The sequence below is a fragment of the Zootoca vivipara genome, chromosome 6, assembly GCF_965207765.1.
Source record: "Zootoca vivipara chromosome 6, rZooViv2.hap1.1, whole genome shotgun sequence".
NCBI classification, from domain to species: Eukaryota; Metazoa; Chordata; class Lepidosauria; order Squamata; family Lacertidae; genus Zootoca; species Zootoca vivipara.
The window spans coordinates 21,812,200-21,935,376 of NC_142589.1; the positions used below are offsets into that span (position 1 = coordinate 21,812,200).

General features: G+C 49.7%; 5 protein-coding genes across 14 annotated transcripts; 3 read left to right on the forward strand and 2 right to left on the reverse strand.

Moving 5' to 3' along the window:
• Window positions 1-32,140: 32,140 nt before the first annotated feature.
• ERRFI1 (ERBB receptor feedback inhibitor 1) lies at window positions 32,141-46,153 on the forward strand. Of its 2 annotated transcripts, none has more exons than XM_035119921.3 (4): window positions 32,141-32,235; window positions 41,768-41,952; window positions 42,105-42,181; window positions 43,500-46,153. In XM_035119921.3, exons 2-4 carry the CDS (start codon window positions 41,837-41,839, stop codon window positions 44,654-44,656), a joined length of 1,350 nt encoding a protein of 449 aa, XP_034975812.3. In that variant the 5' UTR covers window positions 32,141-32,235; window positions 41,768-41,836; the 3' UTR covers window positions 44,657-46,153. The 2 variants fall into 2 exon arrangements, with proteins under 2 accessions (XP_034975812.3, XP_034975813.3); XM_035119922.3 differs by lacking the exon at window positions 32,141-32,235 and adding an exon at window positions 32,812-32,938.
• An 11,643-nt stretch (window positions 46,154-57,796) lies between these two features.
• On the forward strand, window positions 57,797-67,117 carry LOC118086813 (taste receptor type 1 member 1-like). The gene is made up of 6 exons (XM_088671765.1): window positions 57,797-57,975; window positions 59,445-59,727; window positions 61,595-62,374; window positions 63,306-63,512; window positions 64,772-64,892; window positions 66,174-67,117. The coding sequence occupies exons 1-6, from the start codon at window positions 57,797-57,799 to the stop codon at window positions 67,115-67,117; spliced, it is 2,514 nt and encodes an 837-aa protein (XP_088527891.1).
• Window positions 67,118-69,055: 1,938 nt separating this feature from the next.
• Window positions 69,056-78,454, reverse strand: PARK7 (Parkinsonism associated deglycase). 3 transcript variants are annotated; one of them, XM_035120597.3, is made up of 7 exons: window positions 78,317-78,454; window positions 75,781-75,936; window positions 74,226-74,327; window positions 73,445-73,504; window positions 72,939-73,008; window positions 69,814-69,900; window positions 69,056-69,476 (listed from the first exon to the last, which is right to left on the reverse strand). In XM_035120597.3, exons 2-7 carry the CDS (start codon window positions 75,868-75,870, stop codon window positions 69,316-69,318), a joined length of 570 nt encoding a protein of 189 aa, XP_034976488.1. In that variant the 5' UTR covers window positions 75,871-75,936; window positions 78,317-78,454; the 3' UTR covers window positions 69,056-69,315. The 3 variants fall into 3 exon arrangements, with proteins under 3 accessions (XP_034976488.1, XP_034976489.1, XP_034976490.1); XM_035120598.3 differs by having other exon boundaries at window positions 78,273-78,454; XM_035120599.3 differs by having other exon boundaries at window positions 77,749-78,454.
• Window positions 78,455-83,866: 5,412 nt separating this feature from the next.
• On the forward strand, window positions 83,867-96,685 carry TNFRSF9 (TNF receptor superfamily member 9). Of its 2 annotated transcripts, XR_015950483.1 has the most exons (8): window positions 83,867-84,217; window positions 84,422-84,475; window positions 85,817-85,948; window positions 86,721-86,787; window positions 86,881-86,996; window positions 89,060-89,194; window positions 94,192-94,370; window positions 94,681-96,685. XR_015950483.1 is itself a non-coding variant. In XM_088671770.1 (7 exons), exons 1-7 carry the CDS (start codon window positions 84,130-84,132, stop codon window positions 94,311-94,313), a joined length of 714 nt encoding a protein of 237 aa, XP_088527896.1. In that variant the 5' UTR covers window positions 83,867-84,129; the 3' UTR covers window positions 94,314-96,685. The 2 variants fall into 2 exon arrangements, 1 of the variants encoding a protein (XP_088527896.1); XM_088671770.1 differs by having other exon boundaries at window positions 94,192-96,685.
• An 814-nt stretch (window positions 96,686-97,499) lies between these two features.
• Window positions 97,500-121,486, reverse strand: LOC118087657 (uncharacterized). Of its 6 annotated transcripts, XM_088671768.1 has the most exons (13): window positions 121,269-121,384; window positions 120,756-120,847; window positions 116,631-116,725; window positions 110,994-111,056; window positions 109,320-109,452; window positions 109,029-109,119; window positions 107,123-107,225; window positions 106,397-106,515; window positions 103,994-104,056; window positions 102,966-103,109; window positions 101,412-101,509; window positions 100,320-100,429; window positions 97,500-98,827 (listed from the first exon to the last, which is right to left on the reverse strand). In XM_088671768.1, the coding sequence occupies exons 2-13, from the start codon at window positions 120,842-120,844 to the stop codon at window positions 98,667-98,669; spliced, it is 1,269 nt and encodes a 422-aa protein (XP_088527894.1). In that variant the 5' UTR covers window positions 120,845-120,847; window positions 121,269-121,384; the 3' UTR covers window positions 97,500-98,666. The 6 variants fall into 6 exon arrangements, with proteins under 6 accessions (XP_088527894.1, XP_088527893.1, XP_088527892.1 ...); XM_088671767.1 differs by lacking the exon at window positions 120,756-120,847 and having other exon boundaries at window positions 101,412-101,506; window positions 121,269-121,486; XM_088671766.1 differs by lacking the exon at window positions 120,756-120,847 and having other exon boundaries at window positions 121,269-121,486.
• Window positions 121,487-123,177: the final 1,691 nt, after the last annotated feature.

A 123,177-nucleotide genomic window follows, 5' to 3' on the forward strand; every position in this document is an offset into this window, starting at 1 on the left:
TGTTATCATACAAAATATATTTAATATATTTTTTATTCTAATAGGATCTTGAGGACCCCTCTGGCATAGCTCGCGGACCCCTGGGGGTCCCCGGACCACCTGTTGGGAACCACTGTTCTAGGCAGTAGCGGCAGGCAAAGGATGCCTTGGCAGGTAGGACTACTGCCCACTCCACAAATCCTGGGACAAAAAACAAGAATTCATTTCTCAAATCAGAAGAAGACAGAACCCTCTTCTGAACACGGCTCCCTTCTTTGATCGTTGCAGGAGCAGAAATAATATAGTGAGATTATGCATTGTGATGCATAAGCCTAGTAAGGCCCAGTAAGGCTGCCTGCCTGCCTGCCTTTATTGGCACCACAATGCAGCTAAATCAGCTGCCTTAAAATAAACCAGAGTATCCAAAACCTGATGGAGAGTTGAATGCAGTTCAGCACAATCTCTCTCTCTTTCTCTCTCTGCTTCTCCTTTTAATAAGCAGGGCTTGGTGCTAAGGTTGCAGGTGTGCAAAGGTGCTGAAGCCCCCTCCCCAAAGCAGTGATACCTTTTTGCTAAAGTGCAGGAAGAGGAGGAAGGAGGTGCGCTTTGGTGTGGGCTGCACTATGTGTGTTGCAGGTCCTGAAGGAAGAGCTCTGCCTGTCCCTTTTCACCCTGCGGCTGCAGCACTGTGCACCAGGAGACTTGCCAACCTCGCTCACTCATCAGTCCTCATTAGCACTCCATCCCGAATGAGTTTGTTTGCTCCAGACCCTCTCCTGGCCTCCTTATGAGTCATGGTTAGAAACTGGAATTTTGCTCCTTCACTTGAGTGACAGGAAGGCAGGCATGGCTGAGCAAGGAAGTGACTCACTCTCCCTTCTGCCTACACGGATTTTCGATGGATCATTTCTGGTAGGACTACCAGAATGGTTTTCTTTTTCAGATAATCCCCTAGTCCCAATTCTACTTGCTAAATTGAACTAGATGATCCTCAAGGGTCCCTTCCGATTCTGTGATTCTATGAAGTATACCTGCAGAATGAAAATAATGTGGCGTTTAAAGTTTTAATGGATGCTGAAAATGTGGGAGGAGAAATGAACCAGCTCCTTTTGAGCTGAGGACATGGGTGGTGCCTGTTAGGGGAAAATCTGGGTACGAGGCTGCTCTGCCACCCAGCTCGTCGGGCATGAGCCCGCGGTCCACTGCGGAATGAAAAGGAAGGAGTCCAGCCACCATCCTGAGCAAACAGCAAGGTTTATTACTGCGCAGCAGGTTCAAGCCAAGACTGAACACTGAGAACAGGGTTACAAGAACTTTTAAAACTTCCCACCTGAATCCCATAATGCATTTCAAAAGCGTCATTCCTACATCACTGTTACATAGCTAAACGTCAGGAAAGGGGAGGTACATACAATATTAGCATACTGGTGAAGTAAAATTTAAGCTGGTTCCTATGAACCCAGAGAAATGGATCTTGACCCAGGGAGAGCCCAAGGATCCAGGCAAGCAGACGAATTTAAGCGTCTCCTGCCCACCAAATAACAGAGACCAAACCAGGACGTACGAAGCAAGGCACTTTTATTTTCGCTGTTGCAACAGGGTCCTTCCTCTCACACAGGAGAACAAGGAAGGAACCCCAAACAAAGATGTCTTGCCCTTAAAAAGAAATTTGAAATTGGTTTCAGCCCACCCCCCAGAAGCATCATCCATATGTCACAGAAGGGGTGTAGCCCAAGACCCCCCCTCCCTAGATTCATCATAGGTACATCATGAACGGGGAGGTCTGGTGGCAGTAATCTGAGCATCCTGGACCCTGCCCCCCTGCCCCCAAAACCTAATCAACAAAATTGAGAGATATTTACATTTCCCTGTTTCCCAGCCAAGTTAATCACACCCTTTTGTCTGGCACTCAGGTATCAGGATGCCAGGGATTATCACTTTAATTCCTGAGACAATGAGAAGGTTCCCCCCACCCCACTTCTTCCTTGCAGAGGAACACCTGGTCAGAGAGAGAGAGTCAAAATGGTGTCAGAAAGGCCTGTCTTCCTGTGCTGCTTCAGACATGTGCCTGTACTGTACATTCATGTACATGTTTTATGAACAATTATTATATATATATATATATATGACCTCAAAATTCTTATAACACTGGTAAACAAGATTGGGACCCAGGTGGCACTGTGGTTAAATCACAGAGCCTAGGGCTTGCTGATCAGAAGGTCGGCGGTTCGAATCCCTGTGATGGGGTGAGCTCCTGTTGCTTGGTCCCAGCTCCTGCCAACCTAGCAGTTTGAAAGCACGTCAAAATGCAAGTAGATAAATAGGAACCGCTACAGCGGGAAGGTAAACTGCGTTTCCGTGTGCTGCTCTGGTTTGCCAGAAGCAGCTTTGTCATGCTGGCCACATGACCTGGAAGCTATACGCCGGCTCCCTCGGCCAATAATGCGAGATGAGCACGCAACCCCAGAGTCGGTCATGACTGGACCTAATGGTCAGGGGTCCCTTTACCTTTACCTGAACAAGATTAACATAAGGGCAATGGTTCAGGGCAAAAGTAAATGTGTGATAAATACCGGGAGGATCTTCTTGAGTATCCACAAAAAAGGAACAATAAGGTCCTGGCTTTGCATCGGCTGTCACCTGGGTGGGTCTGATTATGGGATTAGGTAAAGCCAACAATCTGCTCAGCAAAGTGCCTCTGGGCACTTCCTGGAGTCCCTTTTCAAGGGCAAAATAGTGTTGGAATGGGGAAACTGGAGTTGATTTTATATGATTTTTAAAACTAGGTAACTTCCCTGAGCTGTCAAGTTGGAAGGATACATTTACGCATAATATTTATAATAAAGATGTGCCCCCCCCCCCGTGAATTCCCTAACAGTGCCCTATCTGCTTTCAGGGCTGCTGCTTCCTAGAGAAGCATTTTAGAGATGCTCTCTGCAGCCGGGGGGGGGGGGGGAATCTAAACCAAAATGGCCCTGATGAGCAGGGGGGTCTCATGCAGCGTTCTGAGAGGCTGTTGGGGACAGCCTGCTTCATAGCGCCAAAGTCTTAGACCAGGCACCCCCAAACTTCAGCCCTCCAGATGTTTTGGACTACAATTCCCATCTTCCCCGACCACTGGTCCTGTTAGCTAGGGAACATGGGAGTTGTAGGCCAAAACAGATGGAGGGCTGCAGTTTGGGGATGCAGTTTAGACCAGGATCCCTGCAGAAGCACATGAAGTTCAACAGAAGACCCAGCAAGGAAGAGCCAGACTAGCTGACCCAGAGACTTCAGGTTTGCTGAGGTCGCCTTTCTGTGCCTGGGCGTACACACTCCTCCCAGTTGCCTTACTAAGGGAGGCCCTCACGTTTAGCCAAAGGCCATAAGGTCCCAAAGGATGCCTGGAAGATGGAGAAGGGGGTGGGTCCTTCCTCCTCTTCCATATTAGGCAAACTTGGCTGCTTGGGAGACACAGGCTGGGCATCTGAGTCACCAAGCCGTACATGACATGATCTCACATTCGCTCTGCAGCCGCCGCGAAAGGGATCAGGGCGGTTTAAGGCGGGAGGTTGCGGCTTTCTAATTTTAGCAATGTTTGCTTTAGAGTAAGGAGCTGACGATTCCCACTGGCATTCCGTACCCGCTCTGGGGCTGAGTCAGACCCATGCAGAACAACATTTGACCCAGTAAAAAAGATACACGGCGCCGCTGCCAAGAGCTGCATCTCCATGTCACCACAGGCCGTTTGTGTCTGAGTCATCCCGGAGCAAAGATGAGTTTCAAGGCTGGGTGCCTCTAGCTCAGGAGAAACGGCTCCGGGCAAAGGAGAGGGATTCTCCTGGGGGAAGCATAAAAGGCAAAGTTGACGGGATGAAAATGAGCGCATCAGAAGAGCCCTGCAGGATCTGCCCACTGTCCCATCTAGTCCAGCATCCTGTTCTCACAGTGGACAGGCAGGTGCCTCTTCTGGGAAGCCCCACAAGCAAGGCCAGAGAGCACAAGAGCCCTCTCCCCTCCTCTGGCTTCCGGCAGTTGGTATAAAGCAGTTGGTATCAGAAGCAGTCTGAGCTCATAGAAAAGTTGAGTGAAAACCACAGGGGTTGTAGGCAGGGCAGGGGACCTTGCAAAACAGCCTCAGGGAACTCTTCAAATCCATCAACTGGGAGAGAAACACAGACGTCAGCTGACAGAGAGGTTTTTTTCTTTTTCAATTTTTTTTTGTAGAGGGAAGGGTTGGGGGAGATGGACATGTGGGTGCTTCAAACCACATGTCCAAAGTCACTTTGTGACTTTATGGCCATAAAATGCATCATGTATAACTTTGGTTTACCATAGAGGTTTTCATGTCTTAATATAAAAAAGGTAAAGGACCCCTGGGCAGTTAAGTCCAGTCAAAGGCGACTATGGGGTTGTGGCGTTCATCTCGCTTTCAGGCCAAGGGAGCAGACGTTTGACCACAGACAGCTTTTCGGGTCATGTGGCCAGCATGACTGACCCGCTTCTGGCACAACGGGACACCATGACGGAAACCGGAGCGTGCGGAAACGCCGTTTACCTTCCCACCGCAGTGTTACCTATTTATCTACTTGCACTGGTGTGCTTTGAAACTGCTAGGTTGGCAGGAATGTCTTAATATACCATCGACTGTTGTGTCCTTCTGGACCGTCTAGAGGAGTTGGGAGCTGGGGGCACTGTTATGCATTGCTGGCCAGAAAGTGGTGGTGGTGTGTGTGTGTGTGTGTGTGTGTGTGTGTGTGTGTGTGTGTAAGTGTTTGGACCCCTGGACACTCACTTATGGGGTGCCTTAGGGCTCTGTCCTCTCCCCCATGCTTTTCAACAAGCTGCTGGGAGAGATCATTGGGGGTTTGGGCTGGGTGTTCACCAACATGTGGATGATACCCAGATCTACCTCTTGTTTAAATCAGAACCAGTGACGGTGGTGGATGTCTTGTGTGGGTGTCTGGAGGTGGAAGGGGGTGGATGCAGTGGAGGAGCAACATGCTGTAGCCCCCGGAGCGGAGAAGAGGCGGGGGCGTGGCTGTTGTGCATCCCGGGGGCGTGTCGCATCGCCCGCGGGGGCGTGACATATGTCCAGGGTTGTGCGGTGTGCAGCGTGCGTTCGGCGGGGGGGGGCCGCGATGGCACCCTTTCCCCAAATGGTGCCCGGGACGGTACACTCCCCCGCTCCCCCTTCGTACGCCAGCAGGTGGATGGCCATTAATGGATTGAGGCTGAATCCCAAAACAGAAGTACTATTTCGGGGGGGGGGAGGCAGATGTAGGGAATTCCCTGGTCCTGAATAGGGTAAATGTGCTCCTAAAGGACCAGGTGCACTAGCCAAAACCAATAAAAGCAGAAACCACTGACCATTTAATGTGTTTTTGGGAGGGTAAAAACAACCGTCTCAGAAAATAAATTGAAAAGTTTTCCCCACCCCGGCACAAACACTCTCTGCATCCTTGCCTCTCAAACATAAGATGCTTTCTTCTGCCAACATAAGTCAATTTTGAGAGTGGGGGGCCACAGGCAGAGAGGCTGTGACTGAGCCGAATGGCAGTTTGCTGCATACGATGAAAGACAAGAGTGGCCTCGAAACCATGCCGAAAATCTTTGTTCAGGCCCATTAACTACGAACCCCCAAATTTGGTATCCTCTGCAAACTTGTGCCAAATTTTTTGCAGTTTTTTTTTTTTTTTTTTGCAGCAGAAACCCTGCGTTTTGCAGCGCCCCACAAACTGAACAATTGATCAAATGCAGGGGTTTTGCTGCAAAAAAAATGATGCACCCCCCCCTGCAAAACTTTGGCACAGGTTTGGAGTAGATTCCAAATTATGCGGTTCATAGTTAATTTGCCTCCTTGTCTCTGCTGTGGCCAAGCTTCGAAATCTTGCACCCGTTGCTAAGAGCTGGGTGATGACGCCAGGGCAGCATCTGGGCTAGACTCTGAAACGCTGAGAAGGTGGTTCCAATTAGATGTCTTTAGGAAGCAGGTGTGAGTCCTGAGCCAAACAGGAATTGGTTTCTCAATTCCCCTCCTGCCCCTGGAGCAGTTTGGGGTGTTTAATAGTCACTTGATCCAACAGTCCCACCCTTTGTCAAGAGGAAATGGCCTTCCTCCTCCAGTCAAGGCTTCTAGTGTTTAAGTCATGTGACGCCACAAGAAATCCCTGCAACAAGGGCTAAAGAAGAATCAGGTTATGGAGCGGGACAATGAGAGAGAGAAAGAGGGAGAGAGAGAATGGCAGTTCTGAGAAAGCTCCTGGCTTTCTGTCTTTCTGTGGCCTTGAATGAAGGCTTTCTGCTGGGCATCGGGGCTTTTCCACACTAATTTTCCTCCAAATTTTCGAGGCAGATGTTTGTGCTTTTCCAGTCATGTCTGAGCACTCTCCTCCCCCTACTGCTTTCCCCACAAAAACCCACTCTTTAACGCCCTCCACAATCCGTGGAAAATGTGAATTGCCATTTGTTCCGATTCAGCACAAAAGATCGGGTTTTCCTGGGGAAAGCAGAGGGGGTGGGGGAAAGCACTCGGACACACAGACCGGGAAAGTGTTAAGTGTGCAAGCCTTCATTCTCTCATCAGGAGTACTTAAAACAAAACCATTATTATTCTAATCTGCTACTGGGCCTCACCCTCTCTCCTTTTCCCCCTTTCTGTCTCCCAAGCTGTCAAAACGTTTCTCAATTCCCTTCTGGACTGGGCTCTTCTTGCAGGTATTTTCTGCAACAGGTTCTTGGCACAAGAAGAGATATTATTCTGCTTTCTTTGTCGCTCCACTCTGCTTCCGGATCGCTGTCACGTAATTGCTGTCTGGAGAGGCTGCAGTGGGGGACTAAAAGAAACCCCAGAACACAGGTGGTATGAAAAGTTGGGCGATTTCAGCAGGAAGTTTATGCACTGATTGGAAATGAAGGAGTGTGACTGCCCCAAGACCTTTGGCAGGGGTCAACAGTATTCAAAGCAGGATCTAGTTTAGGGGTTGGGTTGGATGACACTTGTTGCCCCTTTCAACGCTACAACTCTACGATTCTGTGATCATGAATGTGCAACGAAAAGGCTGTCCAGAAGGGCTCTTTGGGTGTAGGCTCCTTCAAACCAGGACTTGGGCTATTTTATCATTATGTGAAGTGTCACGGACACTGATGGGCACCTTACGATTAGCATAGCTGCTGCTCCCGCCTCTACTACTACTATTAGTAAACAATAAGGGACACCGGTGGCGCTGTGGTCTAAACCACTGGCAGAGGAAGGGGTTGCGGTGGGTGCTGTCCGTCCCGGGTGTCATCCCTGAGGGGGGTAACATCGCCGTGCTGGACCCCTGGGACATTCACTGCTTGCCGTGCCCCCGTGGATGGCTAGCCCCACCTCTGGGTGCTGGAGCAGCTAGCTCTGCCTCTGGTCTAAACCACTGATACTCTTGGGCTTGCTGATCAGAAGGTCAGCGGTTCGAATCCCCGCGACGGGCTGAGCTCCCGTTGCTCTGTCCCAGCTCCTGCCAACCTAGCAGTTTGAAAGCACACCAGTGCAAGTAGATAAATAAGTACCACTGTGGCAGGAAGGTGTTATGAAAGGTAAATGGCGTTTCTGTGCGCTCTGCTTTCTGTCATGGTGTTCTTTTGCGCCAAAGTGGTTTAATCATGCTGGTCACATGACCCAGAAAGCTGTCTGTGGACAAACATTGGCTCCCTCAACCTGAAAGTGAGATAAGCACTGCAACCCCATAGTCACCTTTGACTGGACTTAACCGCCCAGGGGTCCTTTATGTTTCCCTTTTAGTAAACAATAATAAGCAATAGTAATTCAAACTTTAATCAGCTTAACTATATAAACTAAAGTGCTGCAGATTACATATTCTGGTTATGGTGCCTTATGTTTTTGGTGCCTTTGGGGAATGAAAAATAAAATATTTAAGATGATTCTTTCCTCACTTTTAGCAGTAAGGTGTGGAAGCCAATTACTAGGGGCTGAGATCCCTTCAGCCACCCCAATAAAATATTTGAGAGGGTGTCCCCCCATCCAAAGTTGATGGGCATTGCTGTTCAAATGGTTTGCATGTGTCATGTCTTGGAATTGATTGCTTGGAGCAGGGCTTACCTGGGCCCGGCAATATTTTATTTAAGTTGGCACCTCGGCAGGGAGGGAACACTTTTGTTTATTATCCCACATTTTGTTCAGCATCCCAAAAAGGCCCCCCATACTGAGGTCCTGGTAATACACAAAGATTTAAATGTAGCTTCTTGAATGATCAACCAGTTATCCCATCAGTTAATTGATTAGTCAACAATAGTACTGTAGGTACAATCCCATTGAACTCAATGGGACTCTTACTACTGCTGATCAGACATGTGTAGGATTGCACTGTAAGTAGGTGAAGCCCCTTTGGGTTGGGGACAGTTTAGCAGCCAGGATCCCCTTATGGCTGGGCTTATGAAAGTGCCCCTGGATGGCCAACCCACTTGCCAGGTGTCTGTGAGTATAGGATCAGAGATGGGAAACTGCTATCTTGGGGCTGATGGGAGTTGGAGTCCAATGCCATCTGGAGAGCCACTGGTACTCTACCCCCTGATACAGAGGGATGAGCTCATCTTCTAGCAACCTTGGAGGGAACACTGTCTATGGGGGGGCTGGGGCTGTGTGCTTTGCACGCTTGGTTTTCCCCCCTGCATTCACCTGGAGGAGACACCAGCCACAGAACTTCCTGGCTGTGTGATCGAGCTGCAAGGAAGGGAGCTGCTTACCTCCTCGGTGGCGGCTGGCACTGCAGATTTGCACGTAGACCTTGTCCTTTGCCAAACGTCAGAGAGGCAATTCTGCCAGCACGAGCCTCCTGTGAACCAGAAGGGATTGGCTGGCCTAGGACTTTGCTCCTGACATGGTGGGAAGTGTCAGGCTTTGACGAAGGAGATTTTGGGGCCGGAGGGAGGTGGAGCAGCACATTCTCAGAAACGCTTCGTGTTTATTTGTTGGTTTGTTAAAAAACACTCTCTCTTATTTCCCCCCTTTTTAAAATAAGTTTTCTTTATTATGCAACTTAACGGAAGCACTTCCTGCTACTTGTTTAGTTTTGGTGTGTTTTGTCTCGCCAGTTTTGACAGCATTTCTGTACCACATTTTGGGCCAGAAAGAAGCATGCAAAATAATTCTTTTCAGAGGCAGCAAATGTCTCTTGAGTGAGTGGAGTGAGATGCCAAGCAAGGCGGGTCCTAGGGAGTGTGCATGTTTTTTCGGGGGGGGGGGGTGAGATCAAGCCCTAAGCCCAGCATCTTCAAAAGTTATTATGACTAAGGTAAAGGTAAAGGGACCCCTGACCATTAGGTCCAGTCATGACCGACTCTGGGGTTGCGGCGCTCATCTCGCGTTATTGGCCGAGGGAGCCGGTGTATAGCTTCCAGGTCATGTGGCCAGCATGACATTTTGCTACTAGCTAGCAAAATGCTCATGGACCCTCCGAGTGTCCCTATTTCCCAGGGGCAGTCCTGGATTTACAGAAGCTGTCCCGGTTTCTGATTTGATCCCAGAATGTCCGGCTTTTCCTTAGGACGTTTCTATTTCCATCGGAGAAATGTTGGAGGGTATGGAGATATGCAACCCGCCCCCCCCACCCCCCAAGCCAAGGAGATAAGTAACTATACACCCTTGGAAGACATCTAAAGGCAGCCCTATATAGAGAATCTTTTTAATGTTTCATGTTTTATTGTGTTTTTATGTATGTTGGAAGCCACCCAGATTAGCTGGGGCAACCCACTCAAATGGGCGGGGTATAAATAAAAAAATTATTTATTTAGGACGTCCCTATTTCCATTGGAGAAATGTTGGAGGGTATGAAGACACCCCCCAGCAACAGTGCCTGCCCTTCATACCAGAGATGAAAGCCATAGCTCAGTGGTGGTAGAACATATGCCTTTCCTACGGAAGGTCCCAGGTTCAACCTCCAGGCAGCATCTTCTGGTAGGGCTGGCAGAGATTCCCCATCTGAAATCCTGGAGAGTCACTGCTGGTCCACATAGACAAAAGCACAAAGCTGTCTATCCCTGGCAACCTGCCGTGGGATTTGGGGGGGGGGGGTCGGATTCCCTGATGCCTGACGGTTTCCATGAACAATAAGGCAGAGCTGAAGATGGCTTACCTTCTCTGTTTGGTGTGTTTCTGGGATGATGAGGAAGAGTCCACAGGACTCGCCTTGTCCTCACTTTCAGAGAAGAGGGAAGAGGAGGAAGTGCCCTGCTGGTGTTGCCCCATATGCAGTGGGCCAAGGTGTGTGTGTGTGTGTCTGAAAGTTAAAGACCCATTCATTCAATTTATATACCACCCTTTATCAGGAGATTCCAGAGCAGCGTCAAGGCTGGATTTAGGTTTGATGAGGCCCTAAGCTACTGAAAGTAATGGGGCCCTTTATATGTCCAGCTAAATTGCCACTGGTTTTTGGTGATATATGGTAATTTATGGACCTAATAGGTATCTAAAGCCATTTGCACATGTTGCCATGCAACCAGTCCATGCAGAATGTAGGCACCCTATATATAGAAATGAGCAAAGCAGTGATATTTTAGGGAGCAGGCTAGCAGGCTTACATGACTTACATCATAGGAGCCTACACAACACAAAACACTGTTGCTGTATGCAGGTTTTATTTTTATTTGGTTTTTATCTTATATTTTGGAAATGTACATTGAGGTTTTTTTTTCCTTTAATTTTTTTTGGGGGGAGGGGGGCAAGAGAGTTGGGCGCTAAGCTATAGCTTGTTTAGCTTATACGTAAATCTGGCATGGCAGAATTTATGTATAAGCTAAACAAGCTATAGCAGGGGTGTCAAACTCAAATTCATCGGGGGCCGCATCAGCAGTTTGGTCACCCTCAAAGGGCCGGTTGTATCTGTAGGACTATGTGTCCACTCTTTATTATCATAAATTATTGTCACTTTTAAGCAGAATAATAAGCAGACCCCCCCTATCATAGAATCATAGAGTTGGAAGAGACCACAAGGGCCATCCAGTCCAACCCCCTGCCAAGCAGGAAACACCATCAAAGCATTCTTGACATATGCCCATCAAGCCTCTGCTTAAAGACCTCCAAAGAAGGAGACTCCACCACACTCCTTGGTAGTAAATTCCACTGCCGAACAGCTCTTACTGTCAGGAAGTTCTTCCTAATACTGTTGTGTTAGAAAAATCTGGAGTACTGTATAATGTCCAGATCTCACCCTCATCCTTCAAGCAACTCCAACAATGAGTCCAGCTGGCAAAAATTCACAGAATTCACAGAAATTCACAGAAACATATAAATAGAAGGAAACAGTTAGTGCTGGACTTCAGCTCCCATCTACAGACTGCTGTTAACGTGCATGTTGTGCATATTTATTTATGTGTTGCTTTGATATCCCACCTTTCTTCCTAGGAGCGGTATCTACCCGAGATTCATTTTCAACTGTTGTTAATATATTATTGACCGAATTTAACGTTTTCTAAACAAAGACAACAAAAATCACCCTCTTTGCTTAAAAAAAATAATCGGTGCAGGACAGAATTATTGCAGAGGCTTAACTGAATACTTATTGGGAATGCCTGAAGAGCCTTCAACAATCTGCAGTGGCGGGTTGCAGGAGAAATGTCATTCTTGGGGGCAAAGGAGAGATGATTCTGGGGAACCCCTCCCACCTTTGGTCGGGACATGCTCTGCGCAGAGCTTCTGAAAGAGGGCGCACGGCAGACTACAACTCCTGTCAGCCAGTGCAAATAGAATTAAAACAATGTATTGAAAAGATCTATTAGAAATACAGATAATAGCAACAATAAAAATACCACAGCGCTAGCCCTTTCCTCAAAACACAGTCAGTTCCCATCTGCCAGCAGGGAGGGAGCCCATCTAGCTTCCCTAGGCAGGGAGTTCCAAAGTTCTCTGGGAGGACTAGAGACCTTTTTTGAAAAATGAAAGCTCAGCGTCTGGGGTTGGGGAAGAGGTTGGGTTGGGGCAGCCATGGAAGGAGGCTCCTCTTCACGGGTGTCTGTCTGTGGCTGCTCAAGAGGGAGGCTTGGAGAGGGGGATTTATTTGGACAGCAGGTTTCAGAGCTCCAGCAGGTGCCCCCAGCAAAAGGGTTGCCCTTTGGCTTGATGGGGAGGGCTTTCTCTTGCAGGGGATGAAAGACCCACAAGGTACACAAACACACACACACACACACACACACACACACACACCCCTCTGCATCGGTCATCTAGCCTAACCCCCTGCAATGCAGGAATCCTGGCAGCAACTCCAGGCAGGGCTGACAGCTGGAGAGCTATAGCTTAGGGCCCCATTCTCTTGGGGGGTATAACATTAGAAACACGCTACAGAGTACAGTATAACATTAAAAACACGCTACAGAACACCAATGATAAAAACATAATAAAAAACACACTGACAGCCTAATTAAAAAAATAGTCATCATCATAGCGATCCTCTCTCCCCCACACTTTCACAGGCCACAGATGATTTAATAGCCATAAGCCTGGGGGAAGAGGAATGTTTTTGCCTGGCGCTGAAAGACATGTAGTGATGGCACCAGGCGAGCCTCTCTGGGAAGAGCATTCCACAGTTGGGGAGCCACCACCAAAAAGTACTTGGAGCAGGGTCCTTGTCTCTATCAACCTAGAACCACCCATAAAGCATGAAAGGGTTGCTTTTAAAGCTTCCCTGTGCTCTGAAGCTAAGCATTTGGGAACGTGGAAACCACAAGGGGTGTTTCAGTTCCATGAGAATGGTGCGCGAGTTCTATTACGTACAACAGAACTTCAGGTAATGCACAGATTAAGTCACTACAAAAAAAGATATGGTGGTCCCTCAAATTATTTGCACAGAAAATAGCAGATGTAGCTGAAAGGCAGATCTGCATTGATCATTGCATTGCGTCCCTAATTATTATTGTTGCATAATGATAAGAGGCTGCGAGCCTGCGACTATCCTGAAGCGAACCTGCACTTCTGAATTTGCCACTCCACCACAGCCTGCATAGAGACATCCTCCTTGTAGCTCCTGTTGTGTTGGCTGAGTGACCCATTGAGAAGAGGAACTCGGGGGCTGCTCTTCCAGGGGTAGGTCTCTCGCTCTCTTCAGTCATAGAAGGGAAGTTGCCGGCAGGTAGCGTGCAAGCCATGGGGTCAACTAGAAGGGAAGGGAAGGGATGGGACCCTTGCAATTTGGTTTTTCTCCTGAGGCATTCAAATGTCTTGGGCCGCCAGCCCTGAAGGTGAAAGCGTGAGGGCTTTGGGGAGTCTTCTGTTTTACACAAACACAGAGATTTCGCAAGAGACGTTTTTTTAGGGAGGGAAGTTGAGCAGACAGAGGGAAAATATCCTTGACAGCCTTCTTTTTTAGTCTAGCCTAACCTGAAATACAGGATTTCCTGGCCAGGGGCCTCCTGTGTGGAGGTTGTGCAAGCCACACATCACAGGTGCTGCTGTTGCAGCTGCCTTCAGTTAACTCCTTCAGTTCCTCCGGCCTGGCCCTGGTCAGCCTCCCTCCTCTCACCAAGGGAGAACAAGCCTTGCCTTAGCACTCTCTCTGAGCCAGCCAGACTCTCTCAGAGCCAATTCTGTGCCTTCTAGGTAGGCTGATGGTTTCATTGCTGTGATCCCACAGCTGGTCACATGGAGCCATCATAGGCTGTAGAGCAGTGTTTCCCAAACCTGGGTTTGCTGCTGTTTTTGGACTACAGTTCTCATCATCCCTGACCACTGGTCCCGCTAGCTAGGAATGATGGGAGCTGTAGTCCAAAAACAGCCGGAGAACCAAGTTTGGGCAACACTGTTCTAGTGCTTGAGGTCATAGCCTCAGAGTTTGGCTCTGGGATATAGCCTTGTTGTTGTTGTTGTTGTTTAGTCGTTTAGTCGTGTCCTACTGCTGTCCAGAAGGCCAACCAGGCTTGCATCAGCTAAGACCAGGCTAGATGAAATAGGCATGTGGCATGAGTCTCTCTCCTTACCACCCATTCAGCTGGGTTCTTGGCACAACAGCAGCAGCATAGCCGCAGCGGGGAACCTGCAGCTCTTCCTATGATGCTGGACTTCAGTTCCCAGCAGCCCCCAGCCAGCATGGCTAATGTGTCAGGGGTGAGTTTTGGAGTTCTAGTCCAGCAATACCTGCAGATGTGAAAGCCAAGCAGAACCTCTGAGGCACATCTGCATGTGTCCAGGTAGGGATGCAGAACAGAGGCGCCAGCTTCTCCAGAGGATTGGGAGAGCCTGGTACAATCTCTCTCTCTCTCTCTCTCTCTCTCTCTCTCTCACACACACACACACACACACACACACACACACACACCATCATGCAAAATCCTGGTGTTATAAGATGCCCAATTCAGGGGGCCAAAACTGCCTCAGCCCTTATGATGCAAACAGTTCTTCAGCTAACCCAGCCCCAGCAAGAAACCTGCAGTTTAATAGGGCCTGGATGTCCACTGGTGAGCAGCACAACTGGAACGGTATTGGTGTGACATTTCCTGTGCACTCAGTTCTGACAAGCACCTGGGCAGCCACGTTCTGCACCAGCTGAAGTCTTTAAAGGCACCAGCTATCTTTAAAGGCAGTCCCGTCCCGTGTAGAGTGCATTACAGTAGTCCAGATGATCTGCATCTGTAGCAGCACAGCCAGATGCCCCCATCTGTCACAACTACAACAAAACCTGTCCCTTCCGTATCAGTCTTTACAGCCGCACCAGGTGCTGCAGCCTTAGGAGCCAATTCCAAGGGGCAGAGAGGTCTTCGCCCCCCAATAAAATATTTTAGGGGACCAGCCCCCCTTCCCAATGATGGGCATTGCCATTCAAATGGTGTGTGTGCACTGTATCATGTGATCAGTTAATTGGGGTGGTGCTTACCTCCCCACCCCCCAATATTGAAGGCTGCAACTTTCCAATGGTTTGACCCCCAATGCCCCACTCCTCCATAATATCCCAAGAAAAGACGGATGCCATCAAATCAGTGAACAAGATATGATCTGAACAAAACATAGAAACAATTAAGGCTAGGTCCACCTCTTGGATTCCTCCCTGATTTCATTCATTCTCGGGGTCACTTTGTATGTTCCCAGTAATAAATTACTCTTGACATTCCCATGGATTCTATCAAGGGTTCAATGTCAAGATTCCTCCCTGGGCTGGGCACATTGGAGGTTATGCTTTGGCTGCAAATGATGGGCCACCTTCTCCTTCCTGCCCCCTTTTTTCTTGCCCCAGTTGCAGCAGCACAGGGGTCAGGGTCTGACTCTCTCCCTTGTCCATAAACAGATCTGCCATTGTATTCCTGGAGTCTGCTGTTTTCCTCCTAAACCTCCCAACAAGAAACATCTCTCGCGGTTCAGAGAGTCTGGTTCTCCTTCGGCCACAGGGGGGGAAGTACATTTGGTTTTTAACGACTTCGTTTTTCCAGAGGCTGGCTGCACGACGAAAGAAATGAAATATGTCTCGTGCAATTCAAAAATGTTCAGGGGCGAGGGAAGCCTCTCGACAAGATCTGTTTCGGCAGCCAGACATCTGTAAATACTGCCAGCCGGGCAGCCGCAGGACCCTGGAGCATCTTGCTTGCATGTCCTCTGGTGCCTCGGAGACAGGATGCGGCAGAGCAGGGCCAAGAAGCCCCTGGTTGTTGGGATGAATTATGGACCCTTTGGCTTCGCAAGGGAACCTCCTGTCTGCGGCTGAGGCTCTCCAGAGTCACAGAGGTGGATGCTGGATTTAACATCTCCTGCCTCTGCTCAACCGTGGCAAGGAACCTCCCAGTGTTATCTGCAAGGAGAGGAAGGAGTCTGGGAATGTGTCAGAAAGGGACAAAGTGCAGCACTGGGTCCAGAATCCCTTTCCCATCCGCTCTCTAGACAGCTGAGGATAAATCCATCACGTCCCTCCAGAAACAGACCTGCATGCCGCGTTCCCACTCCACTGTAGCCAGCTCAAAACTCCATGTGGCTAAAAGTCAAACCACCGGCTAGTTGCTCTGCTTACCTTCCTACCTTTGTTTTGTTTAAGAGAATTCTATCCTGCCCTTCAGTATTTCTCCTCTCGGGGAAGCTTACAAAATTAAACAGTTTTCTTCTAAGGGGAAAAATGTGAATGTTGTGCAGTACCCCCCAGAAAAAAGCACGGAGCAAAATAATTAATGAGAAATCAATGAGAAACCAATGAGACTGGAGTGCATGGCAGCAATCTGTGAGCGATTTCTGCAGCATTTCCAGGAGAAAATTGCTCCAGCCTTGGTTGACACAGGACTTGCAAATCCAGTTGTAGTGTGCGAGGTAGCACCTTTCCAAACTTTATGAGATCGATTTCAGTTAATGCAACTTGGTGATGTCAACAGGGCACTCGCAATGATGGGACTATTATTATTACAGTGGTACCTCGGTTTAAGTACACAATTGGTTCTGGAAGTCTGTACTTAACCTGAAGCGTACCTGAAGCGAACTTTCCCACTGAAAGTAATGGAAAGTGGATTAATCTGTTCCAGACGGGTCCGCTGAGTACTTAAACTGAAAGTACTCAAACCGAGGTGTACTTAAACCGAGGTTTGACTGTATTATTATTATTATTATTATTATTATTATTATTATTATTATTATTATTTCAACTTATGCACCGTCCTATAGATGGAGGTCTCAGGGCAGTTCACAACAAGACCACAACATATAAAATCAAACCAAAAGCAATAACCCAGTAACACCCCCCCCCCCAAAAAAGCCACATTCTAAAAGGGTGTTGGATGTCAATAAGATCCACCAAAGGCCTGGTTAAAAAGGAACACCACTTTATTTTGATTGATGGGTTGTTTTTATTGATTGTTGCATTAACTGTTTCATGTCCACCAGTTGTGACACTTTTAGGAGGAATTTCAAAACATCCCTGTTTACCAAGGCACTTGATTGCTGAAAGATACGGTCCCTGGATTTCCATGCTCCTTACACCACCTGGCACTTGGATTTGTGGTTTTGCAGATGGGTGGCAAAACACACTTTGGGACAGCTGCTGAAAGGGCCTGCTTTTCCTTTTAGGGACTGGTATTCTTTCAAATACCAGGTGGCGCTGTGGGTTAAACCACAGAGTCTAGGGCAGGCACCCCCAAACTTCGGCCCTCCAGATGTTTTGGACTACAATTCCCATCATCCCTGACCACTGGTCCTCTTAGCTAGGGATCATGGGAGATGTAGGCCAAAACATCTGGAGGGCTGCAGTTTGGGGATGCCTGGTCTAGGGCTTGCTGATCAGAAGGTCGGCGGTTCGAATCCCTGCAACAGGGTGAGCTCCCGTTGCTCAGTCCCAGCTCCTGCCCACCTAGCAGTTTGAAAGCACATCAAAGTGCAATTAGATAAATAGGGGCTGCTCCGGCGGGAAGGTAAACGGTGTTTCCGTGCGCTGCTCTGGTTTGCCAGAAGCAGCTTTGTCATGCTGGCCACATGACCCGGAAGCTGTCTGCAGACAAACACTGGCTCCCTTGGCCTATAGAGCGAGATGAGTGCTGCAAATCCCCAAGTCAGACATGACTGGACCTGATGGTCAGGGGCCCCTTTACCTTTACCTATTCTTTCAAAAAGAGGACTCCCGGTCACTGTGTCTGCTTCTCACCCACTGCCACTCCCAGTGTATATATTCATAAATAAACCAATGTTAAGAAAACACCCCAAGTGTCCAATATGTTCCATTCAACAGGAAGCAGCTTCTGCTAAAGGCTGCCCCTGAAATGTCGCACTACAGGGAAGTACAAAACCAATGCTTATAAATCCATCTGCTGCTGCCAAAGAAGCAAGCATATTTTAGCATGGATCTCTTTCTTTTATTAACATTTATTTTCATACCACCTTTCAGTGATAGCTCCAAGGGGAGAAGGCAATTAAAATGAAGAGGATTATTATGATAACCAGCTGGATAGCTCAGCTGGTTAGAGCAGTGTTTCTCAACCTTTTTTGGGCCAAGGCACACTTGTTCCATGAAAAAAATCACGAGGCACACCACCATTAAAAAAGTTTAAAAATTTAACTCTGTGCCGCCCTATATTGACTATATAATTATGACTGTAAGAAACACTTGCCAATTGCTGTGTTGGTTGCAATATCCTGTAATAAGGCTTCACAAGCCGCTGATTTCTCTGCCAGCACAATCCTTTGCTCAGCAAGTTTCAGGTTGAGCTCACCCAGCCAGCTTCTTTAAGTTTGTCTAAAACCACCATCCCGTGGTGGTGGCTGTTGAGAGCTGCGCTCGCCCCGCGTCTTGACCCGGCCGGCTTCCTTTCCGGCGGGCCAGCGTTGGTTATTGGCGGCCGCCAGTCATGTGACAATGCAAATCGCCCTTCTCGTTGCCGCACGTCGCGGCACACCAGCCAGCGTCTCGCGGCACACTAGTGTGCCGCGGAACAGCGGTTGAGAAACGCTGGGTTAGAGCATGGTGCTGATAACACCAAGGTTGCAGGTTTGATCCCCACATGGGACAGCTGCATACCGTATTCCTGCATTCCAGGGGGATTGGACTAGATCAGTGTTTCCCAAACTTGGGTCTCCAGCTGTTCTCAGACTACAGTTCCCATCATCCCTGACCACTGGTCCTGCTAGCTAGGGATGATGGGAGTTGTAGACTAAAAGCAGCTGGAGACCCAAGTTTGGGAAACACTGGATTATCTTCAAGGTCCTTCCAATTCTGCAGTTCTATGATTCTATGATAAGAGGCAATATAAGAAATGCTGTGAAACAGCCAATTATATGCCTTCTAGATGTTTTGGACAACAACAGCTCTCATCAGCCCTAAAAGTTGTTGTTGTTGTTTAGTCGCTTAGTCGTGTCCGACTCTTCGTGACCCCATGGGCCATAGCACGCCAGGCACTCCTGTCTTCCACTGTCTCCCGCAGCTTGGTCAAACTCACGTTGGTAGCTTCGAGAACACTGTCCAACCATCTTGTCCTCTGTTGCCCCCTTCTCCTAGTGCCCTCCATCTTTCCCAACATCAGGTTCCAGGGAGTTGTCTCTTCTCATGAGGTAGCCAAAGTTTTGGAGCCTCAGCTTCAGGATCTGTCCTTCCACTGAGCACTCAGGGCTGATTTCCTTCAGAATGGATAGGTCTGATCTTCTTGCAGTCCATGGGACTCATAATTCATATGAGAGCACCATAATTCAAAAGCATCAATTCTTCAGCGATCAGCCTTCTTTATGGTCCAGCTCTCACTTCCATACACCACTACTAGGAAAACCAAAAAGTAAGAGGCCCTAAAAGTAAGAGGCCCTTATTCCTCCCCCAAACTGCCATGGCATCTGGGGCTGGTGGCAGCTGTTGTCCAAAACATCTGGAGGGCACACGGTTGAGGAAGGCTGTCATGAAAGATGTAAAACAAGAAGCATCCCAATGATGCCCCCCCATCCCTTGCAAACACAGATCCCCCCCCACCAGCACAGTTTCTGACATGTAAAAATGCTGAAAGATGGAAAACGGCTTCAAGAAGAAGCAACCTGTTAAAATGGTTAAGTTCGCTTCAGCTCCTTGTGAGTGTGATGGATTTTCTCTCCCTAGGAAGCAAACGATAGGCTTGCAGAACATTTGTAAATGTGTGGGAGAAGAAGCAGAGACAGATGTCCAGCCGGCTTCCCCTTGGAGGCGGCCAAGTTCCCGGCTTCCTCTTGCTTCCAGCCAGGTGGTTTTTCTGTTGTCCGCCTGAGGTAGCAGAGCAGCTGCCCTTGTCAGTGACCCCTTAGCTGTGTATTACTGCTGGGCAATTTTCCCATAAGGAATTTGGGGGTCCGGAAGCATGAAAATGCCACACGGAAGGTTGCATGGAGAAATGTAGTGTGGCTATTGGGATATTATTGCAAGCGGGTGATGTGACAAAGAAATGAGGACAAAGAAAAGATCTCCCGGGATATTGTATCAATGGCATCATTGCTGGGGAATCATCCCAGAGGAAGAACCAGAGAATCTGGGGGCCCTTTGCAGGTGCAGCAATTCTGCCTGGGAATCCCTTGCTGAGCCTCCTTAGCACAGGGGCTGGATCAGGTCCAGAGTGGTGGGTGCTGTTCTGAACAGCAAGAAGAGGGCTCCACCATCCATTGACTTCAAATAACACAAGCAAAACCAAACAAGTCTCTGCCCCAAAGAGCTTCCATGCTGCAGATTGACAGAGGAGAGAGGGAGGGAGGGAGGAAAAAGAGGAATAAGGGGGGGAAGAGCTGGATTCCTGAGCCAATACATTTCCGAGCATTGTTCAGGGGGAGAAATCCAAATACTACTTTGCATACCTTGATTCACCAAACGTGACTCAGTACGCTATATTTTTGGGTTTCCAAAGCACATCTATTTCCAGCTTGCCTCAGCCGATACTTGGCAAGTTGAGGGGGGTAGGTGGGAGGCAGATAACATATGACCTGAATACTTTCTGGAAACATCTCAAAGACCTGAAAACTGGGTTATACCGTCTCAATGCTTTGATCATCCTGACTTTCCAAACAGTTATGCTCACTTCATCAGTGACTCACGGTTGTGTAATAAGCTGAGAGGAGCTTCGGATGTGGGCATGCCACATTTTTGCACAACCAACCAAGTAGTTTCCAGACCCTTGGTCATCTTGATCACCCACCTCTGCCCACATTCCAACTTGTCAAAATGGTGCCACCCAGGTGGGTGCACTCCAGGTCTTGTCTGAGCAAGGCAGAACAGAACAGGCCTATTCCTTCCCTTGATTGGGAAACTATCCCTCTGTTGATGCAGCCTAGAATAGCCTTCTTTTCCCTGCTGAATCACGCTGTTGACTCATGTTAAGCTCGTGGTCTGCTAAGACCCTTATATCCTTTTCACATGTACTACCGGTACCAGCAATCCAGCAAAGAAACAGGCAGCATCAATGCCAGGGAGACATGGGGCTGGTGAGGGTGGGGGGTGGAATGGGTGCTGAGATGTGCTCAGCATCAAGCAGCAGCGAGGAACATCTGTACACCCCCCAGATGTTGCAGGATTCCATCTTCCAGCATCATCACAGAAGGCTAGCCAGGTTGCATGGGCATAGCCAAAATTTATTTTAGGAGGGGGGCAGGCTTTATGCTGGGGGGGGGGGAGAACCGAGTTATCTGTGATGCGATTGGTCAGTTAGCTTTTTTTTTTGCTTGATTTTGGGGGGCAGCTACCCTACGCTCATGCCAAGCTGCTTGAGGCTGATGAGAGCTGGGTGGGATGATAGCAACATGTGAAGGGGGCACAACACAGGCAGTTCCCCATCACTGGCATGACCTGGGTGGGTGAACAGATCATTTTTTAATGGAAGCCTCGTTTTCTTGTGTTTCTGAGTCGCCCTCTCCCTGCTAAGCTCGGAGGCAACTTCGCCCACTTTAAGCAGGGGTGCAGGATGCGCGCCTTGATCACTTGGTTGGCGTGGGTGCAGATCTTCCCTCCGCCTCCGTTCCAATCCGCGACAATTATCGCACGGGATCAGGCCGCCTTGGGCAAAGCCGAGCGAGGGGTGGCCGCGAGAAGCTGAGCGGAGACGCCTCCGCCTCGCAACAGACGGAGGAGCGGTGCCACTGCCGCCGCCAATGCGTATCAAGGAAATTGCAGCCGGAGCGCAGGCGCCTCTCGGGGAACAGCCGCAGCATCAGCATCCCTAGTAGCGCCCCGGCTCCAGCCAGCAGGCAGCGGCGCCTGCGCCTGGAACTGGCTGGCTCGACCTGCCAGCGGGAAAGATGCAGGGAGGGTGCTGCTTGAAAAGAGGAGGACCAGACGCATTCATGGAAGAGAGGGTTGTCCTACTAGACACGGTGGCTGGCTCCTGCTAGCCAAGATGGCTACGCTCGGCCTCCGCAGTCCGAGGCAGTTGTTTGCACTTGTCTGGAGAGGCAATGGAGTGCGCCTCCAGGGGTGAAGTCAAATGTTAGTAGCAAGGAAGTGACCTCCATGGGGTGCAAGCCTGGGCAATGTGTGTGGAGGTCCTGGGCTGCCCAGAAGACAAGACCCCACCCCACCCTCTTGGCCTGGCTGATGTGGTTCAAAGGGAAGGAGAGCAAGACGTTTGGCACCAGCTTGCCTGCAGGAGTTGCTGGAAGGAAGCGTGCAAGGCAACGGGCCATCCGACCATCTTAGAGACTCCACTCCGAATCTGTGTAGGGTTTAGCCATTCCTTCTCCCAAAGATATCCCACAAGACAGCGGAGGCTTAGGATCAGAGTTTTCCTTCTCCTAGATGAGCTACCTTCACAGGCTGATGAGCCCCATCTGCCCCTCACTTCCTTCTACAGCACATCATGCAGAAACCACCTTCTTGACCGCTGGCAGCAGCCTGTGATCACATGCAGGGGAAGTCCCTAACTCACCAAAGGTTCGAGACCCACTGGGTAGCCTCACCTGGTTTAGCCGGCTAAGTCTCAGGGGTGGGGCCTCTGTCTCAAGCTGACAGCTTCGAGGAGCCACGGATGAGAACTGAGACAGTAATGCTTCTGAATTCCAGTTGCTGGAAACCATAGGATGGGGGAGTGCTGTTGTGATGGGGTCTGGCTTGTGGGTCTCCCTTTTGGGCATCTGGTTGGCCACTGTGAGAACAAGATGCTGAACTAGATGGGCCCCCTTTGGACTGGTGCATCAGGCTCTTTTATGTGTTGTGCTGCTGTTGAAGCAGGGGACTGTTGGTTATCAAGTGGCTTCCAGCCAAACCATGGTATATGCATGCAGGCCATGGGCAGAGCAGGCTGCCAGGTTTGGGGGCATCCCTGGTGGGCCCTGCCAAAGTGCCAACTGGGGGCTCATTGAACAAGAGCCCAGGGACTGAAGAGGGGAGGCAGAATGCCCCCTCCTCAGTGGTGCAAGTCAACCCGTGCCCCATCCATACAAGGGAATTGGTGCTCCTGCAATTCTGGGCTTTGGGGTCACTCCTGGAAACGGCTTTGCTAGACTAGTCTCCAAGCATACCAGAGGGGAAGCTTCCATTCGTTTGCTTGCACCATTTCTATCCCAGCGATTCACACAAATAAAAACGCACCAGAAAAAAACCCTTAACACCAGCCTAACAATATAGAATTCATCCCACCAGTTCCTTCTCAAAACACACACACACAAGGGGGGTCTGGGTGGCTCCTTGTGCTACTCTCCTCCATCCCCAGAAAGGCCTGTCGGAAGAGGGATGCTTGCGACTGGTGCCGAAAACTAATTAGTGACAGCACTGTTTTATTCCATTTCCCAGTAATATCTCGCTCTTCCTCCTGAAAGAGCCCAGGGGAGCCCCAGCCATGCCTCAGGGGGAGGATATTCTACAGCCAGGCTGCCAACAGTGGAGAAGAAGACCCCGGAATGTTTGTGGTAGCTAGACAGGGGTGTGATGGTGGTACAAAGATTATGACCTTTTCGCTAGGCTCTTTTTTTCTTTTTTTACTGCTCATAAATAAAGATGTTCCTTTCATCTGCCCTGGGGGCTAGCAGGTGTTTGCTTAACCTGTGTGGCTTAGGTCACACCGCTGAGATTGTGGGCTAGTTGCTAAGTGGCAGTACCCGACTTTGTTGATCTGGGTGGAGTTTCCTCATCTTTCTTCAGGGAGACAATGAAGTTCTTGTCTAGCTTTCTGGCTGACAATAGAGCCTCCCAGTCTTCCACAATATGGTGCCAGAAACCAAGTTTTAAAATCACAAAGTCCTAACAAGGCAAAGAAAATGTAAATATCGGGCATAAACATTAGGCTTTCTTTGGCCCTGTCTTGTGTCTCACAATGCCAGCTGAATTCCATTCCTTCCAGCCATTTTACAACTTTGGCCACCTAACCACTAGCCCTCACTGCCATCAAGCACACAGTGAGATACAGACCGAAAATAAATTATTGAGACTGAATGACCGGCTAGTGCTCTTTTAACTTGGGGGTCCACACCAACTGAATTGCTAATGGGGAGGCAAATCAGGACAACCATTATTCATTAACTATGTTGATTGATGTTCTACCAAGACAATTTAGAATCAAGAAATGATAAAATAAATAGATGATATAAAACGTAAATTCCAACCCTAGAAGAAAAGAAGCAGCTCCTCCCCAAGTGGTCTGATGTGGACAAAGTCGCTGCTGCAGGTTCCCAAGCTGAGAGAGGCTGTGAACATCTTTACAAAGAGTGGGGTTGATGTTTAGCTAGGGGAGAGAGAGAGAATTTATAACCAGGCAGAGAGAAAAGGCAAGGTGGACTCCAGCTACTGTGGAAAGGAAAAGTGGGGCACCCTGGTCATATTCGGTCAAGAAGGCTGGAGAGGGAAGAGTTAACAGAAACCAGCAACAGAGTTTTCTCTCCTTGAGAAGATGCAGCTGCCAATGGCACAAGCAGTGCTGGAAAAACCTAGTTCATCTGCTAGAGACTATGCCAAAGTTAACTGGTCAGGCTGGCAGCAGCCACCACCATCTCACCTGCTGCTCAACAGGCAGCACCAGGTTGGATTTGGTTGTGCCTGGATGAAGTCAGAAGTTTCCTGTTGCTTTTTTGGCTCTTGTTTCAGAGAGACAAGACACCTCTCTAGACTGGCGGGTGAAGTCTGCAACACTTGCCAGTGTCAAATTAGTGGGTTTATACCAGGTGGAGGCTCAAGCAATATTGAAAGTGGAAAGACATATAAGCATCATGAACACAAATAATCATGAATGCACAATGAAAAAGACATCTGGAGGGGCCCAGCTAAGTTTTTGTTTAGCCTCGTGGGAGCATGACTGTGTCCTCTAAGCCTCCCATGACACAAACCCCAGTGGCTTTGAATTCTGGCAGCTCCTGAGAACACCCCGCGTGCTTGTGTAGAGAACTGGGAACAACCAACTGGTGGGTGAAATGCAGCTGTCAAAGTAAGACAGAAGCCTAATATTTTTGACAGCTGACTGAGATGAAGGAACCTTGATGTGGAAATAAGCCCTTTGCTTTTGAGACGCTTTTTTGCTTTACAATCAGCATCCGTCCACCCCCACTAATGCTCTGCTTCGTATGTTGCAGATTAGCACCTGCCCTTAAAATGTCTTAAATGGGAAATCCTGTTTCCTGAATTAAGCTGGCTAAGTAAGTGGTCCTCCTGGGAACTCTCATAAGTACCAGCCATGCTGGTGTATCTGCAACCCAGCATAAATGCGGCCGGGAGATTATTCTGTTAATGAACAGCAACCTTGTCTTCACAAGTACACACACACACACCCATCCTTGAAAGGCTGGTTCAAGAGAACTTCCTTGCATTTGGGGCTGGCATGCGAAACAGTATTTTTCTCCATGTATTGTTTGCAAGGAGAATTTCGTTTTTAGATTGCAAAAAAGAAAAGAAAAAAAGAAAAATGAAACCAAACCTTAAAGTAAAACTAGCTTGATGTACTGCTACAAATAGAGCATATTACTGCATTTTTATAGCTGATCTTTCAGCAAACCGCATGAATGGAGACCAGATAAGTAGACAGTTATCTCTCTTTTCAGAGAGAGTCTTAGGGAAACGGAGCCTGGGCAACAGCAGGTGCCCGTTGTGGGCAGGAGGAGGCACCAAAGGTGAGGAAGAGAGAGGTGTGATTGGCTCAAATCTGTGCTGCCATCAGCTTCTCATTTCCAGCACATCCTCTCTTATGCCATAATTATATGCAGGAAGAGCCAGGTCATTCCAAGGGCATGGCTCAGTCACAGACTCAAACTGGCTCGATAGCCATTCCCTTGCTGGAGGGTTCTGGGCGCTCCAAGGAGCCTCCTCCAAAAGGATATTGTAGAGTTGGGAAAGGGTTCAGAAAAGAACAACCAAAATGTTCAAGGTGATGGAGCAAGAAAAGTTGCCTTTTGGGACTTTTCAGTCAGCATTTGGGACGTTTCAGTCTAGAGCAAAGGCGAGTTAGAGAAAAGGCATGATAGACATTTATGAATGCACGGCATGGAGGAGAATGTGGCTAGAGGAAGGCTTTTCTCCCTCTCTTGTAATTCTAGAACTTGTGGACATCCGATGAAGCTGAATGTAGGAAGATGCAGACAGAGAAAAGAGGGCACTTCTTCGCACAACGCATTATTAAACTATGGAACTCACTGACACTGGAGGCAGCAATGGCCACCATCTTGGATGGATTTAATAGAGGGTTGGACAAATTTGTAGAAGTTAAGGCTATTGATGGCTCCTAGTCATGGTGGCTATACTCTGCCCCTACAGTTCAAGGCAGCATATGTTTCTGAATATCTCCCGCATTCTGAATATCTGAAAAACCCACAGGTAGGGAGAATGCTCTTGTGCTTGGGCCCTGCTTAGGGATTTCCCATCGGAGCACCTGGTTGGCCATTGGGAGAACAGTATTCTGGGCTAGATACAGGTGAAACTCGGAAAATTAGAATATCGTAGAAAAGTGCATTTATTTCAGTAATGCAACTTAAAAGGTGAAACCAATATATGAGATAGATGCATGACATGCAAAGCAAGATATGTCAAGCCTTTATTTGTTGTAATTATTTGTCATTAGGCGGGTCAATTATAAATAGAATGTAATCAATGAAATGTAATAGCGATGTTTATTTTTGTATTATTGTAACTATTTGTTTTATTACTGTGGAATTTCCAAAAGAAAGTATTTGTAAAAATAAAAATAAAAAATAATAAGTTGCATTACTGAAATAAATGCACTTTTCGATGATGTTCTAATTTTCCGAGTTTCACCTGTAGACCATTGGCCTGATCCGGCAGGCCTCTCTTCTGCACCTTCAGTAACTGCAGTTCCCAGGAGTCTTGGGGAGAAGCCATGACAGTTAAAGTGACACACACAGAAAAGCTTGCAGCATGGACCTGCCCTTAGGAGGGAGGTGGGCTTTGGTTGTTGCTAATGAACCTCCAAGAAGGAAAAGGTGAGTAGCCAAGCAGGTGGGCACTCTGAGAAGACGGTACTAGTTTCTGTCCTATGAGGTCACAGAAACCGGCAAAGGTTACCTTCTCCTCCTTCGCTGCAATAAATAAATAAATAGCAGCTGCCTGTCGCCATGTGGCAGACAGTGGACGGAAGAGGCCAGCTCAGGGCTCCCCCCATTGCAGAAACCAGGAACGAGGCATGAATAGCCTCTTGCTCACAGAGGAAGTGAGCACGTTCTTCATGAGTTACTCAGTGTGTGTCCGTGTGTGTCATGAGACACACTAGATCTTCCTGCATCAATTAAAGGTGCTGCTGCTGGTCACCGTGAGAGGAGGAGGAGGAGGAGGCCTGCCCCTTTTCAGGGCAGTTACCAGCTTGCAGGAAGTTTGCTTTGGGTTGTTGTTTTAGCTCATTATCCACCCCAAAAGCCCGTCTTTTGACTTCCAGCCGCTGTTAGGAACAGGTTCAGAGGAAAAGCACTTGAAATTACAGGCCCTCCCAGATGGAGTCAGCTCTGTATGTGGGATGAACAGATGTTACTCATTTGCTGAGTGTAACGCGAGCGGCTTTGCCCCAGCAAGCACGTCCATTACTGCAGACCACGTAGTAAATCACTGCTACCCCTAATCTAGCTCATGGCAGCCCACAGCCCTGAAACCAGGACAGCACATAATACTCTTAGAGGTGTTGTTATATGACAACGATTTGTTTGCCCCTTCCCCGTATAAAGGTGCCCAAATGTGGCTGACGCGAGAGTGTCAGTACTTAATTGCATTGAACGGTCTGATATAAATGCATTTCGAAACCAAATAGGACGGTACGAATTGGATTTGAGCTCTCAGCTTGCCCTCAGGGTTCCTTCCCAGGCCACACCCCCTCTCAGAGGCCACACCCTCCTCCTCCTCCAGTGCTTTTCCTGGCTGGGATGGGCCCTCCTTGAACCCAGGGAGAGGGGTGTGCCTCTTGCTTGCCTGGGATGGAGGGTAGAGAGATTAAGGGGTGCACAGGGGTGTGTGTGTGCAGTGACCTTCGACTTTTGCAAGGCTATGCGTCACATCCATCGCATTGCCCCTTTTGCCTCTACTGTTTCCAATGAATAATTGAAACACCTATCGATTGATATAATGATTGTCAAATCAAACCCTCCAAGCACCCCTATTTTCCAAGGACAGTCCCGGATTTAAAGAATCCATTCTGGTTTCTGAATTGATCCCAGAATGTCCCACTTTTGCTTAGGACGTCCCTATTTCCATCGGAGAAATGCTGGAGGGTATGGAGTGATGCAACCCCCAAGCCAAGGAGGTAAGTAACTACACAACTTTTAGAAGACATCTGAAGGCAACCCTGTATGGGGAAGTTTTTTTTAAAAAAATGTTTAATGTTTTATTATGTTTTTATATATGTTGGAGGCAGCCCAGAGTGGCTGGGGCAACCCGATCAAATAAATAGTACATTTATTATTAATATTATGGAATAGGACATCCATTTTTTTCATCAGGTATAGTGTTGGAGGATGTACAAAATACAGAAAGTCAGATATGATAAAAGCTTCCAGTGAAGCCATGTAAGGCAGTTTCTCATGCCCAGCAAGGAGCAACCAGGTCACCCCTCACAGCCTGCAGTAAGTGACCTGGTCTCTCTCACCTGCCATTAGGAACATAGCTGCCAAGTTTTCCCATTTCTTGCGAGGAAGCCTGTTCAGCATAAGGGAATTTCCCTTTTAAAAAGGGAAAACTTGACAGCTATGATTAGGGAAAGCCTGGCTGGCTGGATCAGAATGTGACTGGCAGTGAGTGAAGAGCGGGCGAGGCATCTTTCTGCTCTGCTGCACTGGGTCCAAGCTCTCTGACAAACTGGTCCTACTCAGGCTGGCATCACTTTGCTATGGCAACTGTTCACATTAAGCCGAGAAGGAGAAAGTGAGCTTTGTCATCATGCAAAGCAAACTCTCTGGCCACTGTGCATGCACAGTGATGAAGTGTGCATGCACACAAAAGCTCATACCAAAATAAAAACTTAGTTGGTCTTTAAGGTGCCACTGAAGGAATTTTTTTATTTTGCTTCGACTCAGACCAACACAGCTAGGCACCTACCTGTAACTAGATCTCTGGCCACTGTCTCTACTTCATGGCTGATAGGCTGCTTGGGGCATTTTAAAATCGATCACTATATCACAGAACTTCTGAAGCTTGTTTTTGGCCCAGGGCAGGGTGTCCTCCCCCCCCAGCCGCCCCAACTTTTTGCTATGCCACTGCTGTGCAAACAACCTTCCCCCTGCATGCAAACACCTGTTTGCCACTGAGCTTATTAGCAAAATGCATATGATTGCGACTTGGTTTGTGAGGTTACAGAAGTGTGATGTCACTACAGTGGGTGCCAAGCCACGCTCTTGCTGACGCTGCGCACCTTCACAACCCCTCATCTCCTTGCAAGGGAAGGAAGAGACTCCTCTCCCCAGGAGGATGGCCAGACTGGAGCATGGAGCGTCCCATGGCATTTCAAACAGCCAGGCTGAATCTCCGGGGCTGCCTATTGAAGAGCAGCCCATTTCCTGGGAAGGGAGGAGAGTGCACCCTAGTGGTCAGCTGGAGAGCCTGGCGCCTCCTCTGAGGACGGGTTTTGAAGAAGTCCCTGAGTCTGTAGGAAGCCTCGATCTGCTCATGACAAAGAGGGAAAGTGCAGTTCTTTTAAACTTTTCCTTTAGGTCATGAAGGCCACCAGCCTGGATGGCTTTAGAAGAGGATTAGACAAATTCGTGGAGGTTGAGGCTATCCATGTCTGGTGATCGGCTTAAATTTTTGTGTGGCTTGTTATTGTATCGCGATTGTTGTGAACCAACTTGATTTTTTGTTACCGAGTTGCAGCATAGAAATGTTTTAGTAAAATAAAGTAAAATGACTTTCTTTTGTCATTCATGAATCTTCCAACCGTCAGCTGCATTGAATATCCAGGAGTTTGAGTGTCATGTGAGAGGGAGAAAACCGTTTCTCTATCCAATTTCTCCATGCCATGCATAATTTTTTAAACTTTCAGCATGCCAGTTTTTACTTGCCTTTTCCCAATTCTGCAGCATCCTTTTTGAGGTGAGGCAATCAGAACTGTACACAGTATTCAAGATGCAGTTGCACCTGGATAGATTTGTATAACAGCACTGCAATGTTGGAAGTCTTATTTTGAATTCCTTTCCCAGTAATTTGCCTTTTTCACAGCTGCCACACGCTGGGTTGACATCTTCCTTGAACTACCTACTGTACTATGACCCCAAGATCTTGTGCCTGGTCAGTCGCTGCCAGTTCACACTCCACGAGCATATATGGGAAATTAATTTGTTCTTTCTTTCCCTGACGTGCATCACTTTGAATTGCATTTGCCATTTTAATGCCCATTTGCTCAACAGCTGCTTGTTATTTTTGCTGCAACCACTCTGGAAAATGCACTTTGGTTGCAAATCTTTCACAACACCAAGATTTGCTGTGAGATTAAGGCCTCCAAAACATTATGTTTTAAGAAAAGAAAAGAGTTTTTGGCTCGTCTTAACTGGGAGAGCAGGAAACCTTGGGAAGTGTAAAAATTAGGGATGTGTGTTTCATCTGCGAGACACTGACTGGATGAAACGGACCCACATTTTCCAGCTTTCTTTGATGGAATCCCAGCAACCCACAGGCTTGTCCAGGCAGCCTGCTGGATATTGGCTAGCATGAGAGGAGAGACGCCGAGGCCAGAGGAGGAAAGGTGCCCAGAGGGATGAAGGCCCAAAGCATCCGGCAAGTTTAGCAGCCACTTTGAGGACCTCAAGAGGCAAAGGCCAGGCTGAAGCCATGTTGTGATGAGCTCCTCGTCCTCCTACTCTCTGGCTTCTACCCAAGAATCATCAATAACCGTACAAGGGGAACTTCTGAAACCCAACTGCCCAGTTTGCCTTGTCCATTGCCGAACAGCTTTGCTGCACTCAGGCGGAAAACCTGAGCCAAGGTGTGTCATTGGAGGGCATAAACGGACGCATGATGTGCCCCAGGGTTCTTTCAAGTGCTTCACTCAGAGTGGCCCAGATTAGCATGCTACATCTCTCAGAAACCACTCTCTTTTGGGAGGGCAAAGAAGCTGTTTTGCCAGGCAGCCTCAACTATGGTGATGGTTGCATCCTCTTTTGGACTCTCCAGTTGCCATGGGAACAGGAGGGAATTACTTCCAGCCGATGGTTCCCCAGCAGATATGCCTTTCAGTTTTCCGCTAACCCCACTCTCAATCAGCAGGACTGGCCAGATGGAAACCCAGAGGGCCTGAGCGGGAGGGAGGGAGGGAAGCTTCCTTATAGTTCCTTGTTCTCCCTGGGCTAAGTGCTATATTACCAGACTTTTGGAGGTTTCACAGCAGGAGGCAAATAGACTTCTTCAAAGCCACCCAAGTCAACAGTCACCTTCATCACTTCTCATGGCAGGGAGCAGCCTCTGCATTTCCCCCCCTCTCCAGTTAGACTGCCTCCTCCCAGGAGATGATGGGCTGTCACTCGGCTATGGTGGCAGAAGAGCCAATCCTAGCAGCAGGTGCAGGAGGGCACCAGGTTGGGGAAGCTTGCAACAGGTTATGTTTCCACACAGAGAGAATGGGATTGGGGCTCCCTGTCTCTTCTATCCCTGCTATTCATTCCATTCTGCTAGGGAGGCAGTCCTGCAGGGGCTGGAAAGCTTTCTCCCCAGGGGAAATAGCACAAATTAGGTCATTTTCACTGCAGGAGGATAGGAATGCCTCTGGCCCTTCTCCCCTGGAGAACCTGCTCCTGTCTCAGCTGTGTACCCTGCCTCCATGGCCTGCTCTGTAGCTGTGAGGCTTTTTGCGACTCTTGCAAAAATTTAGCCCTTTTCAGGCTGCATGTTGGGGTGTTCATGCCTCCTTTACAGGATTTGGATGCATGCCCTCTCCCAACGGTAAGATGGAATAATAATTATTTTTAAAATGGGCAAGAATTCGCTGAAGCCCAAAGGCTGTTATATCACTCACCAGAGTATGCAAAATGGCAGAGCCGTGTGGACACGGCATCTTGGAAGCAAAAATCAATATGAAGGGTGCAGGGTCGCGCGTGAGCAGGCTTAGAAAGAAATGCCATTGCAGAAGAAGAATATTCCTGAGATCCATGGCTCTCACAATGAAAGCTGTGGATGTTTTGGTACGTTTCAGATTTCAGTGTGTAAACACAAAGAACCTTCTTCTATCATCAAGGGCAGTGACCAGGTCAAAATCTGCCACTGGGCTGTCCTGAAAAAGCCAAGGCCGGCCCATGTCCTTTTGGGAAGGCGTAGAGATGGGCAAGGGTCAGCCTGACATGTTGTATTTGGAACTCCTGTGATGTTTTGACGTGTCCTAGTGGGCGGGCAAAGATGCAAAGGGGGGCAGCTCCTGGGGTCCTATAAATTGGAGAGTAGTGATGCAAAAGACAGAATTTCCCACCTGTCCGTGACAAGCTGCAACTGGCAAAACCTTGGGATAAAGGTGAGAAGCGGGCCATGGGCATACCCAGGATTTACTTATTTATTTTCTTTGGAGGGGGCAGCCAAAGTTGTTGCACTGTTTTTTAAGGAAATCAAGTTGTTGAGAGTTTCTTGGGAAATCACGGGGGGAAATACCCTGTAAATAGAAGATCGCAGGTAGAGTGAGGAGAAACCTTGACAGAAGTAATGGAGCTTAGTGCCAGGAAACAAAGGAAAATTGTAATGATGTTGAGCCTAATAGTTAACTACGATGCAACTGCAGTATGCATAGCTGCCCCCGGATTCCTTTGCCTTGAACGGCTGCCTGCAGGCATCAATTCAACAGCATCACCGAGGCGTTGCTGCGAGAAGAAAGCTGCACCTGTTGAACATGTGCGGGGGGGGAGGAGGAGGAGAGGGAGGACCGGCAACCCAGATAGTACCGTGGCTTTAGAGCGGGAGTGGGGGGGCGCGGATGAAGGAGAACCTCCTTGCACCGGAAATTAGAGCCGTTACCCTTTTAAGACTCCCTGGGCGGGGAGGAGGCGCGGCCTAAGCTCGGGGCCACGCCCACTCTTATAAAATGAGGCTGCGTCTCGCGGCCGCCTTCATTAAGCCTGGAAGTCGCGGTCGGGAGAGGTGCCGGAAGATGGCAGCAGCGGCGCGTGCGCAGTAACGACGCCGCTGGGACACGGGACATGTCGAGCCCCGGCGCTGCCCTACGGGTAAGGGCGGAGGGCGGGAGGCAGGCTGCGTGAACGGAGAGGACGTGAGGGTTCGGGGACACGTGTAGCTTTTTTTTTAATGGCGTCAGCATAGCCCCGGGCCGGGGCAGTCTGAGCGCAGCGGCGCCTCGCTGGGGCGGGCTGGAGACTTGGAGTGGCGGCGGTGGCTCCGGAGCGCCCGAAGGCGCTTCGCCTCTTCGTCGGTCAGATGCTGATGCTGCCGCCGCCACTGCGAAGGGGCGAGAGCGCGACCCGCTCGGCTCCCTTCCGCCGAGGTTGGCCGGGCTGTGCCGCTCCTGCCCGTGGAGGCAGCCTCCGCCTGCGGAAGGGTGGCTTAGTCATCCCCGCCCTGGAAGGAGGACCGGCGGCGGCGGAGAGGAGGGCGACGGGGCACCTGCCGCGCAGGTAGGGCGAGGGCCGTTGCCACGCAACCGCCCGGGCGGAGGCGGCGAGCTGCTGCCCGACGGGGCCTCTCTGCCTCCTCTGCTGCCTGCCCTTCGCTCCCTGGCCCGGTCCCGAAGGGCTTCTCCGGCGCACGGACTCGGGCGGGTCTCTTTCTGCCGCGGCAGGTGTGCATGACGGAGGAGCGCAATCCCGCCGTCCGCTCCCCCTCTTTAGGACCGGTGCCTTCAGCTGTGGCGAAAACGTTTTGCACGGGATGCAGAGGAGAGGGACTCGGGGGATCCCCACACACACACACACACACACACTGCTTCTTGTGCCTGCCCGGTGTCAGGCTCCCTTGTCGCCGCCTGGCTGGGAAACTGAGGCACTGGCAGGGAAAGGCTGGTGGGGCAAACGGCAGCCATTGTCTCACTGGTGCCAGCCTCTGGGCCGGGCCAATGAAGGGGTCCCTGCAGCAGGAGCAGCTGGTGGATGGCAGCTTGAGCCTGCCACTGAGCCCCAGGCCTCCTCTGCATCTCGGATTTCCATGACATTTTCCTTAGAAGCTGGTATTTTCCTGTGATCCAAATGATAGCAGCCAAACATGAAAGATGGAGCGATTTCTGTGCCTGTTTGCCCTGGCTTGGAAGCTTGGTGCCTGCATGTGTGCCATTTCTTCCTAGGTGCAGGTGGGGCTGCCCTAGTTGGACCCATTGGGGTGACTGTGGGTGCCATTTGAGGTTAGGATCTCTCTCAGCCCCTGCACATGTCTGCTTGGACACGAGCATCATGAAGGTTGCTGGACCTTACTTCCTGTGTAAGCGCATTGAGGACTACAGCCTTAAATCCCTAATTTTTGAAACCTGGTGTTGCACCCTGGCTGCGTCTCAAGAGGTCTTGTGCACAATGGCCTTTAAATGGCTTGACCAGCATGCTGCTTCATCTCTGCCTGCAGGTTTTCAGTTCTTAATATTTGCTGGGATGTGGTGAATTCTGCACCTCAGCCAAGACGCGTTTTGGCAAGGCAGAAGGCAGGGCCAGTTCCAAGGGGGCAGAACAGTGCGCTTGAGACCACAGGGCGGTATTCCTGGAGATGGTTCTGCTACTGTGGGGGCCCTTCATGCAGCAAATTCCCTTACTCTTGAGAAGTCACATTTGCTGAGGCACTGCTGATGTGTGTACTTGTCTGCACTGCTTTTTGTGCTTGTTGGACTCCCAGCTCGCAGCAGCTGGCATGACCAGTGGTCACTGAGAGATAATGGCAGTTGGAGTTCAGCAACACATTGCTGAGGGCACCATGTTGGCTATTAGCTCAGAACTACTCAGGAAAGGGGGTGGATTTGGGGATTTAGTGTGTTCCACTTCCATGTGCAGGAAACTGGAGAGTGGTCAGCCTCTCCCGCAGTGAGCAAAGGCCCCTCAGGACTGGCCAGGAGCCTGTCCATGTTCTCAAGTGTGCAAGCACCAGGCTAGTTGAGTGAGAAGAGACTTTGGTGTAAAATTGCTTTGCCCTATCTTGCTGAAATCTGCAAGGAGTGTGTGTTTGAAAGCAGCTGATGTGTTGGACCAGCCTCCCGCAGCTGGTTGAGGCTGATGGGACATGTAGTCCAACAAATCTGGAGGCACCAGGCAGGCGAAGGCTGACTTGTATCCTGGGCTGATCAATCTTGTTCTTTAATGGTTTTGATTCTGGTCAGTGAGAGGGAGGGGGAGGCATCTGACAACTCCCTAACTCTAAAGGGGCCAAGAATCTTCTACTGCTTCTTTGGCAACAAATGTGGAGTCTATTATCACTATTGTCTAATGTGGGAGCTCTCATAAATTGTCACGTCCAGGACAAACCCTCTGCCGGGTTTCTTTAATTGATTGAATTTTTAAAAATATTCTTTGCTAAGAATTGCATCCTCAGAGTAAATCTGACAGAGATGTTATTCCCTCTCCTCTTCTACTGTACCTGGAGAGTCCGAAAATACACGCTTGCCACAATGCACTTCCCCAGTTTCGTTGTGGAGATGTAAGCACGGGCTGAGTTCTGTTGTGTCAGATATGCTGTGTCTGTTCCAGTTCTTACCATGAGGCCAAGGTGATAAACTGGCCTCCAAACATGTTGAGAAACCTTGGGCATCAGTGCGTCTCAACATGTGAGATGCCAAACTTACTTCTGAGCTTAGGAGTAACTTTAAGGCTCATATCACAGACAGGACGATTGCGGTGGAGATTCCTTCCAGAGGCAAGCCAGGGGTGAGATTTGAACCAGGGACTTCAGAAATCAGCCTCTTAGCTGCGCTTCTCCCTCCCAAGCAGCCCCCTTCCCCTTTCGGGGTCATTTCCAGGGGTACACACCATTGTCAGGACCCGTGACTGCGGGTCCTTCTCCAAGCAAAGTCCAGGCTAAACTTCCACTCTGCTCGCTACTCAGTGTTTAAATTGCAAGAGGAAAGGGGGTTCTTCTTTCCTAAATAAGGGGTTCCCTTACTCTCAGCTCCCAAGAAAGAAATGTCAGTTATGTTGCCGTCCATCTAGCAAGGGATTCCCTCTTGGACTCACCAGACCATCTCCTCATTCCTCGCATGTCTATCTCTTCCCTGCTACCCCAAATCCCAGTCTCCCTTTGCTCAATTCTTCTGGCTCAGATGTCAGTTTTCTTTCTGCAATTCTGAGCAAACCCAGGGCTCTCTCTCTCTCATACCGGTAGGTTTTTTTGGGGGGGGGCGGACACCTGCCCGGGTTTGGAAGTATGTGCAGAGTTCAGCCTCTGTGTAGGGAGAAGCCAAGGGTTTGGCCCTTGTGGGCTTGTTTGGCATGTGAGAATATCTGGGGAGCTCTTCAAAAGGCACTGCGGGGCAGGACTCCATGAAGCATGCGTGCCCCTTCCTATTGGCAACATCGTAGAGTTGGAAGGGGCCCTGAGGGTCATCCAGTCCAGCCCCCTGCAATGCAGGAGGCCCCTATGGGGATTGAGCCCGTGACCTTGGCATTATCAGAACTACAACCAACCAAGCTAACCTCAAGGGCAAATGATGTGTTTTAGTCCAGTAACGTTATCTGGGTACATTTTCAGGAGTTTCACGGGTGGTGTTGGTGGTTTTGCAGAATTTAGCTTTTCGTCTCCGAATTTTGCCTCCATTGTCAAACCCTTGCCATCTTCCCCGGTCTTCTTTCTCTGCTGCCTTTTGCATTGATCTGCACAGCTGCCCCCTTGGCTGTCAAAATCCCCTCCCACCTGTGCATTTCTCCCTTGAAAACTCAGCCCCGCTCCCTTTTGGGTTTCTAGGGCTCTGCTCCTTCTGTTGTCCCCAGGCAGTCGGATGTTTCTGTGGGTCAGCCCTGTTCCATATGCTCAGTATGCATTGCTGCACCTCTTCCACGTGCAAATGCCCTGTTGGGTTCCTGAGCATTAGACATGTGGACCAGGACACACCTGCTTCCCCTTTCACAATCGCACCCCTCTGTGTGGGTGGCTCCCATCTGTGATGGGCTGCAGCCCGCAGCAGCCCTAGCAACTTCAGAAGAGAAAGAGGCTCTCGCGTGTTGGGCAGGGTCTTGTTAAGATTTCTTGTGTTGCTCTGCAGATGCAGGCAGGCATGTGGAAGGACTGCAGAGGAGCTGGGAGGTATAGCTCAGGCATCCCCAAACTTCGGCCCTCCAGATGTTTTGGCCTACAACTCCCATGATCCCTAGCTAACAGGACCAGTGGTCGGGGAAGATGGGAATTGTAGTCCAAAACATCTGGAGGGCCGAAGTTTGGGGATGCCTGGTATAGCTGGACAGCCCTGGGCACTCGCACCACTCAAGGGTCAATCATACTTGCCCTTCCCCACCACTTCTCACATTTACTCCTGAATCTGAGCAAACGATCAATCTGACTCTGACGTTTGCTCTGATTTATTGCTTAAAGAAGAGGGCTTTCCCGGGCAAAACTGCTCAGGTCGAGTGCCTAGGAAGTGTGGGGAAAGCAAGAATCTGCTTGGAACAACCCTCAGTATCTTTTACTGCCTTCCCTCGACACTCAAAAGTGGCGAGCAAGCAGCCTGAAACACTGCAAAGGCCTCAAGCATTTGCAAGCAGCACTTGGAGAGGAAACCACAGGAAATTATAAACGCAGAAATTTAGCAGCATCAGGAAACTGGTTTTTTCAGGCTCTCCTCACCTTAATAGTCCAGGGGTGGGGGAAACGGAACAGGAAGCCTGTTGAGGTTTGTGTTGAGTGGTGTGGCTCACTTTGGATGGCTGTGGGTGGCTGATCCCTTCATTTAAAGAGTAGCGGGTGGGTGGGAAGATGCTTAGCAGGACTGAATGGTGGTGCGGGGGGGGGGGGCTAGCAGGCTGCAGCTGCAGAAGCCCAGGTGTCCGTTGCAACCTGGAGCCCCGGGTGTCCTGGCATCATCTACCTGTGAGCAAAATCCTGCAAGGCTAACGCCACTGGAGATTACGTAAGGGGCTGCATAGCACTCCTTTTATGAATTCTAGGAAGGACATGGTACGTGCTACTTGCCAACAGTCCAGTTTGCACTGGCGGGGGGGGGCATTTCCTCTTCCCTCCCTCCCTCCCTCCTGGGTTTTATTGGGATCTCAAGAGCGTGTTTTGCAAAAGTGCCTCTGAGTTCAGCTCTGGATAAATCTCAAGGGGAGGAGGAGGAGGAGGAGGAAATGACTGTGGTTGTCAAGCAGGGAAGAGCTGCAGGCTGGGTCTGATGAGTTGGCTGCTAGTAATGGGTCCCTCCCTCCCTCCCTCTTTTGAGATTTACTCATGATACTCGGTGGTTAAGCAGGCAAAATTAGGTTACCACTAGAGAGAAAGAGAAGCAGCAGCTACCTCCTCCTCCGCCTCCTCTTCCTCCCTGTGCAAAAGGCAGGCAGGGTGGATAAATGCAGCTCTGTGTTCCCCCGAGGGCAGCATGGCGCCTCTCCCGGCACCCTGGCTGAACCACAGGAAGGAATCCCGGTTTTTTTTATTATTATCTTGCCAGCCACTTGCTGTGGCCTCAGGAAGGTTTCTTGACTGGCTGTCCTCTGCCTGGTTTTTTTTTTTTTTGGCTCTTCGTGCAAGATTACACACACACACACACACACACACACACACACACACACACACCCCTCCACTTTGCAGTATCGCAGGGCCTTTAAATACGTTTCATTGGATGCAAGCAGTTAAAACAAAAACCCAGTGCTGTAATAAACGCTAAAATACAAGCAGCCTGTTTAAAGCATCCTTGAGATAGGTTTAGATTTCAGCTGACTCGCAAGTCATTGGCCGTTCGTCCTGCCTAGTTTTGTCACCGCCCCCCCAAGGGGGATCTGAGATATGTGGCTTCCGGGAATGTCTGTACCCCATTGGTGGGAGCTGGTGGTCAGTGGTGTGGACTGGGAGCTGCCCCCATGACTTGATTTGAGGGCAGCTGAAGGTTCTCTGAAACTCTGGCTCTCATTAAGAGAGGGAAAAGGCAGTGGCTGGACCCCAGGGTAGGAGGAGTTGGAATCACCTCCTGGGAACCTGGCAAAGAACCTTCCTCCTTGTGCTGCTTTGATGCCACAAAAGGACAAAGTTGTTATGGACGGACTGCCTGGACACTTCCACTCCCCCCCCCACCTCGTGTATTCAGAATTTGGACACACAGCGGCTTCCTTCAGGCTTTCAGCCTTCACCTGACTGTGCGTTTTGTTGCTGCCTCACTTTGGGTCCCATTTTTGCATTTTCTGGGCCATAATCCAATTTGTAGTTTTGGCTCTCCCTTCCAAGGGGGAGGCCAGAGCCTGGGTGCCTTACTCTATGTTCCTTTGCTTTTACTATTATGCTTGTTGTCATCAGCACCCCCGGCGCTTGTCAGAGTAGCAGAGGTGAGTCTCTGCCCCAAGGAGGTCACAGTTGCAGGGAGCAGCCTCTTGCCCCCCTCCTCCCTGAAGAAAGTTTTGTTTCTTTGCAAGCTTACAGACTGCTTAAAAGCCATCTGCTGCGCTACCTGCCTCAGCGACAGTTTCCGCATTAATTTTGTGGGCAACTTGTAAATCCCACCCACCTGTCCCCCGCCGTCAGAGTCTTTTCCTGGTTGCATAACTTGAAACTCCAGGAAGTGCACTCAGGGTACTAATTTTGTTGCCTTCTAAAAATAATTAGGTTGGAGTAATTGGAAGCATTTGCTGCAAATCCCTGAACTGTGCCCAGAGCCATGAGAGCCCCGGATACCTGGTTCCTGGCACCCAGGGTGTGCGCGCACTGTTATTTAATGATTTGAAAGCAACCTCGACATAAGGCACCAATATTAAGCACCAGGAGTCAGCTGCTGCTATGATGATGAGAGCCAGCCTTAGCATCAATAACAACATTGCCACCATCCTAATGGCGCAGCAATAAAACTGCTAGCACATTTGCAAAGCTAAGCAGGGTCTGGTATGGTTTCAAACTGGATGGGGAACCGCATGTTGAGATTGTTTTATTGGAGAAGGTTTGGACTGGATGACCCTTGGGAGTCCCTTCCAGCTCTGTGATTCTGTCCCTTCATTTTGGTGAGCTTTGGGCTGACTTCCTTCTCTCTCTCTCTCTCTCTCTCTCTCTCTCTCTCTCTCTCTCTCTCTCTCTCTCTCTCTCTCTCTCTCTCTTGCCTCCCCCTCATCCCAGTTTGGCTTATAGCATTGCGGGTGTCCCTCTCTTGGCTGCTTCCATTTGTAGAAAATTGGTTTACGTCTGCTTCACTTTCTTTTGGGGGAGGTAGGAACTTGGCAATATAACCACCCCCAACCCCACCCCAACCGCCGCAGCCGCCAGACTCTTGAAAAAGGCCAGGGAATGGGAGGAGCTTTCCGTCCTCGTCTATGTTCTGATAGCAGTGGAGGCTCTACATTCCAGAACAGTTTCAAAACGAGAGCTGGTTGCACAACACCCATGCGGGCGCTGCAGGGGGCAGGCTGGCACAAGGTGTTCTGTGCTTTCCAGGTTTGGCACAGCCCACGGAGGGATTTTCATATCGCCTAAGCAGGAGAGTGCAGGTGGCCTGAGCCCCACAGCCTTGGGCAGTGTCCTGGGCAGTGTGTCCACCTCTTGGCTTTCACGAGATGGCAAATGGGGTCCGTTTGCCTAGAAGGTTACCTGCCCCAGCTCTTCAGGGGGTGTGGAGGGAGGTTCTTATGTTTACTTTGATGGGCCTGTGCCTTGTGCTGGAGACATGCTTCATTTTGCAAGGCTGATATACCCTGTTTTGATTAGAAAGGAAGTGCCCGTTTGCAGTGCCGAGAGGAGGAGGGGCAGGGAGCAGAGTTTGAAATTCGCCATGCGCTTTTTGTACGTGTCTATTGGCCACTTGCGGCCAAGTGGAGGCGCCAGGATGGCCCCTGGCGTCTCTACCGTCTGGAGGTGCATGCTTGGGGATCCTTGGACTGTTTTCAGACACTAGCAACACATCCTGTAGAATTCTATCTGTTGCTTTTTATCTGCACAGTCGGAATGAATTTCAGGAACCAAAAAGTCGTATTGAAACATGGCTTCCTAAATGGTGACTAGGCGTTACGTGTTGGCAGCTTTAACCCTGGTTTAAGGAGCTGTTTTGTGGCACTGTGGGTTAAACCACTGAGCCTAGGGCTTGCTGATCAGAAGGTCGGCGGTTCGAATCCCTGTGACGGGGTGAGCTCCCGTTGCTCGGTCCCAGCTCCTGCCAACCTAGCAGTTCGAAAGCACGTCAAAATGCAAGTAGATAAATAGGAACCGCTACAGCGGGGAAGGTAAATGGCATTTCCATGTGCTGCTCTGGTTTGCCAGAAGCGGCTTTGCCATGCTGGCCACATGACCTGGAAAGCTATACGCCGGCTCCCTCGGCCAATAATGCGAGATGAGCGCGCAACCCCAGAGTCGGTCACGACTGGACCTAATGGTCAGGGGTCCCTTTACCTTTACCTTGTGCCTAACTTATATAGCTGATGGTCTCAGGAACCTGAGCGTTTGTGGACCAGTAACAATGGGAGCCGGAGCCCAGCAATGTCTAGATGTCCATTCGGGTTCCCCTATCACCCTCCCCTTGAAACAAGATGCCAGGAGACCTGACGGTGGCGTTTCCTGCCTTGCATATTGCAAGCATATGTAGAAATGTTTGCCCACTCCGAGTGAGGGCAACGCTTCCTGCCATCGCTCTGAACAGGCTTTGTGATGTGATCACATCAGGGCTCAAATTGTGTGCATGGGGGAAGGAAGGGTAGCTCTTCAGGGTTCCCTCCCAGCCTTTACCCAGAGATGCCGCTGGGGATTGACGCAGGAACCTTCTGCATGCCAAGCAGGGTCCTTGACCTAGAATTGCTAGGAGGGTCCTTGACCTAGAATTGCTACACAAGCCAGGCTTCTCCTTCCACTGGCTGTTGTGAGCCTTGAAAAGTTCTTCCTGGGTTGACCCTGGACCTTTGTTGACTTTGCTGCGTGGAACTAACACACCCTTGTTTGTCTGTCCCCCCTCCCCTTTAAAGGCTGCTGAAGTAGCTGGCTACCTGGCAAGGACAGTGGACTTCTGAAAGCGCAGACGTCAGCCAAGCAGCATGTCCACGGCCGGCATTGCAGCTCCGGAGATGAGAGTCCCCTTGAAGAGCAGCTTCCTTCACAAGGGGCAAGGCATTGGGAGCCTGAAGCCCTGTTGGGGAGGTCATTTTGAAAAGTGAGTCTTCCTTAAGGAAGGGTACCAGATCTTTTCTCCCACTCACGTCACTTTCTTGGACTTGGGTTTGGGCTGGTGTTGGTGGTTGGGCCTTTTGCAGCTGTCCCTGCTTCACCGACTGATGCCCTCTTCTCTCTCTCCCCCTCTTCCAGCCCTTTCTTTGACATGGAGCCCGTAGCAATGGCCTACAATCTGAACTCGTCCGCACAGCATCACTTAACGTCCATCGGTAGGTACCTGGCATTGCCGTCAACCTCAGATTTATTTGTGTTGCAGTTCAGAGCTCTTCAGTTGCGAAACCCCCTTCTCCTCCCACCAGCAATTTGGTTCCTGAAGATAACCGCTTTTTTATTATTGAAGAGGAGGAGGAGGGTTAGCAGGCAGCAGAAAAACCAGCAGTCTTGGCAGCCAGAGGCCTGGAGCCCCTTGCTGTCTTGCTTTTAATAATAATAATAAACAAAATAAACCAAGAATAAGGAACATAAAGAAATACTGTTACAGCAAGTTGAAGGCAGCATTGCCACGGAGTTTGTTGTTCCAGAAAGTTACAAAAAAACCACATCGTTCTTTCCATAAACTTGTTAGGATAGTTTATATGTATTATTTTGTAATAACTTGCCTTAAGCGTAGTTATTATAGACCAAATCGTATCAGTCCATTCAGATATAGTAGGAGATAGGCTTTTGCCCGAATTTTTTAGCTGTAATCTTAGCAGCGGTCAATCGGGTTTCGAACACTATTTCTTGATCATTTACCGGAATAACATATTTCAGATAGCCAAGCAGAAATATTTTATGTTCCGAGGGCATATGATATCCTAACACATCGGAGATACTGGCCTGAACGGATTTCCAGAGTATTTCTATTTGAGAAGAGTTCCAAAAGATGTGTATGTGAACTGCTTTATTTAATCCATGTCTCCAGCATTTATCTGATCCTATCTATAGTTCAGTTTATAAGGTGTTAAATACCTTTGAGCGAAGGTTTAAAAATAGTTCACCTTAAATTATATTAGAATGGAAGTTGTCCGAAATCCAGTTCCATTGTTTCCTGGCTATTCTTTGATCTAAATCCTCATATATGTTATAAATGTTATATGCATGCGTATCTAGATCTGACTATATATATGCTCGCATCTGAGTGCACAATTGAGGCCGAATGGCTCTAAGGTCAGGGAGGCTTGTGATACCTCACCCAGCAGTGCTGAGAGGGATGGAGGCAAGGAAGGGCTATGCCTGCTGCTTTTGCCATGTCTGTGAGGCTCCCAGAGGCACCCAGTTGGCCACTTGGGCTCCATCCAGCCCCTTTTAATAGAATTGCAGAGTTCTCAGGGGACCCCAACGACCATCTAGGAGGCGGAGTCTATCCATATCTCCTAGCCAGTGGGGCCTCCATGTTCAGAAGCAGTCTACCAGTCTCAATAAACGCCACGTGCTGGCAATGAACAGCCGGGTGCATCTGGCTCCCTCCCCTTTGGGGAAAGTTGTGCATAAGGTGCCCTGTGTCTTGAGATTAGCAACTCACCCTTCTTTCCCTCTCCCTCTCAGGCCACATTTCAGACCCTGATCCAGCACAGAACGGCGGCAGCGACAAGCCCAGTCCCAACGGCGAGAGGCCAGAGGATCGCAGCCTGGTCCCCGCCTTCGGCAGACTCTCCCTCGCTGGGTCCGACGAGGCAGCTCCCCCCACCCCCATTAAGGGCGGGCCGTCGTTCTCCTTTCCCCCAGTGCCTCCGGGTGCCGAGCGAAGCACCCGCCCACTGCCCCCGCTGCCCATCCCGGAAGATTTCGTGCATGACGACGTGGACCGGGAGGTGGAGTTCCTCACCAGCTCCGACACGGACCTTTTGCTGGAGGAGTGCAGCGGCCCTGCCTTCAAGCCCGCCGCGTACGGCAGGCGGAGCTTCCGGGGCTGCGGGCAAATAAACTACGCTTACTTTGACGCCCCGGCAGGATCTAAGGCAGAAGAGCCTCCCTCCGCTAAGCAGAGCTGCGGTGCTGCTGCTGTTCCTCCTCCTCCTCCTCCTCCGGCTCCCGCGGCACATCAGCTCCACCGCCGGTTGCGCCGCTCACATTCCGGGCCGGCCGGGTCCTTCCACAAACCGGTGGTGAGGGTCTCCAGCCACTTCCGCCGGGCGTCTCCCAGCTCGGACGACGACAAGCCCGAGGTCCCTCCCAGAGTGCCCATCCCACCCCGGGTGTTGAAGCCCGACTACCGGAGGTGGTCTGCTGAAGTGGCTTCGAGTGCCTACAGCGACGAGGACAAACCGCCCAAGGTCCCCCCGAGGGAGCCTCTGTCCTGCAGCAACTCCCGCACGCCCAGCCCGAAGAGTCTGCCCTCATACCTCAACGGCATCATGCCACCCACCCAGAGCTTTGCCCCGGACCCCAAGTACGTCAGCAGCAAAGCTCTGCAGCGGCAGCACAGCGAGGGCAGCCGGGTGCCCTGCATCCTGCCCATCATCGAGAACGGCAAGAAGGTCAGCTCCACCCACTACTACCTGCTGCCCGAAAGGCCCCCCTACCTGGACAGGTACGAGAAGTTCTTCCGGGAAGCGGAAGAGGGCAGCAGCCTGAGTGCGGAAGGGCAGCTGCCGCCGTCCCTGTGGCACGAGGCTCCGGAAGGGGAGGCAGCAGCCAGCCTGGCCGGGATGCTCAACGTTCCGGTCAAGCGCAAGCATTTGCCCTGCATGGTGTCTCCGTAGGGAAGAGGGAGCCTCGCAAGGAAGGAGGCGCCGGGGAGCTGGCCACAGGCCTTTCGAGGATGAAGAGGAGGGGCAGAAGCCCGGCCGCCCAGCCCCCTCCGGCTTCCGGAGAGGAGCAGGGGGGAGGCCCCTCTGTCTGGTGCTGCAGCCGCTGCCTGTGTTGGGCTCGGCTGCCTGGCCCTGGTGGTTCTGGCCCGGGAGAGGACTTGGAGGAGGACTTGAGCGTACATAGCCAGCATTGGCCAGTTGGCATTCAATATTCTTAGTGCAAACTTGTATAAGTAGGGAGAGAATTGCACTCTTGCTAACAGGACAGGCTGCTTCGGCTGGAAGCAGAAGAGAGAAGAAGCCCCGTTCAGTATTCCTTTTTTCTGCACATTGGTGGCCACCGTGTGTTTCCGCCCTGCCCCCCTTTAAAAAAATCCCCTTTCTGCCAATATTTGCTCTTCTCCCACTGGTGGGGAATCCCAGCAGGAATTGTCCTTGCGGTGAGAAGAGATTTGGGGGTGGTGGTGGGGGAGAGGGCGGCAGGGAAGTCCACCACCCATTTCTGAGCTTTTTTTTTTGAGCTCACCTTAGTTTGGATGGCCTGTTCCACATGTTTTAGACTTTTGGTCTGGGGTGGGGGGGTGGGGGAAATCTTGCCCCCAGTTCATAACCTCCACCCACCCACGCCCGGCCGCTCAGATGCTTGCCACAATTCAACTGGTTCTCCCGTACCCACAGCAGTTGGCTTTGATGTAACCCAGGGAAGGACTTTTGTGTGCTAGGTTATGTGGGTTCCCACGCGGCTGTGTGTGTCCTTGCAGTTGGGTAGCGGGAGCTCAGGCTGAGCAGCTTCCCTGGGGGAAACAGCAACACGCCCCCTTCCCCACCCCCCCTACCCTGATACTTAAAAAAATGGGACCAACTTCTGTTCTCCAGGTGGTGTTGGGAGTGTGTGTTTATGCATAGCAGTGAGGGCACAAGCTGGTCTTGAGCCTGTCTTGTCCAGTGTTCTGCAGGATGGTGGAAGAGACTGGGCTCGCGTTGCCGAGTCTTCTTCTTTGAAGGCAGCCCAGTCAGGGTTGGTGAAAAGTGTTGCCATCTCTCTCCCCCCCCCCCCCCGCACACTTGCACGCACACCCACACACTTTCACTTCTTCCCGCAGGCCCCAGGGGGACGGTGCTTTCCAGTCAGGGTCCGGCGTGGCCTTAGCTTTTCCCGATGGACACAACTGCGGTTTACAGTGTGAAATGAAGCTCGCTTGGGAGTTGTTGCCCACTGACCCCCACCCCACCCCACCCCTCTGAAACCGCCTGGGAAGCTGACTTGGTTCTAGTATACAAACTCTAAATGAAGGCAATGTTCACATTCTGGAAATAATATTGATGCACTGAGAGAGGTTTTGCGTCAGGTGTACAGTATTGAGGAAGAATGACGTCGTTCACTTTGTATTTTCGAATATTTCCGTGTCTTGGATTTTAATAAAGTTATAATGTGCTTATTTATGATAACACCACCTCGGCTGCGTCGTCTTGTGGGGGGGGGGCCCTCTGCTTTCCCTTTCGCAAAAGTAGCAGAGCAGCGAGCTCTTGCTGCATGTAGCCGCCTCCGTCTCCACCTCCTCCCTCCTGGTGCATTTTAGGGGTGCGTCTCCTCGTCTCCCCACGTTGGCCAATGAGAAGCTCCCTGGAATCATGCTATGCTGCTTATCAAGATTGGGCAGCTTGCCACCGGTGCTTGGTTTCCAGAGCCGCCCAGCACGTGGGCAGGCAGGATGTGCAACTCCCAGGGTGTTTCTGTCCCCGGTGAGCACTTCTTGACCTGTCCTGCGTTATAATTGTGGTTTCTGGGCTGGTGGAAGGGGTTGACACTTCCAGCATGGGGATTGGTTGGCCAAGCCCTGAAGTCTGCTCCCCACCCTCCCACCCCACAAAGCCTCTCCCTAGTTGGGCTTGCGTTGCAAGAGCTGTAGGACAGGTAGAAAGCCCCTTGGAGATGGATGGAGAGAAGGGGGCAGCAGAGGACTCAAGCGGAAGGAGGAGGAAAAGCCTGTATCAAGGTGGATTGGGAGGAGGAGGAGGAGGAGGAGGAGGAGGAGGAGGAGGAGGAGGAAGCTCCTTCTCTGACTTTTAAAGGGAAAATGAACAGGAACCCAGTCTCCTTCCCTCTGCAAGTGTGGCTTGTGCCCATGCAAATGGTGTGCAGCCACCTTGATGCTGCTCTCGCCTGTTTTGGTGCTTGGAAGAAGTCCTGCTCAAGCATTTTGAGACCTGCCCAAGGGGTTGGCATCTCTCCTCCCCCCCCCATCCTCGAAGCTGCAGCTTGATTTCCACAAAGCCTCTTCTGCCCCCACCCAGGCAGTACATGAAACCCTCCACCACCGGCTTTCTGAAAAACATTTCCCTTTTCCTCATTTTCTATTATAACTCTTTTCTTCTGGAATCGAACTGGGGACGTGTGTGCAGGGGGTGAAGATTAGATGCCCTCTGAGCTACTGAATTGATGACTTAATTTTACTCATAACTAAAACAGGCACGTCTTGCACAGCTTTTTAAGAAGAGAACTCTATGTAGCCTAGGAGCATTTTTGCCACCCGGTTATTAACACCTGAGTACCTGAGGCTGTGGAAGGCATCACTGCCGTGCCTGTAGACAAACTTGCCTTGAAGCTCCTTGCAGCCTCCAGCTGCATCTCCACATAGTTAGGGCTGGCTCCCCTTGGAGGACTGGTGCTATCTCTGCTCAGCACCTGCCTTCAGTGTCTCTTGAGGGAAGGCCACGGAAAATTTAAATGGTGCCGGAGCAAGGTGGGCAAAAGACGATGTGCGGTTGATCAGACTCCCAAGCATTTAATAATGGCAATACCAAAAACCCACACAGTTGGGCTGGTGAAATTTATAGGAAGATTGGGAGTTGATGGTCAGAAATGCGTGTTGTGTGGAAGGGTGCTCTGAGCTGTGCCCAGTTCTGGTACTTAAAAAACCCTGAATAAATCATGGGCTTAGAATTATTTCATTCTAAGTTTGTGCTTTCCCCCTTGGCTGTGGTGCAGGGATTCCCAAACTTGGGTCTCCAGCTCTTGCTGGACTACAACTCCCATCATCCCTAGCTAGTGGTCAGGGATGACGGAAATAGTACTGTAGTCCAAAAACTTCTGGAGACCCAAGTTTCCCTGCTCTGGTGGGCGGATATCTGGGGTCTTGTATGTAGAGTGAGCTCCTGGTTGAGATTTGCGGGTTGAGGGCTGAGCCACAGAGATGCACCAGCCCATGAGCAGAAGAAGGCTAGCCTCCCCTGCCCTAGCAGGTTGCTGTGGTGCCACCATCTCTCTGCCTCACCCTCCCTTCCCCTCCTGCTTGATGCTGCAGCAGCACTGCCATAACCGGTGAGCCAAGGAGGCTCGTGTTGCTCCTCCCCCTCCTGCTGCTGCAGTGCAGGATGTGACTTGTCAGGCCTCCTGTCTCGCTTGGGCAAATAGCTTCTTGATCACTTACTCAGATACTCAACAGCGAGGGCTTGGCGCTGCCTCAGGAAGGGGAGGTGGGGAAGGCAGAGGTGCTCCCCAGGAGGTCTGAAGGAGGCCTCCCTGTCTGAGCGCACTGTGGGTGGGTGGGTGGCAAGAAGAGGCAAGGAGATGCCCTCCTCAGTGGGCTTGGCTCTGCAGGCAAACTCCTCCAAATCTTGCTGCTTGAAGGTCCTGAAAACTCCAGCAGAGGGTGGGTTGTTCTGCCTTTGCGTTGCCTCCAGGCCCTCTCCTCACAACCACTTCGACCAGTTGGTCCTAAGGAACCCAGCAACAGCAGTTGGCCGTGAGCAGGATTTGACCTTCAGCGTCAACGTGGGGGAAATTGGGCCAAATTCCCGTAGGCAGGCCTTCTGAGAAATGGAGGCTGGGATTTTCTCTCGACAGGCATCCGTTTATGAGAGAGGTGGAAGTGGTGGAGAGACTTACTTGGTTATGAGTAGCGCAGACCTTGCCTTGGCCAGGGGCTTTACCCATCAGTCCCTCCCCCTGCCATATTAGTGACCCCCCCCCATTCTGCAATGCAAGAGGATGATCCTATCAATGTGTTTCTCCTCTTCCTCAGTGCAGAGCTTACCTGGCGTTGCTTTCCTTTGGAGAAGAGAAGGGTGCAAACTTAGGCTGTCTCTGTATTTTTTTTTAAAACATACTTTTTATTAATTTTACAAAATACAAAAAAAAAACAGTACATACATAAACACCTTTTCCACCTCCTTCCTACCCACCCACATGGGTCCTCCCCTGCCACAGAAGTATCCCATGTATGTGAACAGTCAGAGATGGTCCATTTTATGCTTGGATTTCTGTCCTCCTCCCCCTCCCCTGACCCCAAAGCCCCCCCCTGCCACCAGGGAGCTCCAGCAAACCAGGGCAGTACGCAGGAGGCCATCCATCCAACCATCTATTGTCATACCAAAAAAAGAGAAAAATAGAAATAGGAAAAAAGAGAAAAAAGAAAGGGCAAAAAAAAGAGAGAAAAAAACAATACAAAACAGAAAAAATTTTCTTACATTCATAATTGTAAAACCATATTTTGTGGGCTTCCCCTCCCCCCCTTCCCCGGTTTTCATCCCTTTTTTATCATCTGCAACAGTTTCTTACTTTATAAAAATACACCTTTGTATCTTATACAACTTATAAATCAATTGTTAACATTTTCATCTAATATTCAAATCACTGAAAAATCAAACTCCCATTTTATCTTCCCGTGCCTAATTTTTCTCCCTCTATAAGCCTCCATATTTTCACATTTTTCCAAAATCCATTCACTTTTAAAACTATAACTATTCTCAATTTAACCTTACATCCCCGATTACCACCCCCCCAATCCAGCAAATTCCATAATCAGCAGATCAGCAGACCAGTTATAAACCTGTTAATCCATCCTTATAATCACAACATCACTTTCCCTTCACCCCACCCCCTGTTTACAGTCTTTTGCCATCCAGGCCACCATACAGGACCCCTGAATTTCTTCTAGGCTGTCTCTGTAAAGTTGGAGCTTTTCTTTTTTTACGAAATCTGCAAGTGAAACCTGTCTAGTGCATAGCCACAGCGGCGGTCCTAATCCAGATTCCCCAAAGAGAGGAGGAGAAGCTTCTGTAGGCCAGTGTTTCCCAACCTTGTTCCCCCAGATGTTTTTGGACTACAACTCCCATCATCCCTAGCTAGCAAGACCAGTGGTCAGGAATGATGGGAATTGTAGTTCTCTAGGAAGCCACAGTGGGTGGCGCTGTGGTCTAAACCACTGAGCCTCTTGGGCTTGCCAATCAGAAGGTTGGTGGTTTGAATCCCCGCGACGGGGTGAGCTCCCATTGCTGTCCCAGCTCCTGCCAACCTAGCAGTTTGAAAGCACACCAGTGCAAGTAGATAATTAGGTATCGCTGTGGTGGGAAGGTAAATGGCATTTCTGTGCGCTCTGGTTTCCATCACGGTGTCCCGTTGCTCCAGAGGCAGTTTATAGTCGTGCTGGCCACATGACCCAGAAAGCTGTCTGTGGACAAATGCTGGTTCCCTAGGCCTGAAAATGAGATGAGCGCCACAACCCCATAGTCACCTTTGGGTCCAGGAACCCTTTACCTTGTAGGAAGTCTTAACAGTTCCAGGCCATGATGTAGGCACCAGTTTCCCATGCGACAAGCTTCACCACTTCTGGAGATGCCTTGACCTGTAACCCTCACCAGCGATACTTCCATCTTTCTGCTGCTCCCGTTCTTTTTATAAACAATCCCAAAGTGCAATAGCAAAAGGTTAAAATTACATCATACAAAGCAAACAAGAAGGGAAGCAAATGGCAATGGCACCAATATAAACCAACACATCCATATTCCCAGAGGTGGCATGGAGGGTGAACGTTGATCATCTAGGTCTGAAGCACCCCCTGGAAACTTGTGGTTTATACGTAGTTTTATTTGGCAATAGCCAAAGTTCGTAAGTTCTTCTACCACCCTGCCAAATGCAGATTTTTCTAGGGTTATTGAGATCCTAGAGTGCCAGACTTTCGTGTTGCCTGCCCACACATTCAATAACAGCAATTGTGAGGAAGCCTGATTTAATTGTTCTAGAAGATATTTGCTCTCCCTGTCCTTGCTGCAATTCCCTCTCAACAGGGGGGCTGTGCCCTAAATGGAAGAGGAACGGGTGAGGGTTAGTTATAGGCTGAGCTTGGCACAGCGCCATGGCTGCTGCACCAACACTCTGGTGAAATGCCCCTCTTTTGCACCACAGTGGGCTCCAAATGGCATCTTTGAATAGTCGTGGAGGCTGAGTTTTATGCCCTGCTTCTAAGGAACTGTAGGGAAGCAAGCAGAGGGAGGAAGCCAGAACTTGTCACTTGGCACGACCACTGAGACACCTGCTTTGCTAAAAGGCTCCTCTCTTTATTTCTTCATTTCCACCGCGTGATTCCTCCAAGGAGCTCAAGGTCCTGAAGGTAATTCTCCACCTCTCCATTTATCCTCACCACAACCCTGCAAAGTAGGTAAGCCTGAGAGGCAGTGGCTGGCTTCCAAGACCACCCAGTGTGCTTCATGGGGAGCTGAACCCTGGTCTCCAACACTAGTCTAACCACTATGCAAGACTGTCTTTTTTGCCAGGGATGTGGAAGCACTGGGTGGGTGAGTATCCCCGCCAATGCAGGCCATTCCTGTGATCACTGCTTGCTTTGGAAACGCAAGCTTCTCAGGCAGAGGCAAGTATACTTTTTAACCTGTAATAAACATGACTGTGACGAATTCAGCGGCTGACCTTGTCTGGGGAAAGGTGGCTGTTCCCTTCTACCCCGTCCTGCAGGGTAATTTGGGCCTTGCACAACCCCTGCCCGTGTGCCAATTTCCACGGGCAAAGAATTTGCTGCTCACCCCACCCCCTTCCCTGAATTACGTGTGGCAAGTTCCTTATACAACCGTGCTCTGTTATCTGCGCACACAATCAAGCTTTGCCCTGATGTGCGAAGGAGGCAGCAATCCCCTTAATAAGGCAGCTGAGGACACACACTCTCAGCCTTCAGGAATGAAAAGCCCTGCAAGGGAGGAGACAGTTTGGACTCCGCCTGCAATGGCATTCCTTGGGTCCTGTTCTTCCTGGGGTGGACAACCCACCGCAAATCACTGCCAGTCGAATGCGATGTAGCTAAGCGGTGAATGATTAAGCTCCACAAATGAAGAGGCAGCAACTTTGAGCATCTGAGCACAGCGCTCCTGCAAAGATTGGAGGGAGGGGTGAGGCTGCTGGCCAGCGGGGGAAGGGTAGAGGTAGAGTATGGGCTTATCTCCCCGACACACACACACACAGCTAGTATTGCAGAGTTGGAAAGGACCACGAGGGTGATTAATTTTGAGTTGTTTTGTAGACAGATGATATTGGGAGATGTATTGGCCCTCTGTCATGGATGCTTCAGCTGAGATTCCTGCTTCGCAGGGAGTTGGATCAAGATGGCCCATGATTTAATTAATAGGGAAATTACCGGTAATCAAAGTCTTAATAAGGAAAGACATTGAAAAGATGGTCTGAAGAACTAAATTGATTTTGTTTAGTTCCGGATGGTGACATTGGGTTGCATCCGTCAAGACTGCTGTGATCCTTTGAAGAAGCCCGAAATTCTTCATGGGTGAAACAGGTGACAAACGCTGGCACCCTGTCTAACTCTTGTGCGCAATACCATTGACACATCGTTTGATCAGCTTTACCTACAGGAGCCTGGCTTAAGGAATTCTAAAGACTGAAATTTCCTTTTGGACAAAATTTGTATGCGTTGCCTGTTTGTGGCTTCTGTAGCAGTTTTTGTACATTTCTCTCTCTATTTTTGGATCATTAACACTAGATTTAGAACGTGGAATAGTGTGGTAGCTTTTTGTGTGCCGTCTTTGTGCTGCTTATTTCATATCGGTGATGCTTTGATTTGGCATACCTGGTTGAGGAAGGTGCTTAAGATTTGGGGGGTCCAAAGCCGCTTCCAAGCTGCCCCCAGGACACCCTCCACCTTTTGGCCTCATCACCACTGGGAACACCAAGGACACATCTCCTGCAACCATCACGAACCTCCTCTGTCCAGCTGCAGAGGGTGGGGAGGATTGCCCCCCCCAGTCTTACAGCAGACTCCAATCCCTTAGTGCAGGCATCCCCAAACTTCGGGCCTCCAGATGTTTTGGACTACAATTCCCATCTTCCCTGACTACTGGCCCTGTTAGCTAGGGATCATGGGAGTTGTAGGCCAAAACATCTGGAGGGCCGAAGTTTGGGGATGCCTGCCTTAGTGGTTCTCCAGACTTCTGAATTTATTCCAATCTAGGCCTTCTTGCATGTCCTCACTTGTCTTGGGCCACCAGATCAATTTTTATTTTATTTTTTAAAGTCGGAGAGACAAAATCTGAGCCCCTTGAACAACAGCTCCTCAAAATTCTCCCCTTGATTGAATTTGAGAGCTGACATGTGTGAGAATCTTCAGAATTGTCCCTTCAGGCTTGGTGTGAAAGCAAAATGCATGCTTTCCATCATTCATTCATTCATTCATTCATTCATTCATTGCATTCATATTCCACCTCCCAGGAGCTTGAGGTAGCATACATGTGTCTCCTCCTCAATTAATCCCGATAACAACCCTGTGAGGCAAGTTAGGTTGAGAGGCAGCGACTGGCCCAAGGTCACACCCAGTGAGCTTCATGGCCAAGTGGGGATTCGAACTCTGCTCTCCCCGGTCCTAGTCCGGCACTCTAGCCACTACACCACACTGGCTTTTCAGTGCTTCCGAGGAGCATCTTGATATAAATGATTGGCAAAGGCTTTCATTGTTTCCTCCAGCCCAGGAATGAGGCTGGGGTGACGTACCTGGGCTGCCTACACTTTGGGAGTGTTTCGAATCCAAGCACATCCCGAGATAATTGCAAATTAATGAGGTCCTGGGAGGTTCTTTGGGAACGGTGAGGAATTTGTGAGTAGGTGGTTGTGCGATAGACGGTGCTCCTTAGGTTTAATGATTTTGGTGAAGAGCGCACCTCCTCCCCGCCCCTCTTCTCATAAGGGCAGGGAAGGCTTGGAAGTGAGGGCAGTCAAAGGAAAAAAGCCAGTGAGAAAATAGTTTGGGCTGTTGGGAAAGAGCAAGCTGGGCAAGACAAGGAATGTTGAGGTCTGAATATTGAACTTCTCTTCAGCAGCTTGTACCCAGACCTAGACTCACAATCCTATCTTCCCCACCTCCAGGGGGAGCTCTTGTTTCCGGCATTAAATCTCTGTTACAAAAGCCACAAATTTAGAGACCGGCTGTATCTCAAAGTCATATTTACGGGGCTCTGGTGGTGACTTCAAGCAAAAGCAGCAGATTTATTTTATTATTTCATTTCATCTTTAAAATATGATGCAGCTGCCCCCCTGCCCCCCCGGCTACAATCATGGAGGGGCCACAGGAAGGAAACAAGATTGGAAGGGGGCCACAGTCAGGAAAAGGTTGGGAAACACTGGTCTAATCTTGGGGTCACTAGGACATGCCTTATGGTGTCAAGGTCCAATTTGGTCAGGGTAAGTCATAGCCCATGATGGGAAAAGGTGCCACTTGCCACTGTTGCCACCTACAACCGCAATGGCAGGACCAGATCAAACAGCACCTCCAAGCTATGAGCCTGAACAGTTCAAGCAGTGGCTTTAAATAGGTTGCAGCTATACTGGGACGCGGGTGGCGCTGTGGTCTAAGCCACAGAGCCTAGGGCTTGCCGATCAGAAGGTCGGCGGTTCGAATCCCCTCGACGGGGTAAGCTCCCATTGCTCGGTCCCAGCTCCTGCCAACCTAGCAGTTCAAAAGCATGTCAAAGTGCAAGTAGATAAATAGGAACCGCTCCAGTGGGAAGGTATGTAAACAGCATTTCCGTGCACTGCTCTGGTTTGCCAGAAGTGGCTTAGTCATGCTGGCCACATGAACCGGAAGCTGTCTGCAGACAAACACTGGCTTCCTCAGCCAGTAAAGCGAGATGAGTGCTACAACCCCAGAGTCGTCCGCAACTGGACTTAACATTCAGGGGTCCCTTTACATCTATGCCACCAGATGGCAGGAGTCCACAGAAAGAGGCTGCATTTATACTATTATGCCACCAGGTGGCAGCAGTGGATAGGAAAAGAGGCTGCAGTTACACTATTACATTGTTTTATTACATTTAATATATTATTACTGTATATAAAATATCTTATATTTTATATACAGTAATAATACATTTTATATATGATTTTGATAATTGTACAGTATATATTACATATTTATCATACATTTTACAAGCAGGAACTTTCCAGTGCAGCCCTAGAAGTTGAAGAAGCCTAAAAAATATTGTGATTTTAAAATGGATAGTGTTATTTGTTAATTTTAGGGCTGTGTGAACCTACGGCTCTGACCTGATCCAGGGAGCACCTGATCCGGCCCCAAATTAATTGGTTAGTTTGGTCCTCCATATTAATTCAATATGGCATCTGGCACCCAACTGTAGACAAATCCAGTCCAAAACAGCGTGAAACCTTGGGAGATGGCCCAGAAAAGCCTTTCGCAGCTAAAATACCATGTTCCACAGAGGCCACCAAAACGACGTCCTCGGCACCCTAACCCACGGAGTCACGATTTTCTTTTATTTTTAAAAAGGCATCACTCATTTCACTCCGAAATGGTGCCAGACAATCAGTACAAGCCCCACAAAAGCCTTTTGCAGCCAATAAACAGCATTCCACAGAGACGTTTTCTTCGGCAACGTAATCGGGGGTCACGGCGTTTCCCCAAAACCCACACCGTCCGATTCACTCCTAAATGGCGCTAAACCTTGAGGAATGGCCTGTGGAAGCCGTTCGTGACCAAATACCGTGTTCCGCAGAGACCCCCCCAAACGGCATCACATTGGTTTTGGTTATTTGGTTGACCCAGGTGGCGCTGTGGGTTAATGCACAGAGTCTAGGGCTTGCTGATCAGAAGGTCAGCGGTTCGAATCCCTGCAACGAGGTGAGCTCCCGTTGCTCGGTCCCAGCTCCTGCCAACCTAGCAGTTCGAAAGCACATCAAAGTGCAAGTAGATAAATAGGGACCGCTCCGGCGGGAAGGTAAACGGCGTTTCCGTGTGCTGCTCTGGTTCGCCAGAAGCGGCTTTGTCATGCTGGCCACATGACCCGGAAGCTGTCTGCGGACAAACGCCGGCTCCCTCGGCCTATAGAGCGAGATGAGCGCCGCAACCCCAGAGTCGGACACGACTGGAACTGATGGTCAGGGGCCCCTTTACCTTTTATTCTGATTGCAGGTTTTATAGATGTTTATATGACGCGGGTGGCACTGTGGTCTAAACCACTGTGCCTAGGGCTTGCTGATCAGAAGGTAGGCGGATCAAATACCTGTGACGGGGTCAGCTCCCGTTGATCGGTCCCAGCTCCTGCCAACCTAGCTGTTCGAAAGCACGTCAAGGTGCAAGTAGATAAATAGGTACCGCTCCGGTGGGAAGGTAAATGGTGTTTCCGTACAGGGCAGTCTCGAGCAGGTCGGCCGCCCTGGTGCTGAGGGGCAGAGATCGCTCCGGCGCCCCCAACCTCGCAGGGCACGGCTTTGCCGCGTGGCGACCTGCCTACCGGCCCAGCGCCTTAGCGCACCCTGCCACCGGGGGTCTACCTAGAGTCGGCCCTGTTTTCGTACGCTGCTCTGGTTCACCAGAAGCGGCTTTGTAATGCTGGCCACATTACCCGGAAGCTGTCTGTGGACAAACGCTGGCTCCCTCGGCCAGGAAAGAGAGATGAGCGCACAACCTCAGAGTCATCCATGACTGGACCAAACAGTCAGGGGTACCTTTACCTTTTTATATTTATATTTACCAATCATTTACCAATGTTACCAATCATTCTTGTCTTGAGTCTTCTTGGGTATGTTGGCAAGTTTCTGTAATTCCTTCAGCTCCTGTTGATTAAAATCTTTCGTGCTGGTTTGGAGAGATTCAGACGACGTTGGGTTTTTGGGTAATACCCATGACCCTCATTTTGAGTGTTCCGCTTGTGGGGTTTTCACCGCAAAACGCTGCTGCAAAACTTTTACCAAAGTTTGGCGTCAGTCTGAAGTGAATTGGATGACATTTGTTTTTTGGGGTGACCCCATGACCCCCTGCTTTGAGTGCTTATTGCTTTGTTTGTGTGGCGCTGCAAAACACCGGGGGGGGGGGGTTGCTGCAAAACACTGCAAAACTTTTTGGCGCCAGTTTGGAGCGAATCGGACAATGTTGGGTTGGGAGGCATTGATCCTGTTTGGATGCATCAATTACTCCATCTGTGGGGAGCTGCAAAACGTGGGGTTTTCGGTGAAAATGCTGCAAAACGATGGCAAAGCTTTGGCACCCATTTTGAGGGGATCCCAGATTTGGGGGTCCATGGTTAATCAAGCTCTTGGCTGGGGATGTAGAGAGGAATGCTTCTGAGATTCAGAGGTGCCACGCAGCTCCTATCAGGTGAGCAGACTGGAGCAAAAACGAAAAGGTGCCATACAACAGAGATAAATTAAGTCCTGCATTTAGGTACCAAAAAAAGTGAAGGGCCCCAGCCTGGGATGTGGGAAGGATCCCAGTCTCTTTGCTGGTTCTGGGCTGAGCCCAGCAGTGAGTTGCAACTGCTTAAAAAGCAGGCGCCACTTGAGGCTACACTAACAGATGTGGAGCAAGCCCGTCTCTGGCCGCAATGCCTCGGCTCTGCTTCCATGGGCAGAGGCAGCGAATGGTTCTGCATACCCGTTGCTGGAAGCCATAGGAGCAGCTGCATCCCATGTCCTGCTCCCCATGGCATCTCAGAAGGATGGACCTTTGGCTCGATCCAGCTGCCTGCACCCCTCTCCCTCCGAGAGGCTGAGTTGGTCGAGCCTCCGGCCCCTGCCTCACCCCTCCCACTCCCAGCTGGCACCATTAAGCAAAGCAGTCTCAGCTGCATGTAAAACACTTTCTAAGCAAGCAAATGGGCTTCCTCCTCCTCCTTCCTCTGAAGAGCAGGAGAAGAGGCCCCCGTGGGCGACATGCAGAGGGGGGCAGGTAGCAGGGGCAAAGCCAGGCGTCGGCGGAAACATGTGAGCCTCCTCCAAGCCCCTGCCCGCCCCATGCCACCCGCCTGCCCCGAGGAGGGCGAGGCAGTGAGCTGCTTTTTCTCTCCATCATGTCTGTGGGGCTTGTCCTGGCCGCCTTCCTGGTGGGGTGCATGGCTGCTGCCCACAGCTCTTGCCAGGGCCTCTTTAACCTGCCAGGGGACTTCATCATCGGGGGCCTCTTCCCAGTCCATAGCAATAGCACTGAGCAGCATAGGACCCGCCCGCTTCAGCTGCCTTCCTGCAAGAGGTGAGAGGGCCGTTTTCTTTGGTGTTGTGCTGTGCGGGTGGGGCGCCTCTTTCTTCTCCCATCCCTGAAGCAGAAATCAGGGCTGTTTCCTCCAGTGGCACCACAAAGGGTGCTGAGGAACACAAAAGTGGGCCTGGCTTCCGGCTGGGTCAGACCAAAAGGGGCCCACTTAGCCCAGCCTTCTCTGCTCGGAGAAGGAATCTCTCAGATAGGACTCAGCATCTTTCTCTAGCAGTTGTGCACACTCTTTTTCCTTGGACCGTCACAGAGCTGGGAGGCCAGGAATCTGGGGGAGTGCAGCCTTGAGATTGTGGGCCACAACTAGCCCTCCATCCCTCTGTAGCTCCATCCCCGAGACACCCACCCCAACCATTTTAGGAGACCTCTTTTCCAGCCACCTTCCCTCTCTGCCTGCTGGCAAGTAAACTTGGAGTCTGTTTATAACTAGTTTTGACCTACGAACCCTTGCACGGCTTGGGACCTCCATACCTTGAAAGACCACCTCTCCTCATATGAACCCAGCCCTTCTCTATACCCTCGCTCCCTGAGAGGGCTTGGAGGGTGGCAACACGAGAATGGGACTTTTCTGTGGTGGCTCCCCATCTGTGGAATGCTCTCCACAGAGAGCTTGCCAGGCAAAAGCATTCCTCTTTACTCAGGCCATCGGCCGTTAAATAATCTATGGCCTGTTAAATGTGTGTTGGGCTGGGGGACGACGACTGTTATTATGATTATTTAATTATGCTCCGTATTATGTTTTTTATCATTATATTTATCATTATCATAAACTATGTCCTTAATGTACACTGCCCTGGGATCTTTGCATGAGGGGCGGTATATAAATCAAATTAATTATTATTATAATAACAGCTACTTTTTACATATAAATGTATTTGGTTTTTCAGCTTAAAATTTTCCAGTCACATATCCAACATACAACCTAGAAACAAGATTCCAAAGAACCTCTGGAACTTCCCTCCTCCCTTTTGCGGGTCCCATCTTTTATAATACACTGGTACCTCAGGTTACAAACACCTCAGGTTACAAACACTTCGGGTTACACACTCCGCTAACCCGGAAGTGGTACCTCAGGTAAAGAACAGTTTCAGGTTAACAATGGACCTCCGGAATGAATTAAGTTCGTAACCAGGAGTACCACTGTAATCCAAATCTTTTACCTCTCCATTGTGTCCAAAATTCACCATAAAACTACAAATGTTATTCCAATCCTACTAATGATTTTAACTGTTTGCAATGGTTTTTAAGATAAATTATAAATTTTCCCCATTCCTTATTACAATTTTGGTCTTCCTGATTTCCGATTCTTCTGGTCATTTTAGCCCTTTCAGCATAACCCATCAACTTGAAATGCCATTCTTCTCTGGTAGGGTTACAAATTCCCACAAAATGTGTGTGTGTTGAGGTACCATTTCTAAAGGCTTAATTGAGCTCCACATTTATTTCCTCAGTTTATACCCCTGGGGCTATGCTCAATTTCAAGCCATGAGGCTGGCTGTTGAGGAAATCAACAATTCTTCCACTTTGCTCCCCAACGTCACCTTGGGATACCGCATATGGGACACCTGTCAAGAAAGCCTTTACCTGCAAGCCGCCTTCCAGCTCTCCCCACACCAGCAGTGCCGCTTGCACCAAGGAGGCTGTTCCCAGAGAGTCATCGGTGTGGTGGGTCCCGACTCGCCCGAAATGACACAGCTGACAGCGAGAGTCTTCACCTTCTACGGCCTTCCGCAGGTGAGCTGCTAAATTGATGCTGCACATTAGTCTCGGTGGCCTTTTCGAGAAACGGTTTCAACATCCGACTCTGTTGCTGTCTCCACTCTGCTGAGGTGGTGGGCCTACAAATGGACTGGTTTATTATGGTGTCAACCATATTTGCGACTATGTGAACTAACTGTTGCCAGAAAAGCTGTGGAATGAACCTCAAGGGATTCTCAGGCACCAAGCAACCAGGTTGGGAGAGGGAAGCAAGACCCCAAGACAACAGTTAAGTCAGCCAAATCCTTGCTAGGCGCCCTCACCGGTTGGGTGAATGTGTAAAGTGGAACTGGTCTGGAAGCTTTGGCTTCTGCAGAATGCAGCAGCCAGGTTGCTCCCAGGAGACGGTGTCCGGCCATATGCTATCCCAAGGCTGTACTGGTTTCCAGCGTGCCACTGGGACAGGTTCAAGGCTCTCGTGTTAATTCATTCACAAAGCCCTAAGCGACTTTGGCACTACCTGTGAAATGTCCAAATGACAGACAATAGTAAACACAGCGGGTGGCGCCTGAGAGGTGCCTGCAGCTGCCTCACCCAGCAATGTAGGAGGCTTGGGAGAGTTGGCAGAGCCCGCCGTTCAGGGCCATGGCTCAGTGGGCACAGCCCCACTACCATAACGCTTGCATGCGGAAGGTCCCAAGTTCAACCCCTGTCAGGGACTAGACCAGGGGTCCCCAGACTTACCGTGTGGCGGGCCGGTGCCCGCCACGCCGACCGCGCGGCGGGCCGGAGGGCAGGGGAGTGCGCGCGCAGCGGGCCGGAGGGCGGGGGAGTGCGCGCCCGTGCGCATGCGCACACGCACACGGGCGGGGGAAAAATCGCCGAAAATCGCTTGTGCGCATGCGTATGGGCCTCCCCCGACCCGGAAGTGCACCAGAAATGACCTCTTCCGGGTCGGGAGAGGCCCATACGCATGCGCACAAAGGATTTTCGGCGATTTTTTGCCGATTTTTTAGATCGTCGCTGCGCCGCGCGCGGCAGGGGTCGTCGCGGGCCGGATTGGAAGGCCGATTGGGCCGCATCCGGCCCGGGGGCCGTAGTTTGGGGACCCTGGACTAGACTGAGGAGGAATGGTGGAGACTGCCCTCCCCTCCTCCTGCACTTCCCAGAGAAGAGGGAGACAGTATAGATTTAGAACAGTGGTTTGCAGAAGGTCACAGTTTAGAGGCTGCAGAAGGGAGAAGCTGGGAAATATTGGGAAAGGATTGGAACAGGAAAAAGCAGCGCCAGGAGAGAGAGACCGCTGATAGACTCAGTGTCTTGAGAAAGCATTCCAGACCACCCCCAACCCAGGACCCAGCGGGCATTGAAAGTAAAACAGAATGCTCAGAGGCAGAAAGTACAGATCAGCCAACATAGGGATGACATATAATAGGAGAGATGGAGGGGTTTATTCGGAGCAACGCCATTATCCAAGAGAGACTGCATTTCTAAGTCTCTCTTTGTGAATATTGACTAAAAGACATTGGTAAGAGCTTCTTGTCTTTCCATTACTGGCAGACTTCCCTGAAGCCTGACAAATCCCCTTGCTTGTGGCATCTCCAGGCAGGGCTAGGAAGCATTCCCCGCTGCCAGGCAGTGTCAACCACATAGAGCTAGGTGTATGTTGTTAATACGTTGTTTAATGGCTGGCGGTTGCTCATGTTGTAGTTGTTAATGTTTTTAAACTTGGTCACGAGTATTAGGTGACTAATGGACCCAATAAACGAGAGCTCCCCCACTTCCTCCATCGCCCATCTGCACCTGGTAAGAACACACTCTGCTCTGGGCACTCTCTGAGCTGTGAACACACCATTGCATATTGCCCTCCTCCTTTTAAAAAACATGTCTGTCTTCTGTCCAGGTCACGTACAGTATCAAGGAAGAGATCTTTGCTGACAAGAAGCTCTTTCCGATGCTTTTCCGAACGATCCCTAGCAATGACCACCAGATCTCGGGGCTCATCTCCTTGATCGCGGTCTTTGGCTGGGAGTACGTCTCCGCTGTGGGCAGCGGCACCAAAGCCAGTGAGAAAACAGTCCAGGCTTTGATTGCCAAGGGAGCAGCCAAGAACATCTGCATTTCCTACCAGGGGCTGATGATGGCCAACCTCCGCATCTCAGAGAGCCAGCTGCAGAGGGTGATTGAGAACATCGAGAAAGCCAGAACCAACGTCGTCATCGTCCTCGGCGACCAGGTCATCGCCGGGAAGTTCTTCCATGCTGTCACCAAACTGAAGATCAAAGGCAAAGTCTGGATCGCGCCCGAGTCCTGGGTCTTATCCAGCACGGTTGCTTCCATACCGAGCATCAAGGAAACAGGCACCGTGCTTGGACTCACCATCAAGCCAGTCAAACTGCCTCAATTTGTACACTTTGTTGGGAAAACGCTACAGCGCTCCCCGTCAAACAAGAAAGGTGGCCCTTTGCTCTCTGAGGCCATGACAGTGGAGGCTTGCTCCCAGTCCTGCGATGAGAACCTCCAGCTCTCCCCGGACACTTTAGCCAGCATTTTGAACAGTTCCATTTGGCACTGGTCTTTCTATTCGTACGCTTCCGTCTATGCCCTGGCCAAGGCCCTCCACAACCACCTGGGGTGCAGCCTGGAAGGATGTCCAGCAAGCAAGGAGTTCGAGCCACGACAGGTAAGCGCTACATTCAGGAGAGCAGGTGTTGCGTGCCACCACTGCTGCTGCTGTTTTGATAAATAACAGTAGCATCCTCTCCCCGGGGTTTTTCCTTTCAGCTCCTTTGCTCCTTCCCAAACATCTGGTATATTTGGGATCAGGCTGCTCCACATCTCCCTTTGTTCAAAGGCATGCTAGGAAGTGCCTGCTCTCAACCACCAATGCCTGGAGGAAGCCAGCTTGGGGCACCAAGGGAGTAAAGCACATTTGCCACTCGCCTCCCTCCCGTGTCCATGTGCAACATGTCTAGTTGTATTATTGCGGGTGGCGAGACTTAATAGCATCCGATGGGTGTCTGGCTGCGGCCAGAGCAGTTTCCCCAGCTCACTCGGCTCAGAGACCCAAGGCAAGCAGGTGGCATTCAGGTGTCAAAGGCAGTAGCTGCCTTTAGGATCAGGTGCCCTGAGGTTGTGGGAGGAAAGGGGAGAAACTTGAAGCAGATCTCTCCCATCATCTGGGAGAGGAGTGGGTGCTGTGTTTGTAGCAGAGCTTCAAGGAATTTCCATGGGGGAGCGGGAGAGAGATAATGTCAAAAGGGCACTTTTAACCTTTTCATTAATTTTAACTAATGTAAATAAATAAAAAATGAATGCCATGAACCGTGCATTTTAACAGCAAATTGTTGTAATTTAAAGAAATGTGGCATTTAAATTCTAACTAAATATGCCCAGAATGCTTGACATAATTTTTTCTAGAAAATCCTGCTCAGCGTGAATCTCTGGAGAAGGCTGGCTGACATTGTCTCCTGCCTCCAGCTGAAATGAAGCATCCAACAGCAGGCCCTGGGGATCATCATCTCTCAGGCCAATGTTTAGCTGTGCTACCCACACATCCTTCAACAAGCACAGTAAACCCCGCACCCCAAGATGCAATTATCTTCTCATTTCAGTTTTATGAAGCATTGAATAAGGTGAACTTTCCTCTGCAAGGCAACACCATCACATTTGGCCAACAGGGAGATCTGTTCCTGGGCTACAACGTCATCACCTGGAGCTGGGAAAATGGCACGGCTGCTTTCAAGACGATCGGCAGATACAGTTCCCAAGCCCTGAACATCAACACATCTGAAATCAGCTGGCCAGCACCAGGGGATCAGGTAAGACACCAGGTGAAACACCCAGAAAGAAGGAAAACACGGACTATGCTGGATGGGGATGATAGATGTTGGGAGAGAGAAGTTTGGAAGAGATTATTACTCTCCATAGCAGAGCTAAGCACAGTGGTGAATGCTCAAATTTAATCTGCCCTTTAAACAAACACATAAATACTCAGGCTAGAATAAATCACAGGCACTTAGCTTTCCAAATAAGTGAAGCTTTTACTCACAGAGATTCCAGAAGTTACAAGAAACAAGTCTCTATCCACTGGCAGTAAAAAATAAGAAAGAAAAGGTTCCAAATGACTCCAAAAAGAAAAGTACCTTACTTGGTTTCCATACGAAAAGAATCATGCAACCTTTAGGTTAACGAAGACGCAGACTTTAAAATCTCCGTTTTGGAGAGATTCAGTTCACTTGCAGGGAAACGAGTTGCTTATTCCAGGAAGCACAAAGAGGGGAAAAGAGAGAGAGAGAAGGAGTGGGGAGGAAACAAAAGGCTGCAGGGAGCCTGCTAAGGTCCTTCTCCACTGGCAACCTGAGCTCGGGTTAACCCTTTCATTCACGCAACTGTGAGTCAGTAGCTAGATCTTACAAAAGATGGGAGCTGTACTCCAAACATCTGGAGGGCATCAGATCGGGGAACAGCTTGGGGCTTACTTGGACATTAAGGACCTAGGAGAAGCCATCTGGATCGGACCCAAATGGCTCCTTCTGCTCCGGAATTCTGTTTCTCACAGTCACCAAAGAGATCTTTCTGGGAAGCATCCTCTTGCTGCTTCCTTGACATCCACATGCTGCCTATCCAGGGTGTTGCTGCAGCTCCTGGATAATTTAGCTTGCTCTCTTGCACACCTTTTCCAGCTTTACAATATCCTACATTTTTATTTTTTTACATTCGTTCATTCATTTAGACAAAGTAATAATCATAAATAAATAAGAATAAACCACGTGTACCCCACCACCGAGACCATTCCATTGTAACTAACCAGCCTCCCAAAATTTCAACACCCCTTGTGATTGTTTGACCCCCTTCTGTTTTAATAGTACGCTACATTTTTCTGATATAATATCCTACATTATCCTACATTTTTCTCAATATAGATTTGCATAAAAAGTCTTGTAATATTGGCGGACTGATTTGCTATTCCTTTTTAATGACCCCTTTTAATGACGGATACCACACTGGGATGCGATGCGGTGAACTACTACCGACTGACTTCCACAAGTCGCCAACAAACCAAACTCTCCTGTTCTAGGTCCCCCAATCATATTGCATAGCAGTGTGTGAAGTGGGTCAAATCCGAAGCAAGCGATTGCTGGAGGAGTGTTTATGTCGCTGTGACGACTGCCTGGAAGGGACCTATCAAAACGAAACAGGTGAGCGCAAACACCGCGTGGCCCAGGGAGTCTCATTTGTGAATCTGAAGACCGGCCTCCGCCATGAGCTAGACATGTTCTAGCTCCCTCCCTTGACTCAGAGGTCATCAGTGCCAAGTAGGCAGAGGCGGAAGGCAGGAAAGAGTCCCGGGTTCGAATCCCCGTTCATGAAGTCTTTCGTGATGGTGCCAAATTCCTCCGAATAAATAACAGTCCAGAACAGGAGCGAAAAGGACCGCTGTACACTTTTGCCTCTTTCCCTTCATGGGCTGACAGAGGGTCCTCTGGAGGGTTTGTTTTTTGTTCTGAGTCACAACACAGCTTCACCATCTGCCCCTTTCCCCCAAGCAGAGACTCAGGCAAAGGGTTCTTTGTGGATGGCAACACAGGCTCCAGCGATTGTCTCTATCTGTGACTCTACAACCTTTGCAAATGCCCATGCCAAGCTTTGCACAGAGTGGGGGGCTCTGCAAAGCCCCAGGGAGCTCACCAGCTATAAGACACCACCTGGGGGAAAGGTGGGATTAAAAAATAATTATTACGTATTATTATTATTATTATTATTATTATTATTATTATTATTATTATTATGCCAGACTTTGCACAGAGAGTGAGGCTTGGCCAAAGCCTTTTTCACTGTCCACAATGGGAAGGCAGGGCTCAAAAGCAGAACTGTAGCGCTGGAAGGGACCCCCAAGGGTCATCTAGTCCAACCCCCTGCAATGCAGGAATCTCAGCTAAAGCAAATGGCCATCCAACCTCTGCTTGAAAACCTCCAAGGAAGGAGAGTCCACAACCGCCCGTGGGAGATGATTCCATGGTCGAACAGCTCTTACTGTCAAAGTTTTTCCTGATGCTTACTCGGAATCTCATTTCTTATAACTTGACGTCATTGGTTCGAGTCCTACCTTCCAGAGCAGGAGAAAACAGGCTTGCTCCCTCTTCCATGTGACAGCAGCCCTTTGGATATTTGACGATGACCATTGTGTCTCCTCTCAGTCTCCTCTTTTCTAGGCTAAACAATACCCAGCTCCTTCAACCATTCCTCATGAGGCTTGGTTTCTAGATGCTTGATCATCTGAGTTGCCCTCTTCTGCACATGTTCCAGCTTGTCAACATACCTTTCCTAGCCTGGGAGAGATCCCTGCACGGAAGTCCTGGAGAGTCAATGTGTAGAGACAACAACACTGAGCTAGTCGGTGCCTGCCTTGGTGTTAGGCACCTTCTTCTACTTCTAAGCAGTCCCGCTGCTGACTGAGTTTCCCCTTTCGTCCCCTTCAGGTGGAGACACTTGCTTCCTGTGCCCCCCGGGGACGTGGTCCCCTCCGAAGAGCAGCACCTGCTTCCACCCACACATCACGTATCTCAACACCACCAACACCACCATCTTGGCCCTGGTCATCCTGACCGCTGCCGACTTCTTCCTGCTCTTCAGCTGCTTGTTTGTCTTTGCCCTCCACCGGCAAACGCCGGTGGTCAAAGCGGCCGGGGGCAAGCTGGCTTTCGTCATGCTGGCCTCGCTGCTGGCTTCCTGCGCCACCACCAGCCTGTTTGTCGGGAAGCCCACCGACGTCACCTGCCTGATCCGGCAGCCCTTGTTCGCCGTCAGCTTCACCGTCTGCGTCTCCTGCCTCCTGGTCCGCTCCTTCCAGATCGTCTTCATCTTCAAAATGGCCTGCAAGCTGCCCCCCGGAGCCGCCAAGTGCTGGGTCAAGTACAAAGGCACCTACGCCTCGGTGGGCCTCAGCTGCGGCCTGCAGGCTCTCATCTGCCTCCTCTGGCTGCGCTTCTCCCCGCCCACGTTGCAAGAGGATTTTGTGAGCGAGAAGGAGGTCTTCCTGCGCTGCTCGGAGGGCCACTTCATGGGGTTAGGAGGGGTGCTGGGCTACATCACCCTGCTGGGCGGCGCTTGCTTCGCCTTCGCCTTCTGGGGCCGCAACCTGCCCAAGAATTACAGCGAGGCGAGGCTCCTCACCACCAGCATGCTGGTCTTCCTCATGGGCTGGGGCTCCTTTATGCTCATCTACATCACCACCGAAGGGAGGGGCAGGGGGATCGCCGCCTTGCAGATGTTCACGGTGCAGACCAGCGTCTACGCCATCCTGTGCACCTTCTTCCTGCCCAAATGCTACCTGATCCTCTTCCGGCCGCAGTTCAACACGGTGGCCCATTTCCAGACCTGTATCCAAGCCTACACGGCCACAGTCAGAAACGCAGAGCAGTGAGAAGCCTTCCTTGGGGTGGGGGGGGGGGGAAAGGCTGAAGCTCCGGCTTCTCGCACAGGAGAAAGCCCAGGAGGACTGCGGGAAAACTTCCGCTCCAACAAGAAACAGGGGAGGGGAGCCTGGAGGATAGGGGGGCTGCACACTTCACCTGTGTTGTAAACATAGGGGTGGAGGGGGGGGTGTTCGGAATCAGAGAACATCTGTGCGCCCGAGGGCCAAATAGCAGAAACTACAGAGCGAGGCTGCATTTGTATATTTCAAGCTTCTGAGAATTTGGTGTAGAATTTCAGTGGATTTTAGGGCAGAGGTCCAATGAAAGCAGGATTGTCAATGGTGCTGCTCAGCTACTGCCAAAGAGCACTGGTCCACACATAAGCGGACTCTCTCTGCCGCTTGTCTGTGTAATCTTTATTAGGGATCCTATGTAACAGAGCTAGCTGCTCCTCTTCCCTCCACCACCATCAGAAGGCAAGATCAAAGGCCCAAGTAAGACACCCTCTTTCCAGAATTAGGGCAGGGATAGGGAAGCCTGGGGGGGGCGCCCTCTAGATGCAGGCGGAGTTATGCTTGTCGTCCTCATCCTCCCTGACTCTTGGCCACATGGTCTGCTGGGGCTGATGGGAACTGGGAGCTCACACAATATTGGGCAGGTCCCCATTCCTGGTACCGTAGGAAGGAGGAGGGTAAAGAGGAGTAAAGTCAAAATGCAGGAGAATCTGGGGAGAGGGGGTGTTCCTTCACACTTCAGCACTATCTACGCAGGGCAGAATTATTTTACAAAACTGTCCGTTGGTGTTTTGAAACTGACCCTTAAGTTCAGTAGGGGTGATCTATGAAGAGGTGTTCCCACTGTAAGGTACCCCTGGGGCAAGACATTCAGGGGGCCTTTGACTGTTTTTGTAAATAATTTACAGTACAGGTTTGCTGCTAGGTTTTTTTTAAAACAACCAAGTGGTATATAAATTTTGTTAAATAGGATTAATCAATGCTTTGGAACACTTAGCCAAAAGTAGACTCGATTCAGCATCAGTTCAACTCAGATGTTATGCATGCTATTAAAATCCTTAAGTTCAAGTTAGGGGGTATGGAAGAATTATGTTTTTGTTGGTTTTTGCATTGTTTTCCTTCATTTTTTGGGGGGGGATCAGTTGTACCCCTGCTGTGGACAAGTGTGTGTCTGTTTTTATGTTGGATGGCATCTCAAATAATTGAGACGTCCCTTCTGGATTTCAGGCATGCAACTAACTGCATTGATCCAAAGCCACTTTCTTCCTCAAACATCTATAAATAGTGCATATGAAAATTAAGCCTAGAAGTCATTTGTACGTAGTCAACATGAAAAATGTCTCAACCATCTATGTATTCCCTGCAGTACTCTCTCAGAATCACACTTATTTAATCACTTCCCTAACATTTATCTTCCATTTGCATGACTTGACTAGGCAAACCAGTTAATTTGGTAAGCAAACACTGTTTTGCACAAAATGCCAGTTTGCACCTTTGATTCTGCAATTTAGGCTTCAAAAGGTTTGCTGGAAAGGGGGAATGGAGGCTATGGGTTCATCCTATCCCTTGTCAGTTACTTGCTCCATTGGTGGCCTGACGAAATCTTGCATCTTTTCAAACAATGAAACAAATCCACCCTTTTGCTGAAGTGGTGCAAGAAGAATACGTGGCTTCATCTGGATGGTTGCTCACCTAGCCCTGACTTCATATGACTTCAAGGCCACTACCATAGCCAGCCTGTTTTGCAACACATTTGGGGTGCAGATGGGTCACTGCTTAATTCTTGTAGGTTTTTCTGTGTTTTACAGTTTGGTGGTTTTATTTTTGCTGTTGTACTCAGATTTTAAAAAATTGTTTTATTGGGTTAATTTGTAAAAGAACAATGGGATGCAGATTCTTAATAAACAGGGCCACAAATACAAGACAAACGTCTTCAACAGAGTTCCTCTTTTATTGAAAGCAAGTGGGTCTCGGAAAACACAAAAGGGACTTGGACAGCAGCACCTTCCCCTCCAGGCTGCTTCAAGTTTCCAGGCTTAAGTGCAACGATCATCTCTGCTGCTGCTGCTGCTGCTATTCCTGTACTTAAGGAGGCTGCCTGACCTGTGTGAGAGTGTGTGTTGCTATTGCTATTAAAGGGAAAACAGGCTTTCTGTCACAAGGCTTTCTCCTCTTTCAAGCAAGGCACTGCCCTAGTCTTTCAGGACAAGGGGGGCCTTCACTTTAGCAGCCGCCTCTTTCCCCAGCAGCGTTTCCACAATCTCAAGGCCAAACTCGAAACTGGTGCCGGGTCCCCGGCTGGTGAGGATGTGCCCGTCTTTTTCCACACGGCTCTCAGAGTATTTGTAGTGGTCTTCAGAGGAATGCACAAGGAAAAAACAAAACAGAACAGGTTACCCCGGCAGGCATCAGCCACAGGAAGCCGACTCCACCCCCACCTATGAACCTCATCCACTGTAGCAAGAAGAGAAGCCGCAATTCTCATCCTTTATTTATTTCATAAAATTTATATACTGATGGTTTGTAAGGGGGGAGGGACACTCAAAATTAGGTCTCTCAGAATTGGCGATTCCTCAAAACCAAAGTATCTGATAATACGCATGGGTTACCCGACATTCCTTTTTGGGGATGTGCTTCACGAAACACTGTCTGCGCAAGTCGATCTCTGCCATGCGCCTGCAGCCACCTACCTCCGCTCATCATCTTGTCTTTGGCCAAGGGATGGGTTGTCACTTTGCATCCATATCCGATGCCATGTGCCAGCAGAGCCGTGGGTCCTAGAGATCAACAAAGATCCATCACTTGTGCACACTTTTACCATGCTGGAAAGCCGTCCCAGCATCGAAGTGGCAAGTGAGGCCGGATCCACAAAAGTGTTGGGGATCCCTCACCCTTTCATTACCACCATCACACACCCTACCCATGCAGGATTTGGGAGGAACGGTTAAGTGTGTGCAATTAATAAGCTTGAAATGATAGCATTAGGTTTAAATGAAGGAAGACCATAAGACCTCCCCCCCCCCCCGTTTTAACAAAACTTCCAAATATGTGGGGTGATGACTCCCCAGTTGGAAACAACCAGCAATTAAGTTATGCAACTTGCAGCACACCCATCACCATTTGCTTGGGAGCAAGTCCCACTGAACAAAGTACAACACATCTAAGGTGCCACATTCTGGACTGATCTACATAACTACATAACATCAATACCAGGAAAGATTCTAGAGCAGATCATTAAGCAAACAGTCTGTGAGCACCTAGAAAGAAACTCTGTGATCACTAAAAGTCAGCATGGGTTCCTGAAAAATAAGTCATGTCAGACTAATCTGATCTCATTTTTTGACAGAATTACAAGCCTGGTAGATGAAGGGAACGCTGTGGATGTAGCCTATCTTGATTTCAGCAAGGCCTTTGACAAGGTGCCCCATGATATTCTTGTAAAGAAGCTGGTAAAATGTGGGCTAGACAATGCTACCATTCAGTGGATTTGTAACTGGCTTACTGACCGAACCCAAAGGGTGCTCATCAATGGCTCCTCCTCATCCTGGAGAGTAGTGACTAGTGGGGTGCCACAGGGTTCTGTCTTGGGCCCAGTCTTGTTCAACATCTTTATCAATGACTTGGATGATGGGCTTGAGGGCATCCTGAGCAAGTTTGCAGATGACACCAAATTGGGAGGGGTGGCTAACACCCCAGAGGACAGGATCACACTTCAGAATGACCTTAACAGATTAGACAACTGGGCCAAAGCAAACAAGATGAATTTTAACAAGGAGAAATGTAAAGTACTACACTTGGGCAAAAAAAATGAAAGGCACAAATACAGGATGGGAGACACCTGGCTTGAGAGCAGTACATGTGAAAAGGATCTAGGAGTCTTGGTAGACCACAAACTTGACATGAGTCAGCAGTGTGATGCAGCAGCTAAAAAAGCCAATGCAATTCTGGGCTGCATCAATAGGAGTATAGCATCTAGATCAAGGGAAGTAATAGTACCACTGTATTCTGCTCTGGTCAGACCTCACCTGGAGTACTGTGTCCAGTTCTGGGCACCACAGTTCAAGAAGGATACTGATAAGCTGGAACGTGTCCAGAAGAGGGCAACCAAAATGGTCAAAGGCCTGGAAACGATGCCTTATGAGGAACGGCTTAGGGAGCTGGGTATGTTTAGCCTGGAGAAGAGAAGGTTAAGGGGTGATATGATAGCCATGTTCAAATATATAAAAGGATGTCATATAGAGGAGGGAGAAAGGTTGTTTTCTGCTGCTCCAGAGAAGCGGACACGGAGCAATGGATTCAAACTACAAGAAAGAAAATTCCACCTAAACATTAGGAAGAACTTCCTGACAGTAAGAGCTGTTCGGCAGTGGAATTTGCTGCCAAGGAGTGTGGTGGAGTCTCCTTCTTTGGAGGTCTTTAAGCAGAGGCTTGACAGCCATCTGTCAGGAATGCTTTGATGGTGTTTCCTGCTTGGCAGGGGGTTGGACTGGATGGCCCTTGTGGTCTCTTCCAACTCTATGATTCTATGATTCTATGATTCTAAGAGGAGGACAAAACAAAGAGAAGGAACTTGTGTGCATTTTCAAAGCAATCTCCCTCCTTTTAATCTGGCGTCAAAAACACCATTGTGCCCTGTGTCATTAACAAATCACTAAAAGATTAGTCCTGGTTAAACCACTGAACTGGAAGAGGAAGGTAAGATGAAGTTTGATAACTAGCACAGAACCCAAAGTTCACTCCTGCCGGTAAGTTTCCTGTGGGGAAGGTGCTGGTGAAGCTGATTCCTCCTTCTCACCCTATGGGTCAACTTCGACAGGGGGCTGGGGCTGCCCACCTATCAGTCACCTTGCATGACTGCAAGTCATTTGACAGGTAGGTGGCTCTGCCCATATGTCAAAGTCAGCCCCACCTACACCCTAAGGAGGAGATTGGCTGGTTCTTGCATTTGCAAATACAAAGAAGCAGTTGGAAGGATTATTATTGCCACAAAGTAGAGGGAGACTGGTGTTTCCCCATTGGCCAGAAGAAGCCAATTCCCAGAGGGGAAACCCTTGCATGGAGAATGACACTCACTCCCACTTCAGAGGAGTTCCTACAGCAAAAGTGTCTAAGGAGAGACTGAGCCAAGGATTCCCACTACAGTGAGAAGCATCCTGGAGTGGCAGGCCACGCTTGAGACACCCGCAGGTGTTTCTTGCAAACAGATCCCTTCGCAAGAGCCAACCCAGAATGCTTTTGAGATGAGCAACTCTCAGGAGGGTGCGGAACCCGACACTCGTGGTGCCCAAAGGCCAAGCGGCGAGAGAAGGTCAAGCCACACCACATATGGCAAGCACAGCACAGCCCGGCCAGCCACTCTCTCAGAAGCAGCAAGGAGGGAAGAGAATCACAGCCAGCAGCTGCTAACTGGAAGAGGGACCTAGGATTCTGTGGGGGAAATGCAGCTATTTCTGCAGTGTTATTTCGTGTCATATCCCATCTCAGAGAAGCTACCCCTAAAGGAAGGCTCCCTTTGAAAAACAAACAGGCCTGCCTCACTGTATAAACAGAGTGTGTTCCACATGGGGGCAAGCACAATTAATGGGATTGTCTTCAAGTTTCTCTCAACAGGTAGGGATTTGAGAAAGCTTTTCAACTCTCGGTTTTCAAACCCGCAAGACTTGCAGCAATGCCGATATTAGTTGTGTTTTTCTTACACCATCAGTGGCACAAGAAAGCCAAACCTCAGAAGTGAGGCAGCTGTGGTAGGCAAAGCTCTATGCAGGGTCGGTATCCTAGATCTTTGGAGTGTTGGGTGCGGACCTTGATAGCATACCTGCACAGATGGCAGCAATCAGCCCTTTCCTGCCATCTTGGTCTTTCAGTACCTCCTTCACAGCAGGTGACTGCAAGGAAAGATATTATTTGATCAACAAGCTATCCATTTCCAGCAATGCATACAAGAAGTCTGTTATGTATCAGAACTGGTCGTCTAACAAAGTAAAAAGAGTACAAAGGAAGGCGTCAGAAGATTTTGTTGTTATTAGATGACTAAAGGAAACTGCTTCTTACTTCCCCTGCCCCCATACCCCAAAATGTGCCATTGGGCTCTCTCTTGTTTCAAAACCACTTGAGTAAGCCTGGCTCAATTGTGGATTTAGATCTACAACCTTATACAAGGGAAGGGAAGGTGGACCAATTTCCCCCAGAAAAGAAACCAGTTTGGCAGTTGCAACATTTACTTTGGACTTTGGAAAGATTGACTCCGCTTCCTTCACTTTCAGAATGGGAGAATATTTGCTCAAATAGGAGGGAAGTTCCCACATTTCCCCAAGTTGTTACCTCTGACAAGTTCTGAGCTCCCAGGTTCCCTCCTGGCAAGACCACCACATCATAGGGTCCCTAAGAATAGAAAAAAGCATTAGCAAAAGAAAAGCATGAAGACTGGAAAAACAAAAGCAAACATTTTATTTGCAGCTATCCTTTAGCAGGCAACTGAACGCTCAATATTGTGCCATGATTCAATCCTGGACTAAACAGAAATAAGCGCCTCTGGTGTGAGGGTTTTCCCTTCATCATTAAAACTACAGGATTTTGGGGTTGGTGGGTGGGCAGAAGAGACCTTCCGGATCAGAGGGTGCTACTTCCAGACAGATTTCATCCTAGCATCTTACCCCTCCCTCCAAAAAATTATAAATATTGTGCAGTGTTTTGTTTTTTCCATTGTGCATTTCATTTCTTTCCATCTGTTTGACATGTAAGGTCATACAGTGTCTATTTAAATTCAGTGGCACTGAGAATCACTATCCACACTTGGTAATGGAACGCCACTCAGAAACTTCCAAGTTCAACCATTGCATTTCCCTTCTGGGGCCATGATTCCATGAAGCCACATGCAGGCACCGTGAGAGGTTTCTCCAAAGTTTCCAGAGCCACTATTTGCCTCTTTACCAGTCAGAGTTTCCAGCTCCTCAGCAATTCCCCCCCCCTCCCTGATTATTATCACTGTGCAAGCTGAAGGTACCCTTGGGCCAACCCTAGATGATGATGAAGAAACTCGGGCATAATATGAAAGAGGCAGGGCACCCATTTTTTTGCAACATGGAATCTGTGTGGCACCAACCTCCTTCCGGGCATCTTCCAAACTCTTGTCGGGACAAATTAAGACATCTCGGCTGCACTGCACAGGCTCTTTCCCAGACAGGCCGGCTACGGTCACAGAGATCTGGTGAGAAAACAGACAGCTCTGCCTTATTTGCCAAAATCTACTGAGTCACTGAAGAAATGGAAATAGTTTGGGGGAAGTAAATTTCTGCATTAGTGGTCCCCAGCACAATGGGCATTTAGTAAATTTGTATATAGCGTGTTTCCTCCCCCACCCCCAACGCATCCATCAGCAAGTAACCAACCCTACCTGCTATTTTTCAAAAAGTTAACTCTCTGAAGAACCCTTGGGAGAAATCTATACAGGGAGCAACACAGTACATAATTGAATAATATCTCCCACCTCTCTCTGGCTACCTGTAAATATGCTGTGGGCATACAACAGCTGTTAAAGAGGCATGCGTGGAATTAAGCGGGTATATCAAACTCAGAGGACTAATGGTTGGTCTGCACAAGTGGCCAATCAGAAAGAGACACTGTCTCTGCCCCCTGTAACTGACCTCTGTTCTGCAGTCCAGCTCTGCTCTACAGCACATTGTTTTGGTGTCTAGCAGGTACCAGCCAGTCTGCCTCTGGATGGCTTTTTGGATGGTGTGGTTTACTTTATTTCACTATTTGTTTATTAGAACAGGGTTTACAACATTTACAAGAACAGTTTTTATTTTTTTGGGCTTCTTTCATGCCAAAACATTTGGTTTTGTGAGCCCCATGAGGACAAGAATGATAAAACTGCTGTAAATCCCTCTGAGCCCACAGAATAGGCAGAGGCCTATACCTGCACATACCTACATCTAGATCATCTGTATCTATAAATTTCTCTCTCCTTTCCTGGCTCGAGGCTGCAGGGATGGGGGTCTGCTTCTCTATATTGTAATATAACCTTCTCCCCGACATAATAGCAGAGGGAGGGAGTTGGTGGTATGGGAAGGGGAGTGGTGGTGATAGGACGGTTGAGAATGTAAACCTACCCATCCTTAATACAGAACATCTTCTCCTGCCCAAAGTGCTGTTTGCATGGAGCAGAAGTGGAGGAACCCAAAGCCCTCCAGATGCTGCAGGGCATCAGCTCCTGTCATCCCTGGCCATCGCCCAGGCTCTGAGTTCAGCCACCTTCTGCTCTGGAGGATTTCTCAAATGACAGGTGGCTTGCTGTACTTCCCATGCTTGCCTACACAAGGGAAACTCAGCAGAAATGGCTTCTCAAACCACTTCGCAATTGCCAAGCAACTAAACACGCCTTGTCTATGCAACTCTAAACAGTGCATGAGCCCTCCAGGTCCCAGGACTAAACAGTCAACACTGTTGCAACCAGCTCAGCATCTAGTTCATGAGGAATCCACCTGCAGGCAACAACGCAGAGGGACAGGACAATCATTTCGGCTACTGTAAGCTCCCTATGCAAAGGAAGGGACTTGCCTTCTCGCACATGGACAGGGTGTTATTGTTAACAACAACAACTCCAGGAGGAATGGAAGAAAGGAAGAGCTATATAGGAAGCCGCAGGGCATACTCACACCTGCCCTCCTCATGATGTCTGTGGGGATGACCGTTTCCATCTCTTCAGCTCCTTTGGCCAAGATCACCAGAGCCCTTTTGGCAGTCATGTTGAAAACTGGGCGTTTTGCTCGCCTTGATAACAAAAAGCTAGCTCTCTCTCACACACACACACACTACAGAACAAGAGAGAAGCAAAGTGTTAGGGAAAGCAACATTTATCTGCACAGTTTATTGTTCAATCACCACTGCTCAATAATCCAAGTTGCAGCCAAACTGAGGAGCTACTGAAGAGAAGAAAGATATACAGTAGCAAGAATTGCTGGACAGAGGTCAACAATTAAGTGCCTTAGCAGCACCTTAAAGCAGCCAGCAGCAGTATGGCCAGGAACACCCACAGAGTCCTGGGAAGGTCAAAGGTCACAGCACTTTTCTGAAAAAAGCCCTGGTTTAGCATTTTTTTGGAAGAGTGATGGAATAGGAGCTTCCTGCCATCTGCATATCTGATCTCAGCCCTTTTTTAAATCTACGTCAATCTTCAAGGGAGGCAAGAGATCATAGATACCCACAGCAGCAGAGCCTTGGTTATGAGGGACACGAGGCAAGAAGAAGCAATCTCATAACTACAGCCCAAAACGAACAAACCACCAATTGTGACTGAGGCAGAAAACCTGTTACTGGGGAAGAGGTTATTTACTTCCAAGTGCTTGGGGAATGACATTTCTCCCTACGTCAGAAGCCAACTCTTGCTGAGAAAACATTGTTGTTGTTGTTTAGTCGTGTCCGACTCTTCATGACCCCATTGACCAGGCACTCCTGTCTTCCACTGCCTCCTGCAGTTTGGTCAAACTCATGTTGGTAGCTTCGAGAACACTGTCCAACCATCTCGTCCTCTGTCGTCCCCTTCTCCTTGTGCCCTCCATCTTTCCCAGCATCAGGGTCTTTTCCAGGGAATCTTCTCTTCTCACGAGGTGGCCAAAGTATTGGAGCCTCAGCTTCAGGATCTGTCCTTCCAGTGAGCACTCAGGGCTGATTTCCGCTGAGAAGACATAGGAAACCTCATCTCCAACTTTTATTGCAAGGAAGTCATAATGATCATTAACCTGGCAAGATCACAAGCTGCAATCCTGCCTGAAGCAAGTCCCAGTGGGCTGACTTGCCATTTTTCTGTTGCCCCTTTTCTAATTTTACGGTGGTCAAATAAGCACCTTGGGAGGATGCAGGAACGCAGAGTCAAGATGACCCAAGGGCTCCCTACATAACAACTGCAATGACAGTAATCTAAACATCTCACACTTGGTTAAATGTTCTGTAAATCGGCATGAGAGCACAGGTTTCTTTCACATTTTCAATTACTTTTGCCAGCAATTACAGCAGCTAGGCCTGCTCTGACTGTGAGCAGTACAGTAATGTCTGGTAACTGACAGGATTCTCATCAGCTGCAGCTGATTTAGACGTAATGCTAAAAAAAATAGCTTCTGAACTGAATTTACTGAGAGGAGGGAGGAATGTACACAATGCATAGCAAGGGTTGAAGAAAATATTAAGAACAGCACTAACACAGTGAGGCTAAAGTGGAAATGAAATGAAACTTGAAGAGCTGTAGGATCAGGCCCACAGATCAACCATACGAATTCAAGGCTACAAACAGGGACCAGAAGCAGATGGTAAAATAGAACCTTTTTGGAAAACGGCTCCTGCAATTGGTGCCCTCTTGTCAGAGAGGACACAAAGAGCACAGAGCCCTCTCTCCCCAGAAATGTTGCAGGAGGAAAACCGCAAGATATTGTTAGACACTTTTACAGATACCCAGTGAAGCGCTTGCAGCTCAAATCTCTGTGGAAATTGCAACCTCTCAAATATTAATTCCATGGCCAGTATCTATGCATTAAAAAACCCATCATTATTATACCACTATCAAGACAGTTATGCAGCTGTGAGTGCACCGCTTATTGCCAGCAGTGCAAAATAGCTCTGCTTTGCTATACCTATTTAGCGGAGTAGGAAGGAGTTACAGCCCAGCAGTGTAGTCCTGTGTTATCCGAGTGCGCTGGCCTTTTTCAGGAAATTGGGGTCAGCGGGCACAGTTGTGAAAGCAGGGAACAGATGGAAAGCAAGGGCAGAGGAGGAGCAGACCTGGTTGCTGTCTGCCTGTATGCTTAGAGCAGGGCTGGGCAAGGCAAGGGGCGCGGGGCGCGGCTGATGTTGTCGGTCATCTGGAGGCCTGCCCCAGAGAGGCGGAGGCACGCATCTTCCCTGGACCACCTTGACGCGCGTGTCGTAACCCGGGTCACCCCAGTCGTGCGAATGCGCGCCCAGCCAGGCCTCCCCCGCGCTTCCTATTGCAGGGCTTTGCCGGGCTTTTAGTCTCGAGGGAGGGAGGGAGGCTGCTGAACACGCGAGGCGGAGGGGTGGCCTTCCAGCGCCACGAGGGAGGATTTCGCCCCGCTGCCTCCACAGCCAGGCCTTCGCTTCAACCACGCGCCCCATCCCGCCCACGGGGGGGGGTCACCTTTTGCACGCGCCTCCTTCGCCCGCTTATGCACCCGTTCTTACGTGCAAAAGGCGGCGGGAACTGCAGCTCCTCCTCCTCCTTCAGAGACGAGGCGGGCGCTTTCTGCTGCTGCCACTCGCTGGAGGCTCGTGATGGCGCTCCGTCAGCGAAGGCTAATGGTTCCTCCCTGCCTCCACCCGCTTCCAGGAGGAATGGAACAGCCAGGGAGAGAGAGAGAGACTCGAACTCCCGTGAGGAGGAGCCCCCGAAGCCCCTTAACCCCTTCCGTGCCAGCCGCGGCTCTCCCTTTCTCACAACAGCCCCCTCGCATTTCAAGCGGTAGCTCCTACCACTTTAAAGAGCGGCGATTTCCCGAAAGGAATCCTGGGAATTGTATTTTGTTAAGGGTGCTGAGAATGGTTAAGAGGTCCCCTTTCCGCCGCTTCCCCACCATAAGGACTACAATTCCCAGAATTCCCAAAGAGGAAAGCCGTTAAACGACTGCGAGAATTATAGCTTGCGAAGGAGGGGGAGTCTCCTAACAACAATGTGGGAGCTCTGGCCTATGGCAAGAGGGTAGTGGTGGGGAGGGGGCGGTTTCGCAGACACCCTGCACCTCCTCCTCACCAACGTGCACCCTTCATAGCCACAGTCTCCAGGTGTCCAGCACCCTTAAACTACAGTTCCCAATAATATTCTTCTTTGTGCGGGGGGGGGGAGAGTCGTGTGCTTTAAATGTCTTTGGTGAGGACGTGTGTGGAAATTCCCTGGCGAGAGCCGAGGGTCGGGTCTGATCTGAGGAGACTCGTCGTGACGTACTTCGCTTTCAAGCCCTGCGCGTAGCGGCCGTCATTCGAAAAGGTCGCGGCTGGGGGTGGGGGAGGGGAAACAAGCTTAAAAGGCGAGAGCGAGCGGACGCCTCAGCCCGCGCTTTCTGGCAGTTGAGGGGGCTTTGCTGACGTCACGTTCGCACCTGGGGCGGCGGAAGGCCAAGGCCCGCCTACCTGCAGCGGCGGAGCCAATGGGGAAGGGCAGCTCCTGCGTTGTGCGGTGGACCCCGGGGGAGTCATGTATTTGAGAGTTAACTCTGGAAATGGATACTCCGGAATCTGGTCAAACTAAACCCCAGGAGTGAGAAGGTCACAGACCCCGTGAAGGGAAAACCAAGCACAAATGGTTTCAAAGGGGCAGCACACTGGGTCCATGTTTATGAATACTGTAATTTGATTGCCATTACAGCGAAGTGGAACCTCCTTGTCCAGAGGAAGTCTACCCCTGAATTCCAGGTGCTTGGAGAGCAAACAACTGCTGTTTCCCCACTCTGCTTATAGGCTCTCAGACACATCTGGCTGGCCAACGTGGGAAATGGCAGCGTGATGCCTCTGGACTCTGATTTCAAGCTTAATGATGCATCAGACTGGTTCTTAAATCTTCTGTTAGCAGAAATTTTCTTTGGGTGCTAAAAGCAGAAAAGCTTTTGCATGAGTAACAGCATCAGTAAGTGTTTGATCTGAGTTTTGCCGCCTTAAACTTCACTTCCAGAGAACAAAGTTGTTAAAATGTTTTCCAGAAACTAGGATTTTACCATTTCCCAGTCACTTGGTAAGAATAGTGGCACAGCTTTTTCAACAGGCTCTTTGGCACATCCAAAATTTCAAGCCTGGGCGCCTTCACAGGATGACTGGAGGTTTAATTTGAAGGGCTGACTGCATCTTACTATCTTATTATTTCTTACTTTTGTTAGCCACTTTATATTGCCCAAAGCAACCCAGAGCGACTTACAACCAATCATCTGGTCGTAATCAGTTGGTTCAAATAGCTGTCATTGTTTAAAGTCATTATTAGAATTCAATAAATTGCCCATCTTCAAACGCTAGAAATTTTTTTTAGCAGCTTCAAGAGACTCGAAGGACAATACCTGTATTGTGAAATGTAAACATTGGACCAAGCAATCCCATAGTAACCTCAGGGCCATTTTAGCAATGGGGGCATTCATAACGCACACCAAAGCTTGAGGTGAGAACACACAGAGCCTTGCATAGCCTCCCCAGGGCTCATTCAGCCACCCATTTTCTTTTCATACCAAGAGAACGCTGTGGTCCTCATGTCCTGCTGCTTTTAAGATTCTCAAAGGCACATGGCTGACCACTGCTTCAGACAAAGTGCTGGAGACACTTTATGGTTTCTGTTTTTTAGTATTTCCCAAAAATTATACGCTGCTGGATTGTAGAAAGAAAGAGCAATTTACAAAAAAAATGAAACTATTGTTGCTACTTTTGAAAATCACAAATATTTAGAATTACAGTAAAGCATAAGGCTGAATATTTTCCTGATATTTGCTATTCCAGAATATCACAAATAAAACCCATCATTTACAAACTTATTTGGTCAGTATTCATTTACTCGTTATTCTGCAGTATACTAATCGGGGCCAGCTCCATGTTTCTCAGGGCTTATATGGGCATTTGGTGTTAGTGTCCCTGTAGGTCAGGAAATCCTATCGCCTGCTGACCAAAACACCTCATTCATCCTTTGCCTCAGTGATTAGGAGAAAACAGCTCTGCTTTCCCTCAATGGCTACAAGCATCAGCTTGCTTTAGAAAAGAAAAGAGAAGAAAAAAGAAAGGTGCTATGGGTCCTTGGGTATACTAATTCTGCTTCCAGTTCTTGAACCATGGAAAGACTTGTTCTCATCACCCATGACTGCTAAGCTTTCTCTGCTGAGGAAATTTCTGAAAAGCTGTTTAACGGCCATGATGCACAATGTCTACCAGATCACCCCTTTTCAGATGTTTATTGACATTCTCAAAGAACTCAGAATGGTTAGTTTGACAGGATGGCCTTGCAAAAGCCATGCTTGTTCTGCTCCAGCAAGACTTGTTCTGCCTGATTCAGAATTATATATGTAATGCTTTCCACCACTTTCCCCAGAGTAGATATTAAGCTAATGGTCTGCAGTTTCCTAGATTTTTACACAGTGATTTCTAGGATTATCAAAAGACATCTGGGGGGGGAGGGGTATGCTCTCTCGCTCTACCCTGGTCTACTAGTCCCTTTCAACTGCTTGGCAAGTGGGCTGGGGCACTGAGCAACCAGTGGCAGGGGGGAAGCAGGATAGCAGTGTGCCCCACCTGCCCAGGACCCCATCAAGCCTGGCTGTGCCACTGAAGAAACTATCAGACAATGTGCTATTAACATATAATAACCAGAGCAGCACATCACCTGTCCCCATTTCTTTTAATTTTTTTTAGCAGCGGTAACATTCACAGCACCTGATTTCTCTATGTGTGCTCAATCTTCACCCCATGTGTAGTAGCTGCAGTGCATAAGCATTTCAGAATAATTTCTATAAGAATAAAGGGAACTGTGCACATACTTTTTTTCCAAGAGAAAACAGTCTTATTTTCCAAGTTGAAGAAAAATAAAATGAACATGCCCAACTGGGTAGGTGGTGCCAATGCTCTTTCAGTTAGGATAAATTATCTAAACGGCATTTTACATTTTTGCTTGCATTTGAGTAGGTATCATCAAGCAGAAAAACTGCTTTATCTGTTTCAAAATCACAACAACATCCTATTTGAAGCCACAGTTACCAGTTCTCTATCTTCAATCACGATTGCAAGATTACCGCTCATGATTCTAATCCAGCCCAGTGACAGGAAGCCCCCCTCCCCTTCCTCCTTTGACATTTCACATACTGTACTTCCCAGCACAGGGCATCACGGTCAGCTTATTATCTGGGGTGGGGGCTTTCTGCTTGCCAGGTGAAGGCAAACACCTTCTCTTCACAACCACTGGTGTTCCAGTGATAACAAGTTTCGGGCTCACTGAAGCCTTATTAAGAAGTGGGTCCCCCCCAAATTCACGCTTGGACGAAATGTACGGTAGGTGTGAAAAGCTGAAAGACCGCTGGTTGGATTTGTTTGGCCAACAGGTAAAAGAGATGAGACCTGGGAGGTCATTGCCTACAAACACAGAGATTGTGCAGTTGTTGAGGTGGTGCAATGAAACGAGACAAGGAACTGAGTCATGTGAACATGTCTCCTGGTGTCCCTGTGTGGGATCCTCCTTCCCTCCTTTCCTAGTGTGGAAATGTACCTTGGATTCGAACCAGGGCCCCTTCTTCTATCTCAATGGAGCTCCTCCTGTAGTTCCTGACACTGGTGTAGAGGTTGATGCCCACTTCCCTGTCTGCTGCCTTGGCTGGGTGGTGTCAAGGTACTTCTCCATGGAGCACTCCAGGAGTTCCCTCACTTTGGTCCCTGACATGGCCGGTGGGTCTCGAACTCACACCTCCTGCTTCTCAAGTGATGCAGTGAGCTATGGGAGGTTGCTGTGGCTGCCTGTGTGGGTCTGCTATGTAGCAGTGATTTCAGTTGAATTGGGAGAGGCTCAGATTACAGTGATCTGAGAACTTTGCTTCCAAGAAAACTCAAAAAAGTTCATGTCATTAAACAGGATATTACTGAAGAGAAAGGGCTCATCAGCCAGTAATCACTGTTTTGTTATCTAACAGTGAACTGGCTCACTCACACCAATTCACCTTATGTTCCTCCCATCGCATATGGAGGTAATGATTTGGTTTGTTCATGATTTGTATTAATGTATTTACAGTATAGTTAAAGGTAAAGGGACCCCTGACCATTAGGTCCAGTCGTGACCGACTCTGGAGTTGCGACGCTCATCTCACATTATTGGCTGAGGGAGCCGGCGTACAGCTTCCAGGTCATGTGGCCAGCATGACAAAGCTGCTTCTGGCGACCCATAGCAGCGCACGGAAACGTTTACCTTCCCGCTGGAGCGGTACCTATTTATCTACTTGCACTTTGATGTGCTTTCGAACTGCTAGGTTGGCAGGAGCTGGGACCGAGCAACGGGAGCTCACCCAGTTGTGGGGATTTGAACCGCCAACCTTCTGATCGGCAAGCCCTAGCCTAGGCTCAGTGGTTTAACCCACAGCACCACCTGCGTCCCACAGTATAGTTAAGTGGTGATATATAACATATTGAGCAATACTCTCCACTCCACTCCAGTTATAATAAAATGGACCACAACAAATTGGTGATGCTATCTTTATCCATCCTTTCACTGCAGCTTCATGATGTGCAGAATTATGCATGAGGTGCTTTCTTATCTGCAAGTGCCCCCAAATGACCACATTGCCCCTGTCCCCAGAACCTACCTGTCCCCGTTGCTGCCTTGCCTGCCTGTCCTGCCCCCCTTTTCCCACTCCTTAGGCCAAAGAGGATGCTCCTCCATGGGTTGGCCTTGAACCCCTTATCTGTGTTGTGCTGTGTGTGGCCTCTCCCTTCTTCCCGGTGTGTGTGCTGCTGCTCCAAAGCAGTGCCCCCCCCCCGTTTTCGAGTGGGATCCGATCACGTGCGGGCAAATAAGTGCGCATTTGGAGCTCTAGTGCAAAGCCCCACTCCCGAGTTCTCCTCATGTGAGGTGAAGGCAAGTGAGCGGAAAATGCAACCGGACAGGTGCTTGGAAAGGACTATGCCCTTGCTGGACGCAACGTCGTCTAACCTCCCTGGCCCTGCAAATAAAGGCGTCTGACCCACCCCCACTAACAGGCGGCAGCCGCGCGCAGGAGAGTGAAGCCTGTTGGTCCCCTCCAAGGCCAGCAGGAAGCCTTTTGCGCGCAGGAGTGGAATGGTGCGCGCGCCCCAGCTCGCCTTTGAGAGGGTCCCAAGAGCCCCTGCTCCCTCCCTGGCGCTCTTGAGGGGCTGCCCCCGCCTCCGGCGGGGATTCCCGGCCCTAGAGCCGCCCCGGGCCCCACCACGTGTCGCTGGCGCCCCGCTCCGACGCACAAAAGGCTTGGCGCCGCCCCGAGGAAGCGAGAGTAGTCCCTACTCGCCTCTTGCGTACTCTGATGGGACGCTCCGCTCCGACGCCGCTGCTGCTCCTCGCCTTCCTCCTTTGGAGATGCCTCGCCGCCGCCAAGGCGGGCTGCGAAAAAGGTAAGGGGGCTGCCCCGGCAGGCGGACGGGTGGGGAGCATAGCTGCCAAGTTATCCCTTTTTTAAAGGGATTTCCCCTTATGCTGAATAGGCTTCCTCGCGAGAAAAGGGAAAACTTGGCAGCTATGGTGGGGAGGCTTGGCCGGATTCCAACTGGCCCTTCAGCCCGCTCCTCTGACGACGCCCCTTTGCCCTTCTCCTCCAGGCACCTACCGGGACGCCCAGCGCCAGACTTGCAGACCCTGCACCCCGTGCCAAGGTAGGTGGTGTCTCCTTCCGTTTCGCGATCCCCACTCACAGCTGGCGCCTGCTGCTTCCGAAGGGGGCTTCAACTTGCAAACAGGGCATGAGAAATCCCGACGGTAGGTGGGGGGGGGGGAGACTCCCAGCTGATGCTCAGGATAACCCCGGGATGGCTCATGAGGAGACATCCCCAGGCTCTGAGCAGGGATGAGCTGGACCAATTTCCTTTAGAAAGTGGAGTAATGCTGCTACCTGGGAAAAGGGTATCTGGACTTGCCTCTTCTGCATGATGAAATGTTGGCACAACCCAGACCTTAAGAGCTCTTGTTGCTTGGGGTGGGGAACCATGGTGCAAGGTGGGCGAAGACAGGAGTGGAGTGGACAGTGAGGAGTGGGGGGGGGGGTCCACGTCCACAAGAGCTGGGCATGCACATGAGAGGTGCAATGCAAATTTGCTTGAGAGCAGGGTAGACCTTAAGCACTTTCTTGCATCCTCAAGGCCATGCAAACATGGGAAGAGCTGTATCCCATGGTCAGTGGCACATCTATCCCTGTATCCAGTTTTTACAGTGGCCATATGCCCCAAAGGGAAGTCCTCACAATGAGAACCTGAGCACACTTTCTCCATTGGTGATGCCCAGCATACTGATTTTCAGAGGCATACTGATGCCCTCCATCGACTTAGCAGGGCTTCCAATGCAAACCCTCAGGAATGCGGTTGCAACAAAAGCCCTGCTCAAGCAGAGGGAAAAGCCCTTCATTTTAGCAGCACCTTATAGGGCATGGGCGTAGCCAGGATTTATTTTAGGGGGGCAGGCTTTATGTTAGAGGGGGCAGAACCAATATATCTCTGAGGCAATTGGTCAGTTAGTTAAGTATCTATATCTACTTGATTTAGGAGGGGCAGCTGCCCCACCCAGCTATGCCCATGTTGCAGGGTGCTTTGACAAATAAATTTATTAGTTTTCCAATATTAACCCAATTATACAAATGCCAATGAATTCCAAAGGAATACAATTTAATTAAAGAGGTTTCCCGCGGACCACATTTGACGCATTCATATTCTTATCTTTCAAAGCGCCTTGCCCCTGACATCATTGTGATGCCAAGTGATTGACAGGTGGATGGCCCCACCCACTTGTCAGATTTGTCCCATGTGGGCTTAATGTCCAGCGACCAAGGATACTAGTTAGTGGAGGCCAGAAAGGCTCCCTTCCCAGACACCTTGTCATGCAGAGCCCACCTGCTTGCCTCCCTTGACTCAGTTGCCACTTTGTGTGGCCACAGCTGCTTGATGGAGCCAACGGCCCCCTCCTCAGGTGCAATGTGGTCCTCTAAAAATGCATTAACTCTTTAGGCAAAAATCAGTATGAGCGACGCTGCTCAGAAGACTCCGATGCTAAATGCAGATGCGCCCCTGAATATGAATGCGGAAATCTAGAGTGCGGCAGCTGCGTCTGTAGTATTGGAGAGGAGTGGAACGGAGCAGGTGAGAGCTTAGGATGGGTAGGAATGTGCCAAAGACTGGAGATGTGTGCATGATGTGGCACTGTTGGCGAAGAGACCCTCTTGTCACAGACGGGTTAGGTGGGCAGAAAGGTCCCTCTTTGGTTGCTGTGCTTCTGGGGTGCTAGAAGGAGGGAAAGACGCTTTGGAGAGAGAGAGGAAAGAGGCATGGGGTGGGGAAGGGTCTCTGGCTGACAGAAGGTGGAAAAGGGGAGGCTGACTTGGAGGGTGCAAAGGGGCGGATGGGGAACAGAAGGGAGAGGTGCCTGGAAATAAACTTGGGCTGTTCCCAGGTTATGGGCCGTTTCCTGCCATCTCTGGGCACCTTCTTTTGAGGCTTTGGAACATGAAGAAAAGGTGCTGTCAAAATAAGACAGAGGAATGTGTCCGAGGCGCCACCTCCTCCTTCAACAGCGTCTCACCCCCAATGCTGCCCCCTCACTTTCCAGTGACACCTTACAAGTGTTCTCACAGAATCTAGTGACCCTGTTGAATATTAGTCAGCAAAGAGGTGCTTTCAGTTTTAGCTGAAATTACAACTTATAGGGTCAAACTAAACAATTCCCCCAACCAAGATGAATCCCAAGGCATCAAAATATATGGGAAATAATTTTACATGCCTTCCTTGCCAGCAGAGGGGGTAGAGGTTTTCAAGCTCCTGTAAGCTTGTAAGGGGGTCTGTTTGACCAGGCCAGGGGGCAGGGCTGGGTTTGTTGCCTCACTTCCATTAAGTAACACCCACCTGTTCCTCAAAGGTTGCCAAGTGTGTCCTGAAGGGAAGTTTAAGTCCGGGATATCTGGTAAATGCCAAAACTGGACACAGTAAGTCTTTTAAACAAAACAGCAAAAACATTTTTTTCTCCAGTATCATAGTTGCTGGTGTGTGTTTTAATGGGACTTTGTGATTGCCTGCAGATGTCCAGCTAATCAGATCTCAATTCCTGGGACGGCGAAAACTGATGTGGTTTGCAACACGACAACAGAAGGCCCTACACAACCCCCGACTTGGCCGGTTTTAACTAAGGAGGCAGGTGAGGGTTTGCTACATCTCTCTAATGAGAGCTGAACGACCAGCAGCTTGGCAGGAGTCAATCGGAGGGCTTTGCCTCTGCTGCTCTCTAGGCGGAGGAGGGTGGCGAAAGGAAATAAGGGCAAGTCACCCACTACTCTGTGTCACACTAATGCTTGTGATCGACATCGGAGACCTGGCTTCTCTCTCTTGAGGCAGGAGAATAACATTTGCTAGAACACTCACACACAGTCATTTTACTGCTTGGTTTGGGGGGGATCTATTTTTGGCAGCTGTTCTAGTTTCTGAATTGCTGGGTTTGACTATGAGCTGCTTCAAGGACCCTAATTGGGTGGAAGACATATTATTACATATATTCTTTTGTTATGCTTCTAGACTGGTAAATCATCTTATGTCTACATCTCTTCTTTGTCTGCTGCTCCTGCCTCTCATTCTTCGGCCTTCACAGCCTCCTCCGACTCAGCTCTCGGGTACCTTTCCTCAAGCAGCGGCATAGCTAGCCGCTTGGGTGCCTGGTGCGGGGGCGTGTCCTGCAGCCGGGGGCGGGGCGATCCACCCATGGGGGCGGGGCGAGCCTCTCTGACTCTGTAGGGCGGCTGAGGGAGAGGCAGTAGGCAGAGGCAAATCCCACACTGCCATTTTAGGCAGCGCAGAACCTGCAGGCGCCTAAGCCACCACATCACTCCTAAAGTTTCATGAGCCCAATTTTTTATTTTATTTTTAAACTCATTTTCATAGCTGCCAAGTACCCCATTTTCCCTGGGAAACCCCCGTTTTTACTTTCCTTTCCCCGGTGGTCCCCCGTATCACTTCGTCTCCCGTTTTTCTCCGTTATTTTCTCCTGCCAGCGGCCATTTTTTCCTTTCCGATTTGCCCTTCTATGGGCACCAAAAATGGCCGCCGCCGACTTCAAAAGTCGCATCTACGCATGTCCGGAAGTGCATAGACGCGACTTCCAGTGTTGGCGGCGGCCATTTTTGGTGCCCATAGATGGGCGGAGTGACACCGGAAGTTGCGTTGACACACTTCCTGACATGCGTACAAGTGACTTTCAAAGCCGGCGGCGGCCATTTTTGGTGCCCATAGAAGGGCAAAGTGACACCGGAAGTTACGTCGACGCAACTTCCGGTGTCACACAGCTGCCAGTCCCGGATTCTGCAGTCTGGGACTTGGAAGGTAAGCTCATTTTGTCATACACACCCCTCAGTGATGACACTCGGGACGGACCACACCACCCGCAAACCCCCTTCCTCCGCCACTGTCCTCGTGGCCAGAAACAGTGCACACTGGTCCTCATCTATCCTTGGTCACCCTGAAGCCCCCTCGGTTGACATTCTTGCATGCCCAACACGACCACCTCTTTTCACCCTGAAGGTCATAGCGACACATACCTGAAATGTTCCAAACTCCATGCTTAGGATGATGTCGAGTTTCCATTGTGGGCTGTAACAACCGAACAAGTTTGCTTCACAAGTTTGTTCAAGTGAGGGGCAGGTAGCCATCCATTCTGAGGCAAAATACAATACCAGCCTCACAGCCTTCTAGAGGCTGCCTGCTTTGAAATAAACAACCACCCATTGTTTTGGTACGCTATTAGTTATCTCCACCTCTCCTGGAATGAGTCACATTTTCTTGGTAGATAGGTGTGCTTGCCTCTGAGCATTTTGTTACAGCCACACCCTGAGTTGGAGGTTTATGACTCCTTTGTGCCTCCATCTTCGACAAAGTGGTGCCACTGCTGGGCACCTGGTAGACCGGGCAGGTGTTGCCAGGCACCTGGTGCTAGAGATCCCAGAGCTCTTCTCGGGCAGCAGGTCTGTTCCCCTATGCAGAGCTGGAGTACCTGGTTTTCTCATTCGGCCTCGGATAACACAGCTATTTCTTCCTAAAATTTGTTCTAAATGTAGGTTTAGAACTACTTGTCCTGGGGCAAGTATTCAATGGTAAAGGAAGGCTTTTCAGCCTTGTTCTCCTGAGCCCAAGCACACCTGTAGGACTTCCTACAGGAGCTCAGCTTAGTTTTGGGGCCGCTTCTGAGGGATGTGACTTCTCCTTGTTTTTTAGAGCAGGACAGCTATCTGGTCCCCATCAGCATCGCCTTGGCGGTGGCCTTGCTTCTGTGTGTGCTGTTCCTGGTGCTCTTTTGCATCTTCTTCAGATCCTGGGCAAGAGAGAAGTTCCCAGCTGTGATCCTGAAAGGTAAGACCAAGACACGATCCTCTGCCAGGAACCTGCTCTCTCCCCCCCCCCACACACCACTTTGCCGTGGGGCATCACCAATGGGGTGCTTTGTCCAGGGACTGGACTTGGCAAAGCTGATTGACACTGAACTTCAGAGCCTGAGTTGGGTGAGTGGAGGTCCCCATTGCAAGCCATTCAGCATTCCTGGGTCACTGCAGCCTTTGGGTTTTCTGGCCATGCAAACCCTGGCTGGTGAAAGGGCTGGAGTTTCTTCCTTTCGGGATTTAGAAAGACAAGTCCTGTGTTGTTTCTTTAACCTCCCAGGTTGCAGGTTCAGCTGGTCTCCTAGCAGCTCAGGGCTCACAGGAGGAAAAAGAGACACTCTGGAGAGCAGAACAGTGGAATGGTCTCCCTTGGGAGGTTGTGGACTCTCCTTCTGTGGAGGTTTTTAAGCAGAGGTTGGATGCTTTAGCTGCATTGCAGGGGGTTGGACTAGATGGCCCTTGGGGTCCCTTCCACCTCTACGATTCTATGAGACTTGAAATAAGCTTTAGTCTAGGCCTGATGGATCTAGGAAGAAAAGCTTTCATTGGGGCCGCTTTTTTTCTGAAATATGTTGGGCCTGGAATAAATATTATTTCATTTTTTAAAAAAAGTATTCTTATTAAGTTTTCAACAAAAGTAACAACAACAAAACTAAAAAACAAATAGTAACAAATGCAAAAACATCCATCTAAACAAAGAAAATTATACATAAAAACCTATCAATTCCATAAAGTGGGATTCTCTGAATCCCATGACTTCCCTCCCTAATTCCTGGTTTCCTAAATTTCTTATCAAATGCAAATCATTTTTACTCCAATTTTTTCTAACCTCGTATTTCCTATACTATTTTCTAAAATTACAAGTATTCTTAAAATCCTGCCAAAGTATTTATCTGTTTACAATACTTTTGCAAATACATAATGAACAGTTCCCATTCTTTTTTAAATTTTATTGTCATCTTGATTTCTGAGCTTTCCAGTTAGTTTTGCCTTTAATTTGGTTTGCCACTCTTCTTTAGTCGGGACTGCTTCTTTTTTCCATCTTTGAGCTAACAGCACTCAAGCGGCCAGCGTAACATACATAAACAATTTTTTTCTGATCTTTTGAAATTTTCACTCCTACAATCCCTAATAGAAAGGCTTCTGGTTTTTAAATAAAGGTTATTCTAAACATTTTTTTTTCATTTCATTATATATCATTTCTCTCTATCTATCTTTTTAACCTTCCTACATTCACGCGGGTGGCGCTGTGGGTTAAACCACAGAGCCTAGGGCTTGCCAATCAGAAGGTCAGAGGTTCGAATCCTCGCGACGGGGTGAGCTCCCATTGCTCGGTCCCAGCTCCTGCCAACCAACATAGCAGTTCGAAAGCACGTCAAAGTGCAAGTAGATAAATAGGTACTGCTACAGTGGGAAGGTAAACGGTGTTTCCGTGTGCTGCTCTGGTTCACCAGAAGCGGCTTTGTCATGCTGGCCACATGACCTGGAAGCTGTACGCCGGCTCCCTCAGCCAATAACGCGAGATGAGCGCCACAACCCCAGAGTCGGTCATGACTGGACCTAATGGTCAGGGGTCCCTTTACCTTTACCTTTACATTCCCACCACATATGATAAAAAATACCCTCTGTTTCTTTACTTTTCCAGCACTTAAATGTTATTTCAAATGCCTGGAGGTTGTCTCTCACTTTCTTTTTTTATTTTTTATTTTTATAATGATATTTATCAGTTTTCAATTATTACAGCCCAATAGTAATCTCATTATAATAATACCAATTTATAATACAATTATTAATACCAATCGTTCAAATACCAAATTGTGCTAGATTCAATGGTTTGATGATTTTCTTTATTTCTGCTTTCTAACCTCTGCTTTCTAAAAACAAAAACAGGATTAGCATATTCGGGGCCACCAAGGCACATTTAGAAGGATGTGGGCTTATTTTTCAGAATCTGCAGATGTCAAAACAGGGTGTCTGAAAATGGCTTTCAGATCCTGGGGTGGGGGCTAAGGAGGCCTTGCTGCACTGCAAAGCTGCACTTGTTCCTCCGCATGACTGCCACACCAGTGTTGTGCAAAATTAGCCCAAATCGCAGGATATGCGGTGCAAAATAGGGGGGGGGAAGAGACCCATCACATTACTTTGCTCAATACATGTCAGCTGCAGACATCAGCACTTCTTAGCGGATGGGCAACTGATGTGCAGGCAGAAGGTTCCAGCTGCAACCCCCGGCAGCTGCCGCTTCTTGCTTACCGAGATCTTGAGGTGCTTCGGCGGAGAATTTTTAAATTTTAGCTGAGAAGAGCCACCACCCAACGGCCTGCCTCTGCCTGGCCTGGTCCTCTGGTCACTTCTTCCTTTGGGATCCACCACTGGAGGACTGTTCTTTGACTGTAAGGCGCCTCTGGCCTTGCAGCCCTGAGAGGTCACCTCCTTCCCTGCTTCACTTCAGCCTCCACACAGCAACACAGCCCTGCCTGTCAGTGTTTTTAGCCAAGGACTGAAGTCAGAGCTGCGGTTACTGAGTGAGCTGTTTGGACACCAGTGGAAAGGAATCCCCGGTGACCTAAAGAGCTGATGTTTCCCTCTTTCCTTTCGTGCATTTTCCCTGCCGCTGTCTTATTTCCTAGGCAGAACGATTCCGTATGAAAATACAATTCTGGGAGAAACCTCACCATGACTGTACTCTCTCTCTCTCACTTCGTGTTATGCCACACCACCTACAGCAGCCGTTTTATGACGTGCGCCCCCCAGCACTTTAAAAAATGTGCCCCCCTGGTCCAAAAAGGCGGGCGACCTCTGCCTTTCAGCCTGCCTCTCTGCTTGAGTCAGAAAAGCCACATCAGTCACTCTCTAAATGCTGTGGGGTCCCCATCGAGCTGTGAAGCCAGATACAAGCACACATTTGTCATTTTTTGGTAGAAAGGAGCCCCTTTTCACTTGTGGCCTCGCCACCATATAGGCTGCGGATGTGGTGGCCCGTGAAGGAGTTCTTCTTCTTCTTCTTCTTCTTCTTTTTCCAAATAATATTTATTAGTTTTCAAACAATACAAAATTTGACAAAAAAAAACATAAAAAGGGGGGGGGGAGAAAAACATATCAATTCTTACATTGAATTAACATTGTGGACTTCCTCGATTCCCCCCACAATGGGTCCAATTTTAAATCTAAATTAAGCAATTTTCCTTTATCATTTTAAATCATTTTATCACATTTCCCCCCATTATCTCACAACCTATTCTAATCTAAAACAGAACATCAACTATCCTCAACCTATAAATTCATTAAATAATCCAAATCTAAATTTATTTTTCCACCCATCTCTGTTTCTTCCCTTAGCCTCTAAAGTTCCTACCCCAATTTTTAAAAAATGCATTCAAATATTATTTCTTCTATCATAATAGCCTTTAACCACTTATATCTAATTCTACCCCCCCTCCCCTGGACTCCGGGTCTCCCAGATGCATCAGCCAGCTCCATAAGTCATTCCAGTTCGGACCACCTTAATCAGTCAGAAAATAACCCATTTTTACTCCTCACCCCACTCCCACTCTTTCGCCGCCTATCCACCACTCTCCCATCTTTACCTGCTTGCGCCCCCCCCCCCAGTTTTCTAACTGTAGCACAATACCACCCAGCTAAGTTTCTACCTTTCAGCCCTATCTCGATTTTTATTCCCTTTAAATTCTGACCCCGGTATGGATCCTACCCTCCCTCTCTCACTAGGAGGACATTATTCCATACTGTTTTTTCTTTGGAGACTCCTTGAATCACCGTGAAGGACTTCTTCTTGTCTAGCCAAAGCCTCCGTTTAACTCTGGGGCTCCTGGGAAGCTGGTTTTGGCTTTGAAGAGTGCTGTGGTGGCTTTGAAGCTGATCTCTGGAGGTTAGCAGGGATTTCTTTTTAAACAAAAAACAAAATTCTCTCACCCGCCGCACGTTTGTGCTGGAAGACAAATGGAGCCCTTTAGGGGTGGGTGGGGAGGTGTTTCACATGGTCAGTCGTGACCCTGGCAGGGGTGGTGGCAAGCATGGTTGAGTTTTTGTGCTCCTCCTTGCAAGGGTGCCACAGGCGGTGGCTCTGTAGAGGCAGAGCACCTGCTTGGCATGCAGAAGGTCCTATGCTCCATTCCTGGCAGCATCTCCAGTTAGGGCTGAAAAATGGCCTGGGCCCAAGAGCAGCAGCTAAAAAAGCCAATGCAATTCTGGGCTGCATCAATAGGAGTATAGCATCTAGTATAGCATCTAGATCTAGGGAAGTAATAGTACCACTGTATTCTGCTCTGGTCAGACCTCACCTGGAGTACTGTGTCCAGTTCTGGGCACCACAGTTCAAGAAGGATACTGACAAGCTAGAACGTGTCCAGAAGAGGGCAACCAAAATGGTCAAAGGCCTGGAAACGATGCCTTATGAGGAACGGCTTAGGGAGCTGGGTATGTTTAGCCTGGAGAAGAGAAGGTTAAGGGGTGATATGATAGCCATGTTCAAATATATGAAAGGATGTCATATGGAGGAGGGAGAAAGGTTGTTTTCTGCTGCTCCAGAGAAGCGGACACGGAGCAATGGATTCAAACTTCAAGAAGGAAGATTCCATCTAAACATTAGGAAGAACTTCCTGACAGTAAGAGCTGTTCGGCAGTGGAATTTGCTACCAAGGAGTGTGGTGGAGTCTCCTTCTTTGGAGATCTTTAAGCAGAGGCTTGACAGGCATATGTCAAGAATGCTTAGATGGTGTTTCCTGCTTGGCAGGGGCTTGGACTGGATGGCCCTTGTGGTCTCTTCCAACTCTATGATTCTATGATCCTCACTGCTTGTCAGTAAAGCCAGCCCTGAGCTAGATGGACGGGAGCTTCAGCACAGAAGTCGCAAACTGGGAATGGAAATCAGATTCTATCCACAGAATAGGAACTGGGGGGGGGGCAGCTGTGCAAATCACTTGCCTCTTTCTCTCTCTCCCTCCCCCCCACTAGTGCCACTTGGACAGTTGGCCCAGGAGGTGGATGACTGCAGCTACCGCTACCCGGAGGAAGAAGAGGGAGGAAGCAACGAAACAGCAGGGCTGACGGGGCAGCTCATGGAAAAAATCCCTTAGTGAGCCCCCGGCGCCCAGGATGCTGTTCCAAGATGCGACCTCTGATGGGCGTTTGGGGTGGGTCAAAAGCATCTTGCCTGTTTTCACATTGCTTTGGCCTTTATTTTTGTTTTATTTTTGATGCCGGGTGCAGGGGAGGGAGCTGGGGAAATGGCCCGAAGGCCGACACCTGCACCGCAACTGCCCTTTCCTATTTCAGCGCCAGGCGGCAGCCCACCAGTAGCCCTGCCACAAGGGGTGATGACCCCCCCACAAGCAGTCGGTTTTAAGTGGGGAGGACAGAGCAGGGGCCCAACTCTCTCTTCCCCCAGGACTGCACTCTATCCAATGAGGGTCTGCCCCTTCTGACGGTTGCTTTTATCACTAGGTGTTTTAAGCTGAGGCACGCTGACATTTCTTGGGCTGAGCCGGCCCGGAAGACCTCCTCTCTTCACCCCATCCCAGCAGAGCTAAAGACCCCAGTGAAGACCATAACTTATATTACAGTTCCCAGACCTGGCCTCCCTACCTCCCACTTTACCATTTTTGCTCAGGGTTACACAGATGACTCAACGGCGGTGTGGTCTGCGCTCTTTCCTTAACGTGGAGCGGCTGTGGTGACCGTGCCGTCGGAAACTTCTGTGACGAACTGAGGTTTGAGGTCTTTTGATCTGCAAAGGGCACCCAGGCTGGTGAACTGCCTTCTTCCGCCCTTGCTCCGCTTGCCTCTTGAAGGATGTGCTATTGCCCCGTGGTGTGTGTGTGTGTGTGTGTGTGTGTGTGTGTAGAAGGCAGAGATCTGGGACCTGGTTTCTCTCTATGCTACCAGCCGCTGGGGATGGAAAAAAACTAAAACGGAATACCTGTCATCAGCTGCACATATAATTCCCCTCTGGAAAGAGTTTGTCCTGCTCAAGGCAAAGTCCAGCAGCTCCTGCTTTAAGACAGGCATCCCCAAACTTTGGCCCTCCAGATGTTTTGGACTACAATTCCCATCATCCCTGACCACTGGTCCTGTTAGCTAGGGATCATGGGAGTTGTAGGCCAAAACATCTGGAGGGCCAAAGTTTGGGGATGCCTGCTTTAAGAGATACTCACTGACAAACCCAACATCAGGCGCGCAAGACAGTTGAGCCGCAGTTGCAAGATGCTCATCAGGCAGGGTGTAATGCAGAGAGAGGAACCAAATGTGTCTCTGGCCTCCTTTGTACAAGAGGTTGCGTTCCAGCCATGCTAAAAGCCTCTCCCTTCTCCGCTCTCTAACCAGGGAAGTCACGAGCACAGCCCCAGCCGAGGACTTTAGGCAGAACAAGGCTGGCAAAGGGTGTCTATTCCTCTCCTAGATTAATGGGACTTGGCTATATTTATTTTTTCTTGCCAAGTTCAGTGAAACTTGCTCTCCCTAGGTGGCAACTGTGCCTACAATCCCTAGCCAATCTAGTAGCAGCAGAAAATGGGTGCTGCGGTTTGGATCCCTAGATTGGAAAACAAAACAAAACCCCAACAGTTGTTGGTTATGGGTAGCAGTAGCGACACGACACATCAGGGGACGTGAGCATCCTCAGACACGAGAGAGGTTTGGAATTGCTTCCGCCCTGGGTTACGCAAAGTCCCCCTGCCTCCTCGTTAACAAAGAGCGTTCTCAGCTGCTATTTCACCAGCTATTGACTTCAGGAATTTTGGGGCAGCTGGGAAGGGCAGGAGAAGAATTGCCAAATTCTGGGGGGGGGGGGGAATAATGATGTGTGGCATCCCAAAAGCTCTTCCAAGGAGGAGTTAGTTATTTCTTCATCAAGGACAGGGACTTGTAGAGTCCCCAGAAAACAGCTCACTTTGCACAAGGGCTGACCGAAAGGTGGCACAATCTGCCAAGCATGAAGCCCTGAGGCTTTGCTTGAAGTGCTTTCAAGGGCATTTCAGAGAGCCTCTGTGTATCCAAGTGCCTTTAAATCCACCGCTGCAACTGATTTCTCACTGTAAGCTCCTTGTGGCCGGGATCTGTTACCTTGTGCTTTATAAAGCAGCTTTCCTTCATCCGCTGGGGCTGATGCTTCAGAGTTGCATCCTCAAACATTTGGAGGTTGTTGTAAGGCCCCAAATACATGAACGGTGGCACTGCATAGGCATGGCATCATGTGTGCTGGTGAGGGTGCATGGAAAGTGGGGATCCAGTTTCTCCCTCAAGATAATTTCACAGGAATTATATTTTTTTCACAGGAAGTTTTAAAAGTGATATATATTTTTTTAAACAAATGCTTGATACTTTGCATAAACAGTGTTATATATAATATGTGGGGGTGACAACATTTTGATATACCTCTGACACAAGCCCTACCTGTTACTTGCTACTGTCAGGCTACGTAGAGATATATATTTTGTAATAAATTAATGCTTTAAACAATTTCCCCCTGTGCTTCTGTTTGTCTTGAAAAGATGAGGTGTGAAAGAGAACCTTCATGGTCTAAGGCAGGCTTCTTCAAACTCGGCCCTCCAGATGTTTTGAGACTACAACTCCCATCATCCCTGACCACTCGTCCTGCTAGCTGGGGATCATGGGAGTTGTAGGCCAAAAACATCTGGCGGGCAGAGTTTGAGGAAGCCTGGTCTAAGGGGCCCATTAAGCTGAGAGGAAGCTTAAGGGGAGAGAAGAGATCATGAAAACGTTATTTTGTATCTGTCTGAATACATCACTTGTTGGCAAAAAGCAAACTTGGCCTCGTCTACGAGGTCTTGGCACACTTCCCTTATCCCCATAAAGCCCTAGCAAAGCGTTCTGCAAAACTCATTTGGGAGTTGTCACAGAGTTCTGGAGGTTCCCCTGTTCTTTAACTGAGGGAACACTTGAAAATGCAGCTTACCTAGGAAAGAAGCAATTGGGAGCAGAGCCCTCACCTCACACCTGTAGGATTTTCCCTGTGGAGCCTTCTCAAATCCCAGAAGATGTGGTCCAGGTGAACGGTTTTGCACCCTTCAGGTGGGAAAAGTTTACGTAAGCCGCCCCAAAGTGCGCAAGAACCAGCTTTTGAGCAAGGGCTCATTTCCTGAGCACACACTACTCCCGCCCCCACAGAAAATGCACAAAATAGTCACAAGGAAGCTTTTTCTCCAGCAAGACTCTTGCTAGCAGAACTGCTGAGCAGCACCAGCCACTCTGGGCACAGATCCTGCTCATGATGCTGGTACATTAAAACACACATACACATAGGATTATTATTATTAATATATATATATTTAAGATTAAGCCTAGCACATTTAGCACCAATTTCAAACTGCACTCCTTGCAGTGCGAGATCCAGTCCTGGCAATAAGTAGGGTGTGTGTGTCTGCAGAAGACCTTTTCCAAATCTACTTTGAAAGCATTTTGTGCTCTTGCTCCTTGCCTGTTTATATTGCACACCGTGTCCAATGCTGCAGAAATGCAAAGAGCCCGAGAAGGTAATATATTCTTCCCTCTTAACAAAGAGCATCATTTTAGGATCACCTGGAAATGCCTGATCTCCTCAAAAGCCTAGTGGGGTCACTCAGATCCCACTTGTCATGCAGTACAAGGAGAAAAAGGCTGGTGGGGTGAAGTTGGGCTCCCGGAATATGCGGCAATGACAAATCACCAACTTGGAAGGCTTTTAAAAAAGGATAAGACAAGTTCATGGAGGAGGAAGAGGCGGCTGTCAATGGCTACCAACCACAATGCCCCTGAATATCAGTTGCAGGCTTAAAATGAATGTTGTACTAGCTAGCTCCCTAGACGAGGCATCAAGTTGGCCCCTATGAAGACACGATTTTGGGCTAGATGGGTCTGATCCAGGGCTCTTCGTTTAACCTTTCAAGCCTCTCGGAGGACGTTTCCAGCCTTCACCCATCCAATCGCTGCTGCCCCATTTTTCGCTGCAGCAAAACTGCCACCCTCTCAGCAAAAGAGCGTCTTCCCACAAAGGAGTCCAAGGGCAGGGTCTTGCCCTTCTGCAGAGCACCCGCTGTTTACCTCTTGACACCCGGCAGACCTTGCCTGGTGAAGCCATCTTCTTCCCAACCAAGGCAAAAAGGTCACATGAGCGAGTCAAGATGGCTTGCAGAAGAGGCTAAAGCGTTTTGGTCCCGGATTAAAGAGACGGCAGCCTTCTGGGACTGCCGCATTTAGCTACGAGGATGCATCAGTTGTGTGGACATTGACGTTCTTTGCAAAGGGTGGGGGGAAATGGCAGCCTTTTGCACCGTTGGCCTCAGACTTGTTAGAGCAAACCCTGGCCCCCCAGAGCAACTGCAGGTATGGGCAGAGGTGGCGAAGAGGCCAGAGGAATGAAGCCCCCTTTTCTCGATGAGTCCCTGCTGTGGCAAGGGGTGGGGGGAGCAGCCGCTCTGTTGGGAGCGGATGCGTCACTGTTGCTTGCAGCCTTCCTTCTTGTCCCTGGGTTTCTGCCGGCCTACCTTCTCTGGCTGTCGTTTTGTCGGGGACACAAAGGCAGGTTCGCCAAGCTCGTCTGGGTAGTCGAAGAAGCCGCCCGCAGGGACTGAGCGTCCTCCTGGGGCAGCAGCGGCTAAAGCGGTTGGATGGGGTCAGGAGGAGGAAAGGAGATGAGAGAGAAAGAGATATCTGTAATGGCATCACCAGCAGCAGCCATCCCCACATCCCAAGTGAGCCAACTGCTTTGGACTACAATGCCCATCAGCCTCAGCTAGCACGGCCAATGCTCAGGGATGATGGGATTTGTAGTCTAGTAACACGTGGAGGGCACCAGACTGGAGGAGGGTGCTCACAAGTCCGTCTCCTCCTGTGCTGATGAGGCAGTTGTGCTATACCCAAGACAGCCGTAGGAGAAGAGGCTTCCTCCCTTTGCAGAACAGGGAGAAGGGATCTGCTGCGGCTGGAACCCATGGCCCTGAGATTAAGGGTCTCATGCTCTACCAGCTGAGATAAGGGGGAAGACGGGACGAGAACCCTCCCCAAGGCAACCAGGCACACGAACATGGTGGTGCTGGATTTGCAAGCACCCAGTGGAGCAGGCTGTGAGCCTTTTGTCACTTATCACCACTGATAATCTTGGGAGCATTCATGGGAGCCAAATAGGTTTTTTTGGAGGGGGTGTCAACTCGGGGACGATAAACAGAATGGTAAGAATCAGCAGCAGCACTTTCCACTTCCACCATCCAGGTGCAGTTGGGAAGGGATGGGAATAGGGGAAGCTGCTGCCTTAGACACTAATTCAGGCCACTGGCCCATGCAGCTCAGTGCCCCCTACTCTGGTTGGCAGCAGTGGCTCACCAGGGTTTCAACGATGAGTTTTTTCCTGCTCTACTTGGGCCTTGGGGGTACCCTTCCCCATCAACTGCCGCTGGGATAGCTCAGTCGGTAGATCACGGGACTCTTCATCTCAGGTCATGGATTCGAGCCCCACATTGGGCAAAAGACTCCTGCGTTGCAGGGGGTTGGACTAGATGGCCCTCGGGGTCCCTACCAACTCTGACTGGCCTGCAAATGGCCCCAGCCTTTCGTTGTGGAGGGTAAATGGGGCTGAGAAAACCACGTTGTAACATCTAGCCATGGAATTGAAGGACAAGTATTATTCTTATTATGTTGTTCTTTAGCGTTTGCCCTTTATGCAGCACCTGAGCATGGAATCGGATTCCACTGCCGGATCTGGACCGATCAGAACAACTGTGGCTGGTTTATTTATGAAAAAGGATATCTTTAGCACCCTTCATCAACACAAGGCAGATCGGAGAGCGAAAGTAACACAACTGAATGCACACCCCGACTACACTACAACAAGCGCTTCAAAACGAACACAGAGGACAGAGAGTGGCCACTGGGAAGGGCAGGAGGGGCTGCTACGCTGTCGCCCACTTAAAAGATGGTGCCCAAGCAAATGTTCGAAGCCTTCACTTGGCACTGAAACTACAAGCACGCCAACCCCTGCTGCCCCCTGGTGGCCACTCTTGTGCATACCTGAGATCAAAGGGACACACACACACCCAGTCAGCACCTGGGAAATGGCTTGCAATCCCAGAAGAACCAGCTGCATTACCCACCTCTGGAGCAAAGGGCAACCATTCCAGCAGGGGCCTCCGCCCTCTGGGCCCTGAAGGTTGGGTCCAGGTCCTCGGCAATATTCCGGCACAGCTGCGGCCTGAGGGACAACCTGCAAGGAAGGACAGGACACTCGTAAGTTTCTTTCCCCTCCAGTTGCCCTGGCAGCATTCCCTCCCACCCTGCCCCCATCTCTCCAGAAATCTGGTTTCTAATAAAGAATAAATGGGCACCAGAAGTGAATCATAGAATCATAGAGTTGGAAGAGACCACAAGGGCCATCCAGTCCAACCCCCTGCCAAGCAGGAAACACCATCAAAGCATTCTTGACATATGGCTGTCGAGCCTCTGCTTAAAGACCTCCAAAGAAGGAGACTCCACCACACTTCTTGGCAGCAAATTCCACTGTCGAACAGCTCTTACTGTCAGGAAGTTCTTCCTAATGTTGAGGTGGAATCTTATTTCTTGTAGCTTGAATCCATTGCTCCGGGTCCGCTTCTCTGGAGCAGCAGAAAACAACCTTTCTCCCTCCTCTATATGACATCCTTTTATATATTTGAACACGGCTATCATGTCACCCCTTAACCTTCTCTTCTCCAGGCTAAACATACCCAGCTCCCTAAGCCGTTCCCCATAAGGCATTGTTTCCAGGCCTTTGACCATTTTGGTTGCCCTTCTCTGGACTTTAGAGAGAGAGAGAGAGACAGACAGACAGACAGACAGACAGAGACAGAGACAGCAGAATTTAATAACCCCAGCAAGGAGGAAGTGTGTGATTCTGCCTATCTGACGTTGACCATAGGGTAACGGCAGGGGTAGTCGAGTTTTTAGTAGCAGTCCTCCAAGGAACAGGTTAACAGGGAAAACCACAGATTCTACATATATATACCGTATATATATACAATCAGTCTATGTAGCCAACTGCTGCCTTATATATATATATTTCAAGGCTCTTATATGTGATTTTCTCTTTTATGGTTTTATTTGTAAAATGTCTAATAAAGCTTTGATAAGTGACTAAGTGATTTAATAACCATTTGAATAATTAAATTCATAAGGGATCTCTGCAAAGTTACCATCTGAGCAGCACTGACCTGATGTCTGGCTGGCCTCCATTGGTGGGCACTTCTGAGCTGTCCGAGGACCAGAGTCCAGTTGGCAATGCGGTTCCGCAGCTCTCTTGCGCCTCCTTCTGGTAAGAAAGCAACACGGCGCCACGTAAGAAAAGACCCTGAACCATTCTGCCTGCCAAGAGACTTGCTGCTCTTTCGGAGCTGGGGTGTGAACTAGGGAGGCTGGTGCCATCCCCACCCCCACCCCGCGGTGCTTATTTCCTAACCCTCCACACAGCCCACAAATAACCTTTGCTCAGAGCAAGCCAACCCGAGGAAGAGGAGAGGCTCAGGGGCAAATGGGCAGTTTCTGTTTTGGAAAATTCGAAAGGCCGGCCGAAACGTCGCCAAACAGCAAGCCCGCTTTCGAGTCCAGGTGGGGTGTTAAGCAAAGTGGAGCATAAGCAAGAAAAAAGAAAGAAACTGGCCTGGCACCCAAGTCACTGTGCCTGCACTGGTCAAAAGTTTGGTTTTGCTGTATTGTCATAGGGCAAAGAACCTATCATTAGGAGCACCCTAACTTTAATTTAACTTATATGCAGAATTCATCATGCGAAAGGCTGGACTAGATGAATCCCAAGCCGGAATTAAGATTGCCGGAAGAAATATCAACAACCTCAGATATGCAGATGACACAACCTTGATGGCAGAAAGTGAGGAGGAATTAAAGAACCTTTTAATGAGGGTGAAAGAGGAGAGCGCAAAATATGGTCTGAAGCTCAACATTAAAAAAACCAAGATCATGGCCACTGGTCCCATCACCTCCTGGCAAATAGAAGGGGAAGAAATGGAGGCAGTGAGAGATTTTACTTTCTTGGGCTCCTTGATCACTGGAGATGGTGACAGCAGTCACGAAATTAAAAGACACCTGCTTCTTGGGAGAAAAGCAATGACAAACCTAGACAGCATCTTAAAAAGCAGAGACATCACCTTGCCTACAAAGGTCCGTATAGTTAAAGCTATGGTTTTCCCAGTAGTGATGTATGGAAGTGAGAGCTGGACCATAAAGAAGGCTGATCGCCGAAGAATTGATGCTTTTGAATTATGGTGCTGGAGGAGACTCTTGAAAGTCCCATGGACTGCAAGAAGATCAAACCTATCCATTCTGAAGGAAATCAGCCCTTAGTGCTCACTGGAAGGACAGGTCGTGAAGCTGAGGCTCCAATACTTTGGCCACCTCATGAGAAGAGAAGAATCCTTGGAAAAGACCCTGATGTTGGGAAAGATGGAGGGCACTAGGAGAAGGGGACGACAGAGGACGAGATGGTTGGACAGTGTTCTCGAAGCTACGAACATGAGTTTGACCAAACTGCAGGAGGCAGTGCAAGACAGGAGTGCCTGGCGTGCTCTGGTCCATGGGGTCACGAAGAGTCGGACACGACTAAATGACTAAACAACATAGGGCATAGAACCTGTCATTAGGAGCACCCTAACTTTAAGATTTGCTATGCATTAAGAAAGTGCCACTGCCAGCTCCAAGCTGCTGGGTCCATGCAGAGGGGACTTCTGCCACACACACCCAGCTGGGTCACTTACCTCTTGGCTGGGGCTGCTGCTGGGGGCTGCCTCCTCCATAGTGGTGCCCTTGCCACTTGCCCCTGCCCCTGTCATGGCCTTGCTCCTCCTGGGGGATCTCCATTGAGCTTTTAGTTCCTGGTCCTGCATGTACCGTGCAATCTCCTGGGAGCAGGATAGGGGAGGGAGAAAGGCCTTTTTTTAAAGGCAAGCCAGTATCTCTCATTGAAAGTATTTCTGTCTCAGAGCCCAGTGACACTGGCCTCGTGAGGCTTTCCAAACTGCGTCCCCCAGCCAACCACCTGTCGTCCCCCATCCCCCTGGCAAGCCCTTTGGTTGCTTAGCTCCAGACTGCACCCTAACAAACTGGCCTTGGGCGGTTCCTGCTCCAGATGAGAGGATTCGAAGTCTTTCAGGGTCAACAGAGGAGAGTTGAGGCATTTGTAACTCGACAGCCCACACTCCGGTCCAAAAGCACCTACCACACTCCAGTCTTTTCCTGGCTCAATCCTGAACCAAAAAGGCCCAGACAAACAGGGAGGTCTTCTGAACGGGTGCAGAGCCATGAGTGGGCCGAAGGGAGCCCCCCACCCCACCCCCAAAGCAGGCGTCTTCAGGCAGAAGGACCCACAAAAGAACTCAAGGAGGGAGGGAGGGAAGAGGTGGGTGGAGTAGGGCCTGAGCAGCTTACGAGGCACTGGGGGCAGGACAAACTGGGGGGAGGAGGGTGGGGCTGTGGGCAAAGAGCCCCCCAGCAGCAAACCCTCGCTCTGATGCCCATGGTGAGAGCAGCTGGCTTGGCAGCGCTGCGGCCTCAACTGCAAGCCAGCCAGTCATGGTCCAGCTTGAAGCCTGGCTGTTTATGGAGGGAAGCGAGAGAGTTGCTTTCATCCTTCGATGCTGTTGGAGCTGGGCTGGGCCGTCACACCAGAGCTGCTTTGATGCCACCCTCTCCACCAGTGGGCAAGCCCACAGCTGCAACCCCCCCCCCAAACACCAAAGCCCCACTGAGCCAAGCCGAGCGAAGAGACCAGCAATCAGCTCCTTACCTCATCCTGGGCCACCTGGGCTGCCCTGTAGTCATTGTGGCGTTCCCGGTTCTTCCTGGCTTTCTGTATGAGAGTGGAAAAGCTAATAAAACAAGGCGGTGCAGAGAAGGTGGAAGAGGAGGAGCTCTGTCCGCACCACAAATCCTTCTCTCTTTCTTTCTTTCTTTCTTTCGTTCTTTTTGTTTACATGAGGCATTTCCAATACAGAGGATGAGCCCTGCTCTCCCAAGGCAGGAGCTGCGAGCTCGATTCTCACCTCAGGAAGGCAAAAGAACAGCTGCTCCTTTTCTGAGGCGCCCTTGTAATTCTGATTCATGCAGGAATATATAAACACTGCCTCAGGCCATTTGCTGGGCAGCAACTGCTGCCAGCCACGTTTGGTACAAAGCATCTTCCCAGGAGGTGTGGTTGCCTTTTGGAGAGCTTCCTTTATCTATTATTATTATTATTATTATTATTATTATTATTATTATTATTATTATTTTATTTATTGAATTTATATACCGCCCTATACCCGGAGGTCTCAGGCCGGTTCACATAAAAAGATCACAGTATATAAAATAAAAATAAAAGCAATAACCCAATAATAACCCCCCCAAAAAAAGAGCCACATTTTAAAAGGGTATGGGATGTTGATCAGGTCAAAAGGAATGTTTTTTAAAAAAATAAAAATAAAAAAGGAATGTTTTCGCCTGGCGCCTAAAGGTGTATAATGAAGGGGCCAGGCGAACTTCCCTGGGGAGAGCATTCCACAGAAGGGGAGCCACTGTTTTTGTGTTCCACCCTCCAGACCTCTCGAGGAGGTGGCACACAAAGGAGGGCCTCAGAAAATGATCTCAGGGTCTGGTTAGGTTCATATGGAAAAAGGCAGTCCTTGAGATATTGAGGTCCTAAGCCGTTTAAGGCTTTATAGGTCAAAACCAGCACTTTGAATTGGGCCTGGAAACTAAACAGTAGCCAGTGCAGTCAGACCAGGATTGGTGTAATATGCTCCGACCGTCTTGCTCCGGTCTATACGCACACAAACACACACTTTGGCACTGGCGTTTCGGGGGCCCACGGGGCCCACCTTACCCTCTGCACCCTTTAACAACATCCCTCTAGTGGTGCAGCAATAAAACTGCTAGCACATTTGCAAAGCTAAGCAGGGTCCACTATGGTTTCAAATTGGATGGGAAACCACACGTCGAGATTGATGGTTGGACTAAATGGCTCTCAGGGGTCCCTTCCGACTCTACAGTTCTATGAGTCTATTAGAAGTCAACTGGAGGGAGGTCAGCTGGGGATCTGGAATGCTGACGATACTCGGCTCTCCCTCCCTTGTCACCAGAGCCCACTGCAGGGGTGCTGGATGAGGGCCAAGTGACTGAAACTGAATCCTGACAAGAGGAAGCCACTGTGAGCAGAAAGTTCTCAAGTGCAGGAAACTGGTTCTTCTCCTGCTTTGGAGAACACTGCCTTGGGAGATTCAGGATTTCAACCATTTCATGCCAGTCTGTATTTGGCTTCCTAGGACCTTCCCGCAATGCTCCTGGGGCCAACACGCCCTGGCATGAGATTTACAACCTTCAAGGTAATAATAATAATAATAATAATAACAATTTAATATACAGTGGCACCTCGGTTTATGAACACAATTGGTTCCGGAGGTCTGGTCATAAACTGAAGCGTTCATAAACTGAAGCAAACTTTCCCATTGAAAGTAATGGAAAGTGGATTAATCTGTTCCAGACGGGCCCGCGGAGTACTCAACCTGACGCGTACTTAACCCGAAGCATGGGTGTAATTGGTTCCGGAAGTCTGTTCATAAACTGAAGCGCTCATAAACTGAAGCGAACTTTCCCATTAAAAGTAATGGAAAGTGAATTAATCCGTTCCAGATGGGTCTGCAGTGTTCATAAACCGAAAATTCGTAAACCGAGGTGTTCATAAACTGAGGTTCCACTGTAATAATAATTTAATAATAATAATAATAATTTATTATTTATACCCTACCCATCTGGCCGGGTTTCCCCAGCCACTCTGGGCGGCTTCCAACAAAACATTAAAATACAATCTATTAAACATTAAAAGCTTCCCTAATTAAAAGCTTTAATTAATAACAAAATAAAATAAAAATAAAAAATCTCTAAGCTGTGTTCCACGTAAAACCAAAACCCAGTATCATTACAACAAAAAGACGACATGAACCCAGTGAAACTGCAGCAGTATAAAAGCATGAGGCAGTTGTCACAAACCCAGCTCCAGATGTGAAACCTTAAAACCTTCACATGCTCTCTTTATCTGACAGGCCCCGTTTGTAACAGGCAAGAAAGTGCCCTCCCTCCAGCCACTGCTGCAACCCATGTCTTAATTCCTGGCCCAGAGGAGGAGGAGGAGGAGGAGACCAAGATGGGCGCTCACCAGGCGAGCCACTTCCTCAGCTTGCAGCTCCCGGGCTAGTTCTTCATCTTGCTGGACCTGCTGCTGGTTCTGGAGTTCAAGTTCTGCCGTCACCCAGTTTAGGGGCCCGAGGGAGTCATCTGAAGACACACAGAGAGAGAGACAGGGAGACAAACGTGAAAAATGGAGTCGTGGGGAAGGAGGTTGAAGGAGCAGCTCTGCATGTGCTGCTGGTTAAGCGAGCTGAGAGCTCATTGCAGGAGGTTGCCCCTCTGCTGGCAGCTGAAGGCCAAGGGGAGAAACAGGACCACCCAGCTGAGGCTGGCCTGGTCCCCTTCCGAAAAGCCATCAAAAGCCCAGCGCTTTCGTGCTTGGAAATCTGCCACGTTAAAATGGTGCCAAGATTTCCCAGTTGCAGGGCGGTGTAACGCCAAAGCCTCGGGCCCAGAGACATCCCCAAGAGCCGGGCGCTAATTCTCCACCAGCCTTTCCCAACCAGCTGCCTTCCGGATGCTGGTGGGACTACAACTCCCATCAGCACCAGCAATGGCCAGGCAACGGAGACACCGAAAGTAGGTGCTGGCTTTGGTCCCGTGCGTGTTGGGGTGCCCTCATGAGACTTGTGCCACCTGCGCTCCAGCTGAGGATGCAAGTTGCAGTCAGATGAAATTTGGGAGGCCCCGTGTGTCTGGTTTGCGGCCCCCGGAGAGCCCCAGAGAAGCTCCTCCTCTCTGGAGCAAACCTCACCTTCTCCTCCTCCTCGTTGTGTCGGACTTGAGCTCCTGAGCCACAGCTGCTGTTTCTTCTGCAGGCTCTCCTCCTCCAAGTCCTGCAGCTGCTTGGCTATTTCCTTTGTGGAGGAGAGGGGGAAAAAACCCACTGAGAGGGGACGGAAATGGAATTCCAGAGCCAGGCTTCACCCTGCCACCACTTTGTGGTTCTTTCTGTCTCCCATTCAGCTGGCAGAGAACTAAGACAATGGAAACCCAGGGTACTAATTGTGCCTCTGTGGCCCTATTTCTCACCCACCCACCCTTGCAAAGGAGCTACTGGAAAGTAGCCTTAAGTGGACTCCTCCCAATGGTTCTTGTGGAAGCAAGGCTTGTTGATGGCTCCCGGTATTGACAGGGAGCCTCACTCAATGAGATGACAGGAGTTGCTGCGAACTCTGCACTGCAGCCGTCTCCTGCCCAAAGCGGGAATGTTGTGCCTGCTTTCATCTTCTGGAGAACATTTTTAAACCAGAGGGTGAAACGCTGTTCTGGACCTGGGCACCCTCCCTCCACTCAAGCCTTCATCTTTTTCAAAGTTCCTTAGGTTGTTTTAAAGCCAACGTTCAGCCAGCCATAAAAAATGTAATTTTATACATAAGAATTCTGATCGGCTGAAACCATGGAGCGGAGATGGCATCCCCCGCCCCGCCCCCCATTCTGTCCGCCTGATAAGGAAATTGGTTTAGAAGAGGATATTCTATTGGGGAAGCTTTCACACCCTTGTGAGGGAGAAGGGGCTGGGGAAAGTCCAGATTTGGGGCTGCTGTTCTTAGAAGGCAGGCAGAGCCCCTTTCAGCGATCTCTGTCACCTCAGGTGCCCCCGCCAGCTTTGATCTCTTGCTTTTGTTCCATTAGCCAGACAAGCAGCAGCTCCACCAAACTACTCTTTCCAGGCTAATCCCATTTGGAATCGAACAGCCTGTTCTACATATTAAAACAGCAGTTTGCGGCCAAGCTGCCCCTGGCCGCTAATGGCAGGGAGCAGGCAGAGGTTTCTGCAAAGGTGAAACTCTCATTTAAGTGGGTTTCCGCAACGCTCCACAATGAACGGCCGGCTTCCCACTGACCAGCGAGTGGAGGAATAAGGAGGTTCAGGAACCCAGCCCAAGTCAGCCAACAAACACACACTGGAAACACCCATAAGATAGCAGCCATTGGTTCATCTGCCTCCAGATAAATCTCTTTTTCCAGTCCTGCCCTGGAGGAAACATTTACACTGTCCTACCCCCTGAAACAGTGTAAATGTTTCCTCCAGGGGCAGGAAACATTTCCTCCTGCTCTGGAGGAAACATTTACAGTACACTGTTCTACCCCCTGAAACGGGATGCGGGTGGCGCTGTGGGTTAAACCACAGAGCCTAGGGCTTGCCGATCAGAAGGTCGGCAGTTCGAATCCCAGCGACGGGGTGAGCTCCCATTGCTCGGTCCCAGCTCCTGCCAACCTAGCAGTTCGAAAGCAGTGGGAAGGTAAACGGCGTGTGCTGCTCTGGTTCGCCAGAAGCGGCTTTGTCATGCTGGCCACATGACCTGGAAACTGTACGGCAGCTCCCTCGGCCAATAACGCGAGATGAGCACCGCAACCCCAGAGTCGGTCACGACTGGACCTAATGGTCAGGGGTCCCTTTACCCCCTGAAAACATTCTGATTTGTTTGCAATGAGGATATGCAACTTGATGTCAGTCCAAGTAAAGTCCCCCCACTTTACTTAGGCGGTGGGTGAGCGGACCCAGAGTCAAATTGCTGCAGGGTGTGCTAGAGCCAACTAAAAATAATCTGCCTTTTGGAAGGACCTGCTAGGCAGCCCACCCTGTCCTGTTCCTGCCAAGAGAGGGCCAAAGGAAGGGAGGGAGCCTGCAACCTGGCTCCAGGTGTTCCTGTTACCTGGTCCTTCGCCTTCCTCTGGCAACTCTCCTCTGCCTCCCTCCGAATGTCTTCCGGGGTGGCACGGGCGATGTCGGAGTCCCGATCTTCCCTGCGTGTGATGCGGGCAGGAGAGAAGGAAGGAAGAGGCAATTAGTGAAGCAGGAAGCCTCTGTCCCTGTTGTGTCTGGGCCTTACTAATCACCAGATGTACGAGAGAGGGGCAGAGCAGGAACTTCAGAGGGCCTCTCCCACCCAAAGGAAGAGACACAGCCGTCCTGCAACCAAGTTAGGACTCCAAAGCAAACCTACAGTTCCCTCTGCTGCTCAGAGAGCTGGTGCTTCCTCCTGGCTTCCTCCTCCAGGTCCTGAAGTTTCTTGGCAATTCGGATGTCCTTCTGGACCAGCTGGTTCTTCTGAATGTTCGAAGTGTAATGCTGTTCAACTGCGAAGAGATGGAAACTTCACTGCATGGGCTGGAACGGAAAGGCCTCTTTTGTCCTCCTCTCTCCTCCCTTCCCCGCCTTCAAGGGCATCTCCAGGTAGGGCTGGGAAGAAAGACTCCCTTGTTTGGAACACTGGAGAACTGCCGCCGGTCCGTGTAGGCTGAATTTTGAGAGAGTGCTGGGGGTACCGGTCGCAAAATGGCTGCCACGGAGGAGCCACGGCCCAAAGCAAAGGAGCTGTGACAGAGCATGTGTGATCCTGCTTCAAGTGACGCATTTTCGGGGGGCAACACTCCTTGGGCTGCCTCTCCAGGCACTGGACAGAAGGGGGAAAGGAAAGACTGCCAAGGTGGAGCAATAGGACTCTTGATGTAGCAACCCAAACAGGTGGCACAATGCCAAGCTGCTCATCTGACTGGATCTCTTCCAGATCCTGCCTGCTGGGCAGTAGCTGTTCATACTTTCTTGCCCTCTCAAGGGTGCTTGGTGAGGAAAGATGGAGAGGGAAGGCTCTTTCCTCTTTGGCCTGCCACCTCTGGGTGCCATAGACAAGAGCTGCTTGGCTGGCCAGCCAGCTGCTCTAACCACCCCTGGCAGCCCTGATCTTAGCTGCCATCCATCAGCCCCGTTGACAGGGTGTGGGTGGTGAAGGGGGTGGCACCGGGGGAGGTGGGGGAAGTGTCCTCTGCCTGGACCGTGTGCGTCACTGCAGCGGGGAATGACGTCACGGAGTGATTCATGGGCATCCGCTGTGGCAGCCAAGACAGGCGCTGGGGTGAGCAAGGCGGCCCATCTGGGCTGCAGGAGGAACCGTCCCCTTCCAAAGGGCCGCCAAAAGGAGTCAACCTTGAGAGTGTCCCTGGAGAGAGCGGTGCCTGTCAAGCCTGTTCCTCGTTAAAATCTGCAAGGTTGATTCACTGAAGCACTAGGCTCCATTTAATTAACTAAAAAAAAAAAAAGGCCGTAAAAACTCTGGCTCCAACAGGTACCCCGTACTTGGAAAACTAAATGTGTTTCCAAAGGATGCCTTGAGCATGCAGGATGGACCTATTTCCAGGGATCGTCTGAAGGCCTCTAAGTGGGTGGGGCATATGCGGTTTTGTGTGTGTGTGTGTGTGTGTGTGTGTGTTAATACTCCAATGCTAAAGGCAGAGGGCCTTCTTAGTAGTGGCGCCCTCCCTGTGGAACACCCTCCCTTCAGACGTCAAGGAGATAAAGAACTACAAAACTTGTAGAGGACACCTGAAGGCAGCCCTGTATCAGGGAAGTTTAAATGCTTGATATTTTACTTTGTTTTTATATATCCTGTAAGCTGCCCAGAGTGGTTGGAGAAACCCAGCCAGATGGGCAGGGTACAAATAATAAAGTTGTTGTTGTTGTTATTGTTGTTGTTGTTAAATGCTGAAGCCAGGGGCCCAGCCAGACCAGGTAGAAAAAGACCCCAAGAAATTCCAAAACTCTGGCCAGGGAAGGCAAGGCTGGGCTTGCTCTGAGCCTTTTGCTCAGGAAGAGGATCAGGAAGAGTCCCATCAGCTCTTACTCTCTTGCTCTTGGAGGCTGTAAGCCAAAGCGCCGTCTTCCAGGACAGCAAAATCTCGGCAAACTGCAGGGGGAAAGAGAACAGACAATTAAACAACAGCAGAGCCCAGTTCTGCCAGTATTTTCGTTTATTTGCAAGTTTTCTTACCCATCCATCACACCACAAAGTCGCAGGTTGAGTTCCAACCATTGCAGCTACGTAAGCAGGGAAGGCCTTTGCAATTATAAAACAGGGGGGGAAGCCATGCAAATTCAGCAAAATAGGCCAGATTAAGGTGCTGCATCTCAGCAAATCTCAGCACCCAAGAAGGCCGGTAGGGATGTAGAGGGACTATCAGATGTTTGGGGCCTAAGTTGTTTAGAGCTCTAAACACAAATGGGAGCAGAACTTTTAATTGGGCCTGAAGACAAACCAGCCACCGCGGTTGTGACTGGATCACCAGCCAGCCAGTCACCTGGCCGCTGCGTTTTGGACCGAGGAAGCTCACAGCCATCCGAGACAGCATTTGGAGGAGGAATGTTTTGGGCAGTTGCTGCCAAATACTTGTAACCCCGCAGAGCATCAATGCTGCCTCCGCTTTGGTGCCTCCAGGACTTCCATTCTGCCTTCCTAACAGGAGGAGGAAGAGGTGGTGGCGGCGGCGGCACTGAGGTGACTTTGAGCTGTGCTCCCTTGCCAAAAAGGCAGCCAGCCTGCCCAAGGCAACAGGCGCCTCTTTGCAGGAGCCCTGCCAGAATCTGGGTGTGTCCAAAAGTTGCACACCCAGTCCCTGCACACCCAGCCATTCCGCAGCTACTCGGCCGACAAGTCAGCACAGCTTAACAAGGTGTTGAAAGATCTCTGTCTACACATACCGTTTACGCAACACAAAAAGAAAAAAGGCGGGGAGCGAGCAGGGAGGGCCGCACCTCTCAGCCAAAACCGGGTGCCGTGGCAAATGCCAGCCAGGGAGGGACTTTATGATGTGCCACCCCCCCAAAAAAAGTCATTTAGGCCTCAACCACACTTCAATCAAAGGTGGTAAATAATGTTTGCCCATTGCAAGGGAAAACCTTTTCCAAGGTGGCGACAAAGGACTGTGTTGGGCGCGCCAGGCCTTCTTGCGCCTGGCAGAGCTCTCGTTTGCTCAAGAGTGCCAGCCAGCCTTGTCACACAGCCCAGCTGCTTGCCGGGGGCGGGTGTGTGTGTGTGTCACATTTGTGCTGTGCAAAAACACAGCTTCTGCTTCCAAAAAGTGAGAAGTCAGACACACCCAGTCTAGGGAGGCCAGCCCCGACTCAGCATCCTTTTTCTGCGGAGCATGGGGGGGGGGGGAGACCCAGACAGAAAAACAAAAAACAAATTGAAACAATAAAATCAGTCTTCAAGTTTATTGTCCTTGCATCATGATGAATAGGGCCCTTCTCCCCCCCCCACTCCAGGAATTGCCACTTGAAGCCAGCGGCCACCACCAGCCCTTCTGGCAAGGGAACCTCCAAGTGAGTAAGGAAGTCAAGAGCTCAAGCAGCACCTTTTTGGGGTGGGTGGGTGGGCTGCCCAGAATCTGTATTCCTTTTTCCGTGCCCCTGAAAGCAACGGATTAGAACTGGAAGTCAGCAACTAGAACAATGGTCAGTTAGAATTCAACAACAGGCTGGAATAGGAGTTGTGAAAGGAAAGACTCTTTCAAAGGCAACCTGTGGAACTCATTGCCACTGGATGTTATTCTGGTCCCATTTAATGTGGACTTGCCTCTTCTGCAGAACGTCTGAGAAGTAAAACAAAAAACAAAAAAAACCCACCATGGAAAACAGAACTCTGGGTTAAAGGAGGTGGTGGGGCACTTTGGTGTGGATATTGTAAGAAAAGAAAATCAGCAGCGCTGTGAGCAGCACTGAGGCCACAACCAGCTGCCCTGTGGAAGCGACCCAGGGGTGCCTGGAAGTTGCTGCTCTTTTAGCAGAGAGGCCCTGAAGAATCTCTTCCCAGAGGCAGCTGAATGGCCAAACGGCCGCAGGTCAGTGGAAACCCCGCCACTCTGAGCTTCGCTTCCGATTCAGCCTCACGACCTCATTTCCAGCTGGCATTGCTTTCCTCCCCCTTCCCAAATTACATTCATTTAATCCTTTCCCCGTCCCTCTCCGTATCGCATTACAAGGTGAATAAGGGACATGTCACGCATTATAATTATTGGCCCGGAATCAAATCTCGGTGGCGGAAAATATGTGCCCCTCCCCAACACTGCAGCGCTGGGAGGGGGGGAGAAAAGCAAGCTTCTCTCGGATGCCTTAGCTACGCCCTTCTCGGCAGGGAAAGGTGTAGCAGCTGCCCCTGGTCCAATACACCCAAAGGGCACCAGGTTGGAGAAGGCTGCTCTGGTTAACTGGGCCACAGGGAGGAGGTTTTTTTTATAAAGGGACTGGCATTAAATTTTGACGCCTTTCCATAGCCTGAGCCACCTTTCCAAATACCAACTGGGGCCATCATTCTGCAGCCACTGGATCTGTGTACAGTGGTAACTCAGGTTATCAGTAAGTACTTAATTGGTTCCAGAGGTCTGTACTTAACCTGAAGCGAACTTTCCCATTGAAAGCAATGGAAAGTGGATGAATCTGTTCCAGACGACGAAAAACACCCCCTAAAACAGCAATTTAACACGAATTTTACTGTCTAATGAGATTATTGATCCATAAAATGAAGGCAATAATCAATGTACTGAACTATAAAATAAATAAGACAGTATTGTAGATTTAAAAAATTAAAATTTACAGTGGTACCTTGGGTTAAGTACTTAATTGGTTCCGGGGTGCCATTCGCACCCCGAAAAGTACTTAACCTGAGTGGCGATAGCGTGTGTGCGCAAGGCACCGATAGAGCGCTTCTGCATGCGCGAAGCATGCAGATCGCTTCTGCGCATGCGCGCGTGGCGGAACCCGTAAGTAAACACTTTCTGGTCCGCGGAGTACTTAACTTGAAAGTACTCAACCTGAAGCGTACTTAACCCGAGGTATGACTGTACTCAACTACGGCTGCCTCTCCATATTGCGGAAGTCCTCCTCTCCCAAGTGTCTAGACCAGTGATGGGCAACCTTTTGAGCTTGGTGTGTCAAAATTCACCAAAAAACCGAGCATAACTTGGGTAGTGTGTCACTTTGAGAAAAAACACACAATATTTCGTGATATTTATAGTTTAAATAACAAAAATGTATAATTGTAATATATAACTATATTTAATAAACCAAAAACTAATTATTTAACCAAACCAAACCAAACCAAACCAAAAACTCCTTATTTATCACAAAGTGCCCAGAGTTGTTGAGCTTTTTGGGGGGAGCTGCTGACCAAAGTTTTGGAGGTTTTTTTGGGGGGGTGCAAAAGTTGCTTTGCATTTGGGGGGGATGTCCCAAAGCTGCTGTGCTTTTTTGGGGGAAAGAGAACAGAAATAAATGACAAATAATACCGGTACCTTCGCTGGAACTAACACGCAACACCGACATAGTCTGCCAAAGCGCCAGAAAAAAACAGCACAGAAAGGGTTAAAAAACCAATCTCTGGCTACCAGAAACAACAACAACAAAAAAGGATCCGGGTTTTAACAGCGGAGGCAAGCTGTAGCGTGGCGCAAATGGGCCGATGGGGCGCGTGCCAGCAGTGAGGGCTCTGCGTGTCACGTCTGACACGCGTGTCATAGGTTCGTCATCACTGCTCTAGACACTAGTGACTGCAAGGGAGAAGTTGCAGTGAAGCTTGAAGCAAATCTCCCAGTACACTGAGCAAGCGGCAGCATGCCAGGGGCAGGATTTCGCTCTCTTCTCCCTGTCTAATTAGAGGCAAGAGGAATGAAAGCAAGCAAGAGAAAGGAGATGTCTGTCGTGACCCTCTCCCGTCTGGATTTTTTCTTTTTTTAAAAAAGGAGGCTCTGCCTACAGGTATCATACAGTTGCCAGCCATCAATTTGAGACCATGGCAGACTCCAGAGGGCAAGTGGGTTTCTTGGGCCTTTGCTCCCACAGCAGAAGCAAGGAGATGGAAATTGTCACACATCTCTATGCGGGCGAGCTTGTGGCTGTTTGGCACGCCATGTACCTCAGCACCTGGCGGCATTTGGGGGCTTGCACCATATGGGACCCAGGCGGTGCTGTGGTTAAACCACTGAGCCTAGGGCTTGCTGATCAGAAGGTCGGCGGTTCGAATCCCTGTGGCGGGGTGAGCTCCCGTTGCTTGGTCCCAGCTCCTGCCAACCTAGCAGTTCGAAAGCACGTCAAAATGCAAGTAGATAAATAGGAACCGCTACAGCGGGAAGGTAAACGGTGTTTCCATGTGCTGCTCTGGTTTGCCAGAAGCGGCTTTGTCATGCTGGCCACATGACCTGGAAGCTATACGTCGGCTCCCTCAGCCAATAATGCGAGATGAGCGCGCAACCCCAGAGTCGGTCATGACTGGACCTAATGGTCAGGGGTCCCTTTACCTTTACCTTTTACCATACCTGCTCTCTGTTTTGATTATTATTTTGTACATTTCTCTTTTTTGTAGAAGAGCAGCATATACATTATCCTTAAGAATGGAGCTTCCAAGTTCAGAGGCAGATTGCTGGCTGGGCTCCGCAAGTGGGCTTCTCAGAAGTCCCTGCCTTGCCATGATGGCGACTGGGCAAAGCTGTGGTTTTGCTCTTATAAATGCAACCGCAATACCTCAAGGCCCGCCTCTTCCCATATGAACCTACCCAGACCCTGAGATCATCTTCTGAGGCCCTCCCTTGTGTGCCACCTCCTCAAGGGTGGCAACACGAGAACGGGCCTTCTCTGCAGTGGCTCCCCATCTATGGAATGCTTTCCCCAAGGAAGTCCACCAGGAGCCTTCATTATACACCTTTAAGCACCAGACAAAAACGTTCCTTTTTAACCAGGCCTTTGGTTGACCTGATCAACATCCCATACCCTTCTAAAAGGTGGCTCTTTTGGGGGGTGGGTATTACTGGGACCCAGGTGGCGCTGTGGGTTAAACCACAGAGTCTAGGGCTTGCTGATCAGAAGGTCGGCGGTTCGAATCCCTGCAACGGGGTGAGCTCCCCTTGCTCGGTCCCAGCTCCTGCCCACCTAGCAGTTCGAAAGCACATCAAAGTGCAAGTAGATAAATAGGGACCGCTCCGAAGGTAAACGGCGTTTCCGTGCGCTGCTCTGGTTCACCAGAAGCAGCTTTGTCATGCTGGCCACATGACCCGGAAGCTGTCTGCGGACAAACGCCGGCTCCCTCAGCCTATAGAGCGAGATGAACACTGCAACCCCAGGGTCGGACACGACTGGACCTCATGGTCAGGGGCCCCTTTACCCTTCTTTACCTATTATTGGGTTATTGCTTTTATTTTTATTTTATATATTGTGGTCTTTTTATGTGAACCACCCTGAGACCTCTGGGTATAGGATGGTATATAAATTCAATAAACAACAACAACAACAACAGCAACAACAACAACCCACACCTTTCAAGGTTAGAAATTTCACGCATTTCAAGCTGCAGATCAGTAAAGTGGGATTATCACCCTCAGAGAAGCTTCACTTCATGTTTCCTAATACATTTACACACACACACACACACACACACACACACACACACACACACACACACCAAGGTGAACTCCTAGCTTCTTGCATGGCTTACCTTCCTGCACCGGAGGCAGGCGGGAGGTGTCAATCTGAACTTCCGTCATCTTCAGAGACTGGGCTGCGTTCTCATGGACTCCTGAAAAGGGCAACCTGCAAGAAGAGAAGCTACAAGTTACTGGGATTGCCTAGTGATGATAACCTAAGTGGGTTTCAGAGATGCTGGAGGAGAAACCCTTCCCATTGCATAAGCCCAGGTTCTCTCTGCGGCTCTCTCAGGGAGGTTCGCCTGGCAAAGCCTGTCGGAATGGCCGATGAGCACGCTCCTCCAAAAAACTCTCTCCCAGGGCCAACGCAAGAAGAAATGCTTCTGTGTAGAGTTCCCCAAGCCCAGGAACAAGAGATGCCCCACAGGGTCCCAAAAGAACCCTTGTGCAAGGATTTCACTGGTCCTTCTAGCTAGGGGTGATGGGGGTTTGTAGTCCAAAGACAGCTGGAGGCCCAAGTTTGGAAAACCCTGATTTAGGGAAGGAGAGAGAGAGAGAGAGAGAGAGAGAGAGAGAGAGAGAGAGAGAGAGAGAGAGAGAGAGATGTTCTTATAATCTCTAGCTGCCTTCCAGTTGTTGTTCTAGACCAGGCATCCCCAAACTTTGGCCCTCCAGATGTTTTGGACTACAATTCCCATCATCCCTGAACACTGGTCCTATTAGCCAGGGATCATGGGAGTTGTAGGCCAAAACATCTGGAGGGCCACAGTTTGGGGATGCCTGTTCTAGACTGCAATCCCCACTCTAAGCTGCAAACACCTGGAGGGCACTGAGAGAAAAGGCGGTGTGTGAACTCGTGATCAACACTGGGCAAACATTCCACTTGATCACATCTATACCCAGCCCCTCCTCCCAAATGAGCCCAGTGCCGCCTCCCCGCACCTCCTGCTGCCAACATGGTGGCTGGCAAGATGGGTGACGCAGCAGAGGATGGCACAAAGGCATGGGGGTGGCTTTCAGTTGCTGCCAGCCTCCAACGGGCAGCTTGCCTTCCTCTCCACCAACGCAGCCATTGCCCCACGTGTCTGTCCCCCTTTCTAAACCTTGCCGCCATCTTCTTGCAGAAGCAAATTCCACAAGTTATAATTGCACACTCGGTGAACAGCGGCTCTCTTTTATCTCGCTCGGATCTGCTGGCTGGCAAGTTTCACTGGGTGACCTGAACTTCTAGTATTATGGTGGGTGGGTGGGTGGGTAAGATGTCTCAACAGGAATAATGGTAGCTTTACCCTTAACTCATTTGGGGAGTTGCCTCCATAGTCCCAACATATTTTTTGATTGCTCCACCTTTTCTTACTCTACTTTTTGAAATGGGGATGGGAAAAGAGACAGGAAAGAGATGCAGGAGGGCTCCAAATGCAGCTGCTGCTGCACCAAAGATTTGCCTAAGAGCATTACAATACTGACAGTTTTATTTTCAGTCCCTTTCTTAATAATCCCCAGCATGGAATTAGCCTTTTCCCACAGCTGTCGCACAGCGTTTGCACTAAGCTATTCACCACGACTGCACAGCACCCTCTGGGGATAGTCACAGCAAGCTCTGATTCCTTCAGTATGCAGGCAGGCAGGCTCCACTTTTTACTTCCCTCCTTTGCGAGAAATACTTATTTACTCCACCCTCTGCTTACTGTTCTTTAATTAGTTACTAACTCCTAAAACAGGCCTATTGTCTTATCCTATGATTGTTAAATGCATTTGATTCAATTTGCTTTTGGTGAAGTGTTTCTTTGTCAAAGGGTTTTTGAGTGTGCTTGAAATTTCTACCCTGTGTTTCCTCCAAGGAATGGTGAACGGCCCAAGCTTACCCAGTGAGCTTCATGGCCGAGAAGGGATTTGAACTCTAGTCTCAAAGTTCATAGCTCAACACTCTAACCACTATGCAACGTTGGATGTCAGAAGACGTATACAACATCTTCTGGATTTCCCTTGCCCACGTGCTTCCTGACTCTTCTTCACAAACTCTTACAGTAAAAGGTTGCTGAGGCAGAACTTCCCTTTGCAGAAGCCTTGCTGATTCATTCTCAGCTAGACTTGTTCTTCTACGTGCATGATCAATTTTGTCTTTAATTATGCTTTCCACCAATTGACCTGAAAAGGACATTACAATGTAATTTCCTGGATCCTCCCCCTGCCCCTGGATACACTAAATAAATAAATAAATAAATATACATGTTAAGCTGCCTGCCTTCCAGTTCTCTGCTAAGGGGGGAAATTTTGGCAAGACGTGGAATATTTTGAGCAAGTTCATATCCAAGTTCTTTAGGCTGAAATCCTGCAAAAAGTACATAGATTAAGTCCCACTAAACTCCCTAGGGCTTACTTCAACACACACATGAAGAGGATTGTGTTAAGAACCCTACTTAGATGAACACCATCAAGACTCCGAGATTTGCCAATTTGTCATTTGTCCCTAGAATAGCCCTAGACCATTTCTAGCCATATGTTGCTTTTCAGCATAGCTGAACAAAGATTCTACTCTTGTTCCTCTTAATGGAAGAGGAGGAGCTGGACTTATGACCTAACACGGAAAAGTGAGGATATTTACTGCCGACAGACAACCCCAAAATCACTCCACACAAAATCAGAAGGTGGTTCAAACCTTTATATAAAACTTACCTGACTCAAGTTAGACACATGGAAGACGCACTCACAAGAGACCCTGAACTCTCTCTAACTTCTAGCACGGTGCCAACCTCCCCTTCATCGAGGCTTGTCTGGTTGTGCAAAGTCTCTGCTCATTCCTAAATTTAAACAAACTCTCCAGTGGAGACTGTGGATTCCTTCTGGAAATAGCAGCCAGAGAGGAATGCAACTTTTCCCAAGTAAGGGCATATGAATGTGCCTCATATTTCCCCCCCTGTAAGACTGCAAATGTGAAGCGCTTCTTCTCAGGGAGACAAAAGGTGGGTAGAGCTTCTCCTGCTCAATTTCTATGTATCGTGGTTCCATCCAGACTTCCCTTTATTCTGCACTCGCTGCATTTTGAGTGCTAGGTTTCCCCTCTGTGTTCACAAAGCTCATCTCTGCCCAAGGTCGGAAGAGTGGAGACAACCCCACCTTGTCAATGTCTCCCGGTGTGCACACAAAACAGGTAACGAATCTGACAATAATGAAGCTGTGCAGATGTGAAACACATGGTGTGTGTGTGGGGGGGGTGTTACTGTGCAGTAACATGAACACACCTGCAATTGCAGGGTTGAAACCCATTCCCAGCAGGCTCACTTCAGCCCCGACTTCTCCATCAATTAACCCAGCACTCGGAAAGTCTTTGCCAAATCCTCCTCCTGCTCCCCCCCAGCTATATCATAATCCCGCTTCCTCTGGACCAGGCATCCCCAAACTTCGGCCCTCCAGATGTTTTGGACTACAATTCCCATCATCCCCAACCACTGGTCCTGTTAGCTAGGGACCATGGGAGTTGTAGGCCAAAACATCTGGAGGGCCGCAGTTTGGGGATGCCTGCTCTGGTCCCCCAGAACATGAGCAAGGCCCCTCCTAGGAATCCAAAGGAGAGTATGCAAGAAACTTGGCAATCCTAGAAGTTAATCAATAGCTATGCTACCGTAACACACACACACACACACACGATCAAACAGCTTGAATTTTGTCCCTCTAGCAAGATGCTCTTGTGAAGCAATGCAAAAGCCACGGTAAGAGATGTGTAGTTGCTCTCAATGGAATCCCCTGCAGATGCTCCAGCAAGCAGGACCCAAGGGAGAAGGGGAGCAGATAACCTCCAAGCGGCTATGATCTATTATTTGATAGTGGAACAGAGACTGAGGCTACCTCTGAAGCCAGTGGGCCCTCTGTTCACTGTGGGTATAATGGGCAGCCTCCCCCAAGGGACTGCTGCAGTTGCAAATTCCTGCAATGAGCAGCGGGGTGTGGGGGTGGGGATGTGGATTTCAACTAGGTGACCTCTGCAGCCCCTCTAGGATTTTTAGTAAGCTGCCATTTTTGGTTTGTTTTTGACTTCATGTTACCGGGGACATGACTGGACCCTCCTTTGCTAAAATATACAACAGCACCCCCCCCCGGGGGAAGGGGAAGAATTTTGCACATGGCCAGTAGGAGCTCTGTTCCTTTTTAAGGGCCTCTGCTGGCTGCAACACTTCCCAACGTTTCCCAGGTCTCACCTGGAGATTCGTGAGGGTTGAATTTGCATGCAGACACGCCGATGGCAAGATGTATCCCTTTTAGGAGGAAGAGGCGGCACTCTGCACATGACCTGAGGATTACAGCCAGGCAAGGCAACCTGGCAGGCATGCCATGGTGGGAGGGGGCATAGCCACAACCCTGGTCCCCTCCTTCCCCTGCCTGGCCTGAGCTACCCTTGCTGCAAAGCCCAGAAGGGAGCCCCGCATCCGGGTTGCTGCGCCAGGTCTCCACCCTTGGCCGTGATGGACCCCGCCCTTTCTTCCTCCACCCCCCCCCCCAAACACTTGCAGGACTCCGGGTCAGAGGAAGCCGGGACCACCTCGCAGGGCTGTTGTTGGGCGAAGCCCCCTCCGGCCCCTCCCTCCACCTGCTGGCGTGGGAGAGAAAGAAAGAGGGGTAGGGGAGTCCACCCCCAACCTCTCACCCAAGAGGCCATAATGAGAAGGGACGAGGGAGACCCCCACCCCAAAACCACCCACCCAAGTACTTACCTGTCTGCCTGCCTGCGCGGCCAAGGCGCTCTCGCCCCGCCTTCTGGCGGGCAGGAGGTGGCGGCTCTGCGGCTCCGCAGGCGGATGGGAGGAAGGAAGGAAAGGAGGGAGGGAGGGAGGCTGGGCGACGCCTCCCCCGCCTTCCTGGCCCCGCCGAGCCCCTGCCCACCCACGGGGGCCGCCGCCTTCCCCCGGTCCCGGAGGCCTCCCCCAGGAGCGCAGCGCAGCGCAAGAAGGAAGGAGGGAAGCGGGCGGATCCGGCTGCAGCAGCGGCTCCTACCTCGTCCTCCTGCCCGGCGACCGCCTGGATAAGCGGCCTTGCGTAGGATTAAAGCAAGGGAGGGGGGAGGAGGAAGCGGGGGCTGCAGCCAGCTAAATTTACTCAAAAGGAGACCCATCAGGACGAAGGGACCCCAGGCGTTGCCAGGCGTAAATCAAGCAAGTCGTAGAATTGTAGAGTTGGAAGGGATCCTTAAAGATCCTCGTCTAGTCCAACCCCTGCAGGGGATCGAACATGCAACCTTGTCATGATCAGCACCACGCTCTAGCCAACTGAGCTGTCCAGGTTCCTCCCTCCACGAAAAGCCCCCCCCCCCCAATAAAGGCTGCAAGCGAGATAAATAAAAATCCTTAACTAAAAGTAGAAACAATCGGAGTATTTGAAATCGAAATGCTCGCTGAGGTCACTTGGATGATGTTGTGAAAGGTTTTCAGCAAATGCAAGAAAACTTGTTTTGTTGTTGTTTAGTCATTTAGTCGTGTGGGACTCTTCATAACCCCATGGACCAGAGCATACCAGGCACTACTGTCTTCCACTGCCTCCCGCAGTTTGGTCAGACTCATGTTCATAGCTTCGAGAACACTGTCTTTAAGTTAAGGGGGGAAAGATGAAAATTTTTTGTGTATGGTTCGTTATTAACTACCATTCTACCAGGATCCACAGTGAACTTGTCTGAAGTTTGTATGGCTTTAAAGAAGATTGCAATTAGGCAGTATGTAAGATTGTCTAAATACATAATTCAGAGGTGGCTGAACACATCTTGGCATGAGGGGAGTGGCCCTGAACCTCTTGAAAGAGATGGGGATCCCACCACTCCTGAGAAGAAAGTTCGCTCTGGACCCAGTGGCTTGTGACAAATACCTTCCATGGGGGAAAGGCCATTAAGGGAGACAGTGGCAAGACAATTGCAAGCACTTGGATGAATCTGATCACCTTGTCCCTTTTCAGGCTGGGTCCAGGCCTGGCTCTTTAAAGGCCTGAAATGTCCTGATGGGTGAACATTATTGGGAGAAGGACTAGGGAGAAGGACTATTTTTCTAGAAAAAGAGGTGCCAGAACTCACCTTGAAACTCTTCCCTTGTTCTCTTATAATAGCAATGGCCATTATAGCTGAATAAAAGCCCTGGCCACCCTATTACAGTATTCTTACTTGTTGTTGTTGTTAAGTCGTTTAGTCGTGTCCGACTCTTCGTGACCCCATGGACCATAGCACGCCAGGCACTCCTGTCTTGCACTGCCTCCCGCAGTTTGGTCAAACTCATGTTCGTAGCTTCGAGAACACTGTCCAACCATCTTTTTCCTCTGCGTCCCCTTCTCCTAGTGCCCTCAATCTTTCCCAACATCATGGTCTTTTCCAAAGATTCCTCTCCTCTCATGAGGTGGCCAAAGTATTGGAGCCTCAACTTCAGGATCTGTCCTTCCAGTGAATTCTTACTTGAGCTCTCAGCAAATATTCCATTGATGGTGGAATATTCCTGAACTGACTCTATGAGATGGGAATTGAGGAGGGTCCTTGTTTTACCAAAGGAGGTATTTCAAGGTGAGTTCCAGCACCTCTCTTCCTAGACAAATAGCACTGGCACTGGGTGATTATTTGGGGGGGGCAGCAGTTGTACCGTGGGGTGCTGC

Coding starts and splice junctions, on each gene's coding strand:
- ERRFI1 (XM_035119921.3), top strand. CDS start 41,837: ATGTCCACGGCCGGCATTGCAGCTCCGGAGATGAGAGTCCCCTTGAAG. Junction 41,953..42,104: donor TGGGGAGGTCATTTTGAAAA/GTGAGTCTTCCT, acceptor CCCCTCTTCCAG/CCCTTTCTTTGACATGGAGC. Junction 42,182..43,499: donor GCATCACTTAACGTCCATCG/GTAGGTACCTGG, acceptor TCTCCCTCTCAG/GCCACATTTCAGACCCTGAT.
- LOC118086813 (XM_088671765.1), top strand. CDS start 57,797: ATGTCTGTGGGGCTTGTCCTGGCCGCCTTCCTGGTGGGGTGCATGGCT. Junction 57,976..59,444: donor CAGCTGCCTTCCTGCAAGAG/GTGAGAGGGCCG, acceptor TTATTTCCTCAG/TTTATACCCCTGGGGCTATG. Junction 63,513..64,771: donor GGCCAGCACCAGGGGATCAG/GTAAGACACCAG, acceptor CTCCTGTTCTAG/GTCCCCCAATCATATTGCAT.
- PARK7 (XM_035120597.3), bottom strand. CDS start 75,870: ATGACTGCCAAAAGGGCTCTGGTGATCTTGGCCAAAGGAGCTGAAGAG. Junction 74,328..75,780: donor ACATCATGAGGAGGGCAGGT/GTGAGTATGCCC, acceptor TTTTCTCACCAG/ATCTCTGTGACCGTAGCCGG. Junction 73,009..73,444: donor GAGCTCAGAACTTGTCAGAG/GTAACAACTTGG, acceptor CTTTCCTTGCAG/TCACCTGCTGTGAAGGAGGT.
- TNFRSF9 (XM_088671770.1), top strand. CDS start 84,130: ATGGGACGCTCCGCTCCGACGCCGCTGCTGCTCCTCGCCTTCCTCCTT. Junction 84,218..84,421: donor CAAGGCGGGCTGCGAAAAAG/GTAAGGGGGCTG, acceptor CTTCTCCTCCAG/GCACCTACCGGGACGCCCAG. Junction 84,476..85,816: donor ACCCTGCACCCCGTGCCAAG/GTAGGTGGTGTC, acceptor TTAACTCTTTAG/GCAAAAATCAGTATGAGCGA.
- LOC118087657 (XM_088671768.1), bottom strand. CDS start 120,844: ATGTGCAGAGTGCCGCCTCTTCCTCCTAAAAGGGATACATCTTGCCAT. Junction 109,453..110,993: donor CAGCCTCCAAGAGCAAGAGA/GTAAGAGCTGAT, acceptor ATCTCTTCGCAG/TTGAACAGCATTACACTTCG. Junction 106,516..107,122: donor ACAACGAGGAGGAGGAGAAG/GTGAGGTTTGCT, acceptor GTGTGTCTTCAG/ATGACTCCCTCGGGCCCCTA.